The sequence below is a fragment of the Nelumbo nucifera genome, chromosome 6 (genome assembly GCF_055504915.1).
Source record: "Nelumbo nucifera cultivar China Antique chromosome 6, China Antique-T2T, whole genome shotgun sequence".
NCBI lineage: Eukaryota > Viridiplantae > Streptophyta > Magnoliopsida > Proteales > Nelumbonaceae > Nelumbo > Nelumbo nucifera.
The window spans coordinates 19,162,749-19,293,715 of record NC_142654.1 but is presented as its reverse complement, the minus strand read 5'-3'; the positions used below and the strand labels follow the sequence as shown (position 1 = coordinate 19,293,715).

General features: G+C 35.8%; 7 protein-coding genes, 1 long non-coding RNA gene and 1 pseudogene across 18 annotated transcripts in view; 5 read left to right on the top strand and 4 right to left on the bottom strand.

Moving 5' to 3' along the window:
• Window positions 1-11,398: 11,398 nt before the first annotated feature.
• Window positions 11,399-14,034, bottom strand: LOC104591258 (Pentatricopeptide repeat (PPR) superfamily protein). Its single transcript, XM_010250062.3, has one exon. It carries the CDS (start codon window positions 13,761-13,763, stop codon window positions 12,381-12,383), a length of 1,383 nt encoding a protein of 460 aa, XP_010248364.2. The 5' UTR covers window positions 13,764-14,034; the 3' UTR covers window positions 11,399-12,380.
• Window positions 14,035-27,228: 13,194 nt separating this feature from the next.
• LOC104591382 (histidine-containing phosphotransfer protein 1-like) lies at window positions 27,229-37,902 on the top strand. Its single transcript, XM_010250172.1, has 7 exons — window positions 27,229-27,288; window positions 27,720-27,853; window positions 27,956-28,024; window positions 29,033-29,104; window positions 30,062-30,134; window positions 37,533-37,590; window positions 37,724-37,902. Exons 1-7 carry the CDS (start codon window positions 27,229-27,231, stop codon window positions 37,900-37,902), a joined length of 645 nt encoding a protein of 214 aa, XP_010248474.1.
• Window positions 37,903-39,491: 1,589 nt separating this feature from the next.
• Window positions 39,492-56,928, top strand: LOC104591257 (ras-related protein RIC2). The gene is made up of 2 exons (XM_010250061.3): window positions 39,492-40,139; window positions 56,232-56,928. Exons 1-2 carry the CDS (start codon window positions 39,919-39,921, stop codon window positions 56,665-56,667), a joined length of 657 nt encoding a protein of 218 aa, XP_010248363.1. The 5' UTR covers window positions 39,492-39,918; the 3' UTR covers window positions 56,668-56,928.
• Window positions 56,929-76,344: 19,416 nt separating this feature from the next.
• Window positions 76,345-78,687, bottom strand: LOC104591256 (putative WRKY transcription factor 65). The gene is made up of 3 exons (XM_010250060.3): window positions 78,298-78,687; window positions 77,987-78,133; window positions 76,345-77,414 (listed from the first exon to the last, which is right to left on the bottom strand). Exons 1-3 carry the CDS (start codon window positions 78,432-78,434, stop codon window positions 76,787-76,789), a joined length of 912 nt encoding a protein of 303 aa, XP_010248362.1. The 5' UTR covers window positions 78,435-78,687; the 3' UTR covers window positions 76,345-76,786.
• Window positions 78,688-83,919: 5,232 nt separating this feature from the next.
• LOC104591255 (uncharacterized) lies at window positions 83,920-87,671 on the bottom strand. 2 transcript variants are annotated; one of them, XR_734239.3, is made up of 8 exons: window positions 87,518-87,671; window positions 87,132-87,204; window positions 86,740-87,025; window positions 86,509-86,603; window positions 85,892-86,101; window positions 85,275-85,332; window positions 85,086-85,162; window positions 83,930-84,415 (listed from the first exon to the last, which is right to left on the bottom strand). It is a non-coding gene; the product is annotated as an uncharacterized LOC104591255 (long non-coding RNA). The 2 variants fall into 2 exon arrangements; XR_016077900.1 differs by having other exon boundaries at window positions 83,920-85,162; window positions 87,518-87,670.
• A 25,026-nt stretch (window positions 87,672-112,697) lies between these two features.
• LOC104591252 (protein SOB FIVE-LIKE 5-like) lies at window positions 112,698-114,295 on the top strand. 2 transcript variants are annotated; one of them, XM_010250059.3, is made up of 4 exons: window positions 112,698-113,341; window positions 113,527-113,610; window positions 113,703-113,803; window positions 113,913-114,295. In XM_010250059.3, the coding sequence occupies exons 1-3, from the start codon at window positions 112,943-112,945 to the stop codon at window positions 113,763-113,765; spliced, it is 546 nt and encodes a 181-aa protein (XP_010248361.1). In that variant the 5' UTR covers window positions 112,698-112,942; the 3' UTR covers window positions 113,766-113,803; window positions 113,913-114,295. The 2 variants fall into 2 exon arrangements, with proteins under 2 accessions (XP_010248361.1, XP_010248360.1); XM_010250058.3 differs by having other exon boundaries at window positions 112,699-113,341; window positions 113,729-113,803.
• Window positions 114,296-116,064: 1,769 nt separating this feature from the next.
• On the top strand, window positions 116,065-116,824 carry LOC148790644 (large ribosomal subunit protein uL30y pseudogene; annotated as a pseudogene).
• Window positions 116,825-129,451: 12,627 nt separating this feature from the next.
• On the bottom strand, window positions 129,452-130,528 carry LOC104591251 (photosystem I reaction center subunit N). Its single transcript, XM_010250057.3, has 3 exons — window positions 130,190-130,528; window positions 130,057-130,103; window positions 129,452-129,923 (listed from the first exon to the last, which is right to left on the bottom strand). The coding sequence occupies exons 1-3, from the start codon at window positions 130,377-130,379 to the stop codon at window positions 129,792-129,794; spliced, it is 369 nt and encodes a 122-aa protein (XP_010248359.1). The 5' UTR covers window positions 130,380-130,528; the 3' UTR covers window positions 129,452-129,791.
• Window positions 129,965-130,967, top strand: part of LOC104591380 (mitochondrial arginine transporter BAC1-like) — a 4,837-nt gene continuing 3,834 nt past the window's right edge. For 2 of the 9 annotated variants that reach the window (XR_016077028.1, XR_016077027.1), the window contains exon 1: window positions 130,565-130,791. The gene's annotated coding sequence lies outside the window, so the exon portion shown is untranslated. Of the gene's footprint in view, window positions 130,040-130,553; window positions 130,792-130,967 lie in introns of those variants that run through there. The other 7 variants (XM_088889164.1, XM_088889162.1, XR_016077029.1 and 4 more) reach the window with 6 other exon arrangements.

Here is a 130,967-nt window from a genome sequence, read left to right as displayed (position 1 = left end):
TTTTGTATCCAGTAGAAATGCAAATCATAATTACAAATAAACAAAAGTAAAATTGATTCAGGTATAAATTTTGCTCTTAATTAAGACTTGCACTGCAACCAAACACAGCCTTAGCAAAATGATCTAGGGCTGCAAATGGTATTTGATTGTCCAAGTTTGAATTCGATCCCATTAACAGTGATTGGATCAAATATGGATCCACCCCTATCTGGATATCGGATCTAGTATAATCCAATTTGATTCGATTTAAAATATATGCTTATATATATTTTAAATTTATAAAAACATGCTTCAAACTTAGATTGTATGATTGTATCTATTGGTAAAGCTGATTTCAATGTTGTGTTTTTACTTAAATTTTCTTGGGTTCAAGTTTCATAAAAATATTTTTCAATTAATTTTGTTCATAAAATATAATGTGAGTAATTTTTAGTTCATTTTATTATTAATATATAATATTTTGATCATTTTTAGCTTAATTTATTTATATTATTCAATATCTGAATTTTATTGAATTCAACATAAATCCAATGGATAAGATCCAAATTGAATTTGACATAAATGAAATTTGGATCCATGATATACCAATATCCGATCCAATTGGATCCAGTTCCCTCCTCCACGCTTAGTGGGGAGCTATTTATATTTAATATATATTATAATTAAAAACCAATTTTTGGCACATATTTTTCAAACAGTTTCTATTATTATATCTTTTAATTAGTTTCTATCAACAAGTTAGGTTCAGTATGGATCGGGATCAACCAAAACCCGATAGATGAAATGGCAAAATGGGATAGTGAAGCCGGAGTGAGTGTATATATATATATATATATATATATATATATATATATATATATATATATATATATATTTATATATCGTATAACTTCATTTTGAATATCATATTTCTAGTAAGTAATGATAGGTTCAAGTTTAATACAAGTTATTTTTAATATAAAATATCAAATGCATTTTTAATGTATTTTAATATTTTATACCCAATGAAATTCTAATGTAAGATCTTAATAATTGAATCAAATTTGGATAGAGTTGGATTCGATCTAAGTTGTATCCAATAGACATGTCCAACTTTGTCTTGGGATATTTTTACAAGTTCCACCATATATGTAGGGCAAAGCATATAAGAGCTGCATATACGGATTGCCCACAAAAAGCATTCCTCTTCTTATAATGGATAAATTTATCCTTCACTTTACATGATTCAATCATATTTTAGAATTCATACAATGCTTTTGGATCTCGATTTGCTTTTGTGATTCTGTGTTTATGCCTACTTGATTGTGTGATTAGCATTCCTAATGCATCCATTTGAATAAACATCTAAAAGCACAGTAGTATATAGTGTTGCGCCCCAACTTTTTTTTGAGTAATAAAAAAAGGTATTAATATTAATAGTAAAGACTTAGAAATATCCGTAGATATGTTACGCATGTTTTTACAAATGTTTTTTTTTTTTTTTTTTTGAAGCTTGAATTTAGCAGAGTTATTTTAATTAGTTTTGGGGGTTAAGAAGACTTTTAGGTTATGTTTGGTTTGAAAGAAAAGGTAAGAAAAAAAAAAGGAAAGGTAGGGAAACAAGAAATAAAAAGATTTGATGCTTAATGAGAATTATCTGAAATGGTAATCTGGTTATGTTATTATAGCAGTATTAGGGTTTGATGCTTGATGAGATGTAATTTGCCCTCGGGCTTCAAGAAATAAAAGGATCAGGCAAGATCTATCTCCCTTTTCGCCTACTTATAATTAACACTTCTAAGACAAAACTGGGAAGGTTCTGTTTGTTTGGAGCACAAATCTAAACTGATGCAAATTTTATACACTTCATGATTGCACATACATAACTATCATTTGCATTTTTTCTTGATGTAAAATTTATACTTTTTATTTCATTCTCCCTCATTGATTGTGGACATTTTGCATCAGTTTCTTCCTATGTAGCAGAGACCCAGGATCGAGTTATTTCACCAAAGTTGGGCGATGGCCTTTTCCTTTTAATACCAACTTAAATCTCATTTTAAATAGGGATGCAATTTTGGTTGGATTGGGTTGAAATTTTATTAAATTCTCAATGGGCCGGTCTGAACCCTAACCCGAGCCCCGTGTTTCAGGTATACCAACTTTTAAATGGTTCGACCGTTCAATATTGTCTTAAAATTTTTCACCTCATGTGAGGGGCACCTTATTAAATCACGACCTTTGACAATATAGATCGATCTCTCACTAACATTTGATCTAGTAGATGGGCATTGTATAAACAAGATTGACATGTTCACAACTCAATAATGCGAATTGGGAAGAAATATGTTTACCATTGGATTGATGTGAAGGCATAACCAAACTAATAAACCATCAATACAAAGAATGAGTAGGTATAAACTAGGCTTTGAAATGAAGTTACAGAGAAGCAAAGCCCCACCTTGTTTATTCCTTAAAATCAAACAGAAGAGAAACCTGAAATGATATTAAGAGTTTAACTGTGATGCATTTATTAATATTAACTACGTTAAATTCAGACCTAAACCAATTACATAAAATCCAATTCCTTTATCATTAATTCACTATATAATTCTACCATTAATAAGATTAATTACTATCACCTTCGACCAATCATTTTTTACTGCAAGTACAGATGCACCGTAGGTTTTGCCTGATATCAATTGGCTTTATCTTTCACCAGCCGGAGGTTGTCAACCGAGCGACAGTTGAGGAAAGCTGTCTATGACCCTACATCCATTTTCAGTTGGTGGATGTATTCTTTGTTATTAAGTTGGTCTGTTGTTGTTTGAAAATGCTTTGTTGTTACGTTATCACCAAAACCAACTTAGTCGATCAATTGTTTAATTATGGGAAAGTGCAATCATGTTGGATGAAATTGTTTGATTGATGAATTTTGGGGTCCCATCATCATTAAATGCAAAACCTCTCCATTTGATTGATCAAAAAGACTGAGATGGACCCAACCTAACGTATCCCATGAATAAGCAGCAGCCTGTTCTTCAAACATTGTTCTCTTCTTAACCAATCTCTTTAAACAAGTTAGTCAAGGGATAAGATTAGAATTCGACCCGATTGAGGGTGATCAAAGTTTGATCCAGTTAATAAATGGATCTATCCCTATCCAGTCACAGTTAAATTAGATTTCAAAATATATGCTTACATAAGAAAAATATACTTAATATATATATGTATATATTGTATAACATTAGTTTGAGTGTTATATTTTTACTAGCTATAGCTTCAAGTTTATTTTTAATTTATTTTGTTGATGATATACAGCATTAAAGTCATTTTTAAATCTTTTTATTAATAATATAAATAATTTGACCTTTTAGTTTAATTTATTAATGCTGTTTTAATATCCACATGCAAATTGAATTCAATTCAAATTCGATATAATTCTCCCTTAAACTAAGTAAATGTTTGGTTATTTGGTCTTTTCTCAATAAGAACATACCACGTCAGCACCATGTAGGCATTTTTTATTTCATCTAAACCTTTTTTTGTATGATTGAACTGTTTCAAAGTAACTTTCTTGCTTTGTCATGTGAAATCAACTTTTAGATAAAATACTAAAATAACATTTTTTGACGTGGAGAAATATTTTCACCTTTTTTATTCTAGGTGACACCTAACTATCTTAAATAATAATAATAATAATAATAATAATAAATGTGCATTAGGATATGTGCACATATAGTACCTACTTTATGGTTTCTATAGTATAAGCATTGCTTTAGAATATAGCCATGATACCAAACATCTATCTATATTATATATAAAAGTGTGAATGCAATGTGAAATATTTTTTGGATTAAAATTACCTTCTACTTCTTTGTTTGAAATAATGTACAAAAGTCATTTTATTATAGTTTCAATGCCAACTTTAATGGCTACTAAAAGGCCCATAATTGTGTATTTAGTCTATCTCTAATGGTAAGGGTTAAAAAAATGTAAGTTCAATTATCACTTCTCACCTCACTTAATCCCCTCACATTAAGTTTTATACTTAAATTATTAATTCTCATTTTCTCTTATTAAATTAGATTTGTGTCAATATTTTTAACAATATAAACCCATATATTTTAAAACTGACTCAAAAACAAAACCATTTTTAATCCAAGTGGTGGCTAAGCAATTCAACCATCCGAATCAAATTGATCAACCTACAAAGTCTTAGTTAAGTAATAAAATTTTTAAAATAGTAACAAATATAGAAAATTATAAAAAATATAGAAAAAATTAGATGCATTTATGATATTTTTATTAATCAAATTAAAAAGTATGTGTAATAAACAAAAAAAATATTTTTATTGGTAATGAAAATGAAATAAATAATTTAAAATTGATAAAAAACGAAATTATTTTACTATTTGGAAAAGATCAATAGTTCAAATTTTGGATCAAATATGTTAATATTTAATGTTATAAATAAATAATAAAAGTTAATAAAATATAAAAATAAAAAATAAAAGATACATAAATTTTACAAAAAAAAAATTAGGCACATGAAAAATATCATATATTTATTATTAAACAAAAAGTAAGTGTAACATATTAGAATTATTTTTACACACAAAAATACAAAAAACTTACAGAAAAAAATTGAACACATCTATAATTATATATTTACATCTATACTACATATAAAATTGTGAATGCAGCATGAAACATTTTTGGACTAAAATTACCCTCTATTTCTTTGTTTGAGAAAGGGTATAAAATCATTTTATTATAGTTTTAATGCTAGCTTTAATGGCTACTATAATGGCCATATTTGTGTATTTAATCCATCTCTAATTGTAAAGGTTGAAAGTGTAACTTAAATTATTATTTTCCATCTCATTTAATCCCCTCTCATTAATTATTATACTTAAGTTGTTAAGTCATTTTATCTTATTAAATCATATATTTTTAAGTTATTTTTCACTAAAAATGCTACTAATTAAATCGATGTCAATATTTTTAACAATATAAATTCATATATTTTAAAACTAACTCAAAAGTAAAACTACTCTTATCCAAGTGGTGGCTAAGCAATTCAACCATCCAAATCAAATTGATCAATCTATGAAATCATAGTTAGGTAACAAAATTTTTAAAATAGAAATAAATATAGAAATTTACAAAAAAATTGTAGAAAAAATTAGACACATATATGATATCTTTATTAATGAAATTAGAAAAATAAGTCTAATAAACAAAAATTATTTACTTATAATGAAAATGAAATACACAATTTAGAACTGACCAAAAATTAATTATAAAAAGTTCAACTTTTGAGTCAAATGTGTTAACCTTTAATGTCATAAATACATAATAAAAATTAATAAAATATAAAAATACATAAATTTTACAAAAAAAAAAGCATCCAAGCACATGTATAATCTCATATATTTATCATATTAAACAAAGCATAAGTGTGACATATCAGAATTATTTTTATAAACAAAAATACAAAAGTTATAAAAAATTGAACACGTTTATAATTCTATATTTACATTACTATTAAAAATATGAATAAGATTATGAAACTTTCTTTTGACTAAAATTAAGGTTTTAAAAACAAACCAAAAAATAGGACCACTTTGGCTTCCGATTTCTGGGTCAAGAGTTTAACCATCCAGTTTGAGTGGGTCAAACCAGTAAGATGTAAAATACAATGTAACTTTTTATTTTGACCATTAGATTAGGATTAGGTTAAAGTCCACCATATATATACATTATTATGAAAGGGGAAGTATAAGGTGCTAAGGAGGCAGTTGGTTAAAGCCGAGAAGTTAAAAAAGAAGAAGAAGAAGTCATTGGCGACTATCTCCATGTTCATCTTCACTATCACTACAACACCATTTTCCCTCTTCGTACATCTTTCTCATATCTCTAAATCTCTTTCAAATATCATATCATTTGCTTCATTAGTGACTTGGTGTATTTCAGATCTTAATATAAGATTGGTGTTTAATCTCTCACCTCTTGCATCAATTTTTCGGTTTCTTCATTGAAGTTGCAATTTTTTTTGTTACAACTTAAAAAGAACCACACAAATGAGAAAACTCAAAATCAAAATAAAAAAAAAACTAAAAACCCTAACTAATTTTATCATCAGGAATAATTGAACAAGATTATGAGATATGAAAGTTTGTTTCATTTTTTTTATTTTTTAAATTCTATTTAAAATAAATAAATAAGTTTGGAATAAGTTTGAAAGAAACTCGAGAACCGTTAATCTGGTTGAACATTTTAATGGTTAAACCGAATAGGTCAATGGTTATTTGACCATTTCAAGTTTTCAACAACTTTTTTTTTTTTTGTAAAATAGTGGTTCGGGGCCAAAATAGAACCAGTGACTTGATTGGTTCCTGAGCCAAAATGGTTCAACTGTTTGGTCTGGTTCAATTTTTAAAATAGTGACTAAAATACTCATTTTTTATTTTAGTCCCTATTTAATTGTAAGGTTTAAATTATAAGTAGAACTACTACTTTTCACCTTGTTCCCTCTATTTAAATCTTACATTGTTTTTGATAAATGAACAAAAGAAAAAAGATACACAAAAAAAAAATAAAACACTATAAAAAGAAGAGTCTAGCCAAGTAGATAGGCATGCCAATGATACTTGAAACTTCACAATTCGATATGATTATCACATATTTGGATGAGGTGTATGTAATTAAATTTGAATTTTGCAATATGCATCTAAATAATAATAAAAACCAAAAAATAAATAAAAAAAATTCATAAAGTTTATAAAAAAATGGATATATTATTATTATAATTATCATCATCTAGAATTGCCACGTACACACTTACTAGTACCATAAAATGACACTTATGTCATCTTAGTTTTGCAAGTTGAATTTAAAATTTTTGGTCTTACAAATTTACGCGTTACAAGGGAGGGGTAGAGACAAAGCAGGGTGCATGTGAATCCCATTGCAAAGCCTATAGTTCCATGAATTTGATCCCACACCTCCTATTTTGGAAAGATGCTAATTGACCATCTCAACTAATGGTGCATTGGCTCAAATTAAACCATTTCAGTTATTACAAGTTAAAAGCAACAAGAAAATGAGGGTTCATTTGGTTTGCAGGAATAGGGGTTTGAACTTGGACTTGGAATTGGAATGGTTCCAATTCCAATAGTTTGGTTGGGTGGAATCGGAATTTCATTCCCATTCCTGCTGGAATGGCATTCCTCCATTTGAGGGAATAGACATTCCCTCCCCCTCCCCTGGGAAATGGGAATCCATTCCAGCCAATTTTGATTCTAATTCCAGTTCCATTCTGAACCAAACAGGTGAGGGGAATAGACCATTCTGATTCCATTCCAACTATGAGAGCCCACTTGGTTTGCAGGAATAGGGGTCTGGAATCATAATCAGAATGGTCTTCCAATTGTTTGGTTGGGTGGAATCAGAATCCCATTCCTATTCTTGCTGGAATGGCATTCCCCCATTTGAGGGAATAGCCATTCCCTCCCCCTCCCCTGGGGATGAGAATCCATTCCAGCCAATTCTGATTCTGGTTCCTGTTTCAATCTAAACCAAACAGATGAGGAGATTAGAATATTCCGATTTTGATTCTGATTCCAATTCTGGCCATGAACCAAACGGACCCTGGGTTCTTTCATAAAGATCTTGAAATACTCATTGCAATATCTAATTAGCATCTGGAAATGGTTTCCTTTTGGATGGTGGAACTAAATAAAAAAGGGCAGCTTAGTGCACAAGGCTCCCACCAATGCAATGTATGGGAAGGGACAAATGTATGCAGCCTTACGGCCCTTACCCCTACCTTCCATGGAGAGAGGTTGTTAAGATTTGACCCTAATCACCCAAATTGCAATGGAGCAACCCAACCATTGTACCCTTGAATGACAGGACTAAAAGTGATGTAAAAACAAAGAAATCATTTTATTTTTTGATACTTTAAGCATCCAATTTTGGAGAGTACTTCACATTATCTAACTAATACTCTAATAACTGGTCTTTTAGCCAAGAAAATTTGTAGTGTCAACTCTTAGCAGGCAACATACTTGGATGCCTCCAGTTACTCAAGATGCAATTCGGATCCAAACATTCAGCAGCTCCATTTTACTTGTCCTTTGCGTTATAAGCCATTAAGCCGGCCGCATCAGAAACAATTGCAACCTCTTATCTACTTGGCATAGACAGAAACTGCAGCTCTTTGTGATGAATAGGTCTACAAACATTTTATGCAAGCAACAAAGTTTGCAAGGGGAATAAGAGTCGTACAGTTTAAGTAACAAAGACATTTTTTTCACTAGTAAATGTGCAGGTGCTTTTGCACATGGTAATTTTTTATCATGACGATGATAGTAAATAATATGTTTCCAATTTTTTTACATTTTTTATATATTGTCTATAAAATTTTTTCTTATTTGTCACACTTATTTTTATTTTATATGATAAATATATGATATTAGAGATATGTCCAATTGTTTTTTACAATTTTTTTTGTATTTTTATGCTTTTGCATTATTTTCATCTTTTTAAATTATTATTATTATTATTATTATTATTATTATTATTATTATTATTTAATTATGACATCAAGGGTTGATACAATGTGGCCCAAAAAGTTGAATTGTTGACTCACCACCAAACTAGAAAATAACTCCATTTTTGGATTGGTTTCAAAATTATATTTTATTTCTATCATCAATAAAAAACAAAGACAAGACTTAAACATACCTTGAGTTTTCATAAAATGACTTAACTGTACTTTGTGTTTTTCAAATAGACTTAAATATACCTTGTAGGCTGACCCCATTGGACTTAAACATAGGGGTGCTCACGGTTCAAGTAATCGAACTATGGGCCTTTTTTGTGAACCAAGCTAGTAGTACCGGTTTTTGGAAAACCGGTAATTGGAACCAAATTGAAACCAGTCAATTAACCGGTTGGCCGGTTCGGTTAACCGACGGTTCAGTTCATCAATTTTTTGGGTTTTTTGACTTTACAATATTTATTAAAAAATATATATAAATATATAATAAAAATTTATAAATATATATATATAAAATATTATATTTTAAATAATAAATAATATATAATATATTATGCATATTTATTAATTTATAATATATAAAATATATATACATAAATATATAGAAAAGCATATATACCGGTCAATTCGATTAATTGTCGGTTTTTTAAATTGGTTAACCGAAACCGAACCAGTACCTTCGATTTTTTAAAAACACCAAACCGAAATCGAACCGAATGGTTCGGTTAACCGATTTTTCGATTCAGTTTCGATCAATTTTTTTGTTTGGTTCGTTTTTTTTTCTCACCCCTACTTAAACATACCCTTCATCAAACATCACATGGGAACTCATTTAAATTTTTTAAATTCCTATTTCGTCCTTTTTTGCACATATGAGACCTAACTTCTGATTCACATCATTTATCCGATGGCTGGAGTGATGTGGGATTCTTTTATGTTGATGCTTCTGCATCCATCCCACATTTAACTTAAGACCCTTCTTGCAGCTATCGGTCTTACCACTGGTGAAGTATGGGTCCCTTCCACATCAAGGCTGACACGGTATAACCCATCGGTATTCCTCTTCAAAGACTCTTCCTTTGCAGCCACCGATAATTGGCTCAAATCATGTGTTGTTGCTTCCATGGCGATTGCTCTATAAACCCAATAGATTCTTAGATTTCAATCAAGTTAACTTAAAAACTTAAACACATAGTGACATAGCTGAATATACAAAAGGTGTCAATTAAGATTAGGGAACAAAGGGGAGTAGATACGAATTGATCCTATTTGAGATGGTTAGATCCAACAAGTGAATCAGAGAGAGGAAGAGTGATAATAGGAAGACAGACAGAGAGAGATCACTGTTTTCAATCAAAAGGAGTAAGCTGTGTATTGCTTTCTAATAAAAAATAAATAAAAAAAACAGCTGTATTTGTGATCACTGATTTCAACCCACCGTTGACCTGGTTGGTCGAGCCGTTCAAATCATCACCCCGCCTGGATTTCGGGTCTGGTTCAGTCAAGACCCACCAGATGGTCAAAAACAGTTAACTTGGTCAAGAACTGTTCAACTCGGCCAATTCGATTATTGACCCATTCGACCCAGTGACCGGGTCGCGGATTGTACACTCAATGCATAGAAAACTTTTGGAGACCATAACTTCGCACTCCAATGTTTGATTGGGGTGATTTTTTTTTTATTTTGGATAAATTTTCGAGATCTATGCATCCCAAGGCGCATTGCTCCGCTATTTTCAGGGAAAATTTCCTTTTTTGGCCTCAAATTGCAGTTTTTAATATTTTTTATAAATAAATAAAATTAAAAAACATAAATTAAATATAAAATAATACATATAACATATCTAAAATATATTTATACACACACACACACTTAATTCTATTTGAAAAACTCAAGGTATGTTTAAGTCATTTACCCTAAAAATAATTATTCTCTAACACATTTATTTTCTTTAATATGTTATAACATAGGATTTAATGAAAAAGGGGAGTTAATACCCTACATATAAGACTTAATGAGAGAGAATTCAATGAGAAGAAATATAATAGTTTAAATTACATTTTGTGCCCACACAACCTGAGAGGGACCAAAATTTGGATTCAATGAATATTAATACCTCAAATATAAGACTTAATGAGAGAAAAGTGATTGTTCAAATTACATTTCTTTCCTTATAATTAGAGAGTGATCAAATTCAAGACTTAGGTGTTTTAATCAAATAAAAGTTCCACTCTTTCATTCACACTTTTAATTGTATAGCATAGATAACTTAATTGATATAAAATTCCCCTTCTGAAAAGAGGTGTTGAAGTTTCCTTGTTTGAGAATTTGCTATCTTTCTTATCAATTGATCTAAATATCAAACAATGGTTCAAAAGATTTTTTTCCTCCTAGTTAAAAAAAAATGATTTTTTTGGTGATCGGCATCAATTTTGTGGCCACATACTGTTGAACCTTACCTAAATGGTGCCCCTGCTCTTAATCAGTAAGACATGTGGGGGTAGAAACAGAAAATTGTTAAATCTATCATTGGGTCAAAGGTTTCGAGTGTTAATAGAACAGGAGGAAGAAGAAGAATCTGCCAAACTGTCAACCTTCCAAATGACAGACCTAAGGTTTGCAGTGCAAATCTGAACTAAATACAAGAGGGAGAGATACAAATGACAGACCTAAGGTTTCGAGAGTTAATCTTAATCAGCAAGACATGTGGGGGTAGAAAGTGAAAATTGTTAAGTCTATCATTGGGTCAAAGGTTTCGAGAGTTAGAACAGAAGATGAAGAACCTGTCAAACTGTCAACCTTCCAATATACCCATTCCATGAAGAGGAAATTATAGCATGAAAATGTTCTTTTTATTGATAACAAAAATTTCACTTAGGCTCTGTTTGTTTGCAGTGCAAATCTGAACCAGATACAAGAGGAAGAGATACAAATGACAGACCTAAGGCCCAAAAGATAAACAGAAAAGGAAGGACAGCAACACAGCCCAACACAAAATAACAGAATCTACCTCTTACATGGACAAGAGTACAAGACAAAGGAGACCCCGCCTAGTGATAATGTCAATCTACCCAAGACCCAGTAACAACCACCTCCCTCCCAGTAAAAAAAGAAAGAAGCGCTTCCTCCCCTTATCAACTGGCCACAAATATGACCACCACACGACCTCAAGAATAAAAATGAAAATACTCCAAATCTTCAGGCATCTACCACAACCTTTGTTCCCTCTACCCCCACCTGATGCCACCCCTTGAGTCTTCACAAAAACGAGAGACCAGCTCTGTCCATCAATTGACTGATCCTGGTCCTCCAAATGCTTAACATGGTCAACTGCTTTTTGGTGGCCATTGAGGAAGAAGGCACATAGTTCTTTATGTAGTGGCACATAGTGCTTTGATGCCTCCTCCCATACTTGATCATGCTGGATTTTGACCACCAAATATAAAGATATCCTATCATCTAAAGATTTATCATCTTTAGAAGTTGCATGTCCATAGTCACTTTTGTTTCCAGTCATTTTGTAGTTATAAATGTCTGGATCAGTTTTACTGGTTCACCATTCGAGAGTTCCACCTGGAGTTAATCCAAACTTTCTGTTTGCTGATTCTTATTTGCCATCTGTCGTTTGTGTATTGGAAGCTAACCATGTAAAGTCCATAGTGCCCATTCACTAGCAGGCGGTTAAAGAACAGTATGGCAGCAAGAAGCAAATCTAGACATGCTGTTAGCCTGTGCCTTCAGAGACCCATGTTATTCAGGGATAATTGATTAAAATGGTTTTTATAGACAGTATACAAACTAAAGCATGATTGGGAATATTCATTAATTCCTTCATGACAAAACCAAGGTATCAACAAGTTTGGAAAGATCCAACAGCTCAGACTTCTGGATCACCACTGAAATCACCACCTTCCATGTATCCATGTCAACAGCATTTCCCTTTGCCAGTGTATTCAAGACTGAAGTTAGCAGATCCATCTTATCTTCTTGACAAAGCATGCCCACAAACTTATTTGCACTTGAAGCTCGAGGTATAAGCCCTTTGAAAACCATCTCATCCAAAATCAATGCTGCTTCTTTTAACTCCATCCCGTCACAAAGACCATCAAAAAGTATCCTGTAAGACACAACATCAGGAGCACATTTCCGTCTTGGCATATCTTCAAACAACTCAATTGCTTCTTTTAATCTGCCATCCATGCAAAATCCAGCAATGATTACATTATAGCTAATAACATCCGGTTTACATCCTTTCTCTGTCATTTCATTTAGGAGAGCAAAGGCTGAATCAAAATCCTTCTCATTACAAAATCCAGAGATCATAGCATTGTAAGTAATTGTATCAGGTTTGCAGCCAATTCTGGTCATCTCCTCTAAAATCCCAGAAACCTCTCCTTTCCGACCAGCCCTAAAGAGTTCACTTATCAAAGTAGTATAAATTGCTGAATCCAACTCTACAGTCTTCTCCAACAATATCTCATCTTTTAGGTTAAAGGCCAAATCCAACTCATTGGCCTTACAAAGGCCTTTGATCAACGAAGCATAAACAAAAGCATTAGGTTTCAAACCAAAGATCCTCAGCATATCCTCTTTCAATCTAAAAGCATCATCCAACTTCGAATTGGCACAGAGGACAGAAATCAGTGTCCCAAAAGTAATTGCATTCGGTTTAATGTCCTTCCTTCGCATTTCATCAAACAACTTCCAAGCATCATCCAACGAGTTACTCAAACGGCAAGCATTTATCAGGATATTATAAGTACAAGCATCGGGAGACGCGTATCGATCAATATCTTTATAAATTTCTCGAATTTTTTCTAGTTCTCTGCAATTCAACAGGGCATTGAGGAGAGAATTGAAGGATTTTACCGTTCTTTGGCAACGAAAAGCGGGAATTCCATTGTAAGTTCGAAGCGCTTGTTCGGACAAGCGAGAGCGGCCGTAGAAGGAGATGATATTGCAGAAAATTATCTCTTTGGGGATGAATCGAGTCTCCTGGCTCATCTGAGCGAGGATTTGCTCTATCTCATTGAACATTTTGGCGCGTCCGAGCTTCGTGATGATGATATCATAAGAGGGGAGGCTGTAACGGAAGAGCTTCAGAGGGTTGTTTGAGTTAGGGTTTCGGAAGAGTTGCAGAGCGAGTTTGGGATTCTTCTCACGACGAAGGAGATAAGGAAGCCTGAAAGGAGATACTTTCTGTAGAGGGTCCATAGTCCATACATCAAATCTCGGTGATACTACTGAGGAAGACTGGGAATTTCAGATTCACAGGGTCCACAGTGACACAGTCCATACATCAACCTCTGGTTGGCGTCAACCTGCCAAACGAATTCGTTCAAATCGGATAGAGCAAATATCTAAATTTGATTTGTTGGAATCCATATTGGAGCCAACTGCCAAGTCTTACCCATGGAATTAGAACGGATTCGGATCACATTTAGATTGATTTGGTTTTGGATATCAACTACCACCACGAGTTGACGAGTATGGTATGGATTCTTTTTTTTTTAATTATCTAAAACTCAGTAGTATTTCTGCTGAGTTCAACATAACTTTTCAAAATGTCTAAAATTAACCATTTCATTTCAGTGAGTTTTTATTTTCTAAGAAATTTCTAAAATTCATCATTTCAGTGAGTTTTTATTTTTCAAAATTCATCTTCGATTAAAGCACCATAAATATTAAATTCACCATTACTTTTTAGTATTTTTTCTTAAATTCATCATAACTTTTCAAAATGTCTAAAATTCATTATATCGGTTAGCTTTTATTTTCTAAAACTCACTTTTCATTAAATCACCATTAATATTCACTAATAGAAGTTGTCCATGTCGGCACAAATACAACTCTCATGACTAAACTGCCCCTAACTAGCAGATTAGAGAAAAAGGCTCATTTAGGGTTAGATTTATTCTCCCAAAACTCTCTCTCTCTCTCTCTCTCTCTCTCTCTCTTCACTCATATCTCCAAGGTAGACGTTGCACCACACTCTCTCACTCAGATCTATAGTAGATGGGTGTTGCACCACCCTTTCTTTTGTTCAAGTCTCCAAGATGCTGCACCACCCTCCCTCGCTTAAATCTACAGTAGGTGGGCACAGCACCACTTCGCTCAGATCTCCTAGATGTCGCATCACCCTCTCTCGCTTAGATCTACAATAGGTGGGCGCCACACCACCCTCTTTCTCTATCACTTAGATCTATTGTTTGAAGGCCGCCACTGCAACACCACTATCCCTCACTTACTCGCTCATATTTCTGGTTTGAAGATGTGGAGGAACAAATACAATGATCAGAAATTTCAGAGATTTCTAGTTTTTTAAATATTTGTGATGTATTGTAAATTTGTACAACTTGAATCTAGAATGTAAATCTCCATCGAGGGCTTTACAAATTTATGCAAAAAAAAAATTGTAAATTTTTATTTGATTGTCTGAAATATTTTTTTTTGAAAATTTATTGCAATATTCCTTAGATGCAATGTCTAATTTTTGTTTGATTTAGCTGAAATTTTTTATCATTCTATTAGTTTCCAATTTATTATTTTTTCTAAAATTTATATTTTTTTAAAAAAAATGAGCATTTCTTTTTTCTCTAAAATTTTTGCCTTTTTAGTTGATATATATAAATTTTTAAAATTTATCACTTTATGTATTTCTATAATTGATTTTTTTTAAAAACTTATCATTTTCTTGTTTTCTAAAACTTATTACTTTTTTCTATATAATTTTTATCATTTTATGTATATTTGCAATTTCTATTTTTATCCAATCTTTATATTTTTTGAGTTTTTTTGTCTTTTTTAGTTTTCAATTTTCTTGTTTTTTTTTTGCATTTTTAATGTTTTGTTATAATTTCCAATGTTTTTTATAATTTCAATTTTTTTCATTTTTCTATTTTCTACGATCTATACATTTTCCTGTATTTTTTGTTATTTATTTGCAATTTTTTTTGTGTTTTTCTATAAATTTTAGTGTTTTTCTACATTCTTTATTTTCTGATTTTGTTTTTCAATTTTTATAGTTTCTATAATTTAAAAATAATTTTTTACTTTGTTTTCAATTTCTATAATTTATTATATTTTTTGTGTTTTTATGTATTTTATATTTGAAAATATTTTTTGAACTTTTTTTCCTCTTTTCATGTCTTTTTAGTTAAAATATTAAAATATATATGTATGTATTTTATATTTTTCTATGAAGGGTAAAATGGTAATATGTTAACACCTATTAGTTTCTTTAACGTCAATTTAGTGACATGGTGAGTTTTAGATTTATACTACCACGAGAGTTCGACTTCAATCCCCGTTCGAGCAGCCTTTATTGCTTTGCATTAAGAATATCTCCGTAGTTATGTTTTTTATTTCATGGGGAGATATTCTTGACGCAAGGTTGCAAAAGGCTGTTAAAACGGTGTGGGCACAGGCACAGGTTTGCCTTGATGAAAGTTTATCTCCTACCACGAGTATGGATTCAATCATCACAAAACCATACTCACACTGTGATCAGAATTTTGGAGCCATTCATTGGGAACATCTCAATTTTATTCATTGGGGATAATTCACGGCACACAGTCCAAGTGGTTGTAAATAAGGTGTAAGGATGAAATATGAATTCCATTTATCTCGCACAACACCACTTATTCATTGGTCGGGCTAGGCTTTGCCTTTACATTAATAAAACATGTTCAGGCCAATCCTAAGCTTAGCCTTGTATAAAAACTGAAGCTAGACCAAGAAGTTGGGCAAGAAGGTTTGTTTCAAGGGAAAATTCTCTATAGGTACCCTGTATTTTAAGCCAAGTGTCAATTTAGTATTCGAACTTTAAAATGGGACAATCTAGTACCCGAACTTTCATTTTTGCAACAATCTAGTACCTACCCATAATAGACCGTCAGTTATACATATTACATGACCTCTTGTGCGATTTAAAATTTTTAAAAATATCAAAATTACCCTTAAAAAATATACTGTTCATCATCTTCTTTCTCTCTTTACATGTCAAATTCATGAGTTGCAACGAAACTCCACCGCTCCATCTCCTCTCTCACATATCCTTGCAAAGCGGTTTCCTTGAGATGCGGTGTAAACCACTTGCTACAGACCAACCCAACCCACGTCCGCCTTTCACTTTGTCATGTGTTAGCTGCCCTCGGTTCATCTGATCCACCTGCAACAAGCCCACCGGAGGTGCCTGCAACTGGTACAGCTCCAGATATCGAAACCGTGCCGCCGCCTGAAGTAGGGATCCCCAATCCTCCTCCATCTCAGATACCATCGAGGCCTAATCTTGGGCCAGAATTTCCAGGACCCCCAATTCCGTCTCCGAGCATTTCTGACATTCCAATACCAAAGCCGTCGGATGTAGTGCCACCTCAACCGCCGGATCAAATACCACCTAGGCCTTCGAGTATCGACCCACCACCGTCGATGCCTCCCGATATCATACCACCCACGGGGTTGTTTGCAGTTTTTCTGCAACTAGTTGATGAATCGTGAGGATTTTTTTTAATTAAGTTTGATATATATAACGTGCTTATTTACAGTGTACATAAAATCATTGAAAGTGGCGGTTGCTGCCTACCAAAAAACAAATAATTGTAGCCCCAACCAGGACCTTTGTGTCCACCTCCTTTGGGACCTCTCTGTATCTCTTTCCTTGTTTCTGTGCATGTCTTCCATCGGAAGAATCACAGAACAGAGATCAAATCATGTGTCCACCTCCTTTGGCACCTCTCTATATCTCTTTCCCTGTTTCTGTGTATGTCTTCCATCGGAAGAATCACAGAACAGAGATCAAATCATGTGTCCACCTCCTTTGGGACCTCTCTATATCCTTTTCCCTGTTTCTGTGTATGTCTTCCATCGAAAGAATCGCAGAACAGGGATCAAATAATAAATAGGAGGTCAAAACAGTGGCGAGGAACTGTGGCGGTGAACAGTGGCGATGAACAATATGATGCAAAAAATCATGTTCGGACTGGAACAGTGGTGGTGAACAGTGTTCATAGGCTGGAACAAAGGCGGTGAACAGTGCGGAACAGTGGCAATAAACTTTTGCTTAGTTCCGACTCTATGAACACCGGTTTTCTTTCTCTGGTTTTTTCTTTGTGGGAACAGTGGCGGTGTTCAACGGAGATGATAAACGATGGCAGTGAACAGTAAAAAATTAACGTCAGGCAGTAGCAAAATGAAAGTTCAGTACTAAATTGTTATATTTTAAAGTTCAGCACAGGTGAATTTTCCCTTGTTTTAAATACTTAAATTACCCATATGATTTTAGTAAATACACAAGAACTTATCCATTGACCAACTTTTATATGTTTCTTTTTGCATTAAATAATGGGCCCCATAGTAAACTTACCCTTACTTTCTTGGGTAAAGCTTATCCATCTCCTAAGTAGGTAAGTAACTTTCCCAGTTGGGAGAAATTTTTACAAAACATGATGGGACCAAGGTTCAAAATATCATTATGTATTGGCTCGTATCGAGGCCTTCTTGATACGCCCCTATATGGGTTGTATCAGGTCAGGCCATGTTTCAAAGGGTAGCCAGGACTTAAATAAAACATAAAAAAAACATCAGGTTGATACGCCTTGTATCAATATTTAGAACCTTGGATGGAACTATTTTACCCATTTTAATTGTTACTTTTTTGTGGGTAGAAATATCATTTTGTTATTTACTTGGAATCCTGAAAATTAAAAGAATATGGGTAAGTGCATTTACCTGCATTGTTACAAAAGAACAAGGCCTTAAAGTACATTTATAATTTCTGACAATGGACATAGTCACCCCCTACGGATATATGCATCTGTCACTACCTATTCATGGGTCGGGTAGTCCGATGACTCGGCCCGGCCCAGCCCGCACCCCGGTCGGGCTTGGTCATGTAATTAGGCCCGCGGGCCTAATCTCGGGCTTATCACAGTAAGCCCAACTGTGTTTCAGGTCGGGCTCAGGATTTGTCAAGAAAGCTCGGCCTAAGCCCGACCCGGCTCGACTCATCATTATATATTTTATAAAATATATAATATGCATTATATATATTATATAAAATATATAAATAATATAATATTTATTGAAATATATATTTATAATTTAATATATACATTTTTTATTCTTTTCTTTATAATCTCTCTCTCTATTTAGCTGCTTCAGCAGTAGTAACAGTATAGGCTAAATTTCAGGCTCGGGCTTCGGGCTTTTTATGAGGGTCGGGCTCGGGCTCAAGTTGTTGGCCCGATGGTCGGGCCGGGCTCAGGCTCGGGCCTTAGAAAAATCTGTTAATACAAAGTAAAAGCCTAACCCGGCCCGGCCCATGAACATGTCTATCTGCTAGCACGTAATGCCACATGACACTTATTTTTTCAAAATACCTAAACTACTTTTTTATGGTCCAAAATACCCTTTGACATTATTGTTAGTTTCTCTTCAAAGAGGAAAGAGGACTTCAACCGTCTCTAAAACCTTTGCTCCATTTGACGAGGATGACGACCTTAGACGAGCTTAGATCTCCTACACTCGTCATTGGTGTGAGACGGTGGTCTTCCTTCAACTTTTAACATGTCAGCCACACATAATACCCACATCTCACATGTGCGAAATCATCAAATGATAGGTCATTACTTCCATTATGCCCTCTTTCTCATTTTTTAAATGTAAAAAATAAAAAAAAGAAAGAAAAAAGGGCTTCTAGCAGATAAAGGCAACTTTTTGCCTTGAATATCAATAAAAAGTAATATTTTTATAAAATAATTAAAATAGGGTAACTTTTTTAGAAAAATATCGAAAAAGGGCATTAATACTATTCATCATCGTCCTCTGCTGCTCTCTCAAGAGGAAGACGATGGAATGATATTTTTGCCCTGAATAAGGGCAATGGTTGAAGGTTGTTGTAGCGGTTGAAGGTTTTCTTGTAGAGGTGATACGAAAAATAGGTGTAGCCGATGAGTATCTCCACGGGAGTCAGTATCCAATACTAGGTACCCACACGTACAGCAATATTTTTGTCTCCCACCATATCATTTGGTTTCGTGTACGTGGAGCAACTCGAACTATTAGGCAGACCAATGTGTAAGTGTAACGCTACGGTGACGCCATTTCTGTCTTCATTGCTGGCCGTGTCATGATTTTCATCTACCGCTGGTGTGGCTAGCTGAAGCAAGCAGCTGAGTAATGGTAGAGGCTCCAAAAAGTTTTGGGTTGTATTATTTGTGTGTGGACAGAGAGCACAAGACTCAATATCCTTAGCCAAAGAGTTAGCCATGGGATTTGAGTCATCACGACAATCTAATTCTATATTAACTTGTATACATAATAAATATTATCTAATTCTATATATAATAAATATTAACTAATAAATATTAGTATATATACAAACATTTTAGTTCTTCTATTCAATGGTTACTAATTATATCCCGATACTGTATATAAATCACTAAAGAATGGTTTTATGTTTAAACAAATTAGTTATACTCACATAAAACTCACTTATTATTATTCATATTTTAAAGGATTTTTTTTTGGATTTTCTAGTGTATACATGCGTATCTTGATTTTTCGTTTGTATCTATACGTTTCCAAAGCATATCTCGATACGTCTCTTAAAATTACCTTTTCGATATACCTTGCATTTCTGATACTTTGAACCTTGGTTGGAAGCGAACTGAATGTGGAACCGGCCTCATAGGTTGAGCCCTTTGTGGTTCCCATGAGAGCAGGTGACCCATAGACAGTAGAGCCGCCCCTCAAGGTGAACCTCCCATAGCTCTAGTAGGAGAGGGCGGCCAGAAGTTCCAGGAGCAGGTGCAATACATGTACGTTATAGTCTCGTAAGCACCTACTCGGAGAAGCCAATCCCACACGGTGGCATAGAAGCAACCACATTTAAAGCTACTATGGAACAACCATTCGCTTTGGTAACCTGCTCAAATTGAGTTCTAAGGAAAATCCATACCACTTTTTTGCTAAGGGGCCCTCAAGCCAACTTCGAAAGCACGGCAACAATAGGTAGACCGATCTAAGCATGTCAGCCCCCTATTTATCTAGCTCGGCAACATGTGTAAATCGATCTTCAAGGAGATCGGCATCTCACCGCCAACTAAAAAAAAGGAGAGAGAAAAAGAAACAAAAGTAGGGAAGATTAGTTCGCTTTCAGCACCGTGGCAGACGTGCAAACTTGGCCAATCTCTTCACAGCCGATCTCCACCTTGGTTTCAAGCTCCACATCGACCTCGTCGGCTATTCTTTCGAGAACTAGCTCGAGGGAATTATGTTATAGTCTACTTGAGTGGAGTGACCTGGCAAGGCAGTCACAAAGTTAGAAGCCACTCTTGAGGATGGCATGACAAACTTCGTTCTTTAGGTATTGGGCTGAATTCCAAAACTCCTTGATGGTTGCATCCCTAGTAAGGTAGATGTCCTCAAAGTGCTTGCTTTGCCTCTCCTCGAGCAGATGAATTCGCTCTTGCGCCTCGATAATCAAGACGGTGAAGTCCTATGTACAGCCGCATTCAACACTTAGACTCTTCCAACCTGGGGAGCAAACTGGACCGACGCCTACGGCTACGAGCTCCTTAAATTAGTCACTCTGGGCCAAAGTGATGGATGACACCTCGACACCATGACAGATTTGGCCCTCTAGTGACATCATGACACATGGCATCTTAGGACAGTCGGATGACACCCCGGCACCACCTAGGCGATGACTTGCCTTAGCCAAAGTGATGGAGTCCGACATGGCAACCTGTTTTTGCTACCAATCTGGCAACCTGCCTCCACCGACTTGGTGGAAATCTAGCTGGCGACCTCGTCCACAACTTAGGGCGGCTTACAACACCTCATCCAGGGCCGACCTGTGGTACCTCGTCAATATGGTCAAAGTGACCTCGATGAGGAGCGACCTCCCTCGAGGGCTTGCCAATTTAATTGAGGTTCAGGTGGCGACCTGCGATATGTGCTCACCGACCAATTCTACATGCATATCCCATCACTCACGGGTTTCTCGGAAGTTGGCCCCCGCCCCAAATGTTCCAGAGGAAATCGAACAAGGCGTGAAGACTGGTCTACATGCATGGCTATCTCCGAGGACTTCGAACCAATTAAGCACGTTTTCCCGGAGATCTCGGACGTAATGTGTGAAGCCTACGTCAAACAACGCCTATATAAAGACACCCATTCCAATGACACAAGGTACGCGCGATTTAGTATATTCTAACTCTCCGATTCTTAAACTTTCAGCTCGCATACAACAAATACTAACTAAGCATTGGAGCACATTTGACCGACCAACTAAACAACCAATGTCCGAAACAACCAAATCGCTCACCATCAAATGGATAATTTTCAATTTGGATTCCAATACTGAATTAAAAGTCCATTACCCTCAATTGGTCCTCGCAAGTCGCAAGATTTTCTTCTTCTTTTTTGATCCATCGTGAAAGTAGATAATTTTACTTTTTCACAATGGATGTTAAAGCCAACCTGACCACGCTCAATTTTAACCGGTATTCTCACCGTTAAACCAGGTAATGAATGACCCTTACCAAGAATATAATTGTATATTATAATACCGCGTAAAACAACAAAGGATCCATGGGAATCTGCTTTTTTTGTATATAATTTTTCATTTGATACATGTGACATTTGATAATTACTTGCAAAGTTCAAGGGTATTTTTGTCCTACTGCTAACATGAGGTAAACCGTAAACCACCTCCGGCGAGACAACTGCTTTGGCACCACCGCAACGCAGACGTTCACTTCACGAGACACCAAAACGCCTGAGAAAAAGATCATCAACATCCAAGATTAACTCAAACTCAAATTCAAATCTCTCTCTCTCTCTCTCTCAATGTTAAACAGTTTAAGGGATTGAACTAAGTTCATACTTTGAAACAAAACTTGTGCCTCCGGGGACGGCGTATCCTATTAGCAATTTTTAGCCTTGCTAGCATTTCATTGTCAGTGCATATATTATCCGGCGAGTTCAAGAAAACACTTCTTCTTACCGGAGGAGACCACAACCCACTCTGCTGGTAGTCGAAACTGAATTCCGACACATCCGAGAATTTGCCGAGTAGTTGGTCAGACACCCATTTTGACACCAACTGAACTCTTACAGAAGGTGAAGAAACTTCAGATTCAGAGGTAGACATGTGTTTGATGATCACAGATAAACCACCCAGAGAAGAGAATAAGGATACAGAAGATAGAAGGGAGAGCTAGTGGAAATTAAGCTTGAGAATGGAAAGAGACTTGGGGTGGTTGAAGGTTGAGGAATGTCTTTCCTTGAAGCAACAACCTGTGTCTTTCTTCCCTATATTCTTACAGCCCTGGACCATCCCAGAAAAGGTTGTGAGCCTTTTGAGGTCTCATTGTAAGATTGTGACACGTTCCATTGTTTTAGGGTTTGCCTTTCTTCCTCAATTACTTTGGGAGAAAGTTTTAGTTGGGACTTCCCTAGCAAGACTCACCATGACTTGCTGGGGAAGATTTGGTTTGAAGGTGTTATAAATAAGAGAATGACTTTCCTTTGGATGGTGTTCCCAATGGTCTCTGGTGAGTTTGTTGAAAAGACTGGACTGCTGAGAAGCATCAGGGGAATTAGTATTGACTCTTGATTGTTGAAATAACCTCACAAATTCAGTCCCAGAAATATATAAAAAAAAAATCCAATTCACCGATTCTGGGCTGAGTACAGTCTGGGTTGAAGATTTACAGTTATCTGTAGAATTTACTCGAGTCTTTATTGAAATCGAATTTAAAGGATCTCCCTCTTTCTCTGGCGATGAGGTTACAACCCAACATTTGCTGTAGTAGAGAATACTGTCTAACCAGTAATCATCCCATGAAAGATTGCCAGCTGAGATGGGTCATCTCATGGAAGTTTCTCCAAATTACAGACCCAAATAATGACAACAAAACAATGTGATAATCCTCATTGTACTATTTTCAGCAGAGATTCTTTGATGGGAAAGCACAGCTCAGCTCACCAATATTGCAGAGATTCTTAAATAATGTGTAGTTTGTTGTTGTTTTTATTCTCTGAATAAAGGTTAGTTATGGGCTTATATTGGGCTTAACTTTAAGCTTCATGAGGCCCAGAATCAAAATATTGTGGAGAACTTGTTTATTTTGACAAGTTATGGGCCCTCCAAACCGCTTCATCTGCCACCTGGCAAGTGCTCCCTGAACCCAGGCAGGCAGACACCCAGACGAAAACTCGAACCTGACATTGGACTATCTATAACGGGAGGCCCATAACATAGCTTCTGTGATATAAAAATAAGATATCCACTTGATTTATGGCCTTTTTTTTTCCAATTTCTAGATTTTAGTGTAGGTGATGCTTAGAGCTATCAATGGGTCGGATGGGTCTGGAGTGGATAAGGTGGACCAGTCCTGAGCCATTTGTCATTTCTATCAAATATACTTAGACCCGATCCAATTGTAAATTGGATAATCGGGTCGACCCGGTTAGACCTTGTCATTTAATTACCTATGAAATAATAATAACTAGCAACTTTTTTATGGAAAACAACATAACACCAACGAGGATGGGCCCGGCCAGCTGCCTCCGAAAAGGCAATAAAACTTAAATACCAGGGGAAGTTCTGAAACAAATACTTCTGTCCTTTGTTAGCTAATCAATTCGCTGCACAGTTACTTCCCTTCTCGTGTGATTGTATACTATCCTTGGAGACGCTTGGTTTGCATTGAGATGGCAACCTTCTATAAGAAACTTAGAGTCTGTTTGGTTTATAGTTGAAATCGGAATTAAAATTGGAATCAGAACAGACTATTATTCTATTTTCATAGTTTGTTTGATTTAGATGAGAGTGAGAATTTTTTTTTGAAAATCGATAAAAGTGGGAATGAGAATTAGAATAAGCAAGAATGAGATTTAATTCCAAAAAAAGAAACAGAAAATGACTATTCTTTTAAATGGGGGAATATCATTCCAACAAGAATGAAAATAGGATTCCAATTCCATCCAACCAAACAGTTGGAATTGGAATAGCCCATTCCCGTTCTGATTCCAGACCCCTATTCTTGCAAATCAAATGGGCTATACACCTCATAGGATGTTTGTGCTACCTTATAGACTTTTTATCACCAACAGCGAGCCACCTAAAGCAAGTTTATGGGCTTCAAGGGCAGCCCAAAATTCAGCTACCTCTATAAATGTGGTTCCAATGTTGCCCATCTTTGCTCGTAGGATTTCTTTATAGTTTCTCATCATAAACCCATAAGCACAACTATCATCCAATTTTAGCCGATGCATCAAAATTAATTTTTATAGAATTTGGGTTCGGAGGTAGCCATTTGATCCAATTTATGTTTTTTGGAATTTTCTTTTGTCAGGATCTGCGGGTAGAATATAACCAAGCTTTGTGGGAGGGATTTATTATTAAAAGTTTTACTGTATCTGTTTTTCCAGAGGTGGCAGAAGATAGTCGAAATTTTCTCCCAGAACCACGTGAAATTATCCTCCACTCTCTCCTCCCAGAACCAGTGGTTATCTCTTAATAATAATAATAAACTATACGAAAGTTACCCTTTTAGACATACAATGTAGCAAAAATTACAATAAAACAAATATATTTTTATATGTTATTAATTACATATAATTAGGAGTGTCAATGGACCCGTTTTGGATTGGATTCTGTCCAAATCAAAATCCATTTGGATGGATTGGATGGACCAATAAGACATTAAATTTGGACAGATTGAACGAGCCAATATGATATATTGAATTTGACCTGGTCCATCCATAATGAATTTATATTGGATTGAGCCAATATTTAGTCCACTGATAGAAGATAAAAATATAGGTGTCAATGGACCAGATTCGACAATCTCTGGACCGGTCCAAAATGGTCTAAAATATTCATTGGACTGGATTGAACCGGATCCATTTGTAATGAATTCACATTGGACTGGATTAGACTGAATCCATTTGTAATGGATTCACATTAGACTGGACCGGATTGGACCAAATCCAGTCCAATTGGTCAGGTCTTAAATTGATTAAAACCGGTTCTGGCTCAAATGTAATCGGGACACAAAATTCAATACCAGAGGTCAGAGCCAATACATGGTTAGATCAATGCAGTTCTATTGGGTAGGTAAGGCGACCAATGATCCCATTATATAGAAATAACGAGATATGGCATTTCTTATGCTAATTTAATTTAGAATATTTCTCTTTCATAAATGACATATCTATCTATTATAAAATGGATACTTGTTGTAAATGTTAAATTTTAAAGATAATTAAACTTAACTTTTATAACTTATACATAAACTAAGACAATCTTATAATAGTATAGATAAGATAATACAAGCCATCAACGTTGAAAATTTTAGAATTTACTTGTGTGAATAAATGAAAGTTGAAGAATTTAATTATGATATAAAAAAAAATATGATATCTGAAAAATATCTGACCAATCAATTGGAATCATAAACGTGGTAGACAATAAATAAATTTCTTTTAATATGAATTTGACACTTGGTTGAAACTTGAAAAGATTCCTAAATATGGTACGGTGGTTGTTGCTCACTTATTTTTTGTTTATAAATATGCATGTCAATAACAAAACTCACTTCATTTAATGTTTTTGTCTCAATGAAGTAAAGGAGATAGAATCTTAATTATGAGTACTAATCATATCGTGCAAGAATGAACCTGCCCAACTGTACAAACAGGTGTAGGAGCACATGGAAAATGTTTTGTTGCATTGATTGTTAACTAGAAGAAAGTGAAACTCAAAGATTTATCCAAACGCCTTTAAGGTTTAGAAGAATTGCAAGCAAGTGCCATTATATCAAGTCTCGTTAAATTGCTAGATAATATATCATAATTTAGTAATTTGTAAATAAATTTATATAAATCATTTGTCTTAGTTTAAAATAATTCCACTTAAAATTAATTTGGAGAAAAACATGAACTCGATACTTAATTAACTAATAATGTAAAGAAAACTACAATTAGTGGTTCATATGAAATATATGAACATTATTTATCATTTCTTGGAGATGAGTTCCAAATGTAAGGATTATTAAATAAAAATGGACATTTGTAAATGTGATTAGATGATCTCAAATATTTATTTTAATCAATTAACAATGGAAAATATTGGTTAAGAAAGAAAATTAAAACCAAATTGGTAATCACTCGATGGCATAGAACCACAAGCTCTCCCATGCTATGATGGCCAGTGGGTCTCATGTGCACCCTACTTTGTCTCTTCCCCAATTTAATTTATATATATTATAAATCATATATATATATATATATATATATATATATATATGATCATAATCGATAGGCAATTAATGTCATTGAGATTACATGAGTATTGAAAACCATTTCATTATCTATAACATTTTGATATTTTTTTGAAACTAAAGATAAAAATCTGACACATTAAAAAGAAAAAAAAACTTGTAAAACGACAATAGAAGGAATGGATGCGCTTGTATTTTTTGAATTTAATTGTGAGAACATTCCAGACAACTAAGAACTCAGTGTATAATATAACAATAATAAATTCCTCTTAGTTGTCTCATCCCAAAGACAATTTATAAAATGGATTACCTCTATATGGTTTAAAACTTTAAATATCAATTCAATTTCATTTCCTTTCATTATAATTCTTTCATTTTTAACAATGTCTATCTTAGATCTCAAAGCACGGCTTAGAGCACACATACAATCACTATTTGATGAGGTAATTGAGACTACTTTGTTCTTGTTAATTTCTTTTTAAAAGCTTTACTTTATTGGTGATTATGTAGCTTTTTCTTTTGTTCATCTCCTATCTATTATGAATAATCAACTTATAGATAGTGTACTATTTTAATACCAATTTTATTGGTTTTGTAGAGTCATATTTATTTTATTTTTATATGAATTATAGTCTAAATTTATAGATATTTATTTGTTTATTTTTATAATAGCTTTTCATAAATATTTGGTTCCAATGTAAGGTTTTGCTCTTGTTTGAAAAAAGAATGTTGTTTCATTATCTAATGAAATAACTCTTAATTGAGCTTGACAATTTAAAGTGTTTTCTTAATTAATATTGAAATACTTTTTTTTTTGTAATTGTGTTTTATCATTGGATGGATCATTATTTTTCATTCATGTCATCTTTTGTAGGGCATCTTGGATTCTTTACAATTTGCAGAGTTACAAAGTTTACAAGAATTAAGTGATCCAGCATTTGTTGCTAATACACTTGCTACATTTTTAAATGATTCACAAAGGGCCCTTGCTGAAATGTCCAAAATTTTGTAATTCTATTTCTAATTTATTTTATTGTGTTTAATTTTAGCTTCCAAATTTATTAGTTATTTTATGGAATAGATTTGATTTATATTCAAATTCTTTTGTAGGGACCGTCCTATTGTAGACTATCAAAGGCTAAAAGTTTATGTAATGCAGGTGAAAGGGAGTAGTCTTAGGTAATAAGTAAATAAATTTTACAATTCTATATATAGGCACGAAATAATCAATAATGTTGTTATCATCATTATCTAAGCCTTGTCCTAATTATATGGGCTAATAGGCTTGACTTTAATATATGAATAAGTAGGTGAGATGTTAATTAAACCCATGCATGCAAGGGGTTGAATAGAAAATTTAATTAGGTTCGAGTTGGCAAATTTGGATTTTGACATCAGTTTAGGTCTAGGCCAAGGTCCATTCTTAGGGTTAGCCCTTAATTCAACCAAAGCCATCTAATTTATAACCTTGCACTATGTGTGTATGTGTGTGTGAGAGAGAGAGAGAGAGAGAGAGAGAGTCTTAAGGATGATCTTATTAAAGAGAGTAATGATGGATTTTATTAGAGAAAATTAAGACCCAAAAAAGTTTTTATTGTGATTTTTATATTTTGATAATTCAATTTAAAAGAACAAATAATCAAATGTGTGAGAAAAGAGAGAAGGGAGAGGTCCATGTGAGCATTGAGGTGAAAGGACTCTTGGCCTCCCATCTCTCCTCTATTATACAATATAAATAAGTATAGTTGAGGCAACGTACAAACCTTGAAGAAAATGATCTGATGAAAAAAAAAATATATGGGCTTGGTTCTTTTAAAATCAAATTAGTTACAATGGTGGAGGTTAAAAATGTTGACTTTGCGATTAATATTTTTCTTTTAAAATACAAAAATAAATTTTTTCTTTCCTTTGAAACTATTATTGATACAACTATTTAACAAAACAATATTAAAAAAATTTAGTTTATTCTTAAGAGTTCGACATCATTGAAATTAGATGTTCTAATAATTTTAAAATTTTAATTAATTAACTAATACTTATTATTAAAGATAATTAATAGATCCTTTTAAGTTAATATCCTTTTTGTTTTAGATTTGGTAGTCATATTATAAAAACAAATATTTTATATGCTCCATCCACATAATATTTATGCAATTTCTTTTTTCCTTTTTGCATTTGGTGATGCAGTATTGGTGCTCGTTTATTGGTACTTGCTTGTACAGAATTTATCCGAGTTTCTAGTGGTCATTTTAAAGATGGGTAAAAAACATTTCCTCATGGACTTGGTTGATATTATATTTGCATGTGCCATTCAATAGTATATTATTTACTTTTTAATTATGACACCAAAAATGCTCAATATTCATGTAATTCAAAAGAAATTATTATTATTTTTTTGCATAATAATTATACTAATAAACTTTAGGATAAATTACAGATTACTACCCTGCACATTGGGGGTAATGACACTTAGCCCCCCAAACTTTCATTTGCTACAAAGACTTCTTAAAGTTTCAGATTCCAACACTTTGTTCCCTTAGTATACTTCGAAAAAGATTCTCATGTTACCATCTTGTAGTTGTTAAATATTTTTAAATCCTAAAACTACCATTTCTATCATTTTTTTGGACCATTTTACCCTTTCTCTTACATATTTGTGTAAACCCTTTACTTATGTTTCTTTATCACACAAAGGCAAGAAAGAGGTAATATTGATTGCCTATCACATTTTCATCATTTTGAAATGTCATCTTCTTTCCTATACAATATCAAAAGGGCATTTTAGTAAATTAACTTATTCTATTGCATATTTAATGGTGAGGGGCACAATGTTGGAATTTGAAAATTCAAGGGGGTCTTTGTCACAAATGAAATTTCGAGGGGATAAATGTCACTACCCAAAAGTATAGGGTGGTAATTTATAATTTACCATATACTTTAATATTCGGATAAAAATTAACATCTTTAACCACTTAAGTGTTGTATTTTGCATAGTAATCTTAGTGGCTTTTTTATTGTTTTTAGAGACCAAAAATATTACTTTTCAATTTAAATTAATGCTTTTTTTATTTTATCATTTAAATATATTATTATTGCCTAAATATTCATCATAATATACATGCTTATCTTATTGTATTATTTGAAATTCTTAAATTTGTGTCTATATAATATATTTTTAAAACATTTCAACTATTGACAAATATGTTGTCATTTTAGATGCATAAGAGCCTTGAATCGGATGAAAAATGAGCATTATCATCTACAATGCCAACTTGAGACAATTATCCAGGTAAATAAAATAAATTTGTGAAATTTATGATTTGTTTCCCCTCACAAATTTTTTATTGGTTTTCTAATGTATTGTCTCAAACCCCTACCTATGTTAAATTATCCCCTTGTATTGTGATAGATTCCCCCAGCTATCATTGTTTATAAGTTATAACCATACAAACCTATAAAAATTATGAGGTAGAGGAATCTATAAAAACCCCCAATAAACTTCTTTAATTTATATTAATTTTTATCTTATTCTATTTTTATCATACAAATGTAGTTTATATAAATTTGCAAATATTAAATAATATACCTCTTATCTTTCTCATGTATATTACCTCTTACAGTATGTACCTTATGCATGCACTCATGATCAATTTTTTATACATACATACATGCTTAGATTTCTATGCATACATACATATATATATATATATATATATATATATATATAAAATAAAAATACATATATTATGACACCAGAAATGTATGATACCCAATAAATTGATAATTAATTCTTCTATATTTTCATTAAAATTCATAGAATATTTTAATGGATTAAAGTATTTTATGAACGATACTTTTTAGTACCATATAAATTGCCTTTTAAAAGATTTGACTCGGAGGATATAATGTTGAGAAATCATTAAGCTAATTTACATGTGATAAGTATATATGCTTCAAGTTAACTAACTAAATGATTATAAGTATTAAATATATTTTTAGTTGATAAACCATAAAATAAATTATTATTAAAATGTGTTAAAGCTTAATTTTCATTAATAGATATCTTAGAGGAGCATGCAAAAATGGTGTTTTTATTATTCTATACTTATGTGGTAACAGTGACACAATCATTGCTTGATCACAAACAATTCATCTTATTTATTTATTTGTAACCTCAATTTTTTTCTCTAAGTGGAGGGGCATTCAACCTAATTAGGGATGGTATATGACCTTACCTTACCCCATGTTTAATATGCCACAATCACTTTCAACTTTGACCTCTTTAGTGTGATGAGTCATACAAAAGTTGGGACCATCAAGCATGGCTAACATTTCAGCTCTTATTGAAATTCCAAACTCATACGAATTAGATAAACTAAATTTAAACTAGCCAATATGATTTCTAATGGCACTCTCACCTCCACTAAGGCCTGAGTTGCCCTTACAAGTACCATCCATATTTAATTTAAATAGAAAAGTTTAGGATATTTGCTACATTACTATCTTTGGGTGCTGTTTGACAAGTCTTTTTTGAAAGATATTTTGGAAGACCTGATAGCCAAAAGACAATGTGAGTTTTTGCATTAAGATCTTAGTAGCTTGAAGACTATTTGGTTAAGGTGCGTTTTCTCGCACAAAGATACAATGAAAAAAAGTAAAAAATCTCCATGTGGAGCTTTCCGAAAATAGCCCAAAATGGGTTTTACACGTCTTTTCAAGGCGACATCTTTTGGCAATTAGATCAATATTTTTCCAACTAAATGAGAAAAGATCAAAACACGGGCTGTCAGGCTTCTAAACAGCTAACAATCCATGCAAAAAGATGTGTCAAACAGGGCCTTGGTTAAATCCTTAACATTTTACTATTATGATTCCTTCCCTCGGCTTCTCTAAGTGACTTCCGTAGTTTTCTAATTTTAACTTTAGCCATGGGGACTCACATGTAGATTTATTTGAAATATGTTTACCACTATTGTTAACTCATTTTATGACTTTAATAATTTGATGACAGTATTAGACTGAGAAAATGCTTTTTAATTAATATGTAATTCTTCTAAAGTCATACTCTTCACAAGATGATAGCTGGAATCGTTCCTATTAGTTGGGTATAAAAATTGTGCATTGGCACTAGGGGTGATCATTTCCATTCTGTAATGTATATAAAAATATAAATTATATACTAGGTGTGTGTATAAAATATGTTAATATATATTATTTATATTCATTAATTGACACATGTCCATGAGCCAATTCGCGTTAAAGTGTGTAATTTATTCTCTTTGGTTATCCATTCTTATATAGTTTTTATATAGATGAATGCAAAGCCTTGATTCTCATAATTAGCCAATGTGAAACCTTGAATGATAACTTGTTTGTCCAACTATTTATTTAAGGTAATTATGAGAATCAAATCTTTGCATTCATTTATTTAAGAATAAACAACAGTATGTGTTGGGTGACTGTATTTTTTAATGTCATAGCTAGTCCTAAAGCCCATCCCATAATCACCCCTAATTGACACTCTTCAAACCATAAGAAAGATCATTTTAAGAAGATTTTATTTTTGGTATAAGAGAAAATCTCAATTCTGCATCATAATATGTTATATCTCCCATTCGTGTTAAATAAGAAGGGTTTCAGTTTGCTATGCCAAAATATAATCATGAATTTAATTGCAACAAGAAATATAGAAAATGAATAGAAATTTATGATCATGAGAATATGGGATTTATGCAATTTGGCAAATTGACTATATTTATAGACAAAAACAAATAAAAGATTAATCAAAAGGAAATTACCATAGAAACACAAACACAAAAGGATCCAAAGAGCAATAATAATAATAAGTATTTCACAAAAAACAACAACAATAAAGTGGCTCCCAAGAGTTGCCTACATATACCACTCTTTTGCTATCTATTCTCAATTAGGGGGCGTTCTTTCTTTAGATTTTGAGAGGGGGGAAAGTTGGTCAATGGGATTTTGGTTCCCATTGATCCCATGTTCTTTTTTCAAATTTACGTGGGGATCAGAAAATACCCCTCCTAGGTGGGTAAATAACTTTCCCACATAGGGGGAAAGTTGCCAGTACTTGAATGAGCCAAGAATGACCTTTTTAATAATGGATTTTTATGGCTAAAATGGTCATTGCCTTATTTACCTGGAAAATAAAAGGACATGGGTATGCACTTGCCCGAGTAAGTGTTTCTCAGAAAAAACTTACCCAGATAATTGCATTTACCTAGGTAAGTAACTTACCGAAAAGAGAACGAGGCCTTAGAGTCAAGCTAGATAGGAGATGTAGAAAAAAAACAAATTCCATGATAAACCAATTTGAGGGGCTAGGATTATAAGTGCCAAATTAAGAAAAGTGAAATTTTAGGAAGAAGGTTTTATATGTATGTATGCATAAATTATATCAAACAACCATGATAACTCTGGTTTGTTCTTTTTTGTATTGCGTTTATTTTTAATTATTTATTTATTGATTTCTTAGTTTAAGTGCCATTTGCTTGTAAAATAGTAAAAACTCAAGTTGAGAAGGGTAAGAAAGTGGGTTCAAGTCAAACAACAATTAGTTGTACAGAAAAACTTGTCAAAAGGTTAGGTCCATATCTAGTCTATCTGTCCAAGACTCTGGATAGCTAAGACCAACATTAAAGCTATGTTTAGAACCATGGTTGTTTATTCAAAAAATGCCTTCACATTGGATCCACGTAGGAAATTCAACTTAAATAGTTGAACTCTTGTTTGGTTGAATGTGTTTTATTTGCAAAAAATGGGGATAATTGGCCATGCCTCGATTTTTAAGATAATTTCCATTATAGGAAGCAAAAAATGGTGATTCTCCTAAAGTTCACATCAGCGCCCCGCAATGCCTCACAGCACATCCCGACCTTGTATTAGGAACATCTCTCCATGATAATACGGGAGATTATGAGACTTCATCGGAAGATATTCCCAATACAAAATCGGGATGTGCTGTGGGACATTGTGGGCCGCCCCCTTATGGGGCGTTGATGTGAACTCATTCTCCTAATGTTCGACCATTGCTAGCAAAGGTTTGCTCATCTAGATCCTATGTGTCATCCTACAAAATGTTCGGGTGAGACACAAAGCATGTCTTCCAAATGATAAATGGGGATCCCCTCATTTATTAGTTTGTTTATTGCCATTTTCTAGTAGTTCATTTTCCTTATTTTTATTATCTTCTTGTTTTTCCCTATTTTCGTTTTTCTGCATTTATTTTTCCCTATTTCGTTAGATATGCATATCATTATACCAATGCATATTAGCGATTAGATTTGGCTTATTTACAATTTAGTTTTTTTGCCAATGCCTAACTAGCAGCAATGAAAAGAAAGGAGAGAGACGAATCCATGGCGTGTAATGGCATGGCCGTTTATTTGAAAAACGCTTCCAGATAAATGGCTACACTACCAAGTACCAAACACATACCAAGTATTGATCCTTTTTGATTTCTTAGTTTCTGGTATAATCCCTATCTAAATTATATAGAAACATAGTACAAAAAAATATTATGATTTATATGTAGACTTTATAATGAGTATGTTGAAAAATATAATATTAACCTTATGTCAAGGCTAAATTGTTATATACTCTTTTTTGTACCTTCTTTTTAATAATGACTAGCTACTTTTTTTTGAACCAATAAGGATACACATTCTTTAAATAAGAAGTATTAGGTTCAAAAGATGAACACAACTTTGACTGTTTGATCTAGCTAATGGAAATTGAAATATTGAAAAGCATTTCAATGTTTTAAAAATAAAAACTGTATCACCTCCTCGATTCATTATTTTTGTCACAGTGACCAAAAAACTAGCCAAACTTTGGGAAGGTTTTGTTGTAAATTCATTTATTGATTGTGGAACATTATGCATTTTATAACCATTTTGAGATCCTATAATTAATTTGGTTATTTTTTATATTTATACATTATTTATAACTATTAACTTTTATTTGGTATTTTTCTAAAACAATTATAAATTGTCATTTACATGTTTCTATAATCCTTCTTTTTGTTGTATAGTTGGAGAGGCAGATCTTGAGCTTTGGTGGAATAAACTAATGATGATGGGGTTGGTAATTGTGTCTTTCTTCCTTCATATATGCTAAAGAAAATTTTAAGAGAAGTCAATGCTTTGTATTTGATTTCCTATTAGTTTGAATTTTTAATGAGTACTATGTTAGTTGAATTCGATGGAATGTTTTAGCACTAGAAATTTCTAATTTCTATTGTATTTTTTTCTTGTTGAATAGGACTTTATAATTATGAGGTTCAAATTATATTGTTTCTTTAAATTAAACTTCGATTTCTTATAAATTATTTATTTTCTAATATGCCATTCAGCGAGTAAATGGTTCACAACAATAAAGGGATAAATAACAGGAGCTGAAGATTCAATTAAGCTGATTTAGTTGTTTTGAAGTGTTATATATAGGGAATGTGGTCAGGTAACAGTCCCTTCATTTAAACGCGTGGCACTCTAATTTTTTAGAAAAGAGGATTTTAAAATTGGTTAATTCCACTTTCAAATAGAAATTCTACCTTAGAAGTGGTTTATTAAAACACATTCAATCCACTTTGAAGTGATACAAATTTGGCTATTTATCAAAAAAACAAAATAAATAGTAAATTCTAATTAAATTGGGTTATTGTTTATAAATGAGACCTCATTTAATCTCTTAAATCACATTAAAAACAACATAAATTAATAGTGATTTTCAAACAAAATAGGTCATAATACATTGTGAATTACAAAGATGTAAGACTCATATTAATTTTTCTAATTAAATAATAAATTTTGCTCAGAAAGCATTGGTCATTCTCTGGTGCTGTTTAAAGAGAAAACGGATTAGCTGAATTTTGTAACCGTTTTATAGGTTATGGGACCAATCATTTTTCTCCACCCTATGACCGTGCATGTGGCCCACAACCATTCAATCTATTACTTGTATTTATGAGTGTGGAACAAAATGATTGGTCTTACGACCATTAAAGAACTATTAGATGAGTTCATATCTGTGCCCCACAACGTCCCACAACATATCCCTGCCATGTATTGGGAATATCTCCCGATGATGACATCATTGATTTTGATATTATCATCAGCAGATGTTCTCAATATAGAGCAAGGATGTACTGTGGGACGTTGTGGGGTGCAGATGTGAACTCCAAATAGATTCAGCTGATCCTATCTCATTCAAAGAGGCTGCTATCAAACCATCCCTAGGTCTTTAGAGTTTGATCTCAAACCACGATCCTAACCCTCCCACCACGGTAGCACCCTTGAGATGTAACCTGTAGGACTGTAGGTGGTTATCCTTCGTCAACAATCAAATTGGTACCACAAATTCTTGAGCTACCAATCCAAAGTAGACAATTCGAAAACTACATCATCTTTGGATACTGATGTAGGCGCACATGGCCTTAACCAGTAACACGTGCACATGGCAGGCAACGACACCCAGGATGGACCCAATGAGGGTGTGTGTAGAATAGAGGTCGGCGTGCTATCCGGAACCAACGATGTGGCTGCACGTGGTGGCATCGGATGGACATGCTTCTCAGGATCTTGGCTCAGCACCTCGACAAATAAGGGAGACCTCAACTCGACACTTTGTTAGCTAAGGGAAACCTTAGCTCGACACCTCGTCTAATAGGAAAACCTCAACTAGACACTTCAGTAGTTAAGGAAGACCTCGATTTGGCACCTCGGCAATTGAGGGAGACCTCGGCTGCTTGAGAGACCTACAATCAAAGGTAGCTGAACTCGAATTTCCGAGCTTTTGACTCGAACCTGATAATTTATGAATGAGCCCCTCCACTAATTACATATTGGGTAAATCTCTTAAATTACCCCTACTGTTTAGCTATTGTCTTGCGGTACCCTTAAATTTCATGACAATTGTCATAGGGAAGGAAACAAAATGTCAAATTTGCCCTCCAGTTCACCTCCGGAAATCATTCCAGCAATGACACGCCTTCTTCTTTAGCTGTGATCTGCAACTCTAGCACCTCCTGCATCTTCAACTCCACCAAATTGCAATCTGCTTCAGCTTCCCTCAATGAATTTACAACATCTTTATTCTCCCTTTATGTTGCCGCAAAGCTCTCGCTAACCCGTTCCGCCCTCTCGAAATCCTCGGCTTCACAAATTTCCTCGAGTTCCCTCTCCAGCTGCTTGTACTTCACGGAGACCATATCCACATCTTCAGACGCCTTCCTTCTCCTCCTTGCCACCTCCTTCCTTGTTGCCAAAACAGAGAAGCCAATTTTCGTGTTTGTTCCAATTTCTTAGAAATTTGAGCCCTAATTTTCTGCAAGCTCAAACCTCCATTGGAAAGATGCCAGTCAGTCAGAGACGTGCCCTGTTTGTTCACGCTGTAGTAAAACAGTGGAACATACTCTTCTCCATTGTGATTTAGCTAGGACAATCTGGTTTGGATCCCAACTGGGTTGCCGTTTCTTGACTAGAGAAAGCAACACCATAAAATCCACTCTCTTATCTTGGCTTAATGATGCGACGCTCTCAAAGCTGGAAAAACAATACCTGTGTTTAAACATGGCTGTAATTATCTCGGTTATTTGGAATAATAGGAACAGTCTGATTTTTAATGGCATAAATCTAAATCTACATGATGCTCTGAAATCTATCAGCAGGTGTATCAGCCAGCCAGCAGCGTAGAATCTTGCTCCCAATCAGAGACAGGACAAGATCGTGAGATCATATAATATTGACCCCGTTCGAGTGCTACACATGTACGTTTTGAAACTGTTATGGTGGACGGTGTTTTCTCCCATTAATTCTAGGTATGCTGGTGTTGGTGCAGTTCTTTTTGCTTGATTTAAAGGTGCTCTATTCTCAAGTACTACTCCAAGCTCACCCATCTTTGCTGAAGCTCAAGCCTTGCTTGCCGGGATTAAGCTAGCTAGAAGCTCCAATGTGAAGAACCTTCAGAACCTTCGGATCTTTTCAGATAACTCCAATCTGGTTCAGGCTACTTCAAGCAACTTCTCCTTGAAGAAATGAAAAGTATGTTCCCGAGGCCGGTGCTGTATACTCAGCACCGACGCCGTAGCGCTGCCGGAGAACTCCGGAAAGCTGCCAGTGTTATATACTCAAATCAGTGCTGTATACTCCGGGTTCTTTGTCTTGACACGAACCGTAGGTGACTTTCAGGGTTCTCCTTGAAGATTTGAGATCTGGGTTCTCCTTACAGATCTCAGTTGGACGGTGAGTACCTACATTGAAGCGGCGGACGACGGGCCAGATCTCAGATCTGGGTTCTCCTTGCAGATTTCAAATGGACGGTGAGTACCTACATTGAAGCGGCGGACGACGGGCCAGATCTCAGATCTGGGTTCTCCTTACAGATTTGAGATCTCCAACCTTTCTCACCGTTGCACTGTCGTCCAGAAATTGCAGCGACAAGCGTTGCTGGCGAGGTGACGGTGCTCCTCTCTATTCTTGAGCGCATTTTGAATCTCTGCAACCTCCACCATCATCCAGTGAAAGCCATAATTTCCACCCCCACCGCCACCTCTACCTCCATAATTTCCACTACCCCCACTGCCACTCCCATAACCTCCACCACCACTTCCTCCATAATCTCCACCACCGCCACCGCTACCTCCATACCCCCGCTAGCAGTACCTGCATAGCCACTATCACCACCAGTTCCATAGTTTCCGCCACTGCCAGATACATAGCCTCCACCACCCCCTTCGAGAATGGAGGATGATGAAGAAGAAGGGAGAAGGATGAAAGGTAAAATTGGGTTTTGAAAAAAAATTATACATACGTGTATATATGAATTTCATGTCAATTGAAAATAAGGATACGACAAGACAATAACTAAACAATAGGCGTACCGCATGTCAAATAACTAATAGTTTAAGAGATTTACCCTTACCTATTAAACATAGTGTTTTAAATGAGATAGGCCCACTGGCCCAAAGCCCGGCCTAGCACTGAGCTATGGCATTTCGGATAGGTGTTACTGTTAAGCCTGGGCTGGTCGTGGTCCATGATCACCCCTATCGGATGCTTAAAGGCTAACCCGTTGGTCTGAAAAGAAAAAGCGGTTCAACACTCCACATCGGGTAACAATAGGCGTACCGATGTCAAATAACTAATAGTTTAAGAGATTTACCCTTACATATTAAACATAGTGTTTTAAATGAGATAGGCCCACTGGCCCAAAGCCCGGCCTAGCACTGAGCTATGGCATTTCGGATAGGTGTTACTGTTAAGCCTGGGCTGGTCGTGGTCCATGATCACCCCTATCGGATGCTTAAAGGCTAACCCGTTGGTCTGAAAAGAAAAAGCGGTTCAACACTCCACATCGGGTAGGGGCGGGACAGACATGCCCTGAACCCGATCAGCGGTCAAAAACAAGTTGGTAGTTGGAGCCCCGATGGGGTGTATCAAATTGCCATCTCTAGATATGATGTTGGCTTGGCATTGGCAACGTGGACTGGAATCAGAAGGGAATTTTACCCGTAAAAACAGGAAAAAGAATCAGAAGGGAATTTCCAATTTTCCGAAGCCAAAGCTGCCATTGACCAACATTTGACATCGTTTCGTTGTTTATCGAACTATCGTTTCTCACCGAAATTTCTCCAAATCTCGAGATTCTTGTCATGAGAATCAGCTTGCTCAGCCTCAGGCCCTCAGCCACAGCTGCCCACTAATGATCAACATTCAAAATGACCAAAACACCCCAACCCGTGATCACCAGAAGGTCCAGAAACAGAAATGCACGAATAAGGGCATTATCGTCATTTTAATGTTTCCCTCGAAAACCACCTCGCCGTGGATCCTGCCTTTGGCTTTCATCTACTCTGGAATCCAGCCAAGCCAACAGCACTCTCGCACTCTTTCCCGTCTCAACGGAACTCTCGAAAAGGAGAAGGAAAGGGAAAATAGAAACCCGTTTCTTTCTCGAGAAATCTTATATATTTTCTGGGAAAATAGTAGAACGGGAAGGTTTCTTCTATCGATTTTTTCCCTGCTCGATTGTGTAACAGGGAAGCAGTGAAGGTGATGGCCGCATATAGAGCTGAAGATGACTACGATTACTTGTTCAAGGTGGTTTTAATTGGAGATTCGGGTGTGGGGAAGTCGAATTTGCTTTCGAGGTTCACGCGAAACGAGTTCAGTCTCGAGTCCAAGTCTACGATCGGGGTGGAGTTTGCCACCCGGAGTTTGAATGTGGACGGCAAAGTCATCAAGGCTCAGATTTGGGACACGGCGGGACAAGAAAGGTGATGTTCTTTTCTGGGACTTGGGTTTATGCGATCTGGGTTCGTGTTTTTTCTTTTGTAGATTTTCAGTAACTTGTGAGCTCGAAAATTTTGATTCATGGTTTCCATGATGGACTGTTAGTTTCATAAATTTGCTCAGCGGGTTCAGTAAACTATGGGATTGAAGTTATTTGTGGAAATGGGTTTGGTGGTTGGAGATCTGAAGAGGTTTAAATGGAGCATCTTGTCTTGTGCTGGTTTGAGAGGGTTTCTAACTACTCATTTTTATCTGTATCTGAGTGTAAATTTGAGGTGGGTTATGGGTATCCATTATTAGGGCTCTGTTAATTCTTTGGCCTGTTCTCATAACAGTCTCCTCTTCAGGTTGATTTCGTTTAGATTTTGCTTGATGTAGTAGATATTGATCTTAGACAGCTTGTTACGATGACTTTACTGTCTATTCTGGGCATCATCTTGTGTATTACGGGAATGAGAGAAAAATCAATGGAAATGTTGAAGCTTTTTACACGTATCACCATAATTCTGCTCTGATTAGAAAAGATGCCTTTTTTTTTTGCTTGGTAATTAGAAAAGATACATTTTGGGCAACGGATTATTTGGTGGTTTTATAACTTTTATTAACCATAGTTCCTCTATGGCATCCAGCTATTCACTGTGGAATTTGCCATGTGCTGCATAGTGAGGATCCGGATCTGGAGCATATGAATTCATGTTAGAATTCCACTTCTTACTCTGCTGTATATAGTAGTGGCAAGTGTGTTTTGAGCAGTTCTCTTTTCTTCTGGAGGCAGGGGGTGAGGGTGACAAATTTTCCTGTTGGTTGGTTGGCTGGCTAGGTTGCCAACAATTTGAATTGGTTTTATATTGTATTTTTTCATGACTGTCTTTTCCTAGTTGCTTCATGGAGCTCTAGAACTGGGTGTTTGGTAGGGTGATATGAAAACTATTGATTACTAGGTGTTGGTATGCAGCAGCTATATATTGTATAGTGGGTTATTTGGAAACTAGAGTAACTGAATACCATTTTTCAATTTGTGGTATGCAGCAGGAGAGTGGGACTTCTTTTTCTTTTTCATATATTCTGCATTCTTTAGTTACAGTTGTGCCTGTTTAATTATTTTCCTTTTCTTCCACTGGTTTTAGTCTTAACATTTCATTAGAATTAGGACCAAATTGTTCGACTGGACTGGGTTGTTTTTCCACAAAATTGTAAATCAATAGGTTGTTATATATTATCATCTTTTGGTTTTGTTATTTATGAAAGTTAATAGGAAAAATTATAACATGAGATTGGGTATTATGCCAACCATTGCTACCAATCAAGGATAGTATTTACTGTTTTGGGCACAATTAGGGTCTGTTTGGTTTGCTGGAATAGGGGTCTGGAATCGGAATCGGAATGGGCTATTCCTATTCCAACTGTTTGGTTGGGTGGAATCGGAATCCCATTCCCATTCCTACTGGAATGGCATTCCCCCAAATGGGGGAATGCCAATTCCCTGCCCCTTCTTTGGGAATGAAATCCCATTCCTTCTGATTTTAATTCCCATTCCCATTCCCATTCCTGTCTGAACCAAACAGACTATGGGAATGGACCATTCCGATTCCGGAAGATTTTGATTCCGATTCCGACTACGAACCAAACGGACCCTTAGATATCCTATGAGTATATTTCTTACTTTAATGGCAACAACAATGTTAGTAGAAAAATGAATTGCTACCATCAGTTGCAAAAACTAACAATTTACTCCAGATTGAGCCTAGGTAGAATGGCAATGGATTCTTCTTGTAGGATAATTTTGTCCCATTAAGTGATAACTATTGGTTCATACCAGCCTGTTGTACTGTGTCTGTGTGCCTATTTTAGGTTTGTTGAAATGATTATAGAGACTGTAGGCTTTTTGTTGAGAGTGGTATGCCACACTGATTTCATGATTGTAGAAAAGTGAAAATTGTCATGGTTACAGCTTAATTTGTAGGTCTGTAAGAACTTGTTCAATTCATAGTTCACATTCTTGTGTGAATGAATTCGTGTTCTTTCTATATAACTGGTTTGCTAATATTTGATCTTCGTGGTTGAGAGGTTATTTGGGTCTATTTTATTTCCTTGTTTGTTAGCTAAAACAATTGTGCTTGCACTTATTTCTTTTTATATTAAGGCTCTTTGATATTTTTAATGGTAAATGTGAGAAAAAAGTTGAAAACCATCTAGTTGGCTGTATTCTGCATTATCTTTTACTCTTTGCCTTCCAAAAGTGAAACTCAGGAAGTTCTTTGTGAACTTCTTTTCACTGGGATATCTGACTGTATCAGTTTTGAAGATACATCATTCCCATTCTCTATCCTTTATAAGGGGATTGACTTAATGGTTGCATTCGGATTGTAGAGATTGAAATTATTTTGCTTCTCCTTTTTTTTTGAATTCAAAATGACTTCTCCAGGAATTTTTAGTTTATTAAAAAATGTAGATGGCTTAAAACTGCATTGTATTGGATTCTGTTTCTTTTTGGAAATGAATCCAAGCCTCATAATCCAGGCATTTGCACAATTGGCCTTTAATATCCCCATTCCCATTTTTTGAGTTATCAAAAATAAATTCCATTTTTATTGCAATCTGAAAAACAGACTTGGTGTGTCCAAGGATTCTGAAAATGGATTCAAGTGGCTTTTTCATTATGCATAAATCAATCTTCATATCTATGTCTGCACCTTATTTTTATACCATTACTTATAAGAGGAGAACAGTCTACAATAGAAATTTGTAAAACCCAGTTAGTTGATCAAAAGCAGTGTCAAACGATATCCAGCTTTCAGTAAAATCTTTTAACTCCAATTAACTTTCTTGCCTTTGCCTAGGTAATTCACCCCCATGTTTTTCTCATAATATCATGCCTACAGACCTACTCTTGCTCTTTAGCTCCACGGTATAGCTCATCAATGATATGCCACCTCTAGTGGGACAAACCATAACCGAGTTGTGAGACTTGGGGACACAGATAGATAGTTAATCTAGATGACAAATATCTTGGATGATTAAGGGTCTTAAAAGTAGAGGTAAGAAGGTTTGGAGGCCTTATCCCTGCTGTTCTTTGGTGGGTCTGGATGAAGAGGAACAGCAGAGCAGAGTGTTTGAGGGCAAAGCATCCCAAAGTGACGAACTATTAATGGCTATTGCTTCTACCTTTTTCTTTCTCCTTTTCTGCAAATTTCTTTTTATACTGCCTCATTTCAGGAGTTCTTATCTGGAGATTTCTTTGGAATAAGCTGCCAAGAGGTCTTCAGCCATTTTTTGGTGGGTTTCTGGCTCTTGCCCGTATAATTCTTTTTTTTTATTTTTATTTTTTTGCTTTGTATAGGCTACTCCTTTCAGCTTTATACCACAACACAATACCTTTCCTTTATAAAAAAAAAGTTTTGAAGCATTGGATCTTGTCTCCGTTTGATGTCTTAGATTTGGTGCTTGTCTTAATTGCTTGGTTCTGGACTAGGATCAATAGAACAGCTACTATAGCATCAAGGTTTTGATGGCTTTCCTTTTAAGGAGAATTCACATAGCTAGATGGACCTTTGATTAGATTGTACGCTATAAGAGATCTTTGATTTTAGAATGTTGTAGTTTTCTCTTTTGATGGACAAAAAGTTGAAGATTTTCTCAGTGTTTGGTGGATGACTAAGTTGAAGCCCATCTCAGTAGAGAAGAAATCTTGAGGTTGGGGAGAGGTTTTTTCTTGGGGAAGGATATAGTGTGCTGGGGTGGAATGTTAATAGATAAAACTACTATGCATTTACATTTTATGAAAATATGAAAAATAAAATAATAATAAAACAAAAGTTTTTTAGAACTAAGTTATGACCATCCATGCAGAAACTCTGTTGAGTTTCTCAGTAAATCATTTTATTCATCATTATGGTTGCTGAATTCAGTGATCCGGCTTGAGTTCGAGCTTATAGAAACAAGGGAAGAAGAAACTATGGAATAAAAAAAATCAAGTTTCTTCATATTCTTGATTTCTTATACCAGTAGCAAAATCATAATTTTTGTGTAATTTGGAATCTGGCAATTGAGTTTTTTAAAAAATTGTTTTCCAATCTGTTGGTGTTTTTGGCACAGGGTTAGCCATCTTAGAGGATCATAATAGTTCAAAAAGTCTTTTACACAGTTTTTAGAATTTTGAGAAGTTGCAGTCAGAATCAGTCACTTCACTATTCTTTGTCCTATTTTGCAAGAGCCAAAACTAGTTAGTTTTACATGATTTTGGTGTCATTAGAGAAGTTAGTGAGTCATTATCCAATAAGACCAAGGTAGGTAGAGGAGCAAGTTGGGTACCCAAGTTGAACTGTATCAAGCCCAGACTTTCTGGCCGGGCCCATTCAAATTTTTACAAATTCTTAACCTGAGGCCACACTCAAGTTGCATCCCTAAAGGTAGGGGCCATTACTTGGTGTAATGGTAAAATCTTGGGCTGGCAATTATGAGAACACAGGTTTGAGTCTCAGAGCAGCCACTTTGTGCAAAAAAATGCCAAAAGGTTAGGACTGTATCCAGTCTACCCCTCCCAAAACTCCAGATAGCCAGGACCAACATTGTATAATGAAAAAAAATCCAATAGGACCAAGATCTTGTAAATCTGACATATTTGGAGAGAGTTAATGGCCATTTTACTACAGTGCTGGTTTTTGACAGGATATTCCTTTTTGTTGATAATTTTCACTACAATTTGATATGATGAACAGTCTCTACAGTTCATATTAGGATATTCCTTTCTCAGTATAGGTTTATGCTACTTTAAGCAAGGTGTATGCTAACCTTTTTTACTAGAAAAATATTGTTTTTTATCAATAACAGAAACCTTTATTAAGAATAGAAAAAATATTGTTTTGGTATCCTACAATCTCTTGTTTTCTTGTTTTCTAGAATGCTACCTTTAATTACAGATTTTATTGAAACAATATGATCAGCATTGCTTCTTTTCCTGAACTTCTTTGTCAAACTATCCCAACATAACAACAAATTGCCCACTAGCATTAGGTCAAGGAATCATGAGACATGGTAATTGGAATAAGGCACGAGGAAAGGTCTGGGACAGCCCTTTCAACAAGGGAAATTGAGTGGTTATGAGGTTCATTCTTTAAACTTCAAAAGAAACAGACATGAGCTCTGGGACAGACCTAAATTGAGTGGTTATGATTCTTTAGCATGTCAACAAGGGAAAGGTCTTTGGTCAGCTCATGGTTATTGATCCTTTTGTTTCTCCTATATGAGAATTATCATCATTCTATTTCATTCTCAACTTGAATGTTATCTTGGATCAACTTTCTATGCTTTACCTTGAAAATAGTGCTTGTACCTTCACAACCAAATCCTTGTGAGATGTTGGGTTTTTTGTTTATTGGATAGAGTTTAAACTTAAGCTCATCAAACATGTGAAATAAGAGTTAACCTGATTTTTTAGTGACTGAAATCCGTGGATCAACTCAAATTCCAGCAAGTTGGATGAAATGCTGTTATAGCATGTTCTTGGGTTCATTCACTTGTTAGTATATTCCATGAAGGTATTCCTTTGCTATGGTAGATAGGTTTACTTTTAGATTCCATGACCTTTCTGTCTTATTTTGTATCTGATGTTGAAATTGGGCATATGCATAGGTGAGGTGCATTTCAAGGTGTGTGCCTCACCTTGGTCCAGGTGCAGCCCCTTTGAAAAGGTCACACTGGTTTGCCTAGGCATGCACCTAGTACATTTTGTGCCTTATCTTAGGCATGTGCTTCAGCCCAACTGTGCACCTTTTCAAGATAAGTGGCTAAGGTGGGGGCTTTGCCCTTGGTCCCCCAACCGAGCCCCTTTTGACAAGCCCAAACGAGTTGATTATAAGGTCCTAAATTCTTTGTGCAAATATAAAGAAATTGGTTTTGTAATTTTAGTTATTGAAGACTCAACAAGGGCTAAGTTGTGAACAGTGGTAGGACTTAGAAGGGTAAATGATTGAATTACAGAAATCTTATTATGAAGGAGACTTTTGTGTTATAGTTGGATGATTGAAGTAAAACATGGAAGGCTCTTGGAGGGAGAATTACCCTAATAAGAGCTACCTTGGCTAACTTACCTACCTATTATTTGTCTGTCTTTAGGATACCAGTTAGGGAAGCCAGGAAACTGGAGAAGTTGATGAGAGACTTCTTATGGGAGCCAGGACAAGAAAAAAAGGATCACTTGGTTAATTGGGAAATTGTGTGCAGAAGTAAAGAAGAGGGGGGCTTGGGAATTGAGAGGGTAATTAGAAAGAATCAAGCTCTGTTAGGGAAATGGTTGTGGAGATGGCCTTTGGAAAGAGAGAGATTGTGGCATGAGGTGGTGGGAAGCATTCATGGGAGGTCAGAGAACGGATGGGATGCTGGTGTATCGAGGCAAGCTAACCTAGCAGCACCGTGGAAGGCTATTCACAACACCCTTCCTCAATTCCTCAATTTTATCAGGTATGAAGTTTGTTCTGGAAACTCTGTTCTTTTTTGGGAGGATATTTGGGTAGGAGACTCACCGTTAAAGGACTTGTTCCCTTCGCTTTTTTCTATTTTTTTGTACAAAAAAGAGGTGGTCTCAAAATTTGTTTCACCTTTGGGAACACCCTTAGATCCTACTTGGGATTTTGGGTTTCGTAGAGGACTTAGGGATGCTGAAATTGAGTCTCTTTCTATTTTGCTTGGTTGTCTTAATCGGGTTTGTTTGGATCCCTCCAAGCCAAATAAGAGAGTTTGGACTCCTAGACCCATTGGAACCTTCACTTGTGCTTCTTTCTTCAAGTCCATCTCTCAACTTTCTTCTCATCAACCCTTTCCGTCTAAAGAAATTTGGTGCAGACTAGTCCCCCCAAAAATTATGGCTTTTTGTTGGGAAGTATTCCATGGGAAAGTAAACACTTTAGACAACCTACAAAAGAGAAGACCTTTTCTCTGTATTTCTCCTAATTGGTGTATCCTCTGTAGAGCTTACAGTGAGGATTGTTACCATCTACTAGTATCTTGTCCCTTTTTTGCAGACCTTTGGGCTTGACTACTTTCATTGTTTGGGGGTAGTTGGAGTCTACTAGCAGAAGTTCACATGCTCTTCAACCATTCTACCTTTTATTGGCCTACAAAAATAGGGAGAATTATGTGGAGATGTGCTCGTGCTGCTTTGACTTGGACTCTTTGGGAAGAAAGGAATCTCAGAATTTTTCAAGACAAGGAAAGGAACAACCAAGATTTGAAAGACTGTGTGTTAAATAGGGCAATACATTGGCTGAAGACCTTGGAAATCTTCCATCAATTCTCCTTTAATGACCTTTGGAGAAATTGGTCAGCAGTAGCAAGGTGCTCATCTTTAAAGGATAAATCAATTACAAGCTAGTCTCCTCCACCCGAAGGCTCAATAAAGTTGAACTTTGATAGAAGCAGCATGGGTAATCCAGGATTATCCGGAGTGGGGGGTGCTTTGAGAAATGAGAAGGGAGAGATTTTGTTGCTCTACTCAGGTCCCTTGGGAATTGGGAACTCCATCAGGGCAGAACTCTTAGCTGCTGTGCTGTACAAGGGGTGCAATTTGCAAACCAGCTGGGGTTACAACACCTAATAATCGAGGGGGATTCCAAAGTGGTGGTGGGTTGGTTAAAAAATTCTGAAGAGGCTATGTGGCGATACAAGAATGAAATGAAGAAATTTAGTTGGTTGACAAGGAATATGTTGGTCACTGTACAGTAGGTGGGGAGATCAGCAAATACTTTGTCAGATGTGTTAGCTAAGCAAGGGGTAAATAGGGAAGAATTATTTTGGGCTCAATTGTGATTATTGTTTTTCTTTCCTAGTTTACTTGTAAGACTCAAGGAGGGGCTGCAGCTCGTGCCTCTCGTTGGGATGATGTATGAACTCACTCTAAAGTTGCTTCTGAATCAATAAACTTATTATTATTCATCAAAAAAAAAAACATGGAAGGCTCTTGGAGGTACAGGCACATTATAAAGGAGATAAAAAAAAGCTTATGAGGGAGTTGAACTGATACTTGGGTGCCATGTTTAGCCAATGGACTGGCAGACAGTTTGGCAAAAGAAGGGGCATTTTTTTTGAAAGGTAGCAAAAGAAGGGGCATTAAGAAATGAAATACTGTGGCGACTGATCCCAAGGGGGGGGGGGGAATGTAATGAATTATAAGAGGTGGTTAACTGAGGCTTCATATTAATAAAACTACTTGTACTTTTTAATATTCATATTAATAAAATTCAGAATAGTTATTGATAAAAGAATCTTAGTGTTTTTAACATTTAAAACCAACTGTTTTGGGAAAGACCTTAAAAATGGTGTATTGGCCACCGGCTGATATGATACCATACACCTGATACGGGGCATATCGTGTTGAAATTTTGAATTTTGTTTTTAATGGATGAAAGGTTCAAAATTCTGGCAAAATAACTAAATTGATGCAATTAGTCATTTAGATATAGAACTACATATTTGGATGCTTTTTTAGTGTAGGGAGTACATATCAAAATGAATTTATAATGGTGGGGTAAATACACACTTAAAAACATTTGGGGCAGAAGTACAAACTACAAATCCTAAATCACGCATACTCAAGTCCAAAACTGATGGCTTTGTACATCTTCTCATGATACCTGATGAAGAACCCCTTCTCCCTAATGAGAGAAACCAGACGTGCAAAGAAAAAGGCAATGACCTCTTTGTGGAGCTATTCAGGTAGGTTCTCTTTGTGGAGTCACTGTGGTAGTGGGGGCATGAGAAGGAGAAGAGAGTAGGTGTGAACAGGTATGTAGTCTCTTTTTTTCTGTTGACATGCCTGCTCCCTGTAGTGGAGCAATGACCCCTTCTCCCAGATCTTTTTTTTTTTTTTTTTTAATTTTTTTGGAGGCTTGTTAACCTGTTATGACTTCTTGTCATTTTGCCAATGTTGAGGATTTAAATGGATGGTTTTTAGTTGATATTTGTAAACAGACTAGGGAAGTTTTGTGTCTGGACTAGTGATATAGTTTAGGTGGACAAGCGGTTAAAGGGATCTAGGATGGAGAGTGATGGACTTACAGGTTAATAGGCTTGATATTTAGTAATAAGCAAAACAGAATGGCAAAACAGGATTCATGTAGCCGATCCCAATATAGTTGGGATAAGGCTTAGAAGCCTTGGATAATGATGAGGCTTGATATTTAGTTACAGTCAGTAGTATTGAACATTCTACAGTAAGAGAGAAATCACAAGAAAAATGATGAGGAAAATCTAATCAAAGGGTGTGGAAATGAGTTTAGGTAGGATGATATGCCAAGGGTGGCTGTGTTAGGATTAACTTCTCTTGAGCCTAGGAAATTAAATAAGGGGGTGATTTTAACTTTAGGGTTTCTCTGACTAGCTAGGGAAGTAACTAGGGTTTAAAGGGATTGAAAATAATTAAGACTTGTCTGAGGATGAAATTTGTCCAATTAAACCCCTGAATCACCTTTCTTGTACCAGGAGACCCTACATTTACTCTGGGGGTTAAGGAGAAGTACAAACCACAATATACTGTAGTCACAATATTTAATCCTCATTTGCTCATCAAAATAACAAACACAGTATATTTCTTTTTCTATGGTGTGGTCAATCCCACTTAACATGAAAAGCAATGTACTTTACAAGTGAAATATATAAAACTCTTGTGTGATAGGCGCATACCACTTACATTAAAAGGAAAACTATAAAAACAGCTGCTGGTCATAGCAGTTCTAGCGGAGACTTGGGATCGAATCATGGGTTGGGGGATGGTTTACCCCCCCGGGTTGTGTAGCCCTTCAAAAGAAAAAAAAAGTGGCAGAAATGTGTATGCTGAAATGAATGGGTTAAAAAATTAGGAAGGATAGTTGAAGGGGCTAGAAGGGCTAGGGGTAGACCAAAACGGACATGGGTAGAATTAGTAAGAAATGATTTAAGCACTCACAATTTAACAATGGATAGGACATTAAACAGAATGGAATGGCAAAACAGGATTCTTGTAGCCGACCCCATATATTTGGGATAAGCTTGGATGATGATGAAAGACAAAACTATTTTTCTAATCTAAATAAGACGAAAAGCTTCTTTATAAACTACATCAACTACTTTTATAGTTCATACAAAAAGCCATCATGGCCAGACTATATATGGATGAGAAAGAAGAAACATGCCTGTACTATGACAAATAGATAAATCATGAAATCCTAGATTATGAATTTGCGTTCCATGTCATTATGTCTTTGTAGCTATCTTCTGATCCTACATAATTCATAACCAAGATGTTAGCCTTCCATGGAACCGTTTGGAAAATATCAAGAGGTATTTTATTCTGGAGTGTAAATTGAAATTATAAGGGAGCTTGGTTTTAGAAGTTCCAGGATGGCCTAATTCTTTCTAGGGAAATGGATTTTAAGGTTTCCGTAGGGAGAAATGCTTTTTTTTTGGCAAATGAATCATTAAATGTAAAAAAATTGGGTGCAATTAGTGGGGTAAAGGTTGGAAGTGGAAAGATTCTACATTGTGGGGTGCTGAGGAGAGCAAATAGAATTTTCTTCTGGCAAAACTTGGTGTCAAAAAAGGTCTCATTGGGTAGGGCTGCAAATAGGTCAGAGTTAATCTGATTCGTATTCAAGTCTGATTTGTTTGGATATCCATTTAGCTATAATCAGATATGGAAATATGATCTGCTTATTAATTGGATTGAATTTGGATCAACTTGTTTTTCCATTTAGGGTATATATATATATTGTTTCATATTTAATCTTTATAAATTTATGCTGATTTTATATAGATTTACCGATACTTTAGTTGAATCAGATATCCAGATTTGTAAATGAATTGGATTTGAATGTTTTCTGTCTCGATACCATTCTTACATGGTACCAGAGCTGCGATCCGTGTCTCCTTGCTTCCTCTGCGTTTCTTGTTTCTCTTCTGCAAATTTTGATTTGGTCTGAGTTCGGTGGACCTTGATCAAGCTGTGCTTCCTCTGCCCAGCGGTTCTTGATCCAGCCGTTCACCGACGCTTCTCGTTTCCTCTCTACAAATTTTGATCAGGCTGCAACTCCTGGCTCAACTGTGATCGGTGCTTGCTCAACGGTTCTTGATCCAGCCGTGCTCCCTCTACTCAACGATTCTTGATCCGGTTGTCTCCCTGCAAATCTTGACTCAGCCATGATCGTGCTTTCTTGATTGAGCTATTTCTCTGCAACTATTCTTTCCATTCTCATGGAGACTGAACACAGCTCTCCTTATTTTCTTTCTCCTTCGGACAGTCCAGGAATGATGCTTGTGTCCTGTCCTCTCACCGGTGACAATTATCCCATGTGGCAAAGAGCAATGATCAATGCTCTAAAAGCAAAGAACAAATTAGTCTTTGTTGATGGATCTATGCCAAAACCAGCAGCTGGTGCTCCAGAATTCAGTTCTTGGACCAAATGCAATGCGATGGTCATTGCGTGGATCTTCAACTCCTTAGCAAAGGAAGTCTACAACAGCGTAGCATTCGTCGATACAACAACAGAAATCTGGAAAGAGCTCCAGGATCGTTTTTCACAAGGTAACATCCCTCGAATATATGAACTGAAACGAGACTTGGCACTGCTACGTCAAGACTATCTCACTGTCAGTGCGTACTTTACAAAACTTAAGACACTTTGGGACGAACTAAATTCTCTCATGGTGTACCCTGAATGCACTTCTGGAGCTGCCAAGATTTTTTCGATGGAGCGTAACAGAGACAGGTTTCATCAATTTTTAATGGGTCTCAACGAATCGTTTAATACGGTTCGATCAAACATTCTTGGATTTGAGCCTTTGCCTACCTTAAACAAGGCCTATGCCCTCATAATACAAGGGGAGCGTCACCAACAGATGATGGTTCCCCGCTCTTTGCAACCTCAAGCTTTAGCACTCACGGAAAAGGATAAAGGTACCGGGATGTCATGACCAAAACTCCGGTGTGACCATTGCAAAAAGAACGGCCACACCAAGGATCGATGTTATGCTCTCTTTGGATATCCCCCAAACTGGAATCGACGCCGAAATGACAAAACGCCAACTGATTATTCTGGTAAAAACACCCGAACTGCTGCTCTCACAGTTACAGATAATACATACCAACCAAATATATCAATGAATCAAAACTCACCGGTGGTTGGCCTAACTATGAACCAATACACTCAATTGATCTCTCTCCTGAATAGAGAATCAACTGAATTTTGCAGCCTCAGTCTCTGCTGGTAAGAACATTGCTCCTTCCATTGAATGGATTATTGGCATTGGTGCTTCGGACCACATGGTGTCAAACGATGCCTGGTTTGATACCTCTGTTACTGTCACACCCACAAGCATCCGTCTTCCAGATGGATCACTGACCCGCACAAATTTGCGTGGATCCATCACCATTGGGTCACATATCCTTCAAGATGTTATGCATGTTCCCACATTTCATTGCAATCTTTTGTCGGTAAGCAAGATCACACAACTAAATTGTATTGCCATTTTTTTCCACATTATTGCATTCTTCAGGACCCACTCTCCAAGGCTGTGATTGGGACCGGTGAGCTCTGCAATGGGTTATACCATTTCAGATTCCACCACTCCACCACTGTTAGCCATTCAATTAGGGCTCATCAGTCCACCACTATCAGTTCTTCAATTTGGCATATGCATTTGGGGCACACCTCCCGATCTCGTTTAGCTCTCATTCATGGGATCTCCATTTCTGTTCTGACGCCATGTTGTGATACATGCTATCGGGCCAAACAAGCTTGTTTGCCATTCCCGATCAGTAGCACTCGCAGCAAAGAACCTTTTTCTTTGGTACATTGTGATATATGGGGAGGTTATAAAACCCCCTCTCATTGTGGTGCTAGATATTTTCTTACCTTGGTAGATGATAACACAAGATGTACTTGGGTATACCTATCAAAGCACAAGTTAGAGGCTGGTCAGTACTTGATTTCTTTTTGTGCAATGGTCACTAGACAGTTTAATGCTTCTATTAAACAAATTCGTAGTGATAATGGGTCTGAATTCATGTCTGGGCTAGTTCAACATTACCTTGCTTCACAAAGGATACTGCATCAAACCTCATGTGTGGACACACCCCAACAAAATGGGGTGGCAGAAAGAAAACACCGTCATCTATTGGAGGTGGCACGGTTATTAATGTTTCAAGCCTCCCTTCCCATTGTTTTTTTGAGGAGAATGTCTACTCACTGCAGCTTATATCATAAACTTACTACCCACCCCACTACTATCCAATGTCTCTCCATATGAAGCCTTGTTTCACAAATTCCCATCCTACCATCACCTAAGGGTTTTTGGCTGCCTCTGTTATGCCCAATTACGACCACGTCTACATGACAAATTTGCCCCTCGAGCCCATCTTTGTGTCTTTGTGGGCTACCCACATGGTCAACGTGGTTACAGAGTTTACAACCTAGAAACTCATAAAATCTTCACCACAAGAGATGTCATTTTTTATGAGAATCATTTCCCATTCAAGAATGGGCCTTTACTTACTCAACCCAACACATCTATCATTCCTCTACCACCCCTAGAAGATTTTGATTACCCTAGCCCACCTATCACCATTGACACTACCCAACACCAAACCCAAACAAGCCAACCTCCTATGGCTGAACCCACTCAAGCCATCAATTCTACACCATCGACACCTCCTCAACATAGCCACATTGAAACACTTGAACCCACTGCCCATCACCCACTAGACTCACCATCATCACCAATCACCCACCCACGCCGCAATACCACTGTCCCTGCTCATCTCCATGACTACATTTATCAACTTCCTCCTCCTTCACTAGCCCAAACCCATCTTGCTTCAAGATGAACCCAAGACCTACACCCAAGCAGCCAAAGACCCACGATGGCGTTAAGCAATGGTCGATGAAGTTGCAGCCTTAGAACAAAACAACACTTGGTTCATTGTACCACTACCTCCTGGCAAGAAACCCATTGGGTCAAAGTGGGTCTACCGCATCAAATACAAGGCTGATAGTACTATAGAACGCTTCAAAGCGTGTCTTGTTGCAAAAGGTTACACTCAAATTGAAGGCCTTGATTATCATGACACTTTTGCTCCAGTGGCTAAAATCGCCACTGTTCGATGTTTACTCGCAGTTGCAGCCATCAAAGGTTGGGATCTCCATCAGCTAGACGCGAACAATGCTTTTCTTCATGGAGACCTCCATGAAGAAGTGTACATGACCATTTCGCAAGGCTTTGGGAATAATCTCCCCAACCATGTTTGTAAATTGAATAAGTCTCTTTACGGCCTCAAGCAAGCCTCCCGAATGTGGTTTGAGAAATTCACATTGTCACTGTCATCCTTGGGTTACAAGCAATCGCCATCTAATCATTCTCTCTTCACACTTCAGTCCGGATTCTCCTTTGTTGTTGTTTTGGTATATGTTGATGATGTCATTATTACAGGAAATGACACCACTTGCATTCTCGCTCTCAAGAAACACCTTGATGGTCTATTTGGGATCAAAGATTTGGGCCCACTTACCTTTTTTCTTGGATGGCATCTTTCTCAGTCAACAAAAGTATGCTTTTGACATCATCCGAGACACAGATATGATGGATTGCAAGTCTTGTCCTACACCCATGGAACCCCAAAGACATTTCATTGACACCTCCAATCCAGCATATTCAGATCCAGCCCAGTATCGCCGTTTGATAGGTTGATTTATCTACTTAACAGCAACAAGACCAGACATTTGTTTTGCTGCCAACTATTTAAGTCAATTTATGCAAGACCCCAAACAAGAACATTTTGATGCAGCTTTACGAGTGGTACGCCACATCAAAGGCACTGTGACCTATGGCATTTTCTTCTCAACCTCCAGTCCTCTCCAACTCCATGGATTTTGTGATTCTGACTGGGCCAGCTGCCCCCTGACTTGTCGCTCCACCACAGGCTATTTGACCATACTTGGAAACTCTCCTCTATCATGAAAATCAAAGAAGCAGCACACTGTCTCTCTCTCCTCTGCTGAAGCAGAGTACAGAGCCAAGGCCGTTACTTCATCTGAGTTAGTGTGGTTAAAGAGGATTCTTACTGAACTACAAGTCAACCTCTCCACACCTCCCACTCTTCACTGTGACAGCAAAGCCACATTACACATTGCTGCCAACCCCGTCTTCCATGAGCGCACCAAGCACATTGAAATTGACCGTCATTTTATCCATGATCTCATCCAACGGGGCGAATTGACAACCACTCATGTTTCTAGCACCTCACAACCAGCAGATCTCTTCACCAAAGCTGTCTCCACAGATTGTTTCTTTTCTCATCTGTCCAAGTTGGGCATCCAGGCTGCTCCAACTTGAGAGGGGGGTGTTAGAATGTTAGAATACTACAGTTGGTTATAACCAACCGACAGCTGTAATCAGCCACGTGGACATGTGGGCAAGTCGGTGATTCATCACTGCTCTATATATATATTATCTCTGTACATGTAAACTGAATATATGAATAAGAAGTTCTTGCTCTGTTTTTCTGTCTTGATACCATTCTTACAACTTTATCCCGGAATCTGTGGATTATCTGATAAAGCCGACCATCTAGTTGGGGGCAAGAGTAACTGTATGTGGTCTAGGGTCCTCATAACTTGACATTTGTGCCATATTTAGAAACAGGAACTCCATCCAGTAGGTCATACAATGAAAATATATTATACTATCATGCTGAAAATAACTTGAAACATGATAGCAACTAATGTGTTCTTTGCATATATTTGGCTTGTCTTACTAGACTTTAAAACTGGATCCCTCAAAGCATGCTTCCTACTACCTATTTTGGGCATTTGGTTGTTCTCCATTCCAGTTCCTGATAATTTGTATTATATTTCCAATTTCACTCTGGTGAGGCATCTGAGAGCATGAAGATATAGTTCAATTTGAAGTGGCAGAGTAGTCATTATTAAGATATTTCTTTACCATTAACAAGTAATGAGGAGGCCTTCGTGCAAAATGCAAACTAGGTTTCTTGTGTTTTTGATAATGGGAAACATGCTTGATGGGTTTTCTGATCTATCCCCTTTCTACAGGTACCGGGCCATCACTAGTGCTTACTACCGAGGAGCAGTTGGTGCACTGCTTGTGTATGATGTCACTCGACATTCTACTTTTGAGAATGTTGAGAGGTGGTTAAAGGAGTTGAGGGACCATACCGACCCCAACATTGTTGTCATGCTCATTGGAAACAAGTCTGACCTCCGTCATCTTGTGGCCGTCTCTACCGACGATGGAAAATCCTTTGCTGAGAGGGAATCACTCTACTTCATGGAGACCTCTGCGTTGGAAGCAACCAATGTGGACAATGCATTTGCGGAAGTCCTGACTCAGATCTACCGTATTGTGAGCAAAAAAGCAGTGGAGACAGGCGATGAGGGAGCTGCATCAACCATTCCCAGCAAAGGAGAGAGAATAAATATCAAGGATGATGTGTCAGCACTGAAGAGAGTCGGATGCTGCTCGAGTTAAGGCTTGTGAAATTGAGGTCTGTGTTAAGGAATGTTACTGGGTGTTCTGCCACGATCACTGTTTCTGTGTAAACCATGGATTTATTTGTGTAATATTTTCAGGGATTCCAACCGGGGGAAGAGAGCAGGAAGCAATCTTTTTAAGACTTGTATTTGTTTTCATGAACGAGAGGTTGAGTTTCAGTAGGATTAGTGTGTTACATTTATTGTTCCATTTAAATCATGGATGGAAGCACAAATTAGCACGAAATCTGCTTGGTTATATTGTTGTTGTTAATACCTTTCCACGAAGGTGGAGGGCTAGTTGTTTATTTGGTCTAGTTTCGATCTGAAATAGTATCACCTGCATTCTTCTCTACAGAGGTTAAATTCTGGAATAGTTACTCATTTTTTCAGCAATTAGGGGCACCAGCATGATACTTGCATTCGGTTCCCTGGATTCAGGCTCTACAGCTAGTTCGTGAGCTTTTTCATTGTTTAGATTTATTTACATATTGTAACGATGCTGTTGCAAGACTTTCAGAGATTAAAAAAAAAAGTAGTAACAAATCAACTGCTCTTTCCATATCCCATGAACTTGTTTTCATTTAAGCTTTTCTATTATCTGCTTTGTATCTGATTATAACAAAAGTGGTCCAGAACCGATACTTCTGTCTCACCAGAAGCAGTTGCCAACTGTTTACCAAAATAATACAGCTTAAGAGGCTCACCAGGTGGATGTCTGGTATTGTGGTGAGGTGTGGTGATACGATTATTGAGGATCAAACGGATACACTACACGCCATTGCCCAGATTGATGTGCTTTTGAACCCTAAAAAAAAAAAAAAAAGAAAAAGAAAAAAAGGAAAAAAGACTTATGTGGTGCTGACGTGGATGAAAAACGCATTTATCATCAAATGAGAATCAAATACAAACAGTAGTGTTCGTGTTTCAACTACAAATAACATTTCAACTCAAAACAGTGTAGGTTGAAACACCTACAGTATCAAACACAAGCTGCATCTAATGGCTCGGTCAAACCAGTTTAATCATCCACGTAGTAGGAGCTCTGAAACATAATTTCAGTGTATGTGCTCTGGATAGGTTGTTAGGCAAAAATACTCTAAAGGAGGTAATTAGCTATGATGGATTTTGTGATTTTAAGAGTCATTTTTACTTTGGATGCAAGGAAATTGTTGGAACTAATTACTTTTCAGCTAAAAACTCATTATAAGAATCGATTCTTTCGAGATAAAGATTTGACTTGAAAAAAAGAATCATTTTTAGCTAAAAATTCGTTCTTCAAATAATGGTTGTTTTGAGCAATCATTTTAACCAAACAAACAAAGTAAGTTACAAAAGAGACGTGGCAAGTAGGTTGCTTGATTGAAGTTGTCCGCTGGCTCAGTTTGTAAAATCTTGACTTGTTACATCCAAGGTTTAAAATATCATACAATGTGCCAATTATTAGGCTATGTTTGGCAGTACTTAAAAATAAGTGCTTATTTAGGTGGGAACCACACCATTAAGCACTATTTGGTGTTTGAGAAATAAGTTCTTATTTTAAAAATAAGGACTTATTTTTAAACCCCAATTTCCAGCTTTTTTTAAGTGTTCATACAATAAGCACTTATTCAAAAAATTTCCCCTAGAGTTGTCCCCAATAAATTTTTAGAATACCAATTATACCCTTTTATGAAAGCAATTTTACAAAGGCACTTTTATAAAAGTAGTTTTGTGAAAACTATTTTTATAAAAGTAAAGTATTTTTACAAAAGCACTTTTATAAAAGTAATTTTACATGAAAACACTTTTATGAAAGCACTTTTATCAAAGTATTTTTACAAAAGTAATTTTATTCATTCACTTTGGATTGGATATTTTGAAAATTTGAAAGAAAATAAAGGACAAAAGAGTCACAATTGCTTATTTAAGTGCTTATTGGAGGAAAAGACTACCAAACACCCAATATGAAATAAGTGCTTATTTTTTAAATAAGTACTTAAAAAAGTTGAATGTCAAATACAAATAAATACTTATTCGAATAAGCACTTATTTTTAACATAAACACTTCCAAACATGGTCTAAAAGGTTTTAAGATTTTAATTATATAACACTTTAAAATATGAATTAATAGGTCTTCTATCAAATTTTCAGAGGAAAAAGTCAAAGTTTTATTCAATTGGAACTGTTGATACCCCAAAACCCCATAATCCTTCATGACAATGATCAAGGGGGTTCAATCCCAAGTCTCTACTATAACCAGCCAAAGGCATGCATAATCAATGCATGAGCCTCCGCACTAATGATCATAAAACCAACCCTAACTGGCCTGACCAGCCCTAATTATGCTCATAGGACTGGGGCAATAAATACTTGTCAAAGTAATTCAAGGGATATGGGTTGGTTAAACCTTACCTAGGTCCCACTTGATGCACCAAACCAGATCCATGTCATTAAAGGCACAGTATTTAAATATAGGTCTGACCAATCCATGTCTTTATCATTACTCACATCACTCTTAAATATTTCAGCTATGCTTTTGTCTCTTCTGCTTCTTTCTTATTCTTTCCTCTTTGAAGCATAAAAATAGTATGGAGAACCAAATTTGGGAACAAAATTGCATTACTAGTAAATCCTATATGAGTTGCTGCAGACAGATTATTATGATTCAAATACATGGGCTGGGTGATTCTTGACATATGGGATTTCAATGGATTGGGTTTAGTGGTAAATAAATCCACACTGATCCGGCCCTATTGGGTCAAGTAGTAAATCCACAATGGGTCGGGTTGTGTTAAACAAGGCTCGTACCAAATCCGATCCATTGACATTCCTAGAAGATTAATTCAGCTTGAACTAGCCTTAAAATTTGGGCCCAACTTGGCCCTCACACAAAAAACCAAGTTGCATCTTGCCATGTCCTGATCTCTGCTAAGTTGACCGACAGATGCCTTTATTGATAATGATGAACTGTTATTTTATAGGGGTGCCACTTGGGCCGGCAAAATTTAAAGGAAATCTGGCTTGAGGGGCCATGTCTTCAAATGGAGTACCCAACTAACAACCTTGTCCTTTTACCCGACTGGGACTTCTAGTGGAACCCAAAAATCCGGAATCCTATCTGATTATTTTAGAATTGGTTGGTGTGCTTGAACTCCCCTTTTAAAAGTTCGGTTCATTCATATATATATATATATTTATAATGATGATGATGATCAAGTAGCCAACTGGAAGTATATTGATGATCAAGTAGTTGGGGGATCAAACCCATGGAATTAGAGACTCCATATGGTATGACCATGTGGCTCGTGGATTTCATGTGCATGCTGCAAATATGAATTTTATGTGTATATATTACATATATACAAACATGATTAACCAACACTGATGATCGGGTAAGGGTCCAGTTTTTGAGTTGAACAGTTTAATTGTTTAAACCGAATGAATGGTCTGTTCTGACAAAAAAATAAAATTAAATAAAAAATGATCAAAAACTATTATTCAGGTAAGTGGATCGACAATTTAACCGCCCGTATCAATAATTTATTGACCAAATCAATGATTTTTGACCAAAAAACAGTTTTGGACTGAAACTGTACCAGTCACCTGACCAGTTTCTGATTTTTCAGTCTAACCATCAGGTCCAATTCGATTTTGAAAACATTGCTTGTGCACCCTACTTGTCCCCACCACCGATACTCAACCATTAGTAATGCTACATTCAGACATGGGAGCGTGATGAGGGAATAACGCCCGTTGCCCACTGAGAAATTGTTGGTACTCGTTTCTACTTTCTACATTAAGTTTCTCTCTCTACAATGGTTCTCAGAAAATAAATACGTCTAGAATCAAGTAACAAAAGCTCCCTTTTTCTTTATTCCTTTTCTCTAGAACCTACCAGACAAGCAAAAAAGATTCGTAAATTACTTAACGTTTTCTTCTTCTTCTTTCTTCATTTGATTTTCTATTTTTGTTATTTTCTATTTAGCTGAAAGAAGAAAATTCCATTAGATAATCAATATTTGAAATTCTGACAGTTCAATTGTTCTTTGATATCCCAATTGAAATTAAAGACTTTAGACATAGCCATTTTTCTTATAGGCACTCTGAAATCAGGATTGGGCAGTAAAAGTGGAGACTGAAGAGGAATTTGATCCCAAGCAGCAAAGAAATGGAATTTGTTGGATAACCCTCTGATGAATTTGACAGAACACAGCCGATTCATCAGTGGAGAAACCTACTTTGATGCTTTGATGCAGAGCCTAATGTAGTTGAAAACTCGGAATTCTTCAAATTGGACAATGACTTAGGCCCTAATAAAAGCTCGAGGGAACAACAATACTAAAGAAAATTGTTGAGACAAAACCTATTGGAGCGAGACACCTTTACTCAAACTACAAATAACTCAAGTAGCCACGTGGCACTTAGGGATCACTTTATTACTGGTGCCATCTGAAAATCAAATTCTAATGTCATAATATAAGAGGGAATAAAAATACAAGTATTTATCCTACTTAGAGTGTGTGTGATAATTAAATTACCATTTCTGTCTACTGTGAATTAGAAAGATTAGAAAACGGGTGTTAATATATTATCATTTTAATATTTAGTCATATTGAAAAAAGTTCAAAAAATATTTCAAATATAAAATACATAAAAACATAGAAATTATAAAAAGAAATATAAACAATTATAGAAATTACAAACAAAATAAAAAATTATTTTCAAATTATAGAAACTATAGAAATTGAAAAACAAAATCAGAAAATAAAAAATGAAAAAAAAAACACAAAAAAAAATACAAAAAACACAGAAATTGCAAATAAATAATAAAAAATACAGGAACATTTATAGATTGTAGAAAATAGAAAAATGTAAAAAAACACAGAAAGTATAAAAAGCCTGGAAATTATAACATAAACACTAAAATGCAAAAAAAAAAAAACAATATAATTGAAAACTAAAAAGACCATTTTTCACACAATTCAAGTGTAATTTAGTTATGAAAATTGTTATTTATGTTGACATGGACACCTCTGTTAGGAAGAACTAACGGTGCACTAACGGAAGGTGAGTTTTGGAAAATAAAAACTTATTGACATTGTGAGTTTTAGACATTTTGAAAAGTTGTGATGGATTTAAGAGAAATGTTGAAAACTCATGATGAGTTTTAAACAATTTCCCTTAGAAAAAAGATAAACTTATTTTTATATCCTAGTGTTGGAAAGCCTTAGAACTTATCAATGCATCAAGTTCCATCTATTGAGCCATTGTGGTCCTAGGTGTGGACCATCAGAAATTCACCCTCTTTTTCCTCTTATCTGAACCATGATTCTCTAAATAAAATAAAATAAATTTAGAACCTAGGTGACTTCCGGAGTCAGGCTTCTTCTTTTTTTTTTATTTTAGGATTGAACTTTGCCCATTGTATTAACGATGTGAGAAAAAAACTTGTAAAAACTGTTTTATTTTTTCCCTAACTGAAAAATAAAAGATTATAAGATGAAGTTCAGACAAACCTCACTACACACTGGAAAAATTTATTTATGAAATTGTTTTAATACTGAAAATTAAGGCCCAGTTTGAAGGAGTACAAATACAAATATCTTGAGTGAAAAATTTTGTATTTTGTATGTATTTAGACCGTACATGTTTGCATTTGTACTCTTTCCATAAGGCTATATTTGGTTGCGGTGAAAATTTTGATTGGGTGCAAAATTTGTACCCGGTTCAAGTTTGAAACTGTTTGTTTAATATTTAATGTCATTATTGGAAGAGCAAAATTGATTTTCCATGGATATTTTGCATTCCGTATGGATGCAAATTTGCTTAAAAAACTAATACGGAATTTGTATCAATAAAAAGGAGAGTGAAGATAAGACAAGCAAGTTCTTCCTGTCTCCTTTCGATTTCGATGGTAGTTGAACTTGGAGCAGCGTTTCAAAGGTCAAAGTTTCACGCAACAATCAAATTTTCAGCTACAAGAAGGTAAAATTAGGTTAGTTCTCTTCGTTTTTCTCTCTAGTTTTTGTCAATTAATTTCCATAGATTTTTTACTGTTTTGTGTGTTACAACTATTGTGTTTTCACCTTCAGTTCATCAGATTGTGAAATACATAGCTTGAGCATCACTATTGGAGTTCGTTAAGCTTAGTTTTGAGGCATGTCACATTAAAACCTCAATCTATACTCGTATGCATTGGATCTGCTATTTTGATCTACTTTTATACATCAATTCGTAGTATAAACCAAATCTCAGAATTTTGTTGTTTTTTCTTTCACTAGATCTTAGGGCTTAAACCAAACTTGAATGCTTAAGAAGCATTAAAGAGATAACTTGTGGTGCCCATACCCACGAGTAGACCTGTTCATGGGCCGGGCCGGGCTTTTACTTGTCATTAATGAAAATATACTAGGCCCGAGCCCAAGCCTGGCTTTGGTAAAAAGCCCGAAACCCGAGCCCGAGCCTGAAGCTTGACCTAATTGAAAAAAAAAACAATTTTCCCTATTCAAATTAGAATTAAAAATTCAGATAGTATTTTTTTTCTATTTAAATGAACAATGGGCCTATAAGATGGTATTTTTCCCTTTCTTTTATATTTTAAAACACAATTTTACATTCTTAAATAAAAAAATTTATTCAAATGAACATAATCACATAACTAATTTTAAGTTTAATATTAGGTCGGGTCGGGCCGGGCTATTTTGACAAAAACCGAGCCTGGCTCGAATTTATTGCGGGCCGGGCTTTTTGGCCCGAATTTAAGCCTGCGGGCCTATAAGCATGTTCAAGCCCGTCCGGGGTTGGGCCACCCGGCCCATGAACAAGTCTACACACGAGTAGGGGCGGCCATGAGTCGAGCTCTTCACGAGCTATTCGAGCTCAGCTTATGAAAAGTTCGATTCAAGCTAAGTTTGAGCCCAATTTACATGTTCGTTTATTAATCGAGTCGAGCTCGAATAGCTACATACATATAACAATAATAATAATAATAATAATAATTATTATTATTATTATTATAGAAAATAATATATATAATAAAAATATTATATATTTTTATTTTTATATATAATAATAACTAATTATTATAGTTCTTAATTTTTTAAATATCAAATAAAAAAAATTATATATAAAGTTTTTATTTTTTATAAAACAATTTTCTCAAATCGAGCTCGAGCTTACGAGCTTTTGACTCGAGCTGAGCTCAAACTCAAAGTTCTAGCTCGAACTAATCTCGAACCTCGTACTACCTTGATGAGATGAGCACGAATAATTAACTATTCGACTCGGCTTAGCTCAAATCCACCCCTACCCACGAGCAGCATCAGATAACCAGATCTGAGGAGAACCTTGGGAATGGGAGCACTTGCCATCTCTAGCTCTAATTCCTAGCTAGTAAAATTTGTAAAACGTTGTAGTCTAGAGCATGGTTTTTAAAACCGGACGGTCGAACCGGAAAAACCAGGAACCGGTCACCTAATCGGTTCCATTTTTCTCCAGAACCGTTGATTTTGGTCAGCAAACCGCTGAACTAGCTGGTTAACCATTCGAACCGTATGAACGGTTTTGACCGTTTTTCAAATTTTTAATTTTTAATTTTTTTTTTTTGCCAGAATGGGCCAGCTGTTTGGGTCAAATGGTCAGACTGTTCAAACCAGTAATCGGACCCCTGATCAGTTTGATCTTAAAAACCATGGTCTAGAGTGCACATCAACACCCCACAATGCCCCACAGTACATCCCGACCTTTTATTGGGAACAAACACAAGGTGGCATTGTGGGGCGCCCCCTTAGATTTGATACGTGTGTATGTGTTGGATTTGAGTTGACTTGAACCCTGCTTTTTGTCTTTCTTTTTCTTTCCTTGTTCTTCACTTTTAGATTGTGTTTGGTTTAAAGGAAAAAATAGGAAAAGAAAAGAAAAGGTAAGGAAACCGTACCACGTTTGTAAAGGTTTTTTACCTTTTCCTACTTTTTCCTTTAAACCAATTAACCAAACGTAGCCTTCATATCATTTGATTTATAAATTTTTATTGTATCAGGATTTCTATGGTGATGTATTGATTTCTGTGTTTACAAATGGTTTATTGGCTTATGTGTTCCTTTCTATTTTGTCTTTTGTTTTGCAATGTAGTAAAGTTCTCTGAGCTAAATTTTATGAGGGAAAGAACTTTGTGAAATACTTGATTTATAAATTTACAGATTTACAAATAGTATTTGTAGAGTACTGTAGGCACTTTTAGTCTTGAATTTTGATGTTCATGTCTGAAATTAATACCTTACATCTCTTAGTGATCTAATACATTGATAACATGGTGATTGAATTTTCCATCACTTTTACCAAAATAAATAAATAAGAATCTCCCATCACTTGGTGTATGCAACTGAGGTGACTAAAAGAATGCCCCAGGTAAGCTAAGTCAAATAATGTCCTAGATAATGAAAATAAACTTTCCAGATGATCAAATGCTTAATTTAGGTTTCTTAATTTTACCTTCTCCAATCCTATGCGAGCTGTGCCTTCATCTCTGCGGAAAAGTTGTAGCTTGATCTCTGCAGAAGGTTGTGATGTCTGTCCAGTCCAAGCACAGTTCTTTTCCATTTATTAGTAGCTAGCATTATAGTAGGAAACTTTTACATGTGTTTTCCATCAAATATTCTATGATTTCTTTCTTTCAAAATGCACCATGACAGTACAAATGGAAGCTGGTCCATAGATTGGTACCATGACACTACAAATGTAGATGCCAAGTTGCCAATTTACATTTAGCTAAAATTCAAATAACTAATGTACTAATGCTATAAAAAAATTGATGGAAAAACCCAGCACGGTCAAGAGTCATGAATAGCGGTGGCAATTGGGTGGGTTGGGTTGGGTTTGGTTTGGATTGAGCTTCAATTCAATCTATCTAATCCGTGAACCCATTAATGACCCAATTATATAAAATTGAATGGATTGGGTTCAATTTAAACCGGCTTTAATCCAATTCAACCCGTCCAAACCCATTAATCTTATATTTATGGACTTAAAAAACAAAGCAACTCTATTTTAACAAATAAGTTGGTCATAGCTCGGTGGTAATAGTAGTTATTATTTACACAAGTGGTGAAGGTTCAAATTGTATTATATGCATGTTATTTTTACACAAGCGATGAAGCCACTTGACTATGTTCGGATTTCGGGTTTGATCGAACCACTTAGGTTCAAACCGGTCCGACCAACTTGAACTATCTAATTGGATTATCTTCGAGCTAATCACATCAAGGGTGGTTGAACCGTTTAGATTTGGATCAGTTCGATTGGACCGGATCGGGCTGGTTTAGTCAATGGTTGATTGACTTGGACCGACCCATATCAGGTTTGTGCACAAGTTTAGGACCAAATCAACTGACCTGAAGCGGGTCAATGTAAGTAAATCGGGTCGAGTTGTGTGGTTATTGGTTAGACCGGACGGTCTAGGCTGGGCAAAGCATGCGGGCACTGAACCATCCCATCCATAACCATTTTCAGATTTGGGTCAACCTTGATCGGGTCAGGCTGTGTGAGTGTTGGTTGGACCGGACAACCCAAACTGGACAAAGCAAGCGGTATCGATGGGGGTTATTTTGGATTTGGGTCAACCCGGAATGACTTGTGTCGGGTCGGGCTATGTGAATACTAGTTGGACCGGATGATCCAAATCGGGCAAAGCAAGTGGTACTGAGCCATCCCACCCGGGGTCTATTTCGGATTCGGGTTGATCCATATTGGTATATGTTGGATCGGGTCAGACCACGTTGAATTGGTCCAGACTTGGGTCAAATTGATTTGGATTTATGTTGGGTGAAGTGTGTTGATTCAAGATAAAACTAAATTTAGTCAATAGTTAATAGAAAATTAATGCATTAATTACAAATTATTTAATTCAAATGAAGAAAATTAAAAAAAAAAAGACTAAGGAATTAATACTTGTGTCTATAATGATTAACCCAATGGTTATCCACAACCCAACCCATTTAAATGGGCGGGTTGAATGAATTAGATACTGGGTGGATTGGGTATACTCAACTGATTTGATGAAAAAATATAGCCCAATACAGCATATATGCATATATGTAACTTTTGAATATATATTACTGCCTAGCAGTTTGCATAGTAGAATTCAACCTAGTGGAGCATAAAACCACTGATATCTTCTTCCCCTTCAAGAATTTCAGGCAGTCAGATTTCTTAGGTGGCTGTTTTGATTCTGACAAAGTAAGCAAGAAGTAAATCTACAACAATTTTATAAATGATTTAAGGTATTTATCATGTTTTCCTGTTAAAAGTTAAAACATTTCATTTCATCCATCTCTTTAATAAAATCCATGTTAGTATAAGTACCACTACTGCAACCCCTACGAGGCTTCCAATTAGAAGCCACAAGCCTGCACCAGCTGCCTAAAAACCAGTCAATGTAACTAGGTCTATTTCAAAAAAATTAAAAGACAATAATTCCTTCTATTGAACCATTACCATTAGGCACCTAAACTAATTATATAATTGGTTAGAATGGAAATATCCGGATGAAAAAAAAATCCAATGATCTTTGTTCCATTCATCTCTCCAAATGTATGACAAGAAACAGGAAAAAGTTGGGTGAATATAATCAATTTACACCTTTAGACTCTTAATTAACTTCACCAACTGATTAATCTCACTCAATTTTCAACAGGAAGTAACTAAAGAAAAACAGAACAATTCAAAGCCATTAATTGGATGAAAAATCCTCAAAAATACCTACCTCTAGCTCTGCCCTATTTGGAGACTGTCTTGATGTAGAGTGAAAAATCTTGTATTCTGTATGTATTTGTATTGTATACATTTGTGTTTATACTTTTTCAAAGATCAATTTAGGAAGAGTATAAATACAAAAATGTAGAGTGCAAAATCTTATATTGTGTAATATTTTATATGTATATGCATTGTACACATAAGAAAAGCAGTTATTGTTGTATCCTAAGAACCATTTGATTTGTTCATATTCAAATTGGAGTCTTGTTAGTTAGATTTATTTTGAATCAAATTGAATTCTGATTGTAATAAGATGTTGAATAGTATATTAAACTAAAAATAATGAAAATATTATATATTAATTTTTAACAAAGAATTAAAAATGACTTTGATATAGGATATCAGGAATAAAATATGCTGAAATTAACTTGTATGAAACTTGAATTAACGACCCTTTAATAAAAATATAATATTCAAACGAAGTTTATTGATAGCTACTATCTATCTATATATATATACTAAAGTAGAAGGTGCCACATAGGTGGCCTCAGCTTTTTCCGTTCGAGAACTCTCATCCCCTCTCATTTTTGCTTTCTTTGCTCCCTCATGAAGCCACCTCATCACTCCTTTCTCCCTCTCTCATTTTGATATGTTAGCATGCCCAGTCCAATTACACTCTCTCTCTCTTTCTCATTCCATGAAACATGGATTACCCACTTTTGAGTTTCCTGTTTTCATGCTACCATCAACCTAACTTTCGTGAACAACCTTCTATCTTGCCTCTTCCTGCGTCTTCTTCCTCTTCTCAACATCTACTTCATTCTCATCACAGTCCTATTCAAATGCAGCATCGTTAGATCAAATTGTAAGATGATCCTTTATTTTTCTTTTAACTTTTTACACAATACAACAAACATTATAATCACTTGATAATGCTTCTTTTCCTGCAATCTTAATTATGCCTATTAATCTTTCCTCAAATCGGCAGCTTTGGAGAAATAGAGGTAAGTAGGTATTTTTGAAAACTAACTGAACTAAAGTTTCAATATTCCTAAAGCTTTGCAAGAGATGTTTTCTTCCCATAAAACATGACCTGACTATCCTCAAAAGTATTGTGATAGAGAAGTGACCGAATCATGGGTTCGACTGATCATTTCTTGCATTTTACTCACACACACTCTCTCGTTATGAAATTTTATGTTTCAGATGCTGCACATCAAATTTTGGTGTCTTCAATTCGGTAGCTGAGTCTCTGCTTACTATTAAAAATAAGTAAATCTTGCAAGTACTTTTGCTTCCGTCTCTCTCTGTTTGGGACAAAGAAATAGGAGTGGAATAGGGGCACCACGTTGCAGCGATGGAACATGTGATGTTTCTTTACTTCTCAGTTTTCTCTCATTTTTCGTATTTCAGGTGCTCCAATGTAATGAAAAAACCTTCTCAGGTATATGTTCCTAGCTTATTTGAGTCAATTTTTATACAAAGAATGTCCAACTATTCATTTGAGTCAGTTATATATATATATATATATATATATATATATATATATATATATATTGATTCAAATTGGATAAGGGTGGATCATCTATGACCCAATTATAAAAGGATCAAATTTAAATCAACCAAAACCAGGTTAAATTTGAATTCAAATTTGGATAAGGATACTGTTTGCAGCTCTAATTGCTAGGTTGTAAGCTGACAAGCGTGAAAACATGAGCTTGAGCCAGTGGCCACTTTGCAAAATAAAAAATATAAAAAAATACAAAAAGGCCGACGGGTTGGGACCTCCCAAGTTTCATAGCTGGGACCAATATTGGGTAATAACCTTCTTTTTCCGTATTATTGTATGCTCTTCAAATTTATCTTAGATTAGGTTTGGGAATGCTTAAAAATAAGTTCTTATTTGCATTTAGGACTATACTAATAAGCACTTATTTTGGACTGGAACCACACCAATAAGTACTTATTTGTGTTTGATAAATAAGTCTGAAATAGAATAAACACTTATTTAAGAAGTCCAAAATTTGAGCTTAATTTTAAGTGTTTATTCAATAAATGTTTATTTCCTTTCTGGCCTATCTTGACCCACCACATCATTTTGAGAATACCTATATTACCCCTGTTTAAATAAGTGTTTTTTTCATCACCAAATACTTATAAGTGCTTATTAATTTTTCAAATAAGCACTCCCAAACTTAGTTACACACATTGCCAAAAAAAGTGTCTTATACCACATATCTAAAAATAGGGGTGCAACTTGGGTGGGTCCAACCCGAGCCCAACCTGACTCACCTTAGTTTTTGCATGGCTTGGGCTTACGTTTTTGGGTTACATGCTAGGCTTGTGCCAAAAAACTCGGGCTTGACCTAAACTTGGGTTGAGGCCTCGGGTAGCCCAAACCCAAGCCCGGCCCAACCCAATTCATTCTTGACACAACCCGAGCCTGCCAAAAAAAATATATACATATGTGTATTTTATTTATATAAAATATCTTTTTTTTTTCTAATTGTGTATACATGTGCCATGTATAAAGTATGTACATAAACATTTGTAAATGAAATTTGTACATGTTTTCAAATAATTCTACTCTTAATTCTTAAATTGAGTCATAAAGTCCAATAAAAAATAAATATATAAAAATATTTACATAAATTCTTTCAAACCAAACCAACCTGCCCAAACATGACTAATCTGACTGGATAAAACCCATGCTCAAGTCCAACCTGAATTGTATTAGGTTAAACTTGGATTCGGCCTAGATTAATAAACTTGGGCTTAACCTCAGGTTGGGCCAGGTCCAAACCCAAGGTTTGCATCTTGAGGGTTGGGCCTAGGTTGACCTTCAACCCGACCCAACCTGCCCAAGTTGCACACTTAACTAGAAATAATGTGAAGAGGACCATATGAACTCAGAGATATTACACCTATCTACAAAGACATATTCTAGATTTCTGGCATATGGTGTAATAATGTTTTAATGTCTCCAATACATTTTTCTTAAACCTGATTAAGATCTTTAATTTTATTTTATGCCCTTCATTTTATGTGATGATGATGTGTATATAACATACACATTTACGCCTTTTTTTATTCTAATGTAAATATTCCAAATTGTATACTTCAAACTTTTTTTGTAGATGGGATAATATTCCTAGCTGGCTAGACCTTGCTATTGCTGACTCTCTTTAATTTAATAGATTTTTAATTTATCAAAAAAAGTAAATATCCCAAATTGCATATTTTTCATATGCAGGAAAAAACATGTGGTACAGGAATAAATAGGTTTTTGAATTTTGTTTACATATATAAATTTAAAATGTATTTGTATTATTTTTTACATATATTTAATAAAAATGTCATATTTTGCCTGGAAAACTGTATGTCTAATGAAAACAAAATAACTAAAAACTGAATTTGACTGATATTTTACATTTTGTCTTATTCTTTGTCATTTATTCCGAGTTGTGCTCGAACAATTCCCGAAACTGATTCGTTGATTCTGACTCTAAGTTCCAACTCTGCCAATAGCGACACCATTCCATTTCCTGTGTACAGAGAACTCAGTAATACGTGAGTCTTACTTAACCTACTTCAGACAAAAATAAATTAAACTATTAACACTTGGAACGGCCTTATCTAGAACATGTTCTTTTCCTTGTAAAGCATTCAGTCCAATTGGATGCAACGAAACGGACTGTACCATCTTTGAACAGTCAACAACAAGGCACCGCCACTGAATTTGTGTTTGGTTTGAAGGAAAAGTAGGGTTAGGGCTAGCATCTCACAGCTTGGGTTGGATTTGGTCCAATTTACTACAGGTGCAACTTGGGTGTATCCAACCTGAGCTTGAATTGGTGTAGAGTATAATTTTACATGATTTGGGCTATGATTTTAGGGTCTTTGGCCGTAAGGCTGTTCATAAGAATGTTCAACCTGACCAAACCGACCAATCCGGACCGACCTAATTCGAGTCGGTCGGGTTTTCATCAGTACCGGTGGGTTTCGGGTTGGGCAAATATATAAACCAATATATCGGGTCGGTTTCGGTTTTCTTGTGTGAAAACCGAAACCAACCCAACCTGAACCGAACTAGTCTTCTACTAGTTCGGTAGTTCCTAGTTTTAGTAGTTTCCTACTTAACTATAACTAGTCTTCTACTAGAACTAGAAGACCCATTAGGCAATTACAATTAGAATAGACAATCTATCATAATTTCTAACTTTCTATAACATTTTACATCAAATAGGCAACCCATTAGACAATTACAATTAGAATTCAATTAAGTGCCCTTTTGTACAGGAGCAAAACCGAAACCGACCCAAACTGACCCAACCCGACTCAAACCAACCAAGTCGGTTTGGCCTATCAGTGGGTCGGTTTCGGTTTCCACCTCAGGTAACCCGACCAGGTCAGGTCGGTTGGGAAAACCCCAATAAACCGACCCAACCCAACTCGTGAACACCCCCTATTTGGCCGGGCTTGGATATAAAAGTTAAAGATTTTTGTTTTTTTTAATCTTTCGAGTCATAATGAGGTTGGCTCTCCTATATATATACAAACACATGTATTTTTTTTTTTCTTTTTGATAAGCTATAGATATATGCATACATGCATACATGCATACATAACATTTATATTAAAATTTGATGTGGATCAGCCTAAGCCTAGATTTAACAATTTAAACTTGGCCTCGGGCTTAGGCCTTAGGCCCAATTCTTAGGATTAAGCCTGGTTTGAGTTTAAACCCAACTCATTACACCCCTATTAGAAAGAGAGACCCGATCCAATACAATCACTAACGGCCATTGTAGATGTACATTGAGAACATTTTGCCATGAAAGACAAAGCAGATGTTCCTAATACATGGTTGCAAATGACTGTTTGGACCGGTTGTTGGACCTTGCATTGGGACTAGGTCTGGAATCTCCTATTCCTGGGTCTTGTTTTGTGTCGCTTGGGTAGGCTTCCAACTTATCTTATCGGTGTGAGTTTGGATCTCTTACCCACATCTACCTACATAACATTGCAATGACAAGAACGTCTCACCCTCTTACATAATATTATGCACAGGTGTTGTGATTAGACATGAGTAGAGTTGTTGTGGGCAGGAGATCCGGAGTCTATCGGTAGATCTCTCTCCATGTTTCTCATTAGACTGACGTTATTAACTGATTATTAAGGCAATGATTGGCATCAATGATGTTCTATGAGAAAACGGGGCCACCTAGGTGCCACATCAGAGAAAATGGTGCTTTAAATAATACCTTTTTGATTGGTACTGTTTTTCTAGAAAAAAAACATTACTCCACACTATGCCTTTGATATCGAAATAGTGTGGTTTAGAACAATACCAAATTCAATGTTTTCAAGGAAAATGATGCATTACTGCCAATGATATAATAATATAACATCATCTTGAATATTGAATAATATAGATCAATGTTGAAAACGTTAATCAAAACTATTGGTGTTTTTTCGAAAAAACCATCTATATAACACCACCAGTTCCCAATAAAACAATACTTACAATTCCACGTGACACCTGGTATGGTCGGGACCACTTTCCTATCCTATGTCCTACATTAATAAGAATGTGACATAGTTTAACAAATTAGATCGCGGTGTACTGAAATATTTATTTATTTTTATTTACCACCTTCTTTATCGTCGGCCCGCAAAGCTCGAATGGATAAGGCAAACCTGGCAAAGCGAGGCACCAGACAAATGGTTACGTCACTTGCTAAATATAAATGTTCCTGCAGCACGTGTAAGTTTTGGATTTATAAATCAATGAAGAAACCCGGTGAGTTAGGGGGGGGGGAGGGGCTGAGTGACTTACCAAGTCGTTGAGCGATTCAAGCTAGACAAAAGACTTGGTTCCATAGTCAAGAACCATTGCTTTTATTAATACCGAATTATTGTGGGTTTAATTTAAAATTTGACAGCTAATAATAATAAAAAATTATAAATGACGGTTTAAAGAAATGAAGATTCTCCTCAGTCCTCACTGGAAACGGTCGGAGTAATTACAACCCTCCTTATCCTGGCCGGAGACTACCATGTGTGCTGATCCAAAACCGTTGACAAAAACAGTTGTGAATGGAAGAGCAATTTACAATTGTAGCTCAAAGTCAACTATAATAAATGGACTAACTTATTAAGATTCCACAACTTAATTAACAAATTTTCTCTTTAGCTTATTAGTTGGTTAGCTTTGCTAATCTTCTTTCCTATATAGTTAGTTACCTGGCCAATTGGGTTATAAGGCTGAAAATGGCTTCCCATGGTCCAAAGGGTGATTCGATTTGTTTTAATTTAAATACATATACTTAAAATTTATATTGTATCCAAAGGTTGGTTTAAATGTTATGTTTTTTTTCTAAATCTTTATAGATTCAAGTTTTATATAAATAATTTTCAGTTAATTTCATTCATAAAATATAATATTAAAGCCATTTTTAGTTTATTTTATAAATACTATATACCATTTTTATCATTTTTAGTTTAATCTATTTATAGTATTCAAAATTACAATCCGAATTCAATTTGAATCGGACATTAATCTAATGGGTAAAAATCAATTCGAAATTTGAATCTACCTGTATCTCATCCCATTTGATTAGTTCATATATAGTCCAATTGTGTCCCCCTGCCCCCCGTTCTCTCTCTTTCTCTTAATGTTTATTTAATGTGCCCAACTACAATCATGTACTTGCATTCAAAGCGATCTCTTTCTCAATTTCAAGAGAACTGTATATGAAATTTAAACTCCGTTTCTTATAAAACAAGCTGTTTGGGTAAATAAAAAATGTACTGGTACATTTTTTTATCCTCTAATATCTCTAATACAAACATAAAGACGCTTGGCTTCATATGCAGCCTCATGAGTTACACTTTCTGCTTTTCAGGATTGTTCTATATATTGGAGAGAGTGGTTTGCTTGCATGCTGAAAAAGGAGTTTCACTTTATATTGTTTTATTTGGGAAAGTTCTTTATAATTAGTATCTTAGGTCTGGTGCCAATTTGGTCCTAAACTTTAAAATGCCACACAATTTGGTATAAGTTCTAAAAAACGGAATGAGATGATTTTTTAAAATTATAAAAATGACCTCAACGATAATAGCTTTTCTCTCCAACTGTTCACCACTCTGTGCCCTAACAATTCGAAGAGACTAGTTCTCCCCGCCGATGCTGATAAGCAGAATATGACGCTGGAAAAGCTGAAATCAGTTAGAAATTATCCGGAGAGCGTCAACAAAGATCTTCTTCACTTATTTGGGAAAATATCACCAGAATAGAACACATTTGCCGCTGTTAGAAGTGTTTTTAATCATATCATTGTTGGAAAAGACGACCACTTGTTGCCGGTGATGGAGAAGACAAGCAAGGTTTTTTTTTCCTATTTTGTTATTATCATTTTCTATATAACTTATTACAAGAAGGGTTGTTTTATCGACTTTATTTGATTATGATGCAAAAATTTATCATTTTCTACGTAACTCGATACATTCTTTTTCTCTCTATAGCGTTTTCTGTATTGGGGTTTGAATGTCCGTAGTAGTACAAGTTACAGGGAAAGTATCATGGAATGCTCGATTTCATATTTGTGGACACGGACAGAAGGACAACCATTTGAACTGCCATAGGAGGCTAATAGAACTGGTGAAGGTCAGGGGTGTAATTGGATATGACAATCCTCTTGGAGGGAGATTTAAAATTTCAAAAATCTTTCTCATCTCTCTTGTTTTTGAGTTGTTTTTTTTCTCTTTCCACTTTTGAGTGTATGGAAAGGGACTCATAAGAGGTGTGGTATATTTATAGTTTTGCTCTCTCTACAGGTAGGGCCTATAGGAGGAAAGCATTATATATATCCCATACATGTGAGGGAGGGCTGGGGGTGTATTTTACATGCGTGCTGAGCTTTTAAATTTTGAATTTAATTTTTTAAATGTTTTTTCTTTTCTTTTTCATATCTCTTAAAACATGTGCATTGTTCTATTTGGGTGATCGAAAACACTCTATAAAATGAGTGTTAGTTGACCCAGTTTTCACACACCGACATTTTCGACAATCTTCTCTATCAATCTGAGTATCAATTCTTTGTGATTCACAGAAATCTAGTAAGCGAGTGCACGTCTACTAGTGGCCTGTAGGTTGTTTTATCTTGACGACCGATTTTCAATCATCATACTACACCGTAGGGGCAAATGCGATTTTAAAGAGAATGACAAAGTGATATGACTCAATCCTCATTTTCTCTGCAACTTCTCAATTTCACAATTCTACAATATTACACTCCTACTGATAAGTTCCATTCTGCCTTCTGAAATGGGTCATGGTGACTCCACCAATTCGTCAAATGCACCCCTCCACAAATACGTCAGGTATTACATAGATTTCATGTTGGAGCTTAACAAAGCCCTGGCTATGGATCCCAAGATCGAGATCTGCCAACTCGCCGTCGACGACATTAGTACCCTCTGCCACTGCATCAGCTGATAAGTCTCAACCTGAACCCCCACTTCACTATTCACCGGAATATAAAGGTTTGATCGTAAGAAAGAGAAATAGAATTCTCTTTTCCTTGTCTTTCTTTTTTCTTTTCTTTTCTATTTCACAGGTATGTTTTTACTTCAACATTTTATGAACTTCTTTGCAAGATGATGTTATAGTTGTATTTTTTTTTTGATTAATCGGATAAACTGGAGGAAGCAATTGAGCATGTCAGGGAGTCAAAATTTTCCTCTTTTATTTATTTAAGAAAAGAATAAAATAATCTGAAAATATCAAAAGAATAAATTTAATATTTTTTAATTATTTAATCCGTACATAATGTTAAGTAATGGAGTTGGCTGACGGTCCGTTATAACGAAAATTCGGATATTGAAATGTGGCATTTTAAAATTTAAGATAAAATTATCACTAGAGGCAAAATACGGATATTAATCGAAAATTTTCCCTTTTTATTTGTACCATATACTGCAAAAGTTGCATCTTACGACGCCAATCGCTAAAAGTGGACAAAGTAAGATTTTCGGTCTCCTGGCTAAACAAGCAGGCCCCACCCTTTTAAGCTATTACACGCCCAATCCGAACCTTCGAATCATCTTGCTGCTATCAAAGAGAGAAAAAAAGAATTTCTGATTGTGAGGTTAGAAGGGATCCGTTGGGAACGGACGGCTATGATGATCCACTTCATTAAATATCCCCTTCTTTTTTATTTCCTTAATTTATTTATAATTTTACACCAAAATCAACGCAAGAAAAGAATTTCGAAAAATTTTTGTATCTTGTGGCGCACCGCGCACGATACGCACTATCAACTGATTATAATACTCTGACCCGAATCCGGAAAGAGTTGAAATGGATCGTACTGTGCAGGGCCTTATCCTGTACTCCCCCACACAGGAGCCGCCCTCAAGCTGCACTTCTCCTCGTCTTGCTCGAAAACCCCTCGCCGGAAAACAAACGACGAACACTCCGGCAACTCGCCGAGGTCGGAGAACAGCGACTCGTCTTCTTCTCTCATCTGCAAAATCATTGCCATGTCAGCGTCCCCGTTACTGCTTCCCGCGCAAATCGAGCTTTCGAGGACGGTGGGGGAGTAGGATGTCACGTGGGGAAACCAGCTAAAATCATCGCTGCTCATCATTGGTTCCTCGCCCAGATCACCGAACTTATTCTCGTCCGGTTCAATTTCCGGTTGGCCCGTGAAGACGGTCGGTTCTTCTGGCGGGAATTTGGGGGTTGAAATTGAAGTAGTCTCGGTAGTGGCGGAGGCGGGGCTGCTGCCGCCGCTGTTGGTAGTTGTGGCCCCGGCGGCGTCGCTGGAATTGGCGAAAGTGGTGGCTCCGGTGGCGGAGCTGGGGTTAGAATTAGAATTCCTGGACGCCGGCCATGGGTGGTTGTGCTCACAGGCGTACGTTATAACAAGCATCGTGGGGTCCACGCGGCTCCTCTCCACTTGTTTCCTCGCCGGGCAGCCCTTCGAACTGCTGCATCGATAATATCCTCTGCGAGAGATTAAACAAACACAAACAGCGATTAATCCATCTCAGCCATGTAATCTAAATCAAACCACCGGCTCATCTTAGCATAATCACGTCCATGCTAACATGAGCCGCCGCTCGAGTGAGCAACCGAGTCACGTCATCCCAGCTGTGTTTCTCTTGCTCCCTTACGGCGGCGGAAGAAAGCAACCCGGAGAAGTTACTGAGACAGTGACTCCCACCGGGGAATTCGTGGGCTCAGGTTAACAAGATCCATGATACCCGCATATGTTAGTTTTTTAATAAGGTTTCCTTCTACGATGCACCGGAACTCCGGGTCGACTGCTTCGAATTTCAGTAAGCTAAAAGCCTACTGAAACTAACAGTTTTTCACTGTTTTTGCTCATTTTGGAGGGAAGGGGTACTTATTTGTTAACATGTATATTGTCCTAGGAAATTCAAATACTAGAGAAAGTCTCGTAGCTGTGATGAGCTCGACGTGGATCAATCAGATCCGACCGAGAATGAAAAAACCGAAGAAGAGCTTTGGAAGAGAAGATGGAGTTGGGGCTCAGGCTGAGCTGCTTGAAGCTTACCTGGGATAGGGAGAACCCTTGATGGGCTTCTGTCCATACTTCCTCCAGGCCCACGAATCGGACGGTGGAGCTGTCTCCCCCTTGAGCCGAGACCCATCAACGTCCCCGATCGGCACGGACACCACCCTCTTCTGTACAGCCCGCCTACTGTAGGAAGGAGAGAGAAATAGAGAAGAAGAAATCTCTTCTTCAATTATGCACATAAAGTTCAGAGAAAACAAAACATAGAAGCTCTTTACCTCACCGGAATCGGACGCAATTCCGGCAAAAGAACACCGTTGAATGGGCTCTAGTACTTTTGAACTACTAACCTCTTCTTCGGGGACGACGTAGCAGAGATTTTCCCGTCGTTGATCATGGCGGAGAACGGCAACTCTGTGACTCTCTCCGGCATATTTCGTGCGTCTTCTTGCTCGCTAAGAAAAGGGTTGCTGAATCTACCATCCATGATCACAGCCGAATACTTGAATTAATTGGTGATCTCCTGTGGCGGATATATATCAGCTAATCCGAACCCTTGATTCCTCCACGATGTCCACAAGCCTACAAGAGCGATTTATCCATGGTGGCGCCGGAATTTAAGAGGGATCCTCGGAGAGAGAAGTGAGAGTCGCCGGAGGGGAGAACGAATTGGGGATGAATTTGAAGGGAGAAGATAGAGGCAAAACTCAGAAGGGGTGGGTTTTAATATGGGGCGTCATGTTGACAGATGGGCAGTTGTATAGTTTATAGAGGACGTGCAAACAAATACGAAATAATCTGGACTAAATATATTGCAACTGAAAGCGACCTTGTGTTAGATTTTCCTCAAGCAAGCTCAATATTTAAGAGAGAGAATATTAAAATAATGTGGGAAACGGGTTCACATGTTCTCTCTCTTCATCATAGGAGAGAGCTTTCAGCCTTTCTCTCTCTCTCTCTTTCTCTCTCTCTCTATTTTTTTATCTCTCTTCTGAACTTTTCTCATTTCTCATTACTTCTGAGTTTTTATCGATTGATGATCTTATCAGTTATCACCTTTTGGCCTCTTTTTTTTTTTCTTTCATCTTTCATATGGGTGGTTACCTCCTACTTGGAAATTAAAAAAGAAGCCTTTCTCTACACTTTGGAAATTATTGTTGCATTCTTACTTACTTTTTTAAGCATTGATCAATTTTTTAATTATGAATTTAAAATGGGTTCTTCTTCGGTGGAGGAATCTGGGGGTTATTGTAGACCGAAAGGATGGTCTATAAACATAAGATTAGCACGTGGCAGAAATCCCAATATGTACAATGTATGTTTGTGATTGGTGAATGAATCTTCCAAGGTCAACAACAAAAACACAACCTGATGATTTAACCAGAGTTGCAGGCTTGCAGCCGTCCCAAAACCAGGAATAGGAGGTAGGCTAGCTAGGCTTATCCAAGGCACCGATCTTCGTTATTTGCTTGTGATGTAAACTGTGGGCTTAATTTCATTAGTTTATAGTTCCTCTCTTTGTAACTTATAGTAGTAGTTTCACTGAAAAGGGTTGGAACTACCATCGTTCTGATGTATTTGCTTCATAATTAATACTTAATTAATGCTTAAGTTTTATTAAATTTCCAAAAATTCCAACTGGTATGTAAGTTACTAGAATTTAGAACATTATCACTGCCTATATATCTCTTTCTCTAACGTAGGCCATGTAATATTATATAGCTTTGCAGCATATATAGAAGATGCATATAGCTTAATCGTTATCATTTATCTCAACAAGAAAAGAAGTTTGAACTAGAAAAGTGATTTCATCATCTTTACTTGAAAGGGTTTCAGTATAAGTTAAAAAGAACTTAAGTGCAATTTTTGTTCGGGGAGCATAGTGAGAAATTAACCCTAATTATGCTCATTAATCAACCTGAAGCAACTACCAAGCAAAAGATTTTAACCTATTTTTCTTTTACTTGTCTAATCCGTATTTTAAGAACTGGATTAGTAGGGGTGTAAAAGGATCGAATTTGAATTCGATCTGATTAGAAAATGCGATATCTGAATTTGATTTGGATATTAAAAATTAATATTCGAATTCGAATCTGATTAAACATTCGAATATTCGATTTTATTCAAATTCGACTAATTAATTATTTTAGGTAATTAATAAATATATAAAATAAATATTTTATTTATATAAAATATATAAATATATAAATTATTTATATAATTTAATTATTATATATATATTATAAGATATTTAAATATTTTATATATTATATATAAGAATTAAATAATTGGTCGAATTCGGATATTTATCGAATCGAATCAGGTCATATCTGAATTCGAATCAGATTTACTATTCGGTATGAATAGGATATTTGAATTCATTTGATTAGATATTCGAATCATCTGAATTTGATTTGATTATGTTGAATCTCGAATTTGAAATTGGACTTTCGAATACCATTGACACCCCTATTGATTACAATTCATGCATGGCCATTGTTTGGAAATTCTCTAATAAGTAATAGTTTACAATGGACCGAGTTCACATTAATTTCAATCATCTTGAAGCACGCCCAATCCAGTTTTGAGAAAATTTTGTTTCATTCAATTCAGTTGATCTATGTTATAGGAATTAATTTTGTGTATATACACCCTTTATTGGTAAGACTGTAAGAGTAGGCTATCAATGGGTCAGTTCAGACTGACCGCTTCACTTGAATTGAATCAATTATGTTGGTTCTGGTTCTAGGGTGATCATTAGTAATTAAGCACGTGAGAAATTTTTCTTCATATTAACTACTTGAATTTAGATATATCATAGTTAAGATAGAAATTGAAAATTAACAAAAGTAACAATATGATTAAAAAAACTTAAATGCTTGTAGTAAATGTGCATGTGTGTTGCACATGAAAATTTTAAATCACAATAACAATTATTATTATTATTATTATTATTATTATTAAATTTGTATTCCATTTCTATCATAAATAAAAATATATTTTATTTTAACAATTATTTTTTAATATGATGAATATATAACATTAGAAATGTTCCTAGATGTTTTCTATAAAATTCTGTACTTTTTCATTTTTTGTGTTCTATCTTTTTTTAAATATATATTTATTATTTAATTATGATATCATGAGTTTATTTGAAAAGTTGGATCATTGACCCACCATCTAGATAAGAAAATAGCTTTGCTTTCAGATCAGTTTTAAATTATATACTCATCTATATTTTATAAATAATTTGTACTTATCATAGCTAATTTTTGTTTTACATAATTACTATATACTTTTTACATATTCTTTTGATTATTTGTACTTTTTTATTTTGTAAAGATTTATTATTTGACTATCATATCTTCAACTAACCCATTTGACCCAAATGGATATCTAGGTTAACATTAAATTTTGTATTACATTTCCATCATTGGTAAAATTATTTCTTATGTATAAAACTTATTTTTGTTTGATATAATGAATGTATAATGTTAGAGATGTACCCAATATTTTTATTTTTTTTATAAATATATAACATTAGATATGTACCCAAAATTTTCTCTATTTTTTATTTTTTATTCTGTGTTTTTTTTTTTTATTTTTAATAATTTTATTATTTGACTATGATATCATTTCATTTGTAGGTTGATTTTAAATTTGTCATTCCATTTTCATCATTACTAAAAATACTTCTTACATTTCATACATATTTTTGTTTAGTATAATTAATGAATTAACAATATTAGAGATATGCCCAATTCTTTTTTATTTTTTTATATTATATATTTTATATATTTTAATTTTTTATTATTTAATTATGACATTATTTATTAACCCATTTGACACTAAATGATTGAATTGCTTACCCACCAATAGGACAATAGGAAGGGAAGAAAATGGTTTTATTTTCAAGTTAATTTTATTATATTTTATGTTTGAAATGATAAATTTGATAGATAATATTAGTTAAAAATGTTTAATTAACATATAAATAATTTAGTATTTTATTATCATTTTTATTAAGGTTATAATATCAAATTTTAAATTTTAAGAAATTATTTAGATAAATAAATAATCAGACCCAATTATCCAAATTAATTATTAATTGAGACTGCTTTGAATCTATAATTTTGTCTTTATTAATAATCAGTTCGGGACTGGGACCACCCTACCCCAATGCAGACCTGACCTGTTGACAACCGTAGATAAGATAATGATAACCCCACTCAAGGAAATTACATCCAATAAACCAAAACACGTTGGAACTTCCTCGTCAGTACCTCCAATTGAACTGAAGCAGCCCTCATCATCAAATTCAAATTAAAGAGTAATAACCTAAATTTAATTTAAGTGGCAAGAATTGCTTTCTCTAGTTCCAATAGGATAGTCAGGTCTCTTATATATGTTGTATAAACAAAAAAAAGTTTTGATTAAGATTCAAAAGCTATCACAACCGTATCGATGTATATCGTACGATATATATCAGTAGGTCACAGATATGTTGAATATTGAGTTAGGCTTATTTAATAAATTTAAATTTAGTATTCATCATAATTAATATATCTAAAAGTTATAAGAATAAAAAAAATAAAAAATAGAATATCAAAGTGATTAATATTAAACACTCCAAACTCAACTTTTGAATATCAAGCGTATCAATTTATTGCCTGGATTGACAGTCAATTAATTACCTGACCAAAATAATCATAATTTTCAGTTTTCTCAGGCAGTCTGGTTCCCATGTGGTCTAGTTGGCTTTTGGAAAACTGCCTAAAAGTTTAAAATTTTCAATGTAAATTAAGGAGGGCCTTTAGGTACTCCTTTCATCCTTTGGAAGTGGATGTATCTCATCTACATTATTCAATGGACACTACAACGTTGGGATTTAGCAATGTTTGTAATTGCAATTAAAGATGGGTAAAAATGCCACTAGAGAGCATATAATCATATTTTTTATCATGTGCCACTAATTAATTTTGTTTTTTTAAATTTATGTGGGTAAATAACTTTTCCACCTAGAGGTAAAATTGCAAAACACTTGAATGGGACAAAAATGACCCTTTTAATAATAAATTTTATGGCTAAAATGGTCATTGCATTATTTACTTGAGAAATAAAAGAACATGGGTAAATGTGCTTACCCGGGTAAATGCTTCCCAGCAAAAACTTAAGTAATTGCATTTACCCGGGTAAATAACTTATCGAAAAGCGAACGAGGCCTTAGCGGCACTTATTAAAATGCCACTGAAATCTACTTTTAATGGCATTTTCTTTCCTTTATTAGTGGTGGTTCTAAATGCCACAAATGACATTAAATAGTGGCATTTATTATAAATTTCAATGGCAATTCCCTTTTAAATGACACCAAGTCCCTATTCGCTTTTCGGTGGGTAAGTGCATTTACCCATGTTCTTTTATTTCCCATGTAAATTAGCCAATGACCATTTTAGTCATAGAAATCCATTACTATAATGGGCATTTTTGTCCCATTCAAGTATTGGCAACTTCCCCCAAGGTGGGAAAGTTATTTATCCACCTAGGAGATGGGTATCACTTCCCAGGAAAATAAACTTTCCCCAATCCTCACATAAATCTAAATAAAAAGAAAATGAGATTCTTGGTCAATAGTAATCAAAATCCCATTGTCCAATTTTTCCCCCTCTCATAATCCAGAAAAAGAACGCCCCCTAATAAAAAACCTCTATAATGGCAATTATAAGCACTACTAAATATTCATCATAAAAACAGATCCTAGCATCATTTATTATTTCCTGTTTCAACATTCTTAAATGCCACAACAAACATATCCTAGCATCATTTAATTTTGTAAATGGAAAACCATTACAGGGAGTGAGAGATACATGCATGAAGGGCCTCCACCTTCTCGTAAAATCATGACATATTGCTCAAAGTTCACACATGAGAAACTGTAGCCTACTGTATGCAGGGTACATAAGAAGTCATGTATATCATACAACAATACAAAGCATCAAATACACTTATTTACAGCTTAGGCTCAGTTTGGAAGGAGTATAAATACAAATATGTATACTGCAAATACATACAAAATACAAGTTTTTGCACTCTACAAATTTGTATTTATACTCTTTCCAAACTAAGCCTTAGGCTCCGTTTGGTTAGAGTACAAATGCAAATTTGTAGAATGCAAAACAAAAATGTTTGGTTCATGTGAGTGCAAAGTGCTTCAAGATTTACATACCCACTTTGCACTCAGCTCATTTGTTTTGACAGACGCAAATAAGGATACAATTTTTGTGGATGTTCGGCATTTCCATCGATGCAAATACAACTGTTTCTTGCAAACACATGGTGTTCCAGCTACTCTCATCATTAAACAAATATAAAAAATAATTAGCTCCAACATCAATGCAAATACAACGACTATTCTTTTTGAATAGGAACTATGGAGCTTCCAAAAGGCATAGAATTAACAGCCCGGGCATCCTGTCACATAAAGGAACAAAAAAAATTAGTGACATAAATCATCTAATAAATAGGCCTAACACGCTCCAACATTGGAATCAGACCCGCATAGATCTGAAGCACCTATTCGGCTTAACACATGGATGTCTCTCCCTAGTTATCTGGAAATGTACATTCAAATCTCCCAATCTTTCGCCTTTCCCCACTCTATCAACAGTCACCTCCCCCACGTCCTCTTTCCCAACTTCATTCTCTTCACCTCCATTCCCTTCAGAAAACTTTATCTTATTCCTTTCTCCTCCTCCCCTGGCGAGACTTCAATTTTTTTGTTTAGTTGAAACTAATCCTGACGCCTTTTTGACCAAGCCTACTTCCAAAGAATTTGATTCACCTCTGTCCTCCAGAGAATTCTGACCTCTAGCCATGATTTTCACCCCCTTCCTCTTGTAGATTCTCTTCAATCTGCAGCAAGGACCGTCCCCAACATGCCCTTCCTTAGAGGTGCAGAGGTTCATCCTTTCCAGCACTAAATGACACTGATTTCCCATTAAAAATGAAGCACACTTCAAGGAAACCAGACCCAGAAGAAAATCCAGTGGGAGAAATCATCCTGTACTTAGAAAGGCTACAAGACCCAGAACAGAACTATTTTCAATATTTCACATGGCACCCAATTGTAGAGATTAATTACCTTGTCAAAAGCTAATCCTCGTCCACCGCTGCAGGTTGATCTCTCTTTGGACCACCCGCTGGTTTTGCCATTATAATCTGTAATCACAATAGGCAGTCTTAAAAATTTACCAAGTGCTGATGCATTATCAGGTGATCTCTGCAGCAAGGTATCTAGGGGATGAAAATTCTCAGTAATACATGAGATTACCTGGTCTACCCGAAGCACAGTGCAGGCAGCATCTGCCGCTTATTTGAGGGCAAAGAACCTGCCAACATATCCAACAAAGATGATTAAGTCATGATTCCAGTATAATCAGTAGCAAATAATATACAGAAACAAAAATGGAGGAACACTATAAATCTTTATAAACATGCTTAAATCATTCTAAATCCTAATCCTAAAATAACGTGGATGGTTTCCAGCTCTCCTGGTGGAAGAAACTACAAAGCATTATTTCAATTTGCACCTTATTCACCCTTCATATCAGTTCTAGCATATAATACTATAAGACCTAACCTGGTTGTTGTTAATCACCATCAATAAACAAAACTTATTTAGGAGAAGAGTTGAACAACCTAACGGGAGTTGAACCACGCAGAATAAAGATAAAAATTGGTAGTTTAATATTCCGTTCAAATGTGCCCAACAAGATATTTATTACTGGACCTTCAAAGCCTATTTGACCAAGTTGTATCCGAGTCCAAACCCCATGAAGCATTTGACAAAACATTATTACCAACACATGGATGATACTCCACAATGAAAAAAGTTACATGGTAAGATATAGAAATGGTTCTAGGAAATAGACAATATGAAGTGCTCACTTGGTCACATGGAGGTCCCAAATATCCATAGCAGTTACATCCTTGCAAACACCTTCCTCCAAGTCAATACCCACTTTTGTCTTTCCAGCTGCATGATCTGCATAAAGGGTGGAAATGATCTCCATTGCATTCAGCCCAGCATTCTGAGCCAAAGTTTTAGGTACCATCTCAAAGCTTTCAGCAAACTTTGCAATAGCATACTAATCTAATCTGCAAGCAGAAGTACCTTAACTTCAGCAACTATACAGGACACGGAAAACAACAAAGGCATAAAAATCATAACCATAGAAGAAAGTAAACATTCACCAATGTGTGATGTAACATGAGCAGTTTTCTGCTCAATGCTGAAATATTGAACAAGAGAAAAGAAGTGTGTTTTGATACCATAAAGATAGTAGTATCAACCTGCATTCCATATCCTTGTTTTCACTAACGTGATTCTTTCCGTGAGAAACATCAAAAAATTTAGTTTTGAATTTCCATGACAGACAGTAACGAGTTCAAGACATCTCATAGATAATATAAAACCACTGGAACCAATTTCATGTAGGAGAATCCAAGAGTTATGGCTATGAAGGTAACTGACAAAGGGAAAAGGAAGAGAAAGTAAGAGTTACCCTGTCTCCTTAAAAGAGAATTCTTTCAGTCTTCTTGCCAACTCAATTTCATTTGCTGCAGCCCCAGGGATTATGCGACTGTCCCTGCACATAGCCTGAGACAGAGAAATTATCATTGATCCAAAAGCTGATGGAAACAGGTTGAGCAGCAGAATTCATTTTTTATTGTCGTCAACGTTTAAATTCTGCTACAAGGTTAATGTGCCAAAAGAAAATGCGAAGCATGAATACCTTATATGTATTTACACCATCATCAACTGCTCTTTCAAGGTCATCTAGTATACTGTCAGTACTTCCCCGTAAACCACTTTCCACCCTCTTCGTTTTTCACAACCGTTACCTATCAATTGAGGAAATACATACATTGAAGGTAAAGAGAGGATAAAACCAAAAAAAAAAAAAACCTTCAATAATAGCACTTATGAATAATGGAAAACACCCGAACACCACCAATCTCCTCTACCGAAATAGAATCAGCATATCCCAGTTCGTCTGGGTTTGGATGGCTCAGCTTCAACTATGGCCAAGATTATAAAATTATATCAGTCAGAATAACAGGAAGGATTTCCTTGAAATTGGAAAATTACAAAAGATGAGGATGATAATGAGATGATGAAGCTTACAAGAGCAACAGAACCTGTAGTACGGCAAAATCGCCGCAGTTCAAACTTTGAGCTAATTTTCAAGACCATGAACCTGTAGCAAGAACATCAAAATAAGCATGGTTCTGTCGAGAAAAAGGAAATTGCACAATTGGATGCCATGTGAAATACTGAAAATAGTTCCCTTTATTTCATCTCTACAAAGCATTTCAGAAAGGATTGGAATCGGATGAATGAGTTTCCAGTGTAGTTCTATCTCGAACTTTGGGACAAGACAAGAGAATTGCTTACTCATGAATTGTTATTTCTAATGAGAACTGTGTCAGGTAAATCTCCAATACAAAACACAGGAACCGTGTAAAGAAAACGCAGTTCAACTTCGTTTTGCCCAATGAAGAAGGAAATACCTGAGGTTGTTTGGAGCAACTGTGAGAAGAAAACGCAGTTCAGCTTCGTTTTGCACGGCGTCTGAGGAAGAGGACGATGAATAGAGAGATTCCGGTGAGAAGATAAGCGACCTCGAAATGAAAAAAACAAAATTTAAGAGATCAATAGATGAAAGTAAGAATAGAGTTGCATCTCTCATTTTCAGAAATCGAAAGTAGAGATGGTTACCCTTTATTGAAGCTCAGAACCTTTGTCTCTCTTTCACGTGCGAATGAATGCAAAAACTATCTTCCATTTACTTAGATCGACAAATATAACAAATTTTACTTCTATTTTTTTAAATTCGGATGTATATACATTTTTGCATCGAAAATTGATGCATTTTTTAAGTTTATCAAACGAATGCAAATTTAAACCAAAGTACAAATTTGCACTCCAACCAAACGCAACCTTAGGGACATTGATATAAGAAAAGCAAGCCAAGCACATACAGGTTCTTGAATGTGATTTTCAAAGCAAGTTGACAATAAGGGGCTTTGTGCAAGTCAAGTATTGCAACACGGCATTAGCAACAGAAGAATTAATAGAGCATGATAAGAAATGACAAATTAAAGAGAACCCTTAATCCTAGGTAGAGTTATATATGGTTTCAGACTTTAGATCCAACAGAAGATATACTCAATGAATTACATGAATACCAATTGAAGTTAATTAATCTTTTGCACGAATACCAATTAAGTACCAATAGATAAGCTGGTCTCTCTTCAATTATTCTCTTTTTTTTTTTTAAAATAAAACACCATGTAAGGATGATGATAACAGCTAGATAAAACTGTACGTAAGACATCAATATATTCAAATTCAACCAAGTGCTGTAGCGGTCTTCACGCATAAGTTTCTACCAGCTCTTGTCTGAGTATGGAGGATAATTTTCATCTTCATCTTTGTTGTCAATAATGTTTATCTTCTATTACTTGCAAAAGTTTAACATAGATTTCTCTACTTATTGAATTTTGCATTCTAACTTCATGGTCAAGACTGTAAGTAGAGGGAAATTGAATACAACACTACCAGTTCCCACAAATTTAAAAGACCTCTAGAAGATAAGAATAATGCAGGCAGCAGCAGCTAGACATTGCCTCTGCATGGAAGGCATCTTTGGCTGCCAACTAAGCTAGCAAGCTTATCCACTCCTTCTTTGCAAACTCATTCCACTTTCCAAGTAAGATATAGGTAACCAAAGGAAGCACAACCAATACCAAAAACAAGGTAAATATATCAGCTTCCCTTGGCTCAAGAATGTCCCCTCCAACATATTCATGTCCAGCTTCCTCTCAAAGCAGCTTCTTACAAGAAAGTCTCAATAAGTTGCACAAATTGAGGGTTCTCCTTCAATTTTTCTAATCATGGTTTTTAAAACCGGACCGGACTGGACGGTCGGACCGGAAAAACCGGGAACCAGTTACTTAACTGGTTTTGTTTTCCCTCGAAATCACTTTTTCCCCCAAAATCGTTGATTTTGGTCAGTAAATCGCTGAACCAGCCGGTTAACTGTTTGAACCATTCGAACCGTTTTCCAATTTTTTTTAATTTTTTAATTTTTTTTGTCAGAACGGGCCAACCGTTCAGGTCGAACAGTCGGACCGTTCAAACCGATAACCGAACCCCTGACCGGTTCGTTTTTAAAAACCATATTTCTAATACAATAAGATAGAAATAGATAAAAAACATAAGTATACCATGCATATGTTATTTTTAGTCCACAACAATGAAAATTTAGGATTTATCAAATCGAGTACTAGACATAACTTCCCCCTACTTACTGAAGTCGATGGGCACATAATGCCACAGATTTATCAACAAGAGAAAAGAAAAAGAAACAGCTTCTGTCCTACTCTCAAAATGGCATAAGATGCATGGACACATAATGCCACAGATTTATATAAACCATTTTACACTTTCAAATGCAGCCTAAAAGTCTATTGAATTAACAGGAATTGAGTTACTGGGAACAACAATTATTTGAGACCAGATGAAATTTAGGTCGTCTGATAAGCCTACCCACGGTGAAGTACTGTGCTGCGTCTTAGGACAGAGAAAGAGAAAATTCACCAGAGAGACATCTAGACACATTTAGATGACTTCAATTCTTAACCATAAAAGAGACATTCATTAATGGATAACTAGGGATGAGCATTTGATTAAAAACCGAACCGAATAAATCATGAAAAACCGAATTTATAAAATATAAAACCAAATTTTATTAATATTATACTAATACATATTATATTATATATTAATATATATATATATGTATATTATAACATATGTATATTGTATATATTAATATTATATATATTATATATTATATACATATTATAATATATATTATATTATGTATATAATAAATTTTATTTAATTTGGTTTTTTATTAACCGAATTTTTAATTCTGAAAATCGAAACCAAGACCAAAATTTTTTAAAACCGAATCAACCGAACAAAAAAAACTGAAAACTGAAAAATCTGAACCAAATAAATCGAAACCGAAAATTTTGATTCGGTTTCTCGATTTTAACCGAACAATTCTCACCCTATGGATTATAAACCATAATGATGGGACGAAACTCTAACTTGCTTACAACAATGAGTACAACACAGAGAGAGAAAGAGGAAAGAAAGAAAAACCTTTTAACATCTTCAGTTACAACATCAAAGTAAACTATAAATCAGACCCAAAAGAGGAATTAATTCTCCTTACCTTCAAATTACATAAAGGGTTTTAAAACCCAGAAAAAGGTAATGGACCTCAATAGGAAATAGGAAGGTGAGGTGTCTTAATTAGACAATACAGAGAAGCTCCAATAGATCGATGTATACAGTCTCGTGAAGAAACACTGTCTAGAATCGTGGAACAAGAAGCATCGGCCAAACCCAGAACCAATGATGAAAATGATAATGACAGTTCAGGACCCAAAAGGGTCGGTGTTCACTTGAAAAAAGCATAATGAAGGTAAACTTGGTGCTTATTGGAAGAGACATTAACATTCTTTCTGCAGGGAAGTTAATGTGAGTGAGGCAGATAACTTGGGACATAGATATCTTATTAAAAAAAGAATAGTGTGTAGTCCCTAGTCTTGCAACCAATATAGCGTCTCTTTGGAACCGTTGTTGTTGCTCTAGAAAAGAGAGTCACATCAGTGTCACGTAGAAAAAAATGGTATTCTAAGAAATAGCCATCTATTTGAAACCGTTTTTTTATAGAAAACGGTGCTCTAAGCCATGTCTTGGAAATCGGGAAGTAATTGCTTGGAGCAATACCAAATTTAGTGTTTCTTGGAGCTGCAGTTGGTTGCTGCCAATGGGACAGTGATATGGCAGTGATGTGACACTAGATAATGGGTAGAAGTGCGGAAAACGTTTCCTAGAGTATTGATACTAAACAGAAAAAATTGTTGTTGTTTCAGGAAATGTCCTACCTTTCAGCAACGATTCCAAACAAAAAAAAGGCATTGTTTTTTGTCTTCCAACCCACACACCAGTAGCACTGTTTTTTGAAAACGGTGCTGCATCTGCAACATCGATGCCAAACATATACATAGATAACTCCAAAGACTATTGTTTGTTCAGATGGTATGTAAGCGCCCGTTTGCAAGGATTGACGCTTTGATTGAACTGCTTTGGAGAAACCATTAAAAGAAGCTTCAGTAGAAAGCCCTATTTTTAGATGTTTTGGGCTTTCCAGGGTTTTCATCCAGTTGGGGCCCAACTCATAAAGCTTGAAGTTGCTACCTGAAAGTCTTCCTACATGGGCATTAAGTGGCATCACAGAAATAAAATTAGAAACCAAGTGATGTTGTTGTTGGAACCTAAGGGTAACCCAGTAGTTGATAAAATGAGCAAAGATCAATAGAAATGGTTTGGTCATGTGCATCAAAGACCAATTAAAGTGTCAGTAAGAAATGATTTAATGCAAGCCAACGCTCTAAGGGGACAAGTAAAAAGGATGTGGTTAAGAGATCCTAATAAGGGGGAGAAGGCATACCTTTTATTCAACATAAATAGTTGGGTGCCGATTGTAGTGAAGTTAAGAGATCCTAATAAGCAAGAAATATCAAATGACTTAACTAATAATAAGGGTTACTTGCTTGAGTTTTCTTTTTTCCTTTTATCATATTACTTGTGTTGGGGTGGGGGGGATTTATCATCTGCTGATACTGGCGGTAGAGGCAATAGCACCAATACATCGTCAATTTGTCATTAGAGGGGATTGATCATGGGCTTTTATAAAATCTAGGCTAGGATGAAACCAAGGTCCAGGCCCGATACATGATCCAACACAATTGGGCTCATGGGACGTCATCTTACATTTATATTATTTTTGGGCTAGGCTCACCAATTGACACGAATCAGTAATTTAAGCTAGTGTAATGGCTTGTGTTTAAACACCATCAACTTAGCAGCATTTAGGCTGTGTTTGGTTTGAAGGAAAAGGTATGAAAACCCATACAAGATTTGTACAGGCTTCAAGCCATACTTTGAAAATACATCTATGGGTGTTTGCCATTTTCAATGATGAAATGAAGCTTATTTATGCAGCAGGATGGCCACTCAAAGCAAGAGGAAGCTTGAATACAGGGTGGTGGGCTCTCATTCTTGGACTTCAACGGGCTTTAAGTATGAATATAAAAAGATGTAGCACTATATTCTGACTCAACAGCAATAGTAAATATCGTGCATAATGAATCCCAAGTTGGAAGATTGATGGAAAAGAACCTTTAATAGAAACGGTTTTTGAGCTGCTGAAATATTTTACTAGCATCATGGTGTAAGATTTTATCATTTTGACCCTTTCTTTACTTCAGAGTAATTTACTATGAATGGAAACGACTGTAACTCTCCCTAGATCATCCATTGCTGTTTGATTAAAATTAGAGATCTATGCAGGGGGTTTGAATGTAAGCTTTCTTCACAGTCAGAAAAACTAATAAACCAATTGGCTCTCTTGAAAATGTTGGTGTTGATGATGGCCCTCAGGGGTGAGCAAAAAACAACCAAAAAACCGAATCAATTGAAACTGAACTGAAAAATCGGTTAACCGAATCAATTGGTTCAGTGTTTTTAAAAAACCGAAGGTACTGGTTTGGTTTCGGTTAACCAATATAAAAACTAGTAGTTAACCGAACTGACTGGTATACATATATTTGTATATATTTTATATATATTTATGTATATTATATATATTACATTTTTTATATATTATAAATTAATAAATATGCATTATACATATAAATATATATATACATTTATAATATATTATTTATTATTTATTATTTAAAATATAATATTTTATATACATTTATATTTTTTATCATATATTTATACATATTTTTATAATATATTGTAAAAACTAAAAAACTGAAAAATCAACGAAGCGAACCAACTGGTTTTGGTTACCGGTTTTCCAAAACCTAGTACTACCAGTTCGGTTCAAAAAAATGCCCCACGGTTCGGTACACCCCTACCCTTTGATATCTATAATAACCAGCTTGATTTAATCAATGTTCTAAAAATCAGACCAGACCAACCAGTTGAGCCATTACCTGGCCCCTGACTGGTCCAGACATACCCCTAAAACTGGTATGTTCAAAAAGCCATGAAAAACTATTTGCCCGACCGGTTCAATCGGAGAACTAGCAAACCGGTCCCGGTTTTGCATAATCGACCAGTTTTTTAACATTCTCATTTTTAGTACAAAAAAACAAAAAAACCTTAAAATCAGGCCAAACAGCCCCTAAGGTCCAATCGAAAAATCCCAATCCCAACCAAAAATGAACCCTCTGCGATCGATCTCTGATTCTCTTCTTCCTCTTCAAACCAACCCTAAGTCCAACGACTGCAGCCACCACCACCAGCACCTCACCACTGACACCAGATAGTCTCTCCCCTCTTTTAGTCTTTCTTCTTCTTCTTCCCACCAGTGGACTTTGTTCACCGCGCGCGCCCCTCAAGCTCTGGCAGCCGGTGTCTTCTTCTTCTTCTTCTTCTTCTTCTTCTTCTTCTTCTCTTTGGTAGCGACGACAGTGCTTTGTTCATTTCACTACGCTCTCCTAATCTTCTTCCTTCTTTCCTTCTCCTCCCACCGCCTGAATTTGATTTCTTATTCTTTAAGTTTGAATATGATTTCTGCAACATTTAGCCATTTTATTTTTAATATTTATTTTTCTTAGTTCTTGAACTTGAAATTAATTAATCATTATTAGTTTTGTTACATATTTGGTTTTCGCTTTAGGCTTGGAATTTGATCTTTGCTTCTGGCTTTTAGTCCACCAAATTCAACCAAGATACACAACTAGTTGTTCAGTCTTGCAGGTTAGCCTAAGCCCTCTTCAAATCTTGAAATAGAAATTTAAACTTGAATAAACTGATTTCATATTTTGAATTTAGGCCATATTGATATTGAAATAGCTGAAAATTGGAATTAAATTTAGAGTAGTAATAGTGATAATGTGATACTAAAATAGCTGAAAATTGAAATCAATTTTAGTTTTTCATATATGCATTATAATTTTTGAATTGATATTTCTTGAAATGTCTTTATGATGATGGTGATTATAATTAGGATTGAGTGGTGAACTTTATTGGATTGTTGATGTATTTGTTTTCATTTTGGGACATATTGTCTTAAAAAGTTTGAAGCATTTATTTCTATTTTGGATTAATTATCATTCATATTCAATAAATTTTTTGAATTTTATTTATTATATTAGCATGGTTTGACCTCAATCGAACCTTTGACCCGTGAACCTCTGCCTTTACCAGGTCGATGCCTAGTTTGGTTCTTTGAAAATTGGATTTAATTTATCAGATCAAAACCCAAAGACTAATCCATGGAGATTGGCTTGGTTTGCCTTGAGCAAGAATTAGATGGTAGGTCTTGTTTTTCTCCATGTTTTTTGCTTTCTTTTTTTGTAAGTTAATTGGACAGGGTAAGTAAAGGTAATTGGGCTTTTACGACCAGGATTCAAATCTTAATAGTGTAAGGGTAAGGATGTGTGATCTAAGGTTTTTAAAACTGGACCGAACAAGGAACCGTTCTAGGTCCGTTACTGGGTTAAACAGTCTGACTGTCTGGTCCGAACAGACAGCCAACTTTGACAAAAAAAAATTAAAAATTTTAAAAAACCCAAAAAACTGCCAAAAATTGTTCCTGGTTCAAACAATTTGACAGTTTGTGCCTGAGTCTACGGTTCGTTGACCAAATCAACCGTTTCTGGCCAAATAGTGGTTTTGGGGTAAAGCAGAACTGATCAGATCGGTTCCCAGTTTTTTCGATCCAATTGTCTGATCTAATCCAATTTTGAAAGCATTAGTGTAATCCATCCCTCCCCAGACCCGGAACCTCATTTTAGGCTGACTTTTCTTTTAGGTCCCATTCATTTTTTGGTAAATTATTTACTTGGGTAAATGTAGTACTTGGGTAAGTTTTTCCTAGGAAACACTTACCCGGGTAAATGCATTTACCCATTTTACATAAGGCAATGGCCATTTTAGTCATAAAAATCCATTATTAAAAGGTGCACATTTGTCCCATTCAAGTATTAGCAACTTTCCCCTTGGGTGGAAAAGTTGTTTACCTAGCTGAGAGATGTATATTACTTACCGGGAAAATAAACTTTACCTGTCCCCATATAAATTTGAAAAAAGAACATAAGATTCTTAGTCAATGGGAACCAAAATCTATTACCAACTTTCCCCTCTCAAAAATCCAATAAAATAGCGCACACTTAGAGGGTGTTTGGTTCCGTTTACATTTATTGAGTAAACGTTTTGTACTTGTATGGCTGCAAAACCGAGAAAAACAATTAATGAGGGCGTTTATAACACATATGCACTATTAGGCACCACATCAGCAAAGTGCCAATAAATGCCTACCCGTTTTAGGAAGCTCCAGAAAACGGGAGAGGTGCACAAAATTTGCAAACATCGATACGTATGAATGCAATTAATGAAAACTTTGCTGACGGAGCGACTACGTGGCAGCGTTACTTAGGCCATTTTTGGTTCAATTCTCATTCTTTTTCATTCTTGCCCAAGATGAAATTCTAAAATTGACAAGAATGGGTAAAAGTAGGCAAAATGAGAAAATATTATTATGAACCAAACACTTTTTTCCTAAGAATGAATTCTTTTCAGACTCACAAGTGTCCTATGTTCCTTATTTTTATTCTTAAAAAAAAAATGTCAGTATTCAAAAAGTGCCAACTTAGGTCTCCAATCAGTCAATGTTTACAGGTTGGCATGGATGTTTTATAAAAATATTTTCTTAAAAAGTGTTTTTATAAAAGTATTTTCGTAAAAGTGCTTTTGTAAAAGTGCATTCATAAAAGTGCTTTTATAAAAGAACTTTCATAAAAGTGCTTTCATAAAAGTACTTCCGTAAAATTACTTTTATAAAAGTACTTTCATAAAAGTGCTTTTGTAAAATTGTTTTGTTAAAGTGTTTTCATAAAAATATTTTATTTTTGCAAAAGTACTTTTCATAAATTTACTTTTATAAAAGTGCTTTCGTGTAAAAGTACTTTTATAAAAGTGTTTTTATAAAAGTGCTTTCATAAAAGTGCTTTTATAAAAGTTCTTTCGTAAAAGTAAACATCTATCACAACAATTTTATAGGTAGAGTTTTTTCAAAGAATGAAATGAACAAGATGGAGCATGATTATTTTTCATGCTAGAAGCTACTCAATTTTTATACTATGAACTGATTTTTCATTCTAAAAAGAATGTAATCTATCACAAAAATTTTGTAATCAAACACTATTGTTATTCATTCTTGTTTAGAATGAGTAAAAATTAAAAGAATGAAACTTAGAATAGTAAATCAAACATAACTTTAATAAACGTAAACGGAATGGAGCACATAATTAGATATTTTTGTTCGATTGTGTTGACGATGCAATTGAAAGGTAGCAACAGCGACCCCTCAGCTGTATTTTTGGTCTCATGTGGATGGATTGAATGATAGGAGGACGTTTGATCTAAATATACACGTACACACACGTATGCAATCAATTACAAAACGTGCTGGATTGGATGGATGGATACATTTTGGACCCTGGACCAAAATATCTTAACGTGGAAAGGTTCGTACCTGATTGAGTTGTTGAATACTGAGCCAAAATTACTGTTGTTTGTGATCCATAGAGAATTGGACACACGGCGCCGTACACCCATTATTATGTGCAGCAATAAGTTCAAACAACAGGGTCAGTGGGTGCAGTATGACGTGATAGGTAATGTTCCCTAAGTAATACGGTCGGTTGTAGACAATCTTGGGCTTACGTGATAAATCCATTTGGAAGAAGGGTCCCACCACGTGGGACTCTCCAGTTTCGTGATAAATTTCATATCAACAAGAAGATATGGACTATGTTTGATTTCGTGAGCATGTTTTAGAAAAATGTAGTTAACTAGCAGTGTTTATTATATATGAAACTAAAATTTATTAAATAAATTTATCAAATAAACACTAAAATGTAGAAATGTTTGGATTTATATGAATGAGGATTGAGGGACACAAAAATTTGAAATTCCCCCAATGCTTAACATTTGTTAAAACTAAATACTTATGTGGCATATTTAAGCTGATGTGGAAAGCAATTTTATGAGGTGTTATCTAAAATGTCCAATCAAACAATAAAAATAACAAACATTTAAAGTAAGTTTTTCAAATAAACATTAATAGAAATTAACACTCCATTTATAAATGCCCAGGGAACCATACATATACATGATTGTGAAGTGCCTAAACTTTTGGTTGATACCACTCTCGACATGATGAAGTCATGTAGTAGAATCAAGATTTGCTCCTCACGTAGGGCACTTCACACTGTTCTCACAGCTCTGTCCCACCATGTATTCGGAATATTTCCTATGAATAACAACAAAAGTATAGGAGATATTCCTAATATGTGGCTGAAACATGTTGTGAGGAGTGCTTTGCGAGGACTTGATTTGGACTCCATGCTGCAGTTGTGTACAATGTTATAAATTGAGATTTGCTCCTTAGAGCACTCCTCACACCCACCTCAGCCACATTCTATTGTGTATTGGAAACATCTCCCATGAATAATAGAATACAGTCACATCCCCTGATTTGGGCACATTGGTGTGAGGAGTGCTCTATGAGGAATAGATCCAAACTCCAAAAGTCATAATCCCTCTCTTTCTCTCAAGTTTGGATTTGCTACTCACAAAATCGATCCTTACACCCACTACACATCTCTTTAGCTGCACATGAGGAGCATCTTTGTATTTGAATGGGGAGATGTTCTCAATGCACTAATGCGAGGACTGTGAGGCCCAGTTTTGAAGAGCAAATCTGAGCCTTTTAGCTTTTGAGGTGGATGGGGACTGCTCTCTTGAATCGGGATTTGCTCTTCAGAGAGTGTTCCTCACACCAAAATTTATACTGGAAACATCTCTCCACACATAAAAACATAGAACTTTGGAAGATGTTTCTAATGTGCGGGTGGGATATGCTGTGAATTTGGTGTGAAAGGCAGATACGGACTTGACAATTCTTCCCCTCATAGGCGTTGAAATACGGAAGTGACAGATCAGAAATCATTCTCTACGTTTGGTCACTGCTTCACTCTGGCTCTAATTTTAAATCCAAACACAATTTTGTTAATCCTTCCCAATTTTTTGTGGACTTCAAAGTATAAAAACCTTTCTCTTTCACTCTTTCACTTTGGCCCCATTTGCTTACAAAATTATCGCTTACTTGGGTAATATTTACCCAATTAAATTCATTTATCTATATTCTTTTGATTCCTATAAATATTATAATGATTTTTTTTTATTTATAAAAAGTTAATATTAAAATAGGAAAATTTTTTCAATTATATTTTATACATTTTTTCTCCACATGAAAAAATTATTTATTCATCTAAGATATGGATAAGTTTTACCTAGATAAATGAAGATAACTTTACTATAGGATTCAATATTTATTGCAAAAACACACTATCAAGTTGATAAATAGGCCTTAGTAGCATATTTGGGGCCAATGCATCAAGACTTCCTAACTTTTTCCAAAGACAAAAAATAACTCCTGTTCCTTCTTCGATCCTCTTGAGGCTCATGACATGAAATCAAAATTAAGATTGCGGGGGCACTTTGGGTGCATTTGATACAATGGTGTTGTATAATTGTTGCATTTTGGATTGATCATACAGATTTATGAAAAATATGTGCTATCGCATTATTTATAAATGTCATTTCAACTAAAAAAATGCATATACTGAGAAACATCAAATTTGATATTTTAAATAAAAATACAATTTCTATTGATCAACTCAAAACATTTTAAAAGCATTTCAAATAAAACAATGTATCCCACATATTTATATTGATCAACACAAAACACGATGCCACTGTACCAAACAAAAAGATTATCAGGGGTTTAATGTTTATTTTTGATCATTCTCTATGTATGTAGTCAAGTCGGCAGCAGGACAAAATATGGCATTTTTAGGGGGTGACGACACCTTCAAACTTTTGTAGCATTTACATACATTTTCAATATCCAAAATTTCTTTGGCTAACTTTGTTAAGATATTAAAATATTTAACAGTATAATATTAATTTTGGTAAAACAAAAAATCAACTTGGACAGAGTTAAGGGTGTCAATGGACTGGTTTTGATTGGATTCCATCTCGTCCAAAATCAATTTGGATGGGTTGAACGGACTAATACGACATATTGGATTGGATTAATCCAGTTCAAAATATTTATTAAATTAGATTGGACCTGGTTTATCCGTAATAAATTTATATTGGATTGGGTTGGATTAAGCCAATATTTAATCTTGCATTGATATAAGATAAGAATATAAGTATTAATGAGCTGGGTTTGGGTTGAAACCAATCTAAATCAAAACGAATTTGAACAGATTAGACGCTCCAAGAGTTGAATTGGGCCAGTCTAAAATATTCATTGAATTGGATTGGACCTGATCCATTTATAATAAACTGACATTGGACTAGATCGGATTGAAACAAATCCAATCCAATTGACACCCGTAGAAAGACTGTAAATGTATTCCAGAGGCTATAGGGTCTCCTACAAGTAGATGGTTCAGATCTTTAGGTATTCCACATCATCCTTCCATGAGGCAAAAGTAAGGTAAATCATATGGGGAGAGTTAAGATCTCCTACTAACCCCATCCTACTTTCCTTTCTTTTAATCCAATAAAATATGAATAACTATTAATCCCAATACATTATCTACTACCCAAAAAGTTATCCACAACACACTACAGCCATACATGGGAGCATCTCAATTGTTGTTCATGGGAACATGTTCTAGGGGCTTTTGGGGGTTTGACCAGTTTCAGGGGATAGGGAGGTCCATGACCGAACCCCGATTAGTTTTGGATAAAAATAAATAAATAAAAAGCTAAAGAGAACTTTGTATCAGATCAGGGGGAACGGATCTAATAAGTACAACATAAAATGCACGATCAATGAGCACTTGATAAATATTCTGACAATTGTCAAGCTATTTTTAATCTTTTTCAAATGTAGATTGGAGGTATTTTAAGGGATTGGTGTCAAAAAATTTTCAAAAAGCTCATTAAACATGCTTACAATGCTATGCATAACTGATTGGACATATTTTCAATGCTGTGCTTACCTGATCGGAACTGCAGATTCCGATGTATTATTTTGAACAGTTCCTTGGTTTTGGCTAGACTATTGTGGAAATACATTGGTAGCGTATTTGTGGGCAGCAAATCCAGCTCGCAACCTCCCTCTCCTCTGTCCAGTGTCCAGTGACGGCTATCTATTAGTCATTTACCATAAAACAATTTCATTTCTTTAGCTTTTGTCTTTGGCTCTTTGCCTCCGTCTGCGTCTTGTCTTGCTAAATCATTGCCAAACACCAATTCTTGAGCCTGCATTGCTGGAACTTGCTTTGCCTATATTGAGAATGGGTGAGGCCCCAGCCAACCAGCCATTGTCCGTCCCATCTGATCTGACGGAGACATGGACAGTTGGGGCTCGACTTGTTCCTAACTCCCCAAGCACTGACCCAGCATTTCGTCATGTTATTGTGAGAAATTGTAAGCAACTTTCTCACAAAACAAACAATTCAAAACCTTTCGATGTGTCGTTGAGGTGAGATGCAACTCTCGCAGGCTCACCCCGATAGCCCGAAGTAAATTCTTTGATTGGGGTACCCGATTTGCACAGTTGCATCCCTGGCCATATATGGGTAATTAGGAATATACTACTTTTCAAAACATTAAATTATTTCAGTCACTTTCTCTGTTATCTAAAGACCCTTAGGCTCAGTTTGAAAAGAGTATAAATGTAAATATAATATTTTGTACCGTACATATTTGCATGTATACTCCTTCCAAACTGAGCCTTAAGAGTTAAGGCCTCAAGCAAGCGTCCAAGTAGAACGTAAATGGATCAGAATTACACTAGGTCTAGGACTGTCAATGAATTAGAGATATATTCAACTCAAACCTGTTTCTTTGACACCCCTATGCTTAAATTTTATGAATAAATAAAATATTAATTCAATCTGACTCAGTCTAATATAAAATCATTATGAATGGATCAGATCCAATCCAATCTAATAAATACTTTGAATTATTAAATTTAGACTGATCCAATTTAATATTATTTATTGGACCATTCAACCTATTTAAATTGATTTTGACTTTGATAAAATCCAATTTATTGACACCCCTAACTAGGTCACATGTATAATATAACAAGTAGGATTCGGTTGCAATAAGAACTACTGCTTCACGGGGGCTTAGTGAAGAAAAAAGAATGTTAGTCATGTTTCGTCATTAAGCCTTATGGCTATGGTTGGTTTGAAGGAAAATGTAAGGAAAAAAAAAAGAAAAAAGATAAAAACATCTTTACAACTTTCGTATTAGTTTTTCTGTCTTTCCTTTTCTTTCTCTATTTTTTCCTTTAAACCAAACATAGTATAATCTGTAGGAAAAGAGTACAAAACAAAGAAGAATGCCAGCAAATGCAACTCTTGGATATATCTCGTGTGCAGAAGAGTTGCATAAACTCGTTGCATTAAATCATTTTTTGGTAGATTACAAGAAAAAAATAATTATTAATTTTACTTTATACTTTCTAATGCAAACTGTACAGCAATAAACCACTTTGGACCACCTGGGCATTGAATAGAGGCGCATGAGTAGAAAAGGAGAAATGAATGTCCGTTTGGATCTAACACCTGAAATGGGCCTTACTTCGGTACGGTAAAATTGACCCGTCAATTCAGCGATTAAAACATCAATCAGTCGACAACGACTAGCAAATTATTTTAGTCATACACGAGTTTATATTTCAGCCGTGTGTTGGGAATCAATTCTTGATGATAATACCAGAAATGATGAGAGGTTAGGGAGAAATATTTTCAATATACGATTGAGATGTGCTCTGCGACATTATGGAGCACCCTTTCATGGGGGGCTGATGTGAAGTATTCGCCACACACTGCTTTACCATCTTCTTCAACCCCAACTTCAGCCGGAGTTTCTTGCAATTCAGACTTAAAAAATTTGCATCTGTCGTGACTTTTTAAAAAAAAAACAATATATTAACAATGGAAGAAAACAGGCTGCATTCACATCTGCGCCCCACAGTACATCCAAATTGTGCATTGAAAATATCTCCCAGTGATAAATACGGAATGCGTTTCTACTGCACATTCAGATATGCATGTGGGCGATTGTGGAGCACAGTTGTGAAGTCAAGGGCATCGCCCAGCGAGCTTTTTAATCCTCCGAAGAGGACATCCAAAATAAAGATACCTTATTCACAATGTTTATCCCGCTTATGGGCCATCCAGTTGCAGTTGCATGAAAGGGAAATTGAATAAGAAAAAATGTAATAGTTGAAATTATATTTTATGTCCTTAAAATTATTATAGACTGATTAAATTCAAAATATAGGTATTCTAATAAAAATAGGATTTAATAAATGTTAATTGAAGTTAATATCTTAAATATAAGACTTGATGAGAGGATTTGAATAAAGAAAAAAATGATTGTTTAAATTACATTTTTGCATTTATAATTAAAGAACAATCAAATTAAAAAAAATGTAATATTAATCAAATAAAAATTGTACAATATCATTTAAATTCAAAGATACCTCCATCCTCTTTTCCATCAAAATTGCTTGCCTTGAACCAATTGCATCCACCCTGCACCCCCTAACGGCTAACACAATTGGAGTGATTTCACCAACCTCCATCTCGAACTGATTCCTGATCCCCAGATTCGCTGTAGTTAACTTCCACCCTTGCCAACGGTAACATTTTTCCGTGAGATTACCACACCGAAGTCTATTTCACTTTTTTGCACATTTCTGTTCTAACATCGATTCTTAATTCTGTTCCTTGTGTAGGGTTGGTGCCTTTGATTAGTTTCTCCATTATTGAATGACATATTGAGTAGTGGATAAAATGGTCGTATGACCAAATACCCAATCTACATTAATCAATACAACATACTATTCAGCTTTTTCAGAAAAAACAATAAGTCATTCAGTTCAGCGGCTTTAGCTACTACAAAAAAAAAAAAAAAAAAAAACCCTTATTTTGGATGTGGATGACCACAAGGCAGGCATTCAATGTTCAGGTGGATGGAATATGCAAAGTGGGACCGCATATATATATAATAGCTTTAGTCTTTAGACTTTGGTAGTCTCCATGTTGCTATAGTTTCTTGGCAAACTTCACTATTCTCCTATAGTGAAACCACCCCATTGCAATCATATTTCAGGTTGAATTTGAGCATTTTAATTTCTATGGTAGATTGCCCTTGACATTCTCTCTTCCTCCTCTCCCTCTAATTCTAATTTATAGGTAATTAAGCAAATCCCTTGTCACTCTCATTCATCATTCAGTCATCAGCAACTACTTTGTATCAATTAATACATTTGGTGAGGGTAGGGGTCTTCTTGGAATGGGAATATGTCCAGGATTTTTGAGATATAACTACCTCTAGAAAAACTTTCCAGTCTAGGCAATATTCTTTTTTTTTTTTTTAATTTTATTCCACCAAAAAATTCGAAAAATTTTACAAACAAAACTCCAAAAGTTTTCCTTGCTGAATATTGACATTATAATAGAACAGAAAAGAATGGCTGCATCTTTTGAATTTGAATGAAAGCACAGTTATTTTTATTCAATTATAAAATAAAAAGTAAAAACAATTGAATGTTATTTTACCTTTTGTATTTTCGCTTTTGTCTTTTTAGGTCAGTTTGGAAGGAATACAGATACAAATACATACAGTGCAAATATATATAAAATAATACAAATTATAAAGTTTTGTACTCCTTCCTGGAAAAATATAGACAAGAGTGGATGCTATTGCTCTTAATACTAACAGAATCTCTACAAAAAATTTAGGAGCATTTCCTCCATTTTAAATTAAAAGGAGCCAAAATGAAAAAGTCTTTGGTGGAGCCTGTTTGTGGACGGAGATTGAAATGTAAAATTAATCTTTGATAAGGGTAAAATATAAAAACTTCCCTTGAGGTTTCGGATAATCACAAAATCCTCTCTTGAGGTTTCACTTTCACAAACCCCCCCTCCCCGTAGAAATGTAAAAACCTAAAGCTATCTCCCTTTTCTTATTGTCCTGGACGGACAACATTGGCCTAATGCACTAATTTTTCGAAAGTACCTATTTTACTCTTAATTAAAAAAAAAATCCCAAATCAAATTAAAAAGAATAAAGTAATATTACTCTATAAAAATGTTAGGTCTAGTGATTTCTAGAAGGACAAATCTGATATTTTGAATTATATTGAAAGATGCCCTCCTAATTAATTGTAAGGGTAATTTTGTAATTTTAAAATCTCCATTAATGGGGCAAAAATGGAAGGGAAACTACAATTTCTTGTAAAATTACAGGAGACGTTTTGCTAAAATGAAACCTCATAGAAAGTTATTATGATATTAAAAACTTCAGGGGAGGTTTTCATATTTTACCCCTTTGATCGTTATCTTTAAACTCCAACCTAATATGGTACTCTGACAGTCTGTGGCCAATTGGAAACTTCTACTTTGTCCTCTTATAAATTTTCTTCTACTTGGTGTTTTTTTATTTTTCCTTTCATTCTATTCCTTAATTTTAAAATTGGGGTTTTTATTGTTGTTCAGTCCACTCCAATAAATATTAGTTCCACGGTATAGTTGAGATAAGTGTCAGCTTAGAATTGATGCCAATACATGGTGTGGATATTGATGTTATAAGTGAAAGTTTTTAAAATTTTAAATAATTATAGATCTGCAGTAAAATTTAAAATTCTGAGATAGAATACAATATAATTTTTACTTGGAAATTCCAATCCTCCGTTCACAAGTAGTACCAATTGACATTTACATGACCACTCACTGGAATTGAAAAGGATGAGGCAAAAGAAGGGGCAGTTATTGTATATCCTTTCCTCTTATTCTTACAATTTTATTAATTTCTTTTCTCTTATTCCTTTCAAGTCTTACGTGACAAAGGTTTTAGGCGCAGCTGTACCAACTACCCAAATCTAGGGACAACGCATGTAAGGCCTAGCTCTGTAAGATGATATGACATCATCATAGGATTGAAAGATCGAAGACACTGAAAAAAAGCATCCATAGCAATCACTGGCTTATAAATAAATAATTCAGCCCAACCTATTGAATGATTTAACTTTTTAAAGTATTGGGAGATGTTTGCCACTATGACGGTGCTGTGAGGTCAAATGGGACCTCCCAGTAAATCTGAAATGCATGCATTCTAAAAAACACATGTTGCCATTGTGGATATGGTTGTACAGTTAGAAATTATTTTGAAAAAATGAAAAAACAAAAATGCATTCTCTCAACGATTCTTTTCATCTCTAGTGATTGAAGGCGTTTCGCTTGTAACGCAGTTGCGGACTGGCTGGCAAATAGAGGTGTAGACAGAGAGGAAGAGTGCATAGATCGTAGCCCGTGGGATATCGACTTCCTCGTCTTCCTTTTCGCAGCTTGGGAGTTGGGAGGGCCGTTCCTCTCTGGATTTAACTCTCCTTTTGTACCCAAAAAGGAAACTAAGGCACCATTGTTTTTCGCTTAATTTTGTACGTGTGTTTCTGTCGATTCAATTCAGGTAAGACTGTCACCGATCTGGTCTAATATGAGTCCATTCAGGGGCGGTGCGAGGACATTTTTATAAGGGGGCAAAATCTAGAGTGAATTAAGGGAAGGTGGATAGCCAATCATTAGGTTGGGGAGTGGGAAAGGGGCCCAGAAATTAGGGGTGGGGGGCTATGGCTCCTGGCTCTGCCCCTTAATCCATTACTGATGGATTAGGTCCAATCCAATCCTATGAATATGAACCATTTTGAACTGGTCCAATTCAATGTTTGAATCATTCATACTGTTCAGATTGGTTTTAATGTATACATTGGGATCCAACCCAAGCCTGGTTCATTGACTAACGTAGATTGGGTCCAAACTGTTCAAATTGATCCGCAACCCAAAATCACGGTTTTGGGTTCTACTATTATTCTATCCTAGACTACTGTAGAAAGTAATTGATATTGGTAGATCCAAATTTGATTTGTTTATATGCTCTAATTTAAATCAAATTTGGGTCTAATAATAAGTATATTGAATTTGCAGCCTCAAAACTGTTGCCTTACATAATCACATCTCAGTATTTTTCTAAAACCAACAATACTAGGGATGGCAATTTTCTCTGTACGGGCCTTGGTTTGAACGGATCGGGTTTTTCCCAATTTTAAATGGGGATAGGAAAAACATTTTTATCCTAAATTGGAGATGGGGCGGGAACAGAATTTGCTCATAATTCTTCCAACCTGCTCCAAACCTGATGGTAAATTAGTAGAGTATTTCTAGGTTTAATATTAATTTTTAAAATACTTTTAAGTTTCTCCCAAATTCAAAAATCCTAGGATCCCATAATTCCATTTTCATAGTACCCCTGAATTGCTACAATCCAATTCTTGAAATATCCCAAATTCCCAAAATTTTATTTCTAAAACATCTCTAAATTAGATATATTTTAGGTTGTTACCTCGGGGCAGGGAAAATTCAAAGATTCTTTATCCCAGTTGGGGGAGTAAGTGCCTCAATCCGGACCTACCTTTCCACTAGGGACAGGGAGGGGACAAAGTAGGGTATCTTGGTTACGAGGTAGGGACAGGGAGAGGGAGAGTGTGCTCCATCCAATTTCCATTCCTAATCAACACTTACCAATGTGGTAGTTGTTTACTTATTTTATTTACAAAAAAAGAAAACCATACTTGTTTGATGTCGGATTTTGGAAGATGGATATTATAAGAATCTTGTAGTTAAATGGGCTATAGTTCACACCTACAAATACCAAATAATGTCAGAGGCCCCTGTGATCTTCAAGGGCAAAGACTTCGACAGTCAAATTAACCAAGGTGATGAAGAAGACGAAGTGCCGGAGTGAGAGAGCAATGTAAAAACAAGAGAGTGCCAAGGCCAGAAGAGACACACTTATTCCCAACGTGCTTATAGGCAGATGCTCATTGGATGTCAGATTAATGAGGTTGATAATGCCTCCTCACGTCAGCCTGCATTGTTTGACTTACTTCATTAAGGCTGGTGAGTGGTGACCATGTGACTAAGCGTTACCCTACCATTTAACGAGCCTGAGTACTTTGGTTGAGGTTGTAATGATTAGAGGCGAACGTGCCATTAAGCCCGTAGGTGAAATTTCGTAATTGTCCTCCGAGGTCTATGGTAAGACGAGGCTACCCTGTCACAACATGATTAGAACGAAATATTTGATCGTATCACATCACATGCCCCCCTCTTTGGAGGTCGATGTGATATAAGACCATTAGACCAAGTTGTTTGATGTCAGATTGTCTTCAGTTGAAAGAAATAATGTGCCTGAGTTTTCAGAGACGGAGAAGCTTATAGCAGAAAGAGATCAGCTTCGACCAGAGAGAGATGAAGCCATAGCCCTCGTTGATAGTTGATAGGCACCAAGACAAAATTTCCTAGCTTGAGGTGGAGTTGAAGGTGGCTTTCCACAAGGTTGCGTCCGTCGTGGCCCTTGACATAGCTAATGAATTGAAGATGCAGGCTTACGAATTACGATATATGATTGGAATGGAATATTTGGCCATATCGGGTTATATGATCAAAATTGAGTCGGGTCTGACCAACAAAATGTAACATCGTACATTTCACAATCAGACTGAGACTCACTAAAAAACATAAATTAGACTTATCATGCATAAGATGCAGTGTCAGATCATGTTGATAGGGGTTGGGATGTGTTTCGTTGGCAGGTGATTCGAACTCGACCAAAATACATAGGAAGTCTTATGTCTGGGGTTAAGTTAAGTGATAAACCCGTTATGGTTTGCCCGTTCTGAGGGAAACATGACCCATTGCCATTGACATCCCTAAAAATACCTTTATTTGTTCAACATCGAAATTGAGGCTGCAGGTTCTGGTCATCTGTTGGTGCGCAGCATTTTCCATTGGAAGCAGCATCCCAACACACGAGTGGGGGAGATGATAGTTTTATACTTTTATAGGGAACTAACTGTAGAGAGCATTTCAGATTGAGGTGCGTGCGAGCGCACGTGCATGCATATTTGTATGTGTGTGCAAGTTCACATTCCAATTTCCAACTGTAAGCATTTTTTATTCGTATGTTTACTTTAAATATAAATAAATTTATACCAATAATAACAAGACTTGAGACTCAGAAAGAGAGAGAAAAAGATTTGTTGCTCAAACAACGGCCCATAATTAATCAAGTTGGTGCAAGGACAACCGACTTTTGTTTCCCCCGGCCCAGTCTTGTCCATCTCTACAATACAAAAACAAGACAGTACGGAGTAGGGAGCAAACTTGATAGCAGAGGCGTGGGTCTGGGGCTCCAGAACCAGGGCCCGTATGCAATTTAACTTGTCAAGTGTCACACATCCATTACATCGAAATTTACCTTAGAATCAGTCCCACCATGCAGTTAGCTTATCTGGGTCAAAACCCAATCAATCACTCGTTAAAAGGTCATGTGAGGTTTAGGCACTTATCCAAACGAAACCCATGAAAAGGTGGGCCCACATCTATGGGTGCTGATCACATGTCAAGTTATCCCAGCTCACAGGGTGAGGCATATCGTATATGTTAGGAAAATGGTTAATCATATCCTTTTGGGTCCAAATTCCTTCGTCCATGGAGACCGTAAAATGTTTGATTATATCACTCGAACCGTCCAATTAATGGATTCTTTTTTTGTTTTCTTTTTTCCTTTAATTTCTTGTACCTTGCATTGCTGGCCATTAAACATATTCAATCAGTTAAGTGGCCAAGACAATGTAATCCTGTCCAATCTTTTAATTGGGCCCATAAATTGAACAAAGTGGATTGATGAGCTTGAACGGCAGGGACCCAAAACCACTGAAATCTATTCAAAGTATGTATTGATTAAGGTTGTGTTTGGTTTGAAAGAAAAGGTAGGGGAACTTAAATAAGGTTTATATTCAGTATGAAATGTGGATAAGTACAAGCTGATTCAAATCTTATAAAGAAATTTAATTAATTATAATGGAGGTGATAAGAATTAAATACAAGATCACTTAGGTGATGTTTAGTTCTGTGCGTGTTTATTGAAAAAATACTGTCACAAATGTCATATAGGTGTTGGCATTTATTGCATTTGAAATTACTATTTGATTTTATCATTTATCAAATAAACACTAAGAAACTGAAATGCTTTGATTTTTGTGTATGGGGCATTTGGGGAATGTCAAATTTTTGTTTTCCTAATGCCCCAACATTTCTTGAAATGAAATGCTAATATGACATGCTTTTGTGGGTGTTAATTTAAGGTGAAAAGCAAAAGTCATTTAAAATGATGTTAAAAAAAAACATTTAAAGTGAAAAACATTTAAATTAAGATAGTATAGATAAACATTTAAAATAATAAATGGCCTTTGTTTAAATGCCAACGGAATTAAACATATACTTAATCAAACAGACTCTAATATCATCTCAATAAACAGTTCCACCTAAAATTTAAGCTGTTAGATGAAATCTCTAAATAAGATTTTATTATCTGCAGTGATAGCTAGACACTTCTCCATGGGGATAACTGCGAAGAGGTAGCTCAGTCAAACCATTAAATTCTAAACAAACTAAAGCAATATTTCAATTTTCCACTTGATATGTAAGGCCATGTAATCCTCACCAAGAAATCATTGTTGTACTAACGACCTTAATTTGTTTTGGTATTTAAATGCATAAGCTAGGGCCTAAAATCATCCAAAACAGATGAAAGATTCCACAGTTCTACTTGTGGCAACCATTGTCTAGCACAAACCTTGATTTGGGGAAAGCTATATTACCAAATCATGTCATTTATTATTCTACGGCAAACTTTTTGTCCTACATGGATTCATTTTTCTTAAGCCACCTACATGGATTCAATGAATGATCACGGTGCCAACCTTACGATAACAACTTATTTTTAACTTGCCACATCATCAATCTACATGATAGAAAATGGGGTAAAGTAGAAATGACCAAAACAGGAAAATTAAATAATTTACCAATGTTTATGCTCATGAGTATCACCATAAGTTGTACAATAAATGCAGTTAACAATAGTTTCCACATATAAAAGGGCATATCATTACAAAAGTTGTAGATTGACTAATTAATTCATTATTTATTACTCCACCACACAGTGTGTTTGGCTTCTTTCAATTGGATTAATTTGCACTGCAGATTCAAATGCATATCAATTGTACTATCTCTGTATCAGGATTCCTTAAATTATTAAAGGTTCAATAAGTTTTGATCAACTCGGTCAAAATAGTTTGAATTTTTTGTTAAATCACTCCAACTGAATATAAATACAATTCTATAAAAATATTGAATCAGAGTAAAATTTTAAATTATTAACCTGCCATATTCGTATTATGCTTTTTTTTTCTTTTTTTGGTAAGATTTTTCTATTGGTTTGATACTCGAGGCATAAGGTTGTGTTTGGAATGAAAGAATTGATTTGGAATAATTTAGATATAAAAATATCCACCCATATATTTTTTTTCAATTCCAATAGAAGATGGAATTTGAAGTCCAATAAGAACAGGTGTAATCCTATATAGAAGCTCTCCAAATTGACCCCACTTAGACCATGTTTGGGAGTGTTTATGTTAAAAACAAGTGTTTATTGGGCGTTTGGTAGTCTTTTTCTTCAATAAACACTTAAATAAGCATTTGTGACTATTTTGTCCTTCATTTTCTTTCAAATTTTTAAAATATACCCTTATGAAAATACTTTTATAAACACACTTTTACAAAACCACTTTAATAAAAGTACTTTTATAAAAACACTTGAGTAAAAGTACTTGTACAAAAGCACTTTAATGAACATGAAAGAACTTTAATATAAACACTTTTTTGAAAGTATTTTTATAAAAATACTTTTATAAAAACACTTTAATAAAAATACTTTTATAAAATTCAATTAAGGATAATTTTGAAAGAAAAAAAAAATGAATAAGTGATTATTGTATAAGCACTTAAAAAAGTTAGAAATTTAGGTTTAAAAAGTAAACCCTTATTTTTTTAAAATAAGCATTTATTTAGAACTTATTTTCCAAATACCAAAATAAGTGCTTAATGGTGTAATCCCAACCCAAATAAATACTTATTTTTAAGCACTCCCAAATATGGCATTAACTCTACTTTAATGGCTTCATAAAGAATAATGGAAGAAAAAAAAGAGAGAGAACAATCAGGCTTTGAAAAGTATTGTTATTGGGAAGAGTTAGAAGGAAGTGAGATGTGCAGGCAAATATGAAGTAAAACTAGTAGTTAGTTGGATTAGAATATTTATTATGTTTGTTGTGTTTGCATGTAGACTCGTGTCCTGTTGCTTATTTGCATGTACGGCTATTGGCTTTCTCCAATAAAATATTCCTAAACAGTGGTTGTTACACCGGCCAATACGGTCTTGAATGTAGAACCCGGGTCTATTCCATCAGGCCCCATGTAAATGGTTAAGCTAACCCGTCCGGAAACCATCTTAAAAGAATCCACATTACTGTGAAAGTGTGAAGTACCCAAATGCTTTGACATTATTACATTATTGTTGTTGAGTACAATTATTCAACAAAACAATTAATTCCAAGGATCTCTCTGAGAAGAGAGAGAGAGAAATAGAGAATGGTTATTAGTCTATTACTGCTATTACTGCACTGTAGTATAGTCCATACTCTAATAGGGGACAAGAAACGGTGAGACCCATATAATCCCTGGCCCTGGGTAACCATTCTATTCACGGGATTTGAAATAATTATGGACGTGTGCCCTCCTCTGTTTAGAGCGTACACAGTGCCTCGCTGTATTGCATGTGAAGGCGTTGGGCTCCATCTTCATTAGATCTGTTCATGGCCGGGCCGAGCTAGGCTTTTATTGTGTATTAACAAATTTTTTTAAGGCCCGAGCTCGAGCCCGGCTTGACCATTGGGCCTACAATTTGGGTCCAAGCCCGGTTCTCATAAAAAGTCCGAAGCCCAAGCCTGGGCCTGGGCCCGAAATTTAGCTTATATTATTATTATTATTAATGTTGAAGCAGCTGAATATAGAGAGATAGATTGAAATTATAAAGAAAAGAATAAAATATATATATATATATTAAATTATAAATATATATTTTAATAAATATTATATTATTTATATATTTTATATAATATATAAAATACATATTATATATTTTATAAAATATATAATACTGAGTCGGACCGGGCCAAGCTCGGGCCGGACTTTTTTGACAAATCCCGAGCCCGGCCCGAAACACAGTCGGGCTTACTGTGTTAAGCCCGAGGTCAGGCCCGCGGGCCGTCGGGCTACCCGGCCCATGAACAGGTCTAATCTTCATCTCAAAGCTTCCATTGCAGAGTCATCTCATCCCCTCCCTCGTCTCTCGCATAAGAATTAAGAAACACCGACCCAAGTGGTAACATTGATGCATCCATTGGCCATTGCCATTAGGAGAATAAAAAAGAAGAAGAGAGGGAGAGAGAGTTAAAAAAAAAAAATAATAATAATAATAATAATAATAAAAAAGGATAAATAAGTTGGCGAACAGAAAGGCGGGTTAGGACAAAAATTGCCTAGGATTTGGGTGTGATTCGATTGGTTTTTCTCTCTCTAGTCTTCTTCTACTTACAAAGTCAGAGAGGAAGAAGGGGAGAGGAGACGAAGAAATAGTAGTAATTCAGAATCTATTTCCATTTCACTTCGATCTCATCTCATCTAGTTCGCGGCTTCTTGTAAATAACGGAGCTGCTAGCTAATAGAAGAAAACTCATTCGGGTGTTCTCTGAAGAGGAGCTAAGAATGAGTGGCTTGGCTTCTTCAGAGTGCAGTAGTGGGTGTGAATCTGGTTGGACTATGTATTTAGACCACTCCTCTCTTTCTACAAATCCTTACAAAAGATGTTGCGGGCTTCGTGATGAAATTGATTTCTTTGGTCAAGATTTTAGAAAAGAAGAAACAGAAGAAGGGGATGAAGAAAAGGATTTATCTATGGTTTCGGATGCATCTTCTGGGCCTCCGCATTTCCTTGAAGATGATGACTATTTTGAAGAAAATGGGTGCTTTTCTTCTGCTTTTCCGGCTGATGTATTAGCTAACAAGAGTGGAAAAAGAAGAAAATTAGACCAACGTCAACAGCAACAGCATCTATTATCATTTCGTGATGACACTGCTAGCTCTCCTGTTTTCAACTTCTCCGAGGCAAGTCTAGGCTCTAGAGCAAGAACTGTATTAGTTAAAAGGAAAAGAAAAAGAAACAATAGTTAGAGTAATAGATTGCTTTTGAAAGCTGTCTACGAATCTCTATCATTAACATTATTTCCCTTTTCACTCACTTGTTATTAGGAATAATTTTTCTTTGATTGGTTCTTGACTTATTTCCGTAGAACAATTTGGCTCCCTCCAACAACCAAGATGCGATGGAGGATCTCTTGGATTTCTCGCAAGGCTTCTCTGCAACTCATTTTCAGGTACCCAACTTCCTCTCTGTCTGGGTTTCTTCTTTCTTACTCTCTTCTTATTATTGGTTTCCTCCTCAATGTCTCCTTCTCTTCTCTCTAAGACTTTCCCCTCCTGTGAGAGTCACAGGGGACGCCAATATTCCAGGAGCAATTTGGTTTCTTAAAGTCCTCTCACCAAGGGAAAACTACTTCATCTAAAGAAGTAAGTCACCGGATCTCTTTTGGCTTTTACTTTCACTGGTCATAAACTCATACAAGAAATTTCATTGATACAACTATTCAATTCCTGGATCTGTTCTCTCTGTTCACAGGTTGCTTGCAGAGGAGAGAGTGAAAATGAGATATGGTAATATCTTCTATCTTGTTCTGCTGTTGCTGCTGTTGCTCAGAAAGAGATGGGAGGATTGTAAAAGAAGAACAAACTATAGATCTCAAAGGGATTATGTTCCTTGTTGTAACTTTCTTTTTCTTTACCCGTCCACGCAGTGGGGAACAACCTGAGAGCAAAAGAAGAAAAAATAAATCTTTCATCTTTTCTTTTTATTAAATCTAATTTAATCTCTTGTCATGAATGAAGGTTGTAAATGAGAGCCGTGGTTTAGATAGGTTTGTTGTTAATCTTATGCATTCAAATCTAGCTACTACTGCGGGCTAGTTGTATTCGTCAAATTCTTTAATGACTTGCTTCTCTGAACGAACTCATCTATATCTGTGTGTATGTGTGTGTACGGAATATGCTGTGAACAACAGAACTGCAGATACCATGCCTAGTATCCAACAAACGCTGGACTGGAGTACTGCTTCATGCCGCACCGGGAGCTAAGAACCAAATATGAGCGTAATTAAAATGTATTTCGGATTAGTTGAAAATTCTTGTGATGAGAATGAAACACAATATAAATTCTCATTTTTCATCAGAAAAGGGTCATCCATACAGGCACCACCATGATGGTATTTGAGCATCTGATTCAAATATTTTGTGCAATTACTGAATATTTGTGTCAACAGTTTTTAATTCTTCATTTTTTTAATTGAAGTTGTCTCCCAAGGTGGACTTAAGAACCATGTTTTGAAAAAGACTTATTACCATGTTCTATGAAGCTAAGACCACCGCAATATTTGAAGTGATACTGCGAGCGAAACCCATATGGATAATATGTATTTATTTTAATTTAATTATAAAAAGAAAGGTAAAACTTAGGTTTTATCTTTTCTGTGCATGCATCATGTAAGAAGATTAGATAAGACAAATAGGTAGGATAGGGTGGATTGGTAGCCCATATTCTATAGGAAGTCAAGACGAGGGTGAAGGGACATATGTATGGAAAAAATATAATGCCCAATATAGAAGTATCTCACCTCTACTTCCAGTCCAGGACCTCAATAAAGCTTCAGAGATCCTGTCTTGAGATCTCACTAATTAATATATTCACCAAATAAAACATGCATCCTGTTTTAGTAGAATGTGGTCTATGTATTTGTTTAATTGTGTTTTGTTTTTACTATTTGTTTATGTACTTAGTTTGAGGCTGTCTGCTTTCACTGGGCTTTGTGTTGTTTACAATTATTTGTTTTCTCCATTCTCTTAATTAATTCTATTTCCAGTCAATTAAAGGAATGAATCTCGCGAGTTCGGACCCCTCTCTCTCTCTCTTTTGGGCTTAAACAAAGAAGGGTTGATTATTTATTTCTACTTCAAGTCGTGGGTGTGTTTTTATATCATTCCCTTGTCTCAATGCTGTCCAGAGACCAGAATCCAGTCCAGATGTGTGTCGATTGCCGAAGCCCAACTGCGATTGGGTGTCGCTTACTTGGGTAGAGCCAGAAATAGCTGTTGCCTGTTGGTCCTTATCCACTCTTTCCTTCTCGCTCCATTTTGACCGAGAATTGTGCTCGTGATTAGTGGTGAGTATATAAGCTGCCACTTGAGAGAGGACATGATCATACACCAGCACATGGGGTAAACTTTCAATACAAACTGTAAGGACCCTCCCTCGGGGAATGTTAATCAATGACGCTTTGGTTTCTATTTATCAAAATATTTAGGGTAAATTATAATGACTCCCCCGTCTTATTATTATTATTATGGGGTCGGATCAGTGACAAAGACCCCTACGTTTTTTTTTTTTTAAAAAAAGTCTCCCTTAACTTTGGCTGTTAGACAAAGACCCCCCCCTCTTAGCACTTCGTCAATTAACTTTAAAAAAGATTCTCATCTGGCTGTTTACATTTTTTTAAATGTCTAAACTACCCTTTTTTAATTTATTTTACATTTTTCTTTAATTCGTCAAAATCATTTCACCACCGTCCCATCAGATAACACATCATCCTCTGCTGCCTCCTTGGTGTCCCCAGGAACCGGCAGATATAGCCTAAACCATATTCTTCATCTCACTGTATAGGGGTGCTAATGGACATTAGAATGATTTGCAGTGAGAGGACTTGATGGACACCGAAAGGGCGATGATGAACAAAGGTTCCAGACGGGGAGTGTCTCAAAAGCTCTGCAACCCACACAACAAATCAGTTACCATTCTCGCACAGCGCAACATAAGCAGCTTGAGATCTTGGTGGTTTCATAGACGAGTCTGCAGTTTCGTAACGGGATTATGAACTGGTGATCAAGGCAATAGGTAATCAATGAATGGTGAAGGATGGATATAAGCTTGTTCCTTGGTGGAGTATAATTGAGTTAAAGTTGAAAACCGAAAACTCATCTTCAAGAGGACTGAACAATATGTTAAAGAATACCAGGAACAGGAGAAAGAGCTAATCAAATTGAAGCGCGAGGCCAAGCTGAAAGATGATTTCTATATTAATCCAGAAGCCAAATTGCTGTTCATTATTCGTATCCATGGTATCAATGCAATGCACCCACCGTTTGAGACAGATTTTTAATGGTGTGTTTTTGAAAGTCAACAAAGAAACTATGAATGTGTTGCATAGGGTTGAATAGACATTAGATTGCTTTCACTAATAATTCTATATATAATTGAACAGGCCCTAGGAAAGTATAGGATCATATACATGGAAGATCGGATCCATGAGATCAGTACAGTAGGGCCCCACTTCAAGGAGGCAAACAATTTTCTTTGGTCATTCAAGTTGAGTGCTCCATCTAGCGGCTTGAAGAAGAAGAGAAACCATTATGTTGAAGGTGGGGATGCTGGATGCTGGAAATCAGGAACATTATATCAATAAACTTATTAGGAGGATGAACTAGTGGAGATACAAGCTAAAGCTATAATCCTCTTGTCGGTTCTTAATCGATTTCCAGATTTTGTGGAGACTTTGGTTTGGTTTTAGGTGATGTTTTGTTAATGCATTTAGAATCAGATTTGTATATATATAGTTGTACGTGGCAGATTAAACATTCGTAAAAATGCCTCTATATTCAAATTTTCCTTAAAGTTATGTTTGGTTTAAAGGAAAAAGTAGAGAAACCTTTTTCTTATATGGATTTTTTTACCTTTCCTTTCCTTTCTTTACTTTTTCCTTGAAACCAAACATAGCCTAAACGATTCAAAGTTGCAGAGCATCCCACTGCTCTGGCTCATTGGCTTGCTTCTAAGTTTTGACGTCAGAGGTTATGCATGTCAACTTATTAAAGCCCCAAAGGAAGCTAGACTACAGTTACGCCTAAGCGAGGCCGGGGGCCAGAGTGATGAGATGAACATCAACCATTAGATTCTGACGCTAGAGGCTATGTCAACTACTGAAAGTCACCCAAAGTAGCTAGAAGAAAATTTTCTAGAAGTTCAACCTCTTAAACCTGTTAATGTCAAGTGGACCTCACCAATTACCATGGAACAAATCCTCAACAATGGATAGTAACCCCAGAGAGGCGTTTATAAGGTTAGCTAATTTGATGCATTGGTTCAAGATCCCACCAAACCAAATTAGCCAATGTGGAAGTGGAGGAGGGAATATGTTGGCACAGTAAGTGGCGTTGAACTTTTTTTGGGACCTATAAATCAAGTTTTCATGTGAAAAATGAAGTTTTCTTGTAGTTTTGGTTTGTTGTTGCAATTTGTTGGAGATTTTTTCCTTTTTTGACGAAACCACTAGTGAAAAAAGTCAGATTTCTCACTGCCACAGATTTCTCACCAAAGAAAAAGTTGGATTTTTTCTTTTTCGGACGATGATTAAAAGTATTTTTGGGTCAGTTAGGTTTTAAGAGAGAATGGCAAGAGAAAGAAAACAAAGAAAGCTTAATGGGGTATTTTGATAACCTAACGCCTTCCGTCAGACATAATGGCCGAGGGGGTCTTTGTCTAATGGCCAAAGTTCAAGGGGGTCTTTGTCGCAAAAAAAAATGCAAGAGGGGTCTTTGTCACTAACCCCATAGTACGGGAGGGACTTTGTATGTTCTATTTTTTTTTTTTTTAATTTATGTGTGTAAGTGATACCTATCTCTCAAGTGGGTAAGTTACCCAACACTTAATGGAACGAAATTGCTCATTTTAATAATGATTTTATACGACTAATTATTTACCTAAAAAATAAAAAACATTTAAACAAATATACTTATCCGACAAATATATTTATGTGAATAAATAAATTTCTAAAAAAACAAATGGGGCCTAAAATGCATGGTTTTCAAAACCATACTAGACTGGACGATCGGACCGGAAAAATTGGGAACCGGTCTTTGTTTTCCCCAAAAACCGGATTTTCCCCCAAAACCGTTGATTTTGGTCAGCGAACCGCTAAACCGGGTGGTTAATCGTTCGAACAGTTTTGACCGTTTTTATTTTTTTGAATTTTCTTTTATTTTTATATTTTTCTGTCAGAATGGGCCGAGCGTTCGGTTCGAATGATTGGACCGTTCTACCCGATAACTGGACCCCTGACCGGTTCAATCACCGGGTCGGTTTTAAAAACCATGCTAAAATGTAGGTTACACTTGGCTAAGGTTAATTGCTTGATTGAGTACATGTAGAGGGAGGAATTGCTACTCAATCAAGCAGTTGGCATATGGGTGGTAGGAATTGCTAGCTAATAATTAATAGGGTAAATCTCTTAAACACCCCCCTACTGTTTGGCCTAATAACACGCGGTACCCCTACTGGTTAGCTATTGTCTTGCGGTACCCTTAAGTTTTCTGATAATTGTCATTATCGTTAAATCAGGACAGAAAAGATGATTTTATGTTTTTACCCTTTCGTTAACTCTCACTCATATCGAACCCATTTTGCACCATTTTTCAAATTATGTTTTTGCCCTCCCTTAATGAGGGAGAGATTAAAGTATTATTCTCGCCAAACACTGTTTATCATCGTTCATTGGAGAAAAATATATCAATGTTCGTGCGGAGAAGAACCACAGTCATCTTCCACGATTGCCGCTGCAAAATCCGGCAAGTTGTATGGCAGTGCACAGCAGGTTTGTATGAAAAACATGCATTTCGGTCTTGTTTTTTCGGGGGAGGGATGACATTTGTCGTCTCTCTGAGCTAGTTGCTCTTGGAATATTTTTCTTACAAATTTTTACCATTTTGCAGTGGGATTCGAATATTTTTCTTACAACTTTCATTGAGATAGCCTGCGTTTTCTATCACAGAGGTATGGTCCAACTTTTTATGTGTTTTTTAGCTAGGGTTTTGGGGACTACTCACAGGGATTCATTGACAAATCCGGGTAAAATGGAACTTGGAGGTTTTGAGTATATGTGGTGTGTTGGGACCCATGTGTCTGCTTTAATTCATACACATGGGATCAACACGTGGGTCCAAGTGCTTGACAAAATGTCTGAAACACTATTTCAGCATGAATCTGTCAATACCAATGTATGAAACATTGTTTCAAGTGTAGGGCCCATGATTGGAATTGTTCTAGCTCATAGTGTAGCTTATGTTTTCGGTTGTGGTTTAGCTTATTTTGTAGGTTATGGTGTTTAGGGTGTAGCTTATTGTGTAGCTTATTGTGTACTTATTGTGTAGCTTATGTTGTAACTATATTTGTCCCTGTCTATGATGTAGGTGATGGATGGGAGTAGATACATGTTCATCATCAATTATGGTGGCCATTGGAAGTCCACAGATGAGAAGTTATCATACGTAAATGGTCAAGTTGGACATGTGGATAATGTGGATAGTGATAGAATATGCTATCTAGACATCTTGAATGACTTTTGTTCATTGGCTGCTATACCTCTTGGAAGCATTGTGACTATCAATTACAGGATACCAAGTTAGGATTTAGAGGAGCATTTAGGTGTTCTTAGTTGTGAAAATGATGCGATGGACATGTTTGCTATCCATGGGGACCTCCATAAGATAATATTATATGTTACTTATACCGAAGCCAAGTGTGTTAGTATGGATGATGGGTGTAGTGGCAAGGGAAAGGAACAAATGCAAGATGATGATGATGATGTTGACTGTTATGTAGTTGATGATGATGATGATGATGATGATGTTGCTGGTCATAGCCATGGCAATGATGAGGGGCTGGATGATCATCATGATGTTGATGATGGGGAATTTAAGGGTTTGTATGATGATTGTGATGCTTACTGGGAAGATGATGGTGAGGATTATTCGGATGAAGATGGTGGGGATCAAGAGAGTTCAGATGGTGGGGATCATGAGGGTTCAGATGAGGATGATGGTAACGAGGGTGTACATGATGGTGGTAGTGCTGATTTGTTTGACTATGAGCCTACTAGTGACTATGATAGTCCAAGGGAGAGGGGCAATACACTGGAGTTTGACTTTTCCATACCAAGATTTCGGGTTGGTATGGAGTTTACCAATGTGAAAGAGTTTAGGCAAACACTGAGACAATATTGTGTGGTGGAGGGTATAGAGATTAAAAGAAAGAAAAATGAGAAGTGTAGGTTTATTGGAGTGTGTGTTGTAGTTGACTGTGGCTGGAGGATTCATGCCTCCCTTAGCTATGATGGAGGCAACTTTATAGTTAAGACCCTCAATGATACACATAGTTGTATCAGGGTGACTACAAATAGGAAGGCAACAAATACATGGGTGTCAACAAAGATTGAAGGGTTGTTAAGGGCTGATCCTACCATGTCAAGTAGTGTGCTTAGGTCTGAAATTAGAATAATGTTTGTGATAGATGTGACATGGAGGAAAGTACATAGGGCAAAGCTTAAGGTTGTTGATAGGATTAGGGGATCCTTGGCAGATTCATATGCAATACTCCCTCAGTACTGTACAACCTTGCTTGCAAGCAACCCTAGGTCTGTTGTGAAACTGCATGCCCCACTTGACTCAGAAGAAAACACATATGAGGTTTTCAAGAGAGTATTCATATGCCTTGCAAGTCCAAGGGATGGGTTCTTGGATGGTTGCAGAAAGATAATTCAACTTGATGGTTGCCACACCAAGACTGGTGCAATAGGGGGTATAATACTCACAGCTGTAGGGATTGATGGCAATAATGAAAATTTTCCTATTGCATATTCTATAGTGGAAGCTGAAAGCAGAGACAGTTGGACGTGGTTCTTGGTTGAGTTAAGAGATGCTCTAGGTATTGATGACGCACACAGGTGGACATTTATGTTGGATAGGCAGAAGGTATATATCTATATATATATATATATATATATATTTGTTTGGTTGAGTTAATGCATAACTTCCTTTGTTTTGATTACAAATAGCACTAACAAATGTGATGCTTGTTTGTAGGGCATTGTTGAAGCAGTATCATGTTGCATGCCTGGTGCAAATCATAGGTTTTGTCTACGTCATCTATATAACAACTTCAAAAATCTATTCAAGGGAAAACCATTGAAGGATGTTGTATGGGCTGCTGGGAAATCATATACCCAGTCTGACTTTGTTCATTACATGGAAGTAATCAAATGTCCAGAGATGCATTTGAATGGCTTAGTAGGATCCCCCCGACACATGGTCCAAGCATGGGTTTGATCCATTAGTTAAGTCTAATGAGATAACAAACAACTGGGCAGAGTCATTTAATGCGTGGATTGAGGAGGCCAGAGCAATGCCGATTGTTGAAATGCTGGAGGACATAAGGAAAAGATGGATGCAAAAGATTTATTATAAGCACAAGGCATCCACTACACTTAGGTCTGATCTGTTGCCTAAAGTGCAATCAATCATTGACAGGAGATCAAGGTAAGCTAGGTGATGTTTATTTCCCATATACTTGTGTTTTTGGCTTGAGCAATTCATTGTATATGTACTTACTTATTGTGTTTGAACAGGTCTGTTTGGGTTTTCTAATAAGGGCAATATGAGTTTCAAACACTAGATCTGACTAGGTTGAAAATGTCACCAAGATGGATTTAATGTCATGTATATGTAAGGTTTGGGATATAAGTGGCCTACCTTGTGCTCATCTACTTGCAGTGCTTACCTTTACAAGAAATAGTGTAGAAGACCTATGTGATAAGGCCTTCCACAAGGCAACATATGAAAAGGTGTACAGTCATTTTATTCATGCTCTCCCAGGATAGAAATACTGGCAACAAGTGCAACACCACCCACTTACACCCCCCATAGTGAGGAGGAGGCCAGGTCGACCCTGAACCATGAGAAGAAGAGAAGAGGATGAAGCAGCCCCATTATACCGAGCCCCACTAGAATGGAAGACAGTCAGGTGTTCCATTTGTGGTATAATAGGGTACAACAGAAGGAATTGCAGAGCCCTTCCTCCGAATATGAATAGAGAGAGACTCCAGTGGTAAAAAAATCACTCAAGACTCAACATATATGAAGTTATGAATGGTATTTTACTTGTGTATTGTGTACTAACTAGGGTATTTGAATTGTAGGGTAGAGGCATGTTGCTGATCATGATCATACCCAGTCTACAAGAAGGAAAGTTTTTCCACCCAGGAGAAGGGCTATTTCTACACAAGTTGTTGCTAGTTCATCATCAGGAGCAACAAGTGGTAGTGCAAGTGGAATGTCTGATAGGGGTGGTAGGACAAGGGGGAGGGGGAGGGGGAGGGGAAGGTCTATTAGTGGAGGTATAGGTGGTAGAGTTGACACGGGGAACTTGCAACATCCAGACATTGTTTCATTAGGAAGACAAGTGAGGACATTTTTTTTGTTTTATCATAACAATTTAGTATGTCAGCTGAAATTTGTACTGACTTTCATTCTAATTGGTGTGTGTAGGTAGAGGAACAGAGTAGCCAGGATTTGAGATACTCCCAACCATGAGAGGCAGAGGAACACAACTTTTTTTTGAACTTTGATATATTTTGACACGAAACTTGTTAGTGATTATATTTTGAACTTTGGAACAATGGTGTAGGAGAGAGCATATGGACTTGTTACTGATTATAGAACTTGTGTATTGATACAGTTGATACAGTTCTTACTTTTTGGAATTCATTTGAATTCCTTAGATCTAATGCATATGGATGCAAGTTGGGTTTGACGTGAGTGTTTGCTTCAGTTGATACAGGTTCTTCATATCAGCTTGCATATGGATGCAGGTGTTTGATTTAGTTGAAACCCAAACTAAATGGACTGATTTCATAATTGATAGTCTATCTTTGAATATACTGAATACTGATTTCATAACTGATAGTCTAACTTGGTCATGATTTTATAACTAATAGGGTGGAGAGAACAATTTGAATAGATTGATTTCATAACTGATAGTCTATTTTTGAGTATATTGATTTAATGTATTTGATTGGGTCGGGTGCTATTCTTTCAGTTGAGCAAGGAGGAAAGGTTGTTGCTCTACATTGTAGTAGGAATTTGACTGGCCCACCAATGACACAATTGTAGTTGAAACTTGATTGCCCCACCCATGAATGCTAAATTTGACAATCCTTGTATTGATCTCAATGCAGGGGTAAATACATTGTAGTAGACATTCTGTACATGTCTATCCCACCAACTTGCCATGTTTAACAATGCTGAACTGGTTTTGTGCATGTTATAGAACTAGTTATGAAATAGTCTATATATGAAAAAATGTGCTACTAGTTCTTGAATCTTTCACAACTACTTGATTAAGTAGACACCTTCAATGTTTGATAAAACATATGAGAGAGAGAGAGTACAACTGCTACTAGTTCATGAATCTTTCACAACTGTTTGATTAAATAGACACCTTCAAGCACTAATGACAAAATTAGAAAGCTACATCATGAATTTTTTATGCGTAAATCCTTGATACGCTTCAATAACTTATCACAAAATTCGAACATCCTATCTAAAATATCCTTTTCAGATTGTACAACTGCTACTATTTCATCCAATGTGTCAATAGATGACCTTTCATTTATTCTAGAAGGTCCTGAACCATCATCTACCTTCATGGTTACACTATCCACCAGTGTTACCCATGAAAAGAATTTACAGCCACCTGCATCCTACAAAAAAAAAATGAATTTTCATAAGTCATTGAACAAAATAATTATGGAATAACAATTTTTTTTTTCTTACCTGAGTTTTTGCGCACACCCAGAACCGTTTTCCTTGGCTGCTAGGCTTTTTCGATGTGAACACTCGGCATAGCCCAATGTCATAGGGACACATCATTGCTTCATCTTTCCATAAGAAAAAGTTGCATTGTTTATTGGGGGCAAACTACAACAAATACATGTTATTAAACATAGACCATGTTGGGCAAAGTACAACAAAATTATCTAACTGATAACCTACATACATAGTAGTGGCACCCATAAAACTATAGTTCAACGTTCTTAGGCTTTTCATGCCCAACCACGACTATGACACACTCTCCATTGCATGGACACACCACATTCATGGTGCCCACTAATAGTTGTTGTACCTGCAATCATTAGAACAGATTAGAGGTCACATACGGGTGACTGGGCATATGGGGTGGAAGGGGGGGTGGGGGCTAGGCGGGTTGGGCGTGCCGGGTGGGGGCTGGGCGGGCTGGGTGGGGGTTGGGTGGCTACGCGGGCTGGACGTGCACGGGGCGGGGGGGCTGGGGGGGTTGGGCATGCCAGGTAGGGGCTGTGCGGGCTGGGCATGCTGGGTGGGGGCTAGGGGGCTAGGTGGGGGTTGGGCGTGCCGTGGGGGGCTGGGCATTTCTTCGAACAGATGATAGTCAATGACTACATCTATTTGAAATCGAAATCCCACCGTCGTTCTCCTCTCTCCTCCCCCACACTGTGGGTTTCAAAACCCTTTTGGGGTCACCAACTACGGTGCCGCCACTGCTGACGCTACAAGTTAAAACAGGTTTCAATCCATGGGGTCACTGTTTTGTAAGAGGACGCCGGTGACTGATAACCTACACTACGAAAAGTCCACCGCACCGACGATGCCGACACTGACAATCAATGCCGGTGATTGGCAACTGGATGTCGGTGAGCCTTAGTTCCAATGTTGGTGATAGGTCCAACCGGTTCAGTGTTGACATAGCCAACGAGCCCAAATTAAAACTAAAAGGGTATTTTCGACCATAAAATGGTAGTTTGGGAATTATAGAAAAAAGTATCAATTATGTGGTATCATATGTAAACGGGACCCAACAGTCGAGTAATAACAGGGGAGAAATTCGACAATTATCAAAAAACTTAAAGGTACCGCAAGAGAATAGCTAAACAATAAGGATACTAGATGTCATTGTTTAAGAGATTTACCCTAATTTATAAACGACTCATTCCCCATCCAGGCATTCATTCATACAACTCCCACGCAGAGATGAACGTGGGACTGTGGAAGGAAAGATACATCCAACTTCTGTCTTATTAGTGGACCCTACCTTGTCCTTAGCGCAAAGCATCATAGAAGAGTTGCATTATTGAGCAATGCGGTGTCCATTGCTTTCGTGTCAGCTAATTTTCAGAATTCGACAATTTTTGCAGAAATCCGTAATCAATGGAAACTCTCTCTCCCAATCCATAGCAGATGTTAGATCATCCAAAAATAATCAGAACTGACCTAAAAAGAGGAATTATCAAATTTGCTGATTTCTCTTTTCAACTTAATTTTGACCATTGTTTTCTTGACCAATTTATCAATTCTTCAAATATTGGCCAGCCAAACACCAAAATAATCAATAATGTACCACCGATACCTAAGAAATTGGCATCGATTCCAAATAAATATATATATATATATATATATACATAAAAAAAAAACATCTACAAGCTAATCCACATTCCCGTGTCAAAATGCTCCTCTATTCCTAATAGGAAATCCATTTACTTTTCAGAGTTAATGAGTTAAATTCATTTCATGTTGACCACACTTTGAATTCATTTGGAATCCAACGAACTACCTCATAACCATGATGTGGACAACTTTTGAGTTGAAACACTACTTGATTTTTGCATGGTGAAAAATGTGTGGTTTTCATACACGTCAGCACTATATTAGCACAGTCAAGGTTGAGATTTTGCTTCTTAAAACAGGAAACATCAAATTAATATTTATTGAAACGCCTCTGGCATGAATACTATTTAATAGCACAGATTTTTTAACGATGGTTTTTAAAAACGAACTTGTGACCGAATCGGTCAGGAGTCCGGTTACCGGTTCGAATGGTCTGACCTGATCGACTGGCCTGTTCTGATAAAAAATAATAAAAAATTTGAAAAACGGTCAAAACCATTCGAACAGTTAACCAACTGGTTCAACGGTTTATTGACCAAAATCAACGATTTTGAGGGAAAAAACAGTTTTAGAGAAAAACAGAACCGGTCAAGTGACTGATTCTTGGTTTTTCCAGTCCGACCATCCAATCCGGTTCAGTTTTGAAAACCCTGGTTTTAACTCAAAACATTGTTAAACTAAAAATGCACTTATATAGTAGTATTCATACTTGAAATGTCTTCAATGGTATGAAACAATCCCTTATATTAAGGGGAATCTCACTGAAACCCACCCCACAAATTTTAACTTTTTCCTATGCAAAACAATATAAAACTTCCAATACCCCATTTATAACACTATATCCCCTTGTATTGGCAGCAATTACCCCACTACACTATTTTCAGAAATAAAATTTTGTGAGGTGAGGATAAATGAATATTCCCCTATATTAAGAGTTGGATTTGCCAATTAAATGGCCTTAGATCAAAAGTCAAATGTTGGTATACTACTATATGGCCCACATCAATGAATTAGGTCCTGGTATACCTTACACAACTCAAACATGCATCGATGAATTTCGTTCTTTCATATTGACAGCTCTAATTAACTGTTCGATGCCAATTGGGGAATATCGCTGATTGTGTTGCCATGCCACCCATTTGGGATATGTAGCTCGATTAAAATGGCTGTCGATATTGAAGAGAAGAGTTTTTGGTTTTGGATAACTTTTAACCTCAAGATTAAAATGGCTGTCAAGATTGGGGATAAAGCTATGAATCAAATTGCACCATTAAATGTAATCGAAGGGGGCGTTCTTTTTTTGGATTTTGAGAGGGGGAAAAATTGGTTAATGGGGTTTTGGTTCCCATAAATCAAGAATCCCATGTTTCTTTTTCAGATTAATGTAGGGATAAGGGAATGTTTATTTTCCCGGATTATCCATCTCCTAGGTGGGTAAATAACTTTCCCACTTGGGGGGAAAGTTTCCAACACTTGAATGGGGCAAAAACACCTATTTTAATAATGAATTTTTATAGTTAAAATGGTCATTTCCTGTTTTTACTTGGGAAATAAAAGAATATGGACAAATACATATACTTGTGTAAATGTTTCCCAAAAAAACTTACCCAAATAATTACACTTACCCGAATAAATAAACTTTTCCTTCAAAAGTGTTGAAGTGGTTTATATGTTTAACATGGTTTTCAAAACCAGACCGGAAAAGCCGTGAACCGGTCACTTGATCGGTTCCATTTTTCCTCAAAACCATTTTTTTCCCAAAACCGTTGATTTTGGTCAGCAAACCGTTGAACCAGCCGGTTAACTGTTTGAACGGTTTTGACCGTTTTTCAATTTTTTTATTTTTTTATTTTTTTTGTTAGAACGGACCAACCATTTGGGTCAAACGATCAGACCCTTCGAACCAATAACTGGACCCTGACCGATTCAGTTTTAAAAACCATGATGTTTAAGTTATATTCAGTGATTTTAGATGCTTCGCTCTCACGACACCTGCTTGATGATCTGGCATTCCATGCATTTTCCTGGTTTGTAACATTAGTGAAGCCTAGAAGGAAAGAAACAAATCACGCCACGAAAACAAGATTTTATGACATCATTGAAGGCATCACCTAGACTATGCTATGTCACATCGTATAAACTGAAGGCCTAAAATAAAGGTACAAGTGAAACAGGAATGCAACTTGGGTGGGCTCGGGTTGAGGTTGTCATAATTTGAATGGGCCTAAACTGAAGGCCTGAGCCCAAGCAGTGTACAAATGAGAAATCGGGCCATTAATGCCCCGTTTGATTTTCGGTAAGTCAGTTGACCATATTCTTTTATTTTTCATGAAAATAAGGTAATGACAATCTTAGTCATTAAAATTTTATTATTAAAAAGGATATTTGTATCCTATTCAAGTATTAATAATTTTTCCCTAGATGGGAAAGTTAATTTATCTACCTAGGAGATGGGTATTACTTACCCGGATAAGTGATACCTAAGAAAAAAAATTTTTACTGGTTCTCACATAAATCTAAAAAATGAACATGGGTTTCTTGATCAATGAGAATCAAAATCCTATTGACCAACTTTCCTCCTCTCAAAATCCAAAAAAAGAACACCCTCTAAAAGTTGCAGCTCTAGTAGTAAAGGAAAATTGCAATGGACCAATTTTTTATTTGGAGAGCCAGAAAACGGGTTTAGGATAAGAACCACCACCATGATAGCAATGGGAGTGTGTTGTGTTTACTCTTTGCAAGAAGCTTCTTCTTCTACTTCTCTCTAAATCTGTCGGCTAATGAAAGCACAATCATTCCAAAAAAGAGTGTCAACTGATCTGGGTATGGACCTAACTTTAGGTATTTTTTACAATGTATCGACTCTCAGTTAGTAGTAAAATAAAGCAACATCTCCCCACTCTGCATAGCTCCATTCCATACCTCTGTTTTGTTCGTTTTTGTTCCATTCTAGTCAATACAAACATTCTGTTTTTGATTGGTGTCTAACTCATAAACACATATAAGGTCATACATAGACATTCTCCCTATATCTCCCTCTTGGACTAACACAACAGGTGGCCTTGGCTCCAGTTGATGTTGCTTTCATTTTACTGTTAACTTTTGACTCTTTCGTGTTAAATCACTTTGATTTTTTGCTACTTGCTACTTCAATTAGGGAACCAATATAAGTTATTTCATTGCAAAACAAAACCTAGATAAACTAATGTTTTCAACCCATTGTTGACTCAGCTAGTCAACTGGTGACCCAATAACCCACCATATGAATAAAATCATTCACTTGGTCAATGACCCATCAACCCAAACAGATGATCCAGTGATCCATTCAACAGGTTATAGGTTTTTTGTATGACTTTATTTTCCTTGTCATGATGTCACAGGTTTGACCCATTGACCCCATATGGCTGAACTAATGATTGTCCACCTAGAGGGAAAAACGGCTCATCAGCCTCTAAGTTGGTTTTTAGATATTAATATAAGTGTGCTAAAATTAACCACGCATTGTTCATGTAAAATCATTGGTCAGGTGTTCTAAACAAAAAGGCACTCATATCAATACCTTGACAACTATTGATGATTCTATTCGTTGAGCTTTTTCTATGTATCCTCATGACTCTCAAGATGGATCCTCTTTTCTCTTTTTTATTTCTCAGATAAGTAACATAAATTTCCTTCTATGTCTAGTTTGTTCTTGGTATCTTTCAAGACCAAATCTTTTCTGCTGAGAGCAAAAAAAAAAGGAAAAAGAAAGAGCTTTTCTAAAAATATGAATGGTCTATGCTTTCAATTCTGGATGGTGGGAGGTAAAACGAATAAAGGAAAATCCAGCAATTCAGTCCTAATATTTGTTACATTTAAAGCTATGTCTACCGTTTGCACAAGTTTTAATTTCTATTTTACTTACTATTAATATGTAATACAAAACCCCACTTGGAAGAATAGGAATGGTAACAGGCACCAGTGCCACACTTTCAGCAAGCTAAAAGAGTTTTCCCACCAGGGCCTTCAATAAGGAGGGCACAGAAAGAAGAAGAATAATGCATATCCGGTTACTTCTTCATTCCCTCAAAGCTGAACAAGAGAAAGAGGAAACCATTTATTTGATTTGAAGGACACCAGTGCCGCACTACGATGGAATCGGCAATCATTTGTTGGTCTGAAGCCAGTCGAGAATTCCTTTCTCGGCTTCTGAGAGTTTGTCTTTCTTTGCCTTGATGGACCCTTCCAAGAATTCGAAATAGTCCTTGTAGTTTCGCTTGTAATAATCATCCAGCCTCTACTAACAGGGGATCGCATACATACAGAAACAATAACCATCACAGTTGTTCATCAATGAATTACTTGTTTCAACTGAAAGAACCTATACATTCAACAGAAACGATAACCATCACAGTAAGTAGCGTGGTTACCTCTTTCTCATTTTTGGCCCTGTTCTCCTTTGATTTCTTCAGATATCCTGATAATGTTTAGATTGCGAGTTGCTAGTTAGTATGACGAAGCAGAAACAGAGAAACAAGGAATTAATAAGGATAACATATTTACTTTGAAGAAGCTCAGTCCTGGAGTCGTTGACTTGGGGAGCTGCAACAGCGGCCGTCGACGGTGCAAACATGACAGATAAGAGAAACCCTCTCCTTCTAAACAATGTTGCTGGCCTGGCGCCATATCCTCCTCCATCAGCAGAGGATAAAGCAACCTCGCATCCGTTAACAGCGGTGACAATGGATGCCATTGGACCTGAGTTCACTTTGATGCATCAATAAGTTAACCTCCCCTTCTCTCCCCGCAAAGAACTACGACCACACATCCCAAATTACATGGATGACGATGAAAAAGACGCATCGGCTCCCTCCAATCAGAGGCAAACACGTCGTCTCTTTCGATTTATTTTAGAAATAGCGTGTGAATGCCGTTAACGGCGATTCGTCCGGTTGAACCCGACACTAACAGACCAAAAAACTGCACTTTGGAAGCCTCTGTCGAACTCCCCTCCCATGCTCTCTCATTCAGAGCTCTAGCCCTGGTCAGTGAGCCAACCACTGACGAAACCCCTGCGCAACCAACGTCCAATGGCGTGGAATCAACGGCGGTAACTTCTTGTATGGTTCCAAAGTCAGAGTTATACCCTGAACTCCAAATCGGCGGTACAAATTCAATGCCCATTTTTTTTAGGACCTTTCTTAATTAAGGATTGCGTTCTTTTCCTGCTTTTATTTTGGGTCTCAAAACTTCTAATGTGATAGCAATTGTGGGTTTCATTTTTTTTCTTGAAATTTAATGATTGATGGCTATGCAAGATCCGGAGACATGATTCACATTA

What these genes read in the sequence shown, in the direction of transcription:
- LOC104591251 (XM_010250057.3), bottom strand. Translation starts at nt 130,379, where the DNA reads ATGGCATCCATTGTCACCGCTGTTAACGGATGCGAGGTTGCTTTATCC. An exon ending in CAGGACTGAGCTTCTTCAAA is followed by an intron (nt 130,104 to 130,189) that starts GTAAATATGTTA and finishes AAACATTATCAG; the next exon opens with GATATCTGAAGAAATCAAAG. An exon ending in GGGCCAAAAATGAGAAAGAG is followed by an intron (nt 129,924 to 130,056) that starts GTAACCACGCTA and finishes CCCTGTTAGTAG; the next exon opens with AGGCTGGATGATTATTACAA.
- LOC104591257 (XM_010250061.3), top strand. Translation starts at nt 39,919, where the DNA reads ATGGCCGCATATAGAGCTGAAGATGACTACGATTACTTGTTCAAGGTG. An exon ending in GACACGGCGGGACAAGAAAG is followed by an intron (nt 40,140 to 56,231) that starts GTGATGTTCTTT and finishes CCCTTTCTACAG; the next exon opens with GTACCGGGCCATCACTAGTG.
- LOC104591256 (XM_010250060.3), bottom strand. Translation starts at nt 78,434, where the DNA reads ATGGATGGTAGATTCAGCAACCCTTTTCTTAGCGAGCAAGAAGACGCA. An exon ending in ACGTCGTCCCCGAAGAAGAG is followed by an intron (nt 78,134 to 78,297) that starts GTTAGTAGTTCA and finishes TCCTTCCTACAG; the next exon opens with TAGGCGGGCTGTACAGAAGA. An exon ending in AAGGGTTCTCCCTATCCCAG is followed by an intron (nt 77,415 to 77,986) that starts GTAAGCTTCAAG and finishes AATCTCTCGCAG; the next exon opens with AGGATATTATCGATGCAGCA.
- LOC104591258 (XM_010250062.3), bottom strand. Translation starts at nt 13,763, where the DNA reads ATGGACCCTCTACAGAAAGTATCTCCTTTCAGGCTTCCTTATCTCCTT.
- LOC104591252 (XM_010250058.3), top strand. Translation starts at nt 112,943, where the DNA reads ATGAGTGGCTTGGCTTCTTCAGAGTGCAGTAGTGGGTGTGAATCTGGT. An exon ending in CTGTTTTCAACTTCTCCGAG is followed by an intron (nt 113,342 to 113,526) that starts GCAAGTCTAGGC and finishes TTATTTCCGTAG; the next exon opens with AACAATTTGGCTCCCTCCAA. An exon ending in TCTCTGCAACTCATTTTCAG is followed by an intron (nt 113,611 to 113,728) that starts GTACCCAACTTC and finishes TGAGAGTCACAG; the next exon opens with GGGACGCCAATATTCCAGGA.
- LOC104591382 (XM_010250172.1), top strand. Translation starts at nt 27,229, where the DNA reads ATGTCTATCTTAGATCTCAAAGCACGGCTTAGAGCACACATACAATCA. An exon ending in GTGAAAGGGAGTAGTCTTAG is followed by an intron (nt 28,025 to 29,032) that starts GTAATAAGTAAA and finishes TTGGTGATGCAG; the next exon opens with TATTGGTGCTCGTTTATTGG. An exon ending in AGTGGTCATTTTAAAGATGG is followed by an intron (nt 29,105 to 30,061) that starts GTAAAAAACATT and finishes TTGTCATTTTAG; the next exon opens with ATGCATAAGAGCCTTGAATC.